Source organism: Lutra lutra, chromosome 7 (genome assembly GCF_902655055.1).
Source record: "Lutra lutra chromosome 7, mLutLut1.2, whole genome shotgun sequence".
Lineage (NCBI taxonomy): Eukaryota > Metazoa > Chordata > Mammalia > Carnivora > Mustelidae > Lutra > Lutra lutra.
Window position 1 is genome coordinate 47,297,595 of NC_062284.1, and position 141,013 is coordinate 47,438,607.

At 52.7% G+C, this 141,013-nt stretch overlaps 1 protein-coding gene across 3 annotated transcripts; it reads left to right on the forward strand.

Annotated features, from left to right (window-relative positions):
* The first annotated feature begins 324 nt into the window (after positions 1-324).
* Positions 325-74,120, forward strand: SMAD6 (SMAD family member 6). Of its 3 annotated transcripts, none has more exons than XM_047735973.1 (4): positions 325-2,541; positions 10,166-10,222; positions 13,909-13,986; positions 57,868-58,576. In XM_047735973.1, the coding sequence occupies exons 1-4, from the start codon at positions 1,728-1,730 to the stop codon at positions 58,161-58,163; spliced, it is 1,245 nt and encodes a 414-aa protein (XP_047591929.1). In that variant the 5' UTR covers positions 325-1,727; the 3' UTR covers positions 58,164-58,576. The 3 variants fall into 3 exon arrangements, with proteins under 3 accessions (XP_047591929.1, XP_047591928.1, XP_047591927.1); XM_047735971.1 differs by lacking the exon at positions 57,868-58,576 and adding an exon at positions 73,089-74,120 and having other exon boundaries at positions 354-2,541; XM_047735972.1 differs by lacking the exons at positions 13,909-13,986; positions 57,868-58,576 and adding an exon at positions 73,089-74,120 and having other exon boundaries at positions 346-2,541.
* The last annotated feature ends 66,893 nt before the right edge of the window (positions 74,121-141,013 follow it).

Genomic DNA, 141,013 nt, shown 5'->3' on the forward strand with positions numbered 1-141,013 from the left:
TGGCGACCGCAAAGAGCCGGAGAAGGGACACTCCCCGCCTCAACCCCATTCCCTGCAACTCCCTACCTCGCGCAAGCCTGGAGCCCCCGTGCGCCAAGCGTCCCACGCCCCCCGTTTGGCCCAGCAGAGCGACCCCTGACTGCGCAGCGGGTGTGGAGACCTTGAGCCATCGCGGAAGATCCCACTACCCCAACAAATCAGCCGCCCCCCTGCTCCCAAGGGACTGGAGCCGGGAAGGCACACACGCACACCCATATTTATTAGCCTTCCCTGGGATGGGGGTTTGGACCAACTCAAAAGTGCAATGTGTGTTTGCAAGTTTGTGCACAAGCCAGGGAGAGGCAAAGCGCCCCGTTTGCATACAAGTCTCAGTGGGTCCACCGAGCCCTCGCGCCGCTCACCCCTGGTTTGTGTAACTCGCGTGTGTGTGTGTGTGTGTGTGTGCGCGCGCGCGCGGGCGTGTGCGTTTGCTCGCTCGCATCCGTGCCCGCGGCGCAACGCGGGCCAGAAAGCGGGCCGTGGGCGCTGTCAGGCTCGGGGCGGGGGTGCCGGGGCGAGCGTGGGGCGGGAGCCCAGGCTTGGCCCGCCCCGGGAGCCGGCCCCTCGGAGCCTCGGGCCCTGCAATGGGACGTGTTCTCCTTTAAGAGTTAAGAAACTTGAAACCTTGTTTGCGCAACAATCAGCGCCGCGGAGCCGCCAAAGTGTCTAGACTGGCATATGATGGGAGGCAGCCAATGACTCCGCGGCGCTCCTCCGGGGGCCCTCAGTGTGCGTTTGAGGAGAACAAAAAAGAGAGAGAGCCGAGCGGGGGAGCGAGCGAGGGAGCCGAGCCGAGAGAAAGAGCCGCCGGGCGCTGCCTCGCCAGACCTCGCAGGGACCGCGGGGCCACCGGGAGGCACTTTTTGTGGAGGGGGGAGGGGGACGACCTCTGCAACCGCGGCGCCCCGGTCGTCCGAGCGCAGCGTGGGGCGGGCTGCGACCTCTGCCTCGGTGGATTGCATTTTTAATTAAGGATTCCCAACAGCTCTTGGGATTTTTACAGTTTCCACTCAAGTGTTGACACCCGCGTTCTGGAGAAACTTGCTCCAAGTGCATCTAGCGCCTGGGACCTGAGACGGAGTTGGTTCTCGTGCATGCAATTCCAGGATTTTGGTTTTGTTTGGGGTTCTTTTTCTTTCTTTCCTTTTTTTTTGTTTTTTCCTTTTTGCAGGGAGTAAGAAGGAAGCTGAGGGTATCAACAAGCCTGCCTTTCGGATCCTGCAGGAAAAGCCCATGTAGTTAAGCGCTTGGGTTTTAAAGGCAGGGCTGCCCCCGACACATCTGGAGGGTTCGGCGCGAGCGCTTTGTGCTCATGGACCAAACGCGCAACTTTTGAAGGCTCGCCGGCCCATGCGGGGTCTTCCTGGCGCGGCGCCGCCTGCAGTCCCCCTCCAGCGCCGGGGCTGGAGTTGCTGAGTAGCCGGGCCGCCGGGGTCCATGTAGCCGCTGGCCCCGCGCGGACTGCGGCTCGGCGCGCGCCTGCTCCCCGCCGTCCCGGCCCGGCGAGCTCCCTCATGTTGCAGCCCCGCGGCGCCCCTTCGACGACAGGCTGTGCGCAATCTGCACGGCGCCCGGCGGCGGAGCTTCATGTGGGGCTGCGGCCCGCGCAGCCGGCGCCTCGCTGAGGGAACGGACCCCCGGTAACCGGAGACCGCCTCCCTCCCACCCCCGGCGCCAAAGGATATCGTATGTTCAGGTCCAAACGCTCGGGGCTGGTGCGGCGACTTTGGCGAAGTCGTGTGGTCCCCGACCGGGAGGAAGGCGGCGGCGGCGGCGGCGGCGACGACGAGGATGGGAGCTGGGGCAGCCGAGCTGAGCCGGCCCCGCGGGCACCAGAAGGCGGAGGCTGCGGCCGCTCCGAAGTCCGCCCGGTAGCCCCGCGGCGGCCCCGGGACGCGGTGGGACAGCGAGGCGCCCAGGGCGCGGGGAGGCGCCGGCGCGCAGGGGGGCCCCCGAGGCCCATGTCGGAGCCGGGGGCCGGCGCTGGGGGCTCCCCGCTGGACGTGGCGGAGCCGGGAGGCCCGGGCTGGCTGCCCGAAAGTGACTGCGAGACGGTGACTTGCTGTCTCTTCTCGGAGCGGGACGCCGCGGGCGCGCCGCGGGACGCCGGCGACCCCCTGGCCGGGGCGGCCCTGGAGGCGGCGGGCGGCGGGCGGAGTCGCGAAGCCCGCTCGCGGCTGCTGCTGCTCGAGCAGGAACTCAAGACGGTCACGTACTCGCTGCTGAAGCGGCTCAAGGAGCGCTCGCTGGACACGCTGCTGGAGGCGGTGGAGTCCCGCGGCGGCGTGCCGGGTGGCTGCGTGCTGGTGCCGCGCGCCGACCTCCGCCTGGGCGGCCAGCCCGCGCCGCCGCAGCTGCTGCTCGGCCGCCTCTTCCGCTGGCCCGACCTGCAGCACGCCGTGGAGCTGAAGCCCCTGTGCGGCTGCCACAGCTTCGCCGCCGCCGCCGACGGCCCCACCGTGTGCTGCAACCCCTACCACTTCAGCCGGCTCTGCGGGCCAGGTGAGCGCGCACGCGCCGGTGGGAGCTGGGGGTTCCCCTTCCCGCCCCTTTCCGAGGCCTTTTTGGGCCGGAACACCGCGGCCCGGCGGGCGGGTGGAGCTGCGGCTGCACCCGCGCGGGTGCCCCTGGAGCGTGGGAGCCCCGGGTGGAGGCGCCTCGCCGGGCAGGACAGCCCGAGAAGTGGCACACGTGTCAAATGGCACCTTTTTAAGACTTGGGAAAACTCGAAAGGGTGGCATTGGAGTTTCTCTGCAGCTTCAGGGACCTAATGTAGGCTACAGCTTCATAGACGGTGAAAGAGGAGCGCAGGCCTAGGAGAAACCAAACACAAGTGTCGTCCAGTCCCCCCCTCCTCATTTTACCCTCAGTCCGTGCCCAGGCCTGTAGCGTTTGTGTGCATATGCTTATCCCTATGCTGTACTTCCCTATATCCAGGTAGATACAAGTTGTGAAATTGGGCGTAGACAATTCATGTCTAGAGTCAGAAGTGTTCATAAATGGTCACATTGGTTCCTTTGTACAATTTGGAGCAAAGCTGTCTCCAGGTGGAGATCACCTTCTTGCCCTGATTGCTGCCAGCATCCCTTGGGTGTCAAATATCAGCGCGCGCGCGCACACACACACACACACACACACACGCACGCGCGCACACCCGGTGGTGTCATCATTGTCAGTTCTGTGTACAGTTTTTCTAGAGTTGAGGGTCCTGGAGGCGACCGCAGGTGGAGGAAGCAAGGAAGCCAGATAATTTATTTACCTCTGAGACCTGCCTCCCTTCTTTGTTCTCTTCCTGGGATTTCCCGCACACACCCCACCCCCAGCCCTGCTTACTGAGCAGGCCCTGGGTTCTGGAGCAGAGGTGAGGACAGCCGGAGGCTCCCCGCCCCCCACCCCACTCTGACCTCTGCAGTGCATGGCTCACACATTTCAGCCCATAGCATCTTAGGGGCTTGAGCATTCGGTAGCATTGGGGATTCTGTGGGGGTGGGACTAATAGAAGATTGAAGGCTGTTGGGCCTGGGTAGGCTCTGAGCTCCTCCAGCCTATGTCCCCTCTGGAGAGTCAGCATCCAGCCTGGGGGGCACACAGTGGTCCAGATCACAGATCTCCAGACTCCCAGTGTGGAAGGGGACGGTGGGCCCAGGATTTGTCCCAGATGTCTTGGTTCACGTGTGGGTGGTGGCTGGGGGGAAAGGCAGGTGTAGCTGTCTTGGTGGTTCCTGAAGAGAGAGCACTGATTGGGGGATGGGGGGAGGTTGGGGAGAAGCACCATGGATCTGGCTGCCCTGAACCCTGCATGGTCACTCCAGGCCTGACTCAAGGGCTTTTGGCAGTACCTGACCTGTGGCCCATGGGAGTCTTTCTGTGCTCCTTGTTCCTCTTCGGGACAGCTTCTCCTGGAAGTGGCTTCCTCTTGTATGGTACCCCATCTCCTCCCTCACTCTGGGGCAAGGGTCGCTGTTGGTGGTTGCCCTGTTGCCGGTCATTTTTGGTGCATGGGAGGTAATTGGTGGGGCCCACTTTGTGCTTTCAGCAGGCCCTGGCAGCTTACTTTTTCTCTTACCAAGTCAGTGTGCCCACAGATACATGTTGAACACTTACTGTGTGCCAGGCATGGTGCTGGGTGCTGTATAGCAGAGAGAGTAGAAATAGGAGTAGGGTGCCCTCGAGAAACAGTCTTCCCCTGGGAGATGGGTCAGAGATGGGGGAAGAAGGGCCAGGTCTTTAGGTCTGAACTCTCTGAGCGCTGTGGGATGTGGAGGTTAACAGGATCCCCTCCTGGAGCTCCATAGTTCTGTCTGGAGACAGCCTTGGAGGGTGGGTCGGGGAGGTGGGCAGAGAGGAGGAGGAGGAGAGGGCCTGCTGAGAGTCAAGGTGCCCGGTCTGCTCAGGTGTGTGAGAGCCAGAAGGGATGCACACCCCTCTCTCCCCAGCTTAGATGCCAACTTAGGTGGTGGTTTGAGTTTGGCCAACTTGGGGGCGGGGTACAGGTTGAGGGGTGAGCTGTAGTGGAGCAGTTCTTCCCCATAGCCCTGGTCCCAGGGTCTTTAGTAAGCTTGACCTTGGATGAGTAACCTGCCCTTACAGTCTCCCTATTAGTTCTTGGGAGGCTCTAGGAACAATTCTCCATATCTGATTCTTAGCCTGAGCACTGGCACTTGACTCCCTCCCTCCTCCCCAAAGGAGGCACTATTACAGGAGCCTGGTGTCTGTTCCCTGTCTCTTTGCCAGCCCTCTCCCCTCTCCCCATTGAGGCCACCCTGGGGGTAGGTGGGAGGACCGATGATCTGGGAAGAGTTTTCAGGAGGTGCCAGATTGACCCTCTTGCTTCCTCCCCTGCCCGATGGTGTGGGCCGCTGGAACTGAGAACTGGGGAGCCCTTTGCTGCCCACTCCACCCCTGCTGCCTGGCCGCCAGCCTGGCTCCTAGAACTGGGCGGGTACATAGCTGGAGCTCAGCGGTGCGCATCCTGATAAGGAGACTGCTCCTTCCAGGGCCCTGGGGGAAGAGGGCTGGGGCAGTGGAGTGGGTGGGCAGGCAGACAAGACAGATGGACAGACAGACACACTTGGGGAGAGCAGGCACATAGCTGGAGAATACAGCAGCATACTCAGCAGGCCAACTGAGGGGCACCCACTAGTTGCCCCAGTGCCCACCTGACCCCCACAGGGAGCCCAGGTGGCCAGGAGGCCCCTTTCTGGGCAGTGCTGACTCCTTCTGCTCGGAGCAAACTCTGATCCCATCCATCAGCTTGCTCTGGGACCCTGGGGCCAGTTCCCCTCTTTGGACCTCTTTTCACACGGTGTAAAATGAGACCGTGGGCAGAATCCTGGAGTCTGATGGGCAGATTCCAGGCGACCCAGGCCTCCTCCCCTACCCTCTCCCCCATGCTTGTCTCAGAAAGTTGGGGTCCTCCCTCCTTGTGGGGCTTTGTCCTGCACCTCCGTCCCTGTGGGAGTCAGGCCCCAGCTGCCCTTCCCTCTTGTGTGTCTTTCTGTCCCGGGAAAAGCCGGTTCGCTGAGCTGGGTGCCTATGTGGACGGAAATGTGGAGAAATACTTTAATCACAGTTCTAACCTGTGTTTATACAGCTCCTTTCTCCTGAAAGTATCCATTAACTTTGGAATAAATCTCCTGCTCTTTGCTCCACCACTGTTTTTCTTCTGTAATTATATTCAGTAAATTACTATTATCCAAATTGCGCCAGGGAAAGAGAGCGAGAGCGAACTTCTGAGCGACTGGAGGAGGCCGCCTAGGAAAACACAGGGCTCCCAGGCCAGGACTATAGGAATTAGAATGGGCTAAAAAGTTTTCCTTTTATTTGGCCTGGCATTATCCCTTTGAAATGAGATCAATTTCAAGTTGGGCTTCCAAGCCCCTGCCCCGCCCCTCTGGCGGCCCCTCGGCCTGCCCGCCCTACTCCTCAGAGCTCCTCCTTGGAGGTGAGGAAGGGGTGATAATGTGCTGTTTGCCTCTTGCTGGCGCCAGCCGGCCCTGCTGTTTATCTGGCTGCCGGGGGGGAATCTGGGCAATTAGGCTCCGCCGGCCTTAAAGCGCCAGGAGCTCCTTTTTTTGAGGCTCCCAACCCCGGCTTGGGCATGAGCCTTCAGGTTCTGGGGGTGGAGGAGACTGGTGCTTGCGAGGCCCCCTCCCCACCCACAGCCACCCCTGGGAGGGGGGCAACCGGGAGGCCCAGGGCATCATGTGGATCCTTTCCTAAGGGAGGTGCTGGGCTGCAGAGCAGGGGTGGAAGGCTTTGTCCCAAACTGAAACCTTACCAGGCTCTGGGAGAGGCTGGGAGCTCTTCTGGCTTTAGAATTAGGATCTAGATCCCAGAAGGTTAAGTACCCCCTGGGGGCTAACCAGAGGCCGGTCTGGGCTGGGCTGAGCTGAGCACTAACCTTCTGGTACCCTCGGCCCCTGGCTGACTGCTGTTGAACTTCTGAAGGAAGTTGGAGGAGATTCCTGAAGTTGATGCCTGAGGCTGGAGTGTCTGATCTCTCTCTCTCTCATCCAGTTCTCTCAGAGGGCCCCCAAGGGTTCTAGGCGCTCTCCCCTTCGAGTTTAGAGCACCTTAAGTTATTACTGAAAAATCAGTATGACTTTTGGAAGCCCTAAGATAGCTCCTAAAAGGGGACTGGATGGAGGGCCTGGAGGCAGCCCACACTTGGCCTTCTGACCTTTTGTCTCCCTCCTGAGTTAATGACCTGGGGCTCCCCTCGCCCAGATCCCCCAGATCAGCGGGAGCGGGAGGCGTGGGAGTGAAGTGGAGATACCAGTTAAAGGTCCCCCAGGACTGTACGCAGCAACATTATTCCTAATAGGCAAAAAATGGAGAAAGTCCAAATGTCCACTAGCTGAGGAATGGCTAACTAGACGTGGTATATCCATACAGCGGAGTATCATTCAGCCATAAAAATGTTCCATCGATGCTGTTGCACTGGTGAGCCTGGAAAGCATTGTGCCGAGGGCTTCAGAAGCCAGACACAATGGGCCGCATACTATGTGAACCTATTCGTGGGAATTGTCCAGGATAAGCACATCCATAGGGACTGAAAGTAGATTTATGGTGGCCTAGGGTTTGGGGGTTGAGGGGGTAGGGACCGATGGCTAACAGGACAGGGCTTCTTTGGGATGAGGAAAATGTCCAGTAATTACACGGTGGTGTTGGTCTCACAACTCTCAGTATACTAAAAAACCACTGAATTGTACACTTTAAAAGAGTGAACCTTGGTATGTGAATGAGAACTCAGTTGTTGGAGAAAAGGTAATTCAGAATCGGTCCCCACCTGGCCTCCCGCTTTGTTTCAGAGAAATAAAATAACATCTCCTGCCTTTGGATGTGGCCTTGGACAGGTCCTGTACCTGGCTGGACCTCAGCTGGCCCAACCAGTTAAAAGGAGCAGTTGAGCTGGGTGAACACGTGACGTTGTAAATCTCTGGGTCTTGGGGTGGAGTTTGTAGGCCTTCCTACTTTTTGCCCAGGATGGAATTTAGCGCTCAGCTCTCAGCCTCTGAAGTTGTTCAGCAGTTCTGTGCAAACCATTTTGCTGGACCAAACGGGGGCCTGGTCAAGTCCCTCCTAAAAGCTTTGCAGTTCTCACGAGCTGGTGTGAGGGACATTTCTAATTTACGGATTTGCTTTCTGCCTTACTCACATTTGGAGACACCCAGACCGGGACGGGCCGTGGGTGGCGGGAATCTCGGAAGCCATCTTCTCTATACCCTTTCTTCCCCTCCATGTTTTGGGTCTCAGAGAAACAGCCCCTGGGAGAAATGGTGGGGTTGATGACAATGGCTTGACTCCAGCCACCACTGCCCATTGCTGCCAAGTTTCACTCTGGGGGGACAGATCCAGGAGGGCAGTTGACCAGAGTGCCCCACCGTGTGTGGCCTGAGCCTCAGCCAATCAGATTTTTGCAAAGGGAACCCTAACACAAGAATTATAGGCCTTCCAGTAAGTGAGTGGGGGAGTGGACAGGGCATGAGACCAGGGATCAGGAGACCTAGCTTCTGGCTGTGGCTTTGGCTCTACTGTCAGTTTGCTGTGTGGCCCTGGGTGGGGGGTGGGGGGTCACCTCCTCCTGTCAGGCCTCCGTGATCACTGTATGGGTGGGAGCGCCTGCCTCAATTCTCTTTCCCTGTGGAGATTTAGGCCTCCTTGCATTTTGCCTCTTGTCCTGAAAGGCTGGTCTTCACTCAGGTCTGGTTTCTAGCCCCTCCAAGTCTTGAGGACCAGCGGATCAAGTAAGTGGCTGCTAGTGAAGGCAAATTGTGAAGGCTCCTCCTGGAGCCTTGTTGGGGGCTCCTTTGGGTCACCCTTTTCAGCCTCTAAGTCCTCATTCTCCGCACCTGTGTCTGCAGAGGCCCCGACTTCTCCATTATCCTGATTACCATTGTCTTTGTCTGTACATGTTGACCAGGCACTTTCTGTGCACGTGATGGACTGATGACTGGGATGAACGAGTGTAATACGGGGGTGCCTCTTGTTCCCTATGTCCTTGGGATGTAGAGTCGAGTTAGGGCCTGGGTCTACATTCCAGTTTCATCATGATTGGCTGGAGGGGACCCTGGGCAAGTCAGTCTTCTCATCTGTAAAATGGGAATGACAACGGCCATCTTAACTTATTTTTGAGAAAAACGAGTAGGCACCCAGAAGCGTGATTAACCACACTATACCTAAGATCCAAAAGAATGATACTACTTATAATAAATGAAGTTGAAAATGCCTGGCATGGAGAAAGACACAGGGTGGGCATTCAGCAAATGTTTGCCTCGGTCCCAGTGGCTCTTCCATGATTCACTTTTCCTTCTCCCAAACTCTGGTCCACAAAAGAGTCCCTGTTTCTAGACTTCAGAGCCTTGACTTTGTTGAAGTAATTTCAGGATGGAAAAGCTGGGTGGGGAAGAAGGGAAGCTGCACTGGGCGTACGGAGCAAACCAAATGCTCCTACAACTAATTGTGCCTTATTATAATTGCGAAAAACACTTATTACCCCTTGTGTCATTACTGATACCGGCCTAATAATAGTTATTACTGCTTTACTACCACTGAGAGTTTGTTTTAGTTTGCGATTTGATGGTGTTTAGTTTCATTTAGGGAAAATGAAGGGTCATTTCATTCATGCAAATTGTTACTTAGTTTAGCAAATTGTTACTTCCCCTAAAGCAAGAGGCTAAGGAATTCTTCTGAAGACAAAATATATGTTTTTAAGGAGGATTATTTTAGGCAAATGAAAGGAAACCAAAAGAAAAATACCGTAGACAATAAGGAATCACAGAGGGTCTGAGCTGGGAGGCCACGGAGAGCTTGGGGTCCGCCCCTTCTCTTTATAAAGGGGGAGACTGAGGCTGAGAGCTAGCTCAAAGTGACTGGCTTAAGGTCTCCCATCTGGGAAGCTGGGTTTCCTTCCTGGCTTCTAGCCTATCTTGCCCTTCTGTCTGCCCCAAAGAATGACAGTTGTAATGCAGCTTATTTGGGAAGGAGTGTCCGTGTCTCTCATGCTCAGTTCTGATTAGAGTTGCCAAATTTAGCAATAAAAGGACAGAATGCCTAGCTGAACTTGAATTTCTGATTAAAAAAACCCACACACACAGCACATAATTATTTAGCATATGTATGTCCCTAATAATGCAAGGGACATACGTATTCTAAAAATGATGCTGCATATATCCCGTGTTTTCTTAGGCAACCCTAGCTCTGACTTTCCCTGCACTCGTGTGTCACTTGTTATCATGACAGCAGTGTTCGTACAGGTACTTTTCCAAAGAGGACCAAGAGCTGTTTTACATATATTATCTGTGTTTTCCCTCCTAGCGAACCTGGCAGGTCTTTATGATTATTAACCCTATTCTAGAGCTGAGGAGATAGGCTCCCAGAGGTGAAGGAACTTGCTTGAGGTCATACAGCCAAAAGGGCCAAAGGGAGCCAATGAGGGCTTGAATCTGGGTCTGTACCCCAAGCCTACAAGCCTTACCTGTTGGGTAAGAGACATGCTGGGAGAAGAGAGTTTCCTGGGGGCTGGGCTGAGTATTTGAGGACACCGATAATCAAAAGCAGGTCAAACCCCCAGGTGTGACCTTCCCTGCCCCAGCCTTGACGTGTCGTGTCTCCTGTCTTCCAGAATCACCACCACCCCCCTATTCTCGGCTGTCTCCCCGCGACGAGTACAAGCCACTGGGTAAGTGTGTGCTCCTTCCCACCCAGCTCCCTTCCAGTCTGGGGGTGCCCAGCCTCAGTGCGGTAGGGCTGGAGGGGAGGGCTGGGAAAGCGGGCCTGGCTGCCTTTGCGACGGGAGGATGGGACGAAGTTTTACAAACACACCTACAGTTGGGCCAAAGGAGACTCGGGGTCTATAGCGGACTATTTACATCTTGAAATTCCTCCGCTCATCATTAACCTCTCTGTGACCTTTAAACATGGGCCTGTGGGAGATGAATGGGTTTTGGCTTAAGTACCTCACTGGAGATGGGTTGGGTTTTCTTCCTTTTCCTCTCTCCCTCCCCCAGTCCTTGGTTGCTCTCCTTTGAGCCTGTGGTAATTAGCACTATGACAGATAGGAGAGCAGAAGTCACCTGGAGGGGAGTGGCATGCTCGCCCCCACCGCCCCTGGTTAAGCCAAGAAGTTCACCTGGGCAGAAACAAGAGTTGGACTGTGGAGAAACCTGTGTGCAGTCTGTGTCCGTATGTTCAGTGGAGGTAGTCATCCATCATTTTAGGCGGGTCCCATTCAGAGGCAGAATGGGTTTTCTAGAAAACCTTGGGGCTAGATGGGCAGCTCAGATCCTGGAGTAGAGGCATGTGGTTTTGAAAGCAGCAATGGCTTGTTTTCTGGCCCTGCCGTACCCTCCCCTGGAGGATCCCAGGGGTGGGGCCCATGAATTTGGCTTTACCAGTATCAGGAGAGGGACTCTGTGACCCAGGCCGTTCCCGTGGGATTCAGGCTATCGAAGTCAGCTAGCACGGCAGGGATGCTCATACATTCCACCAAGTGACCACAAGAAGTGGGTTTTGTTTTGTTTTCGGTAAAGACCTCTTCCCAGTAGCCTGTGTCAGCATCGTCCGGGAGGTCACTTCGAAGTATCCCAGACTTTCAGGCATCTGGGCCAGTTTGCTTTCCAGGCCCCCCTCGAAAGTCAGAGGTGCTCACCAGGTCCGTTCAGGAGTTTGACCTCTTCCCTTGAGAGGGACAGAGGCTGTCCCATGACGGTGTGTGAGTCAGTGGTTTAATGATGGCAGCTTCCTCATTGTTTCTCTCCACGTCTGGTCATCCCGTGGAGGGAGGAGCTTTATTTAGTTCTCCGGGGACCCGAAGAGGTCATCTGGTGGGACCCAGTCACTTTGCAGATGAGGAATCTGGCTGAGGGATGGAGAGGGCCCCGCCAGCTAATGAGCAGCAGGGCTGAGGCGGAAACCCACTAGCAGCCCCCTGTTCAGTTTGGCCGTTCCCCATCCCTCCCTCACGGGCCTGTCTCAGCATTTCCCAAGTCAACATAATTGCACTAGTCGCTTAGAAGATCCCTAGTTCCATTAGAGGAAGGAAAAAAAAAAAAAAAAACCCAAATGTTCTCAGTAAATGTAGCCTCTCTGTTTGAAAGTCAAGGATCATTGCCCTGAGGAATTGCGGGTCAGCCTGTGATAAAGCAGCAGAAATCAGGACTGCGCCTGGCCCTGCCGAGCGGCCATTTGGAAATCAACAGGTGTCTCGGTTATTTTACAAATGGGACAACTGAGGCCTAGAAAGAGGAAGTGACACTCGCTGGTAGTCACACAGCTCAGGAGTCTGCAGACTACGGCCCGCCATCTGTTTTTGTACGGCTCGTGAGCTAAGGATGGTTTGCACTTTTTTAGATGCTTAAAAAAAAAAAGTCAAAAGAATACTATTTCCTTGTATGTGAAGATGATAGGAAATTCAAAGTCTAGCATCCGTACTAATAGGCCTGTGGGAACATGGCCATGTTCCCCCGTTCCCACATTGTTTCTGGCTGCTTCTGACGACACGGTTGAGTCGCTGTAACAGAGATCCTGTGGCTCGCAAGGCTGAAAGTTCTATTTACAATGGGGGTCCTTTGCAGAAAAAGTTGATGAGCCCTGATTTTTACGACTGGCGGTGGAGGTGGGACTCAAACCTGTGGCCCCAGCTTCCAGGCAGGGTCTCTCTGTGGCGCTTGAGCCGTGATCAAGGTTGGAAGTGTTCTTTTTCTCCACCAGCCACTGCCCTGCTTCCAATGTCAGGGGTCATAAGAAGCAGTAAACGGGAGGCTTTGGAAGAAGGCACAATAGGGCGGTCCCACTTCTGGGACCCTCACTCACAAAACTGGCCACGTGGGCTTTCTAGCGGCTCCCTTGGAAGTAAGGTTCAGCCTGCGATGTTGTTTTTCAGACAGGAAGAGACAGCAAGATTCAGGGTGCTGAACACTGTGGGACTGTTAGCTATGAAAAGCAAAACCCTCTTTAAGAAGCTCCCACTTGGGCATTGTGGGTATTATTTTTATTTTAAAGAGATTTTCCATCTGTCCTTATTTCCCTCCTAACACGTTTTACTAGCAGATAACTTTCTCGTGCCCTGATAAACAGTCTGAGCTATTTTTTGGTATTATTTTCTTTTCCTTGCATTGTTGCTTTTTCATAAACAAAAAGTCAGTTCACTTCTAAGCCTCTGTGATCACATGAGACAAAACAAAACAAAACAAAACAAAAAAAAACCCACCCAAAATAAAACCCAGAACACCCAGTCAGCATCTGGCAAGTGGGGAAACAAAAAACAAAAACCTCAGTTCGTTAATGTTTCATCTTCCCGTTCCTCAAACCTTGTGGTAAAAGGAGAAAAAAGAAAAAAAGTCCTACAGGGTTGAATGGAATTCTAGCTCGCCAGGGCCTTGGCTAACGGTTTCTGTGCCAGGAATCCCCAGCTTGGAGTGGTTCTCCTGAGCCAGGTGGGACCAGCTGAGCCAGACCTGGGTCGAGCTGGGTAAGAAGGTGACGAACTGTCAGCCTCCCAGAACATGCCTTATGACTCCTTCGCACGGGCAACACCTCATGGCTGGGAGCAGAGGAAAAATGTTGTGAGTCCGCCTGCCCAAAAAGGCATGGGCTTGTCTGGGTAGCAGCTCAGTATTCCAGAGAAAATGTGCAAAAGATTTTCCTTTCCCCATCTCACTCACTGCACAGACAGGGGAAAACAAATAACACAAGCCATATGAAGTACTTGAAATTACTTAAAAAAAAAAAAAAAAAAAAAGGCAAAAAACCAGTCCAGGCATTGCAAGTTGCTCTGTGAGCAGGTCTGGATGTTAAGGAGTGGAGGAGGGAAGAGGGGAAAAAAAAGTTAATCTGGGAGCAAATGCTTGAGCCGTTAATTAGAGGGGTACAAGTGGGACAGAGTGAGGGTGGCTGGTAACTTGTTAAAACAGAGCTTCCCCAGCTCCAGTGAGGAAGGAAGGAAGGAAGGAAGGAAGCAAGAAGGAACAACTTTAAGAATTTTAATGGTGGTAATTAAGCGCAGCAACTATGAATTGTTTAGGGGCTTAATTTAACCTTACCCACGGAGGCTCCAAGTTACTACTTGCTTAGTCCCCTGAACTTGGGTTATTTCTGTGGTCAGAGTAGTTGAGACTTTTCAGGTGCCAAGGCTGTAAGAGTCAGCATTTTCCAGAGGAGTTCCAGGGCTGGCTGGCCTGGTCTTGTGTGATCATGGGACGAGGTTACAGAGTGGCATCAGAAAGCTGGGAGGGACACAGTGCCCTTTGCAAGCACTTATGTGTGCACACGCATGTGTGCGCACACACACTACACACACACACACATAGAAGAAAAGAGAGGACTGCCCCCACAGCCAACTAAGTTGTCTTTCTCTTTCCTCCGTAGATCTATCTGATTCCACATTGTCTTACACTGAAACGGAGGCCACCAACTCCCTCATCACCGCCCCGGGTGAATTCTCAGGTTGGCATTTCTGTCCTTGCACGGTGCTGTTGTGTTGAACTTCACGGAAGGGGACAGGTTGGGGGGGAGTTTGATGGAGGCCTTTATGATTTCCTCCCTCCTTTTCTTTTCCCCTGTCCTCCCACCTCTTGGATAGGAAGACTCAACGGTCTTCGTTGCCGGCATCCATGGGGTTAAGAACCATCTGTGTGAATGAGATCTAAAGATGGTCACTTTGAAAGTACCTCTTGGGCCACACGCTCACCAGTTGTCTCTACCTTGTCTCTCGTGGGACTGGTGAAAACCTAGCACGACTCTCCATCCCTCAGTTTAGCAGGGGGAAGCCTCTTTTCCCAGCTGCTGAGAGGCTACAAAACGCATGTGTTTGTATACATTTATCTTTGTGGCTTTCTCCTCCTGTTTGCACTCTGGGGAAGGACGGATGTGGAGGGTCAAGAGAAGGGGGAATGGAGTGTGGGTAGAACGAGCTTCGGGGAGGGTCTGGCAAGCGAGGAGTTGGCCAAAGGCTGGTGGTTTCCATGTCTCTCTCTGAGCAGTGGATGCTGGGCTAGGAAGCAGAGAGAACCCCAGTTTGGAGTCCCCCAGGCCCCTGCAATGAAGAGTTGGCCACAGGGATCATCCCGTTCCTGGGAGTAGCTAAACCAGGCTTGCCTTAAGAAATGAGAGACTGGCTGTGACCTGGGGTCATTGTGGGGCCAGGACGGACTCTGGTGCCGAGGTCTGTGGGACCCTTTGGGAGCATGGTGGATGGGTGTCCTGGGAAGACAGCTGGGGCTTGTGGCATGGGTGTGCACTGTGTGGCGTGACAGCCACTGGTTCCCAAGCGGACATGGCTGGCTGTCTGGGTGAGCACTTCTGTTTGTGTGCGTCCAAGCTGTCTTTCCCCTGCCCCATGCCCGTGGCAACAGCAGTGACCATAGCTGTTTATGGAGTGTTTGCTTTCGGCCATGTCGTCTGCTCTGGCGTTGTACGTGCATCATCTCAGAATAGCAGTAAAGTACTTGCCCTGGGTCACATAGTAGCAGAGACATTCACCACCATGCTACTGTGTTCCTGACCGCTGTCCCATCCCCCTTTTCTGCAAGGGCTGAATACCTCCAAAGCCTGCATTCCCCCATATGAAGTTCTGGCTGTCATTCTTGCCATCCCCTCCCCATGACTCTAAGAGGGACGCGATGCTGGCTGCCCGTGACTGCCTGGCTATTACCCAGGTCCTAGCCCTTCCGCATTCATTCTGTATTCCATCACAACCGTGGGAACGAGTGTGCCCGTTTCTGTGATAGGAAAACGAGAAGCTAGAGCAGGAAGTGACTTGCCCAGGGTCCCGTAGTGGGGCTCATGGCTCAGGTACTGGCGTCCCAGTCTTCTGGGTCCCCCTTACCTTCTGGTCTTTGGTGGCCCCTCTGGTTGGGAGTTTCTTCTATGCCTGTGGGCCCCTACTTGGTGATAATGCCTGAAAGACCTTATCAGATGAGCACAAGAAGTTAATACTTTAATCCATTCTTTTTCTTCTGCGCGTATGTGGATGGAAGCCACATATAATTTTAAAGCAAGAGGCTTAACAGTGTTTCTGAATGCATGATTCTGTGCCCCTGCTAGCCCGCATAATGTATTTAATTTAGGTGGAGTGCATTGGCATGGGTCGTCTAGATGGATGGGAGGTGTTTCGACATTCTTTGCTCCCCCTCCCTCTGTTAATGGTGGAAACTCCCATTTGCAGAAATGCTTTAGAGGGCCGTGGTTTGGGTCTGTTGACAGATATAGTCTCTTTGGATCTCTCTCTGTCCTCCCAGAGCGGGCTGGGTGTGTGGCTCAGGTAGGATCGGAGCAGACCCCAGAGTCCCTGCTAGAACCAGGAGAGAGCACCCTCTGGAGGGACATGTCCGGAGACCCTGGGAGCTGCTAGGTTTGGCCCCGGGGCCCAGAGTCTGGGATTACCACCCAGTCATCCCAGAGCGGTGTGTGGTACGGCCAGTGAGCAGACACCCCTGGTCCTCTTTCCTGTGGGTGAGGCCCGCATGAAAATTTGGCATCCAGTGGAATTCTGAGGAACTGGGGAGGCAGTTTTGGGTTTCCGGTGTGGGGGTGGAGGGATCAAGTGGGGTCTGCTGGGCTTTGGTCTGAGTTCGAGGTTGTCTCAGGAGGTGAGTGGAGCGTTCCCCATGTAGTCACCCAGGCACCTTCTGGGGACGTCATGCATCTCCTCCCACTCTGGGGGCTCTGGGGGCTCGCTGGCCAGCTTTTCCAGCTTCCTCGAGCTGTGGGATTCAGAGGACCGGTGGGTCAGCTCTGCCCCTGCCTCCTGGGAGCTCCTAGGTTTGGGGCTGTGGTAGCTGTCATCCTGGAGGCAGGCTCAGGGAGGGAGGCCATGCAGGGTGACAGGAAGCCCTGGAGAGGTGACAGGTCTCCTCCCTGGATGGAGGCAGGATTCTTCCAGCTGGGGTGGAATGCGGGGCTTGCCCAGGGGCAGGACGGGAGGTGAGGTCAGAAAGCTGAAGGGCAGAATGTGTAGGGCCAGGCCAGGGTGTTTGATGTTCAAGGACAGATAACGTCCCTGCTGACAACAGTTGACACTTACTGACACTCCCTACTTAGCTCTTTGCTAAGAGCTGGTCATTCTCCATCTCCTGGACTCCTTACTGCACCCCAGGGAGACGGGTATGATTCCCCCTGTCTTCCAGGGAAACTGAGGCTCTCTGCCGGGCCAGCTGCCCAAATCCTGAATTGTAAGTGGCAGGCTCCAGCTGGGAGCCTGAGCGGTGTGAATGCCCAGCCCTCCTGCCTGAGGGTCCTGCCTGGCATTCCAGCTAGGGCTCCCAGCCCCCCTCCGGGAGACACACCCTGGTGGGGGATGGGGCAAGGGAGGAGGATTGAAAGAATCTGGGGACAGCCTGGCCCTGTTTAGGAACTGGGGATGGGGTGCAGGGATGGCGAGAGGCCTAGAGCTCAGCGCCCATCCTTGTCACCACAGGGCAGGATGGTGCAGACTACCCTGAGGCCACGCCAGCCGGCTGCCCCGGCCCCTTCTGACTCCCTGAGTCCCCAAGAGCCCGGCCCCTCTCTAGAGCAGAATGTCTGCAGTCCCGGGACGGAGCCCACTCCTGTTTGCCTTGCACTATTTTTATCCAGCTCCAAGGTCTCCGCTTCACTTTCCTGTACTGTTGTTGAGGCCACGTCAGGGGGATGGTGGGCATTTTGAGGGGCTGTCATTGCCGGGGCAGGCAAGGACATGTGGGTGGCAGGGTAGGAGAGGGTCTGGTTGCCGCTCTCTGCAGAGTGGTTGACAGGACACTCGTCCGACCTGTTGAGGAGCTCCTCCATACATGATCCCTGCTGAACGGAAGCCGGAAGCTGGGAGGGGACAGATGACTCTACCAAGATTGCTCCGTGAAGGGCAGAACCCAGGGCTTCTATGAGATCGAAAGATTCTGACGCCCAGAGTCTCAAAAGCCTAGAAGTCCCCCTTTTGGGGTGCCTTCAGAAGCTCAACACTCTGGATCCCTGGCCTAACTCAGGGCCTGGGATGCTGCCCTTGACTAGCTAAAGTCTCCCCTCAGGCTGTCCTTACGCGCCTTCCCTGTGGTAATACCTCTATCTTTCTCCTTCTGTTCCTTGGGTTTCAGTCTAGTTTGGGGAGGACAATGAGGTTAGCTGGTTAAATTCATACTAAGGTGTGAGTGGCTGGGAGACAGCCCTTCTTGGCAGTATGAAGGTAGACTAGGCCATAATTCAAGGAATTGTGGGAGGAAGGGCCAGCCACATAGGCATGGCCATTCTGAGGAGGGTTGAGGAAGGGGATTAAGGTTCTCTCTCAGCTCTCGGGGGCTCTAGGCTAGAACAGAATGTGCACTGCACAAGGAGCATTGGGCCCTTTGAGGAGCAGCCAGATGAGCCCCTGTGCTGGGTGCTGAGTGAGCGTTGGGCTGTTGAATGAGAGCCTGAGGTGCTGTGTTGCTTTGAAAGCCAGACTTGCTTCACCTGGGGGCTGCAGCGCTGGGCGGGCTTCTTCAGGAACCAGTGACTCCTCTCTGGTATCCTAGTGCCTAATGGATAACTGTTTGACCGCTTTATTAAGCACCCACTGTTTGCAAGGTGTGGTGTCAGCTGCCAATCATCGGGACTGAGCTGTCCCTTTCGCTGACCTTGGATGTGTTTGCTGGTCTCTCAGTCGTCAGAGTATGCTGTTTCTTTAGAGCTGTGTCAGTGAGGGCAAGCCCCTCATTTTTAGGGGGAAGGGTCCAGCAAAGGAAGGGAGCTGCGTAGGATCACATGGGGGGGTTGGGAGCTCAGCTGCACGTGGGTGTCTTTCCTCTACCAACCAGACTTAAGCTACTCGAGGGCACAGTCCATTCTCCAGGATTCTTACATTCTGTACACTGGCAGAGTTTGGGAACAGAGGCTCAGAGAGGTTAGGAGAGCAGCTGAGGGCCACATAGCAGGCATAAGCAAGAAGAGCCAGGTCCGCACCTAGGGGGGTCCACACTGCCCAAACGCCTGCCTCCTTTCACCTCCGTGGTCTCCGAAGAGGTACCCTTTGGGGTTGGTGCTATCTGGTGTTCATTGTCAGTGTCTACCAAAGCTGGGAGAGGAGCATTGGTGGGCAGCACTGTTTCCTGCTGCTTCCTCCTTCTAGGACCCAAGATGCTCTCCTCGGACGCTCCCGTCTCACAGACCCTAGAGCTCCTTGTTCTCCAAGTTCAGTTCATTCAGCCTGTGCTGAGGCTCTTCAGCAGAATGGGCTGAAGAGCGTGGGCTGTGCACCACGAGGCCCTGAGTTCAAGTCCCAGCCGTGCCCTTTCCTGGCTGTGGGACTTTGGGGCAGGCATTTAACCACCGTGAGATGGTGCCTGTGAATCAGCCACAACTTGGCACACAGCATGTGGTAGATGTGGCCACGACAACGTGGCAGCTGCTGTGCTTACAGCTGGGAGCTCAGAGACACACAAAGTACATGATCTCTAACCTTGTGGTCCTCACAGACAGGTGAAGACACAGTGATAATGAGAAGTAGTAGAAGACGCAGTCTAGAGGAAGAGATTAATGATTGACTCTTGGTGTGGTGTGGAGGCAGCCCAAGAAGACTTCCTGGAAGCGGTGATATGCAAGTTGGGTTTTATGGGATAAATAGGAGCTTATAGAAGAGACAAGGTTTGGGGCTGGGTTGATGTGTTCCAGGTAGAAGAAATAGCAGGTGCCAGGGTCTGGAGGCCTGAAAATAGCCGAAGGCTGAGAAAAGCAAAGGAATTTAGGAGGTTAAAAAGCAAAGCACCAGGTGTTGGTGGGAGTTGAGGCAAGGGGAGGCCAGGGCCTGGGTAATATTTTTTTAAAAACTTTATTATACTATAGAGTGTACAGGTATGTGTCCAGCTCAGTTTTTACAAACCCATCCCACCTGGGTGACAGGCAGAGCCCAGATAATGTCACTGTCACATGACAAGTGCTCATGACCTGTAGATCTGGGGTGCTAAGCTCATGGTTTAGGAGAGAGGGTGGGGAGTGGGGGAGTTTTAGCTGCAAGGTGGTTTCACTTGGTTTTGGAGAGCGGGAAAGAAGTCTTATTCTGAGCTTCAAGGCAGATGGTAGCCTGGCACAATTAGGCTTGAACCCAGATGCGTCTCTGTGGACTCAGAGCTGGCTTTTGGGTATGGCCCATACTTGCTCTGCCTACCCCCCAAGTCAGGCTCCGGCCTGGAGGTGGTGGGCCAGGACTGATGCTGGGCTCCCGGGTCAGGACCAGCTAGCCATGTCCAATTCAGAAATGACCCCAGACTCCTTGCCCTCTCTCAGGGCAGGGGAGTGGCGAGAAGGACCATTCACCTCTGGTTCCAACATGGCCAGCATTTGGAACTTACATCAAGCCTCTCCCGTATGGGTTTTTTTTTTTACGTTTTGACCAAAGGGAGGGAAAAAAAGCCTCTCCTTAAAAACTCCAGGGCAGGTCACCCAAAGACCCATTCTTCCTGGGCTGGTTGTTTGAGGCTGGAGAGGTGGCAGGGGTGAAGAGGAGTAGAGACAAAAGTGATTCTGGCAGTCCCAGGGGACCAGGCAATTGTGGGGCAGGTGGGGGGAGGGGGTCTGGCCAACCTGGTTTGCCAGGAAGCAGGGTTGGATGGCGAGCAGCACGCTGGAGTGGCTTCTAGGCTTGGCTTGGAGATTTCCCCAGGAACGTGACCTCAGGCAAGCACCCTCCCCTCCTTGGTCTCCGTTTGCTCAGCTGTATATTGGGCCACTGATCTCAAGGGGCTCCTTGGTAATGCTGTGTTCCAGGGAGGGTACCAGCTTCTGGGCCTTGGGGTTATGCAGGGAGCTGGGGTTTCTGGCCTGCGGTATCTGAGCTTCCCCTCATTGTTCCAAAGCAAAACCACACCTGGGACAGGGCCATGCAGGGGGAGGGGCTTCGTGTCCTGCACCCCACCCCCCACCCCCAGAGCACTAAAGCTTGGGGACTGGAGTAGGGGTACACTTGACTGATGAAGAATCCAAGGCCCAGAGGGGGCAGCTGACATGCCTGAGATCACACAGCCTTATACCCTCTGGGGTCCCTGACAGAGGAACTCAGGGCTGGTGTGTTTCCTGATGGTTGGCTTTGAGATGAGAAGTGAGTGTATTGATCATTTATTAAGAACCTACTGCATGCCAGGGGCAGGTGATATAAAGTGAAGAAAGCCCATACCTTCCCCTTTAGGAGCTAATAATGGTCTAGCAGGAAAGGTAGGCAGCAAGCCGAGAATGGTGAATGATTGCTTGTGCCAAGTGCTGTGGAGATAGGGGCAAGGCTCAGCACCAGCACAGAAGCAGGAGCAGGGGATGCTTGCTGTTGGGATGGGAATGGGCTGTTCAGGGAGAACATCAAGGAGAAAGTGATTCTGGTTTGGGTTTTGTAGGATGGCTAGGAGTTCATCAAGAAGACAACAGGGTAGAGAGACAGCCTGTCAGATAGAAGGAACAGCTTGTGCAAAAGCAGAGAGATGTGCAGTAGCCCTGTGTTCTGAATTTGTATGTGGCTAGAAGGTTAATATTTGAGAGATGGGGGAACGGGGAAAGATGAATCCAGAGAGATTGTCCTGAATCCACCATTTGGGTGACCTGCCCCGGAGTTTTTAAGGAGAGAAGGCTTTTTTTCCCTCCCTTTGGTTTTCAGAACTTAAAAAAACACACAGGAGAAGCTTGATGCAAATTCCAAATGCTGGAGGAATGGACTGGAATAGAGGGACTATGGTCATTGGGGCCAGAGGAACTCCCGGATACACTTGGCTCTGGACCTTGTCTGGCATCCAGCATGGGACTTAGCCCATAGGCAGAGATCACTATAGAATAAATGAATAAAAGAATAAATGACTTTTTTTTTTTTTTTTTTTTTGCCTGGGACAAAGGGATCCAGAGTGAGAGAGAACACATAAGATGATGACACATATTTGAGAATCACAGTTAATGCAGAGCTCTGTGCCAGGCTCTCTCTGAGTGCCATGCCTTTATTCATTCATGGAATCCTCCCAACCGCTCTGTGAGGTCGCTCCTTTTAGTAGCCAAATTAAAGGAGAAGTAACTGAGGCTCAGAGAGGGGGAGTAACGTACCCAAGGTCATCCCACTAGAAAACGGTAGAAGTGGGATCAGAACTCGGGCTGTCTGGCCCCTGTGGGATTCCCCGTGTCTGGCACAGTGCCCGCTCTGCCCCCCCACCACCCACCCCCGGAACCATGCAGGACCGACACGGTTCCTGCTCCCTGTGGCACATCTGTTCCCCCCGGGGACCCGAGATCTGGCATGAACAACTCTCACCAGGTCCCAGAGCAGCTCTGCTCATTGGACGGTTGCTGGCTGAACACACGAATGACCAGTGGCATGCAGGTGGGGGTAGGGGGCAGGTGTCCAAGAGGGGGCTGTTGCGGCGAGGGCGGGGCCTGTTCCTGTCCCGGGTGGTTTGGCTGGAGCTAGAGGCAGCCAGCGCCTACCCCTCACTCCACCTCGGGCAGCCTGTATCTCTGGGAGAACCAGCAGGTTTTCCAAGGAGACCTGAAATTCCAGAAAATGCACTTGGTTGCATCTAGCCTAATCACAACCATCTGTCTGCCGGGCTCTGTGGCTCGCCCTCCTCCTGTCCCCCCTGGCACGCTTTCCCCGGGCGTCTTTAACAATCGGGAGCCGCGCTCGAAAGTTTCCTTGTCAGGGTAGAGTGGCTGTTGCCAAGAGCCTTCTTTGATGCAGAAAATATATCCTGAAGGTACTTTGTCAGATGTTTTTATATTAAACATTCTCCCTCCATGCCCTTGGCTGCCAAGGGAAGCGGAGATGCATCGCTTTCCCAGTTGCCCTTTGTGGAAAGAATTCCTGGTGTTTTATGGGCCCTTTCCCCACACCACCCCTGTCAGGGCCTGGCACCCTCAGCTGGAGAGGGGAAGGCCTTGCGGGTGGCACCCCTGCAAAGCAGGGGCTGCCCTGGCCCGAGGGAGCGACGCTATTCACCCGTGGTAGAAGCTTCTGGGTTTGGAAAAACAAAGGTCTCATGTCTGGAGCAGACATCAAAGCCACTGCCCCAGACTGCAAGGTGAACCATTGCCAGGACTTCAACTGATCTTTAAAAGGAGAGGTAGGAGCTCAGAGATAGGAGCCTGGAAACCATTTCAGTCTCTCGGAGTAGTCCAGAGTTGTGCCCACACGGGACAGAGCTGGGAGCCACTGGGCTGGTGGGCCTTCTGTGCGAGGTTGGGGGAGAAGGTGGGGAGGTGGGCTCCTGCACACAGCCTGGAACTGGGTTGGTGGGTAACTGTGGGCAGCAGGGAGTGTCAGGAGCGGGGCAGGGGCCAAGTACACCTGTTCTCCCTCTGGCTCTGGTCTCTTGGGCCGAACAGGCTGAAATGGGGGCACCCAGAGGCACCCCTGTAGACAGGCTGTCCGTAGTAGCCCATCAGGATGTATGTATCCCCGCGAGTCCCATACTGTGTCTCTCCCCACCCCTCCGCCTGTCTCTACTCACCTTCCTCGGTCCTCTGGTCTGCCGCCATCTGGTGCTGAGGCCATAGGCTCCCCGGTTGCCGCATGGGGTCCCAGCCTTACACTTAGTGGCTGTGTGGGCTTCTGCAAAGCTCAGATCTGCTCTGCGCCTCAGGCTCTGCCCTGCTGGGCCGAGGGCTGTGGAGGGTCACTCCAGCCCACCCCCAGGAGGAGAGGGGGCGCTTTACAAAGCACGGACTCCAGGCGACTCTCAGGGGGCAGAGGTGGGGAGTGGGGTTTGAGGGGCAGGGCCTGGGTCTTCTCTACTTCGTGCCCAGCTCAGGGCCTGGTGTGTAGTAGATACTGGGATTGTGTCTGTGATTTACAGAAACCCCCATCCCCCAACCCCAGAGGGTTTAAAACAGAACAGATTTCATGGGGATACCTGTGGCTTCTCCATACCCCTAGACTCTCTTATGTTGTCTGTCTTGGGCTCAAGGAAACCCTGATTTGGGTTGGGGGAGTCCTGCCTCTGGGGCACTCACTGCTCTTAGACCTGAGAGAGGAGCCGAGAATGGCAGAGAGGGCCCAGTGCCTCCTACCAAGCTGCCCAGCTCTGTCTTAGCTGCCTGTCCTGTTCCCCACAGGGCAAAGGCTGGAGAGAGCCCCAGGGGTTTCCTCTTGAGTTTAATGGTAGTGCCGTACCTGGCTTGGGGGGCCAGGAAACCCAGCTCCCGGTCCTGGTTCTGTCCCGCATCTCTAGGTGGTCTCAGACTGCTTCCGTTTGGCTTCTCCATCTGTAAAATGAGTCCATTGGTCTGACTCATAGGTTCTCAATCCTCTTTGCACATTAGAGTGCCCTAAAGAGTTCCTAAAAGGCTCAGACCCATTCTGGAGTGGTTTCGGAGGGACCCACCATCAGGATTTAAAAAAAAAAATTCCTCAGGTGACTCTGATATGCCGCCAGGGCTAAGAACCCAGGTCTAGAGGGACTTAGAGCGTCCAGGCCATCTTCCCCTCAAGGCAGAAGCCTGTTCCATAGCTGGGCCCCCAGCCTGTACTCCATCACTTCCGGGGATGGGTGCTCAAGGCGTCTTAAAACAGGTGGTGTAACTCCCAGTTTTCGAGTAAGAAAACTGAGTGTGGGAGGTGGTGAAAATGATTTGCTCTAAGTCAGCTAGAGGCGAGCAGACGTCTGACGAGAGCTCCTCCACGAGGCGGGTGTAACTTCCAGCTTCTTCAGTAAGGTGCTTTCTCCAGCGGCCAGAGGCAGCCCCACCTGAGCCCTACCCTTGTTGCTGGGACGCCTCCTTGGTGTGAGTAAAAAGGAATACGTTCCACTCAGCTCTGCCCAGGCCTGCTTCTGGACCTGGAGGTCAGGTGTGGAGTCAGGTGTATGGGTGATGGGCTACTCGGGGACCCTGCAGGGCAGGGGTGGAAAGCCCAGCCTTGGGGGCCAGACTGCTGTGTACATCACTTAGCCTCCCTTTTGCAGCCTTACTCCACTTCTCCCGAGCGGGCCTGGCAACACCTCACAGACCCCACGGAGGCCCCGTATGTAGGGTGCCTGGTGCGCATTTGATTTTCCGTAAATGGTCATGAGGTGACTTCGTAACCGAGTCTCAGCATGCGGGATAGAATTGCATGAAAGACAAGGTCCCCAAGGTAGGGCCTTCTCAGGAAACTTAGAATCTGATTGGAAGGATGTGGGCTGGGGAAGAATATTACTTCCTAGCGAGGCAGCTATAGTGAATGCTACTTCCTAAGGGAGCAGGGCAGTCTGGGAGACGGCAGCTGCCCAGGGCGGCCACAGGGGATGCTGGGAGTGGAGCTGGGGCGAAGGTCAGACAGAGGGTTTTACCAGGCCACAGGGGAAAGGGCATCCCAGTTCTCGGGGCCTGCTGGGCAAAGGCAAGGCCGTGTGAAGATGCTTCTCTGGGAATGGGAGTGACCCTGGCAGGGCTGTAAGAGGTGAGGCCTATGGCAGGGCCTCGAATGCCAATTCAGGGATGGCCAGACTTTTCTCTGGGGTGAGCCACAGCTGGGTATCCCAGGAATACTTCTGACAGATGGGTGGATTTGACTGTATGCTTCGAGGATGGGTTTGTATGGCCCAAGATTATACAGTTTTATTTGTTTAATGTAAACTTTTTATTAATGTATATATGTGCAGAAAACCACATACATCACAAGGGAACAGGTTTTCCAGACTGAACGTGTTTGTGTTACTATCGCCCAGATCAAGAAACATAATGTGACCTCAAAGGCCCCCTTTTATGTGCCTTTCCAGTCATTTCCCACTGCCCCGCCCCTTCCACGTGGGTACCTGAGCTCTGTTCTGACTTGGAATACCACAGGCTCATCTTCCTCTTTCTGAAGCTGGTACAAATGGAAACCTATACTGTGGGCTCTTCTTTTTTTCCTTTGTTTAATTGAGGTGTAATTGATGTCTGCCATTGTATTAGTTTGAGGTATACAACATGACTTGGTATATGGATATATTATGAAATGATTAGTGCATAAATTTAGCCAACATTCATAAACACCTAGTGACAATGTTTTTTTCTTGCGATGAGAACTTTTAAGGTCTACTCCCTTCGCGACTCCGAAGTACACAATCCAGGAACATTAACAGTGTTGTGCATTTTATCCCCCTGGGATATTTATCTTCTGACCGGAATCTTGTACCTTTTTTTTTTTTTTTTTTAAAGATTTTATTTATTTATTTGCCAGAGACAGAGAGAGCGAGCACAGGCAGGCTGAGTGGCAGCAGAGGCAGAGGGAGAAGCAGGCTTCCGGCCGAGCAAGGAGCCCGATGTGGGACTCGATCCCAGGACGCTGGGATCATGACCTGAGCTGAAGGCAGCTGCTTAACCAACTGAGCCACCCAGGCGTCCCCGGAATCTTGTACCTTTTGAGCACCGTCCTCTACCCCCTTGCTTCTGATAGGCACCCACCCACAGAGCCTGTGGGCTCTTTAACATGACAGAATGTTCTCAAAGCTCTCTGTATTGCTGTGAATGCCTGTGGTCGATCATTCATTGCTGGATAGTACCCCACGGGCCCACGCCTCGGCTCTCCTAGGCTGATGGACCCATCTGACTACCGATAGGCACCTGGGCAGTTCCCAGTTTTTGGGCTCCTATCCGTGACGGAACAGTAAAGATTCTCGGACAAGCCTTTCTGGGGACATGAGGACATCTAGCTGGGAGTGGGATCACTGGGCTGTGCATTACGTGAGGTCAGCTTTATTCCATTTGCTGCCTGGCTGTTGTACCCTTCTAGGATGAACACTCAGTTCATCCCACCCATTTTACAGATGAGACCGGAGAGGGGTGGTGTCTGACCTTGGCCGGCACAGCTCCCAGTGGATTCAGGGCCCCACACCCTACCTCCCCGCTTCACCCCTAGGGTAGGATTTTTAGCTCCCTGCCCTTCCCGAAGGGCCTGGGCAGTGCACACTGGGAAAAACAAAAAGGAGAAAAGAGTGAAAGGAAACCAAACATTGGAAAAGAAGTGTGTTTCCAATAAACTGGGCCTTTCACCGGTAGCCAAACTATTACATTCCTGGGCCCTGGGAGCCGCTGGCCGGGTTTGCTCCTCTGGGCTGTAAATCTTGCCCGGCGTCGGGCTAGGACTCTTGCAGCATCCCTGGGACACACAGACAGGCAGTGTCCTTTGGGGACTCCGCTCCTTGGGCGTCGGGGTGACCTGTCGTTGTTTGGGTGGGCTGGCTCTGCCCCAGGGGGGCCTCTGACAACAGAGCAGCCAAGCCCTTCTGAGGGAGCAGTGTGTGAGTTACCGTAAGAGATTTTCTCTGCCCGCCCACCCCCTCCCTTTCTTGGGTGCTTTGATGGGTTTGAGGTGTTTATAGGCTTGATTCATGACCGAGTTACCAGGGTTTTCCACGGAAATAACTTATTAAAGGGGCCGTGCACACAGCGACATTGATGTCTGCAGAGGGGTGCGCATCAAAGGCGGCCCTCCTTCTGGAGCCAGGCAGTTTCACTGGCCGCTGCTCAGCCACGGCCCAGGAGGGGCAGGAGGGGGCGGGCCTCGGCTGCAGGAAAAACACTTGGGCTTAAGAAAACACTCCCCAGACAAACCCAAATTCAGGTCCATGGAGAAAAAAACAAAAAAGGAGAGGGGAAAGTGAAAGCCCAACATTCCGGGCCAGCCCTTCGTCGGACCCTCCTGCCCAGATGTGGGGACGCATGTGGGTACCCGGCTGACGCATGGTGCCTGGACCTTCTGCTGTCATGCCTGCACCTCCCCTTGGCCCCAGGCTGTTGCTTGGAAGGCAGTGCCAAGGCTGCGGGCTGCTTGCTGCTTTTTGCCAGCGATAGGGTGGGGGAGACGTAAGGGCTGGAGGGATCTTTTGGTTCTCCCCTTCCTGAGAGCTCCTTTCCTTTGATTTTATCACATCTGATTTGCCCTTTGAGGCTGACCAAAAGCCTTCCTTTTCCAGGAAGCCTTCAGGGATTGGGCAGCCCACAGTGGCTGCTTCTTTTTTTTTTTTTTTTTTTTCCCTTCTTTTTTCTCAACATTCAGTGGTTTTCACCTCCATACTGTTCCCTTGCCAGGATTCAACTTGGCTTTGAGTTTATCCTTGTCCCGGAGCAGACTGTGTGAATGCCTTCTAGACAGGACCTGGGTCTGCCTCTGTCCCTCACGGGTGTGACCAGGAAACTAGTAGCCCTGGTCCCTGGCCTAGCCCACCTCGTGTAGGAAGACATGGTTTGGAGACATTCCCTGAAATTCAGTCCTGGCTCTTTCACAGAAATAACAATTGTCGTAGAAATAGTAATAATAATAACCAAAATTTGAGGGTAGAACATGTGGCATACATGGTACATGTTTCTTGAGTTCCTTATGACCTTTCAGTAAGGTAGGTTGTGTGACTACGTATCCCATTTTATAGATGAGCCGACTGAGGCTCATAGGGGCAAAGTCATTTACCCCAGGGGACAACAGGCTAATTAGTGGCAGAAGTGGGTTTTGAACCCAGATTTGGCTGATGTCAGAGCTTGTGTCCTTGGATAAGTCGCTACCCTTCTCTGGGTGGAACCACCCCCTCATTTTGTTCATGAGTTCACAGACTGGTTGCAGAAACAAGACAAGCCCTCATAAGGCTGCACAGGGTTTAGTGTTTGTTTTGGTTTATGAAGATATAATCTGTATACAGTAAAACTTTTGAAAGTGTACTGTTCTAGGAATTTTGACAGTTAATGAAACTGCTGCCACACAGTTAAGGTACAGAACATTTCCATCATCCCCCAGAAAGTTCCTTGGTTTCCCTTTGTGGTCAGCCCTTAACCCCAGCCCCCAGCTGCTGGAAACCCCTGATCTGATTTCTCTGGAGTTTTGCCTTTTTTTGAAGAACAGAAGTTTTTAATTGTGCTGATGTCCAGTTTATTAATTGTTTCTTTTCATGCTTTTTCTGTTGTATAAAGAACTCTGCCAAACCCATAGTCATAAAGATTTTCTCCTATGTTTTCTTCCAAACATTTTGTAGCCTTAGGTATTTAGGTTTATAATCCATGATAAGTGAATTTTTGTATCAGGTGTGAGATAAGGGCCTGGATTCTGTGTGTGTGTGTGTGTGTGTGTGTGTGTGTGTGTGTGTGTGTGTGTGTCTAAGTCCACTTATTCTAGTACCATTTGTTGAAAAGACTGCCCTTTCTCTTTTGAGTCTTCTGAGTCATGTTGGCCCCTTTGTCAAAAATCAGTTGATCTTATGCACATTCTCCTTCTGGACTCTACTGTGTTTCATTTTCTACCTGTCTTTCCTTTTACCAGTACCACGCTGTCTTGATTACTGTGGCTCCATAGTAAATTTTAAAAGTGGTTAGCATGAATCCCCGACTGGTTTTTTTTTCAGAGTTTTGACTATTCTAAGCATTTGCATTTTTCTGTTAATTGTACCATCAGTTGTGGATTTCTACAAAAAGACCTGCTGGGATTTTGATTGGGATTGTATTGAATCTATAGATCAGTTTGGGCAGGACTGACATCTTGACAAAATTGAGTCTTCCCATCAATGAATATGGTATATCTCTACATATATTTAGGTCTTTGATTTCTCTCATCAGAGAATACGGATCTTGCACATCGTTGTTAAATTTTGCCAATGTAGTTTACATTTCTTGGTACTTTTATAAATTGTAAGTAATTTTCCAATTATTACTAATATATAGAAACACAGGGTTTTTTTGTTTGTTTTGCTTTGTTTTTAGAAACACAGTTTTTAAAAATTGACTTTATATAAAGCACAGGATTTTAATGGCTTGGGTGCTTGGTATTGGGTACCATGTTTTGGAGGGAGAGTTGCAAAATGGAGATTTTTTTGTTCTCCTGGACTCTCAGGAATGTCACCTCTGTCCCATGACATTTTCTAAGATGGTCAAGTGTGAATTTTTCCTACTAAGACATGTGGCATCTTGGGTGAGTTGCCACAGCCTCCGTCTGTGAAATGGAAAGCGTTGGAGAGAACTGGATCAGATGACCTGATGAGATCCCTTCCAGCTCTGAGCTAGATGTTCACACTAACTATGGGGTGGGAGCTTTGGAAGGGAGCTGAGTCCTGATCCAAGGGAACCCTCTCCTTATTGCACAGAACTGAGAGGGGAGGATATGTGCCTGGGGTCGCACAGGGGATGGGTCTCCTGTTCTCAAATCCAGTCCCTCACCACCCCCCACCCCGATTCGGATGGGGAAAGACGGTGCAGCAAGACAGCCCAGCGGGAGATGACTCCACAGCTGGGAGGGAGGGAGAGGCTGGGGAGGCGGCCATTAGTGCTGGCAAGCCATGAAGCTGCCAGGCGCTATGACCCTCAGAAGTGGCCAGTTCACGTTTGGCTGTTTTCAAAGTATAAAAGCACCATGCTTGGAAATGCGGGTTTTGGCTGACCTCACCCCAAGTGTGGAGTTTAAAGGCCTTTGTAACTCTTTGGTTTGGAACCGGGTCTGGGCATGGCTGAGGAAAACACTGGAACCCATTAGTGCTCGTTCCAGTTGCTCTGCCTTGAGGAGACGGAAGCAGCCTCCTCTCCCCTTAGCACTACAGACAGCCCAGGAACCTGAAGGGTACAGCAGTGGGGAGAAGGGAAGGGAGAGGTGGCAGGTCCATTGGCTATCGAGGACCTAGCCTGGCCTTGGTTGGATAGTGCCAGGAGCAGCTCGGCTTTTAATGCCTGTTTGCTTTGATATTCCTGGTACCTCTCTGAGTTCTCCCATTCTACAGATGAAGAAACTGAGACTCAGGTTTCACTTCTCTATCAGAGTCACACATGGAGCAAGTGAAGGAGCTGTGAATCAGACCCAAGTTTTCTCTGAGCTCAATAGCTGTTGGACCAGGGCTGCTGATGGGCACGGGTTTTCTGTGGGGTGAGGAAAATGGCCAGGGACTCAATAGTGGGGATGGCTGAAGAACGTGGTAAGTGTACTCAGTGCCACTGAACTGTATGTTGAACAATGATTAAATGGTGGTTAATTTCATATTAATGTGTATTTTACAACCATTAAGGGAAAAAAAAGCTGTGTGTCCTTTTACCCATCCATGCTGCCTCTCTCCACAGCAGGCTTTTTGGCCTGGGTGAGTGTGGGCCATCACACCTGTGCCTCCTGGTTGGTGGGAATGCCTGGGCTCCAGGCAGAAAGGCGGACAGGGGCTTTGGCCAGTGGAGAGCTGCAGCTGGGTTGGCTGTTGATGCCATCCTCTCCTTTAAGGATAGAAACTTAGACCCTGGCAGGATCCCCAAGAGGATGCTGGGACACTGTCCCAGAGCTCTTGATCCACACAAAAGAGGTGGGACCTGGGGTGACCATGGCTTGCTGGCCACCAAAGCCGTGCCATAGTCCAGGGCTGGGCTGGGGCCAGAGCGGCTGCCCTGGTGCCCGCCCGGTTGGCCTCTGGTCCCTGTCCCTTGGCACTGCTGACACTTAAAGCTCTTTCCCCCACAGGGCCTTCCCCTTTGGGAGGGAAGTCAGGGAGGGAAGTCAAAACCAGACTGCCCCCATTTTTTTGGAGATGCATAATGAAGGATGTAGGGGAAATGATATGAGGTACTTCAGCCAAAACAAACAAGCAAATAACTAACTAAAAGGGGCTCCACGAAGCCATATTGGTAATTGTTGAATCTGAGTGAGTCAGCTTAGGTTGGGTTCTTAGAAGCAGAACCTGCGAGGGTGTTGTGGACACACATGGCCTACGGGGAGGCATGTTCTCAGGAGGAGGGCATGAGGGAGGCAGGACGGGGCAGCAGGGATGTGGCCTCAACTGGAGGCCAGCCTTGGGCTCGCCCATAGGGAGCTCTGGAGTTGGCACTGCACCGTGAGCCAAGGGGTCAGCCTTCTGTTCCCACATCGGTTGTTGGCCGTCAACACATGCATGTGTGTTAACACATACGCACACATACCCCCGTGTTGGGGGGGCTCTAAACGCCTGACCAGGACACTGTTCCCATAAGGGGCATCTGGGAGCCATTAGGGGCCCCGACCTCCCCGTAGCCGGGGATTAAAGGAGCCCCGGGTGGGACAAGCAACAGCACCCACTACTTGGATATAGATGGGAGTCTCTAGTCTTTCTACTTTGGGGGTATGGTTGAAAACTTTCAAAATGGGAAAAAAGAAATCTCTGCTGAAACAAGCTTTTGAGAAGGAAGGAAGAAAAAAGGGGACTCATGCCTGCTTGTGCTGGCTTTATGCCAAGCACCCCACTGCCTTCCTCCACCTGGGTGATTTCCCTGATCCGAATGGGGTAGTCAAGACTCAGAAACATTGAGTAGCCCTGAGTCTAGGGGTTGCCGGATTGAGCAAATAAAAATACAGGCTATCCAGTTATAGCTGAATTTCAGATCAACAGCAGCAACAAGTTTTAGTGGAAGCACGTCCCAGGTTGTGTTTGGGGAAAAGTTGTTTGTTGTGTACCTGAAATTCAAATTCTAAGGGGCACGTTGCGTTTTGCCTGATGGCGCTGTCCAGGTCACGTATCTATAAGGTGGGGAGCTAAGAATTACAGTCAAGTGAGGCTGACGCTAAAGGCTTATGTTTTTCAACCCTGAAGAGTACAGCACTCACAAAAGGTGTTTGGAGGCAGCGTCTTGCCAGGGCCTCATATAAGGGTACCGCCAAGAGCAGAGCCCGTTAGAATCATGTGGTCGGCTCTGGAAAATTCTGATGCCTGGGTCCTGCTCCAGACGAACGTAGTCTTAGTCTCTTTTGCACCCCTCCACCTTTTTGAAAGCACCCCAGGTGAATGGAAGGCTCATTGGCCTGGGCCCCCAGCTCCCCATGTGCACGGAACTGGAAAGGCATACACCGGAGACCAAGAGGAACGTACCCCATAGCACCTGCCCTGTGTTGGGCCCAGGAATGTGTTTGCGAGAGGCAGGGAGCCTGGCCCCGTTGGCCACCTTCCCCACTTCAGCATCCTCCCACAGCTCCCTGTCACCTGCCAGCGGAAGTTCGGCCTGGCACACAGACCATGCCTCAGCCTGTCTCGGGCCAGGCTCTTTGATGGCTCCCTCGCCGTGCCGTTCCCTCTGCTGGGAACGCCCCGCCGGGCTGTTTTTGTCCACCTGGCCAACTCCTCCTGTTCCTTCCCAAGGTCCAGCTCACATGCCACCCCATATCGGGAGCTTGCCTTGCCCCCCACAGCAGAGCTTGTCACCCCATCCTCCAGCACCTCGTGGCAAAGACTCAGGGATAGTGGTTCACGACTGCATAGGAATGAGTGAGGGGTCTGCTGGGCCATCTCACTGCTAGCTTGGTACTTGTCCACGTCCGATGGTGGTGCTTGGCACGGCGAGGCACTTAGTAAATGGGTATATGAATTGGAGGGAGAAGGAAAGATTTTGTTGAGGGAATGGAGTCCCATCTTTCCCCATAAGGGTCCCCTCTTTCCTTCTGCTCCTCTCCTTGGCTGACACTTAAGATCATTTGCCTGGAGCCTAGGCCCTGTGCAGGCCAAAGGTAAACAGGTTTATAATGACTTGAGGGGAAAAAAAAAGCAAGTGAGCCAGGAAGTTAGCCAGTGCCAGCTATGGGCCTGGGTAGGTGGAAAAAGGCCCCTGTGGCAGGCCCTGAGCCTTGGAGCTGGGCCCCAGCGGCCTGGGCTGAGCCTCTGCTTCCCAGAACTCCTCTGGATAAACACGGAAGGAAGTGAGGGGGGCAGCCTCCCCCTTTCTGAAACAGGCCATGGCCCAGAAGGAGGCTGAGTGGTTGGGGAGGTGGGGGCCAAGACCCCACTTAGGAGAGGCCTAGGGCGCTTGCGCTTTTGGTATTAAAAGAATTTTTTTTTTTTTAAAATCGTGGTAAAATACACATAACAGAAAACTTACTGTTGTAACCATTCTTTTTTTTTTTTTTTTAATTTTATTTTTTATAAACATATTTTTATCCCCAGGGGTACAGGTCTGTGACTCGCCAGGTTTACACACTTCACAGCACTCACCATAGCACATACCTTCCCCAATGTCCATAACCCCACCCCCCTCTCCCAACCCCCCTCCCCTCATCAACCCTCAGGTTCTTTTGTGAGATTAAGAGTCACTTATGGTTTGTCTCCCTCCCAATCCCATCTTGTTGTAACCATTCTTAATTGTCTAGTTCACTGGCATCGAGTACATTCCGGTTGTGATGTAGCCACAAGCACCGTCCATCCGCAGAACTCTCTTCGTCTTGCATAAGGAGGGCGGCTCTTTGAAGCCTGTTCAATTCTGTTGAAAAATGTAACTGAGAAACAATGTTTTCCACCACCGGCTGGGGCCCGCGTAAATACAACAGCTCCTGCCCTCCAGGAGCTCTCATTCTTGGGGGCGGGGGGAGGGGGGCGGCGGGCAGAGAGGACCATGGCGCCAGGGGAGGTCACGCAGGAGAGGTTTGCAAAGATGCAGCTGGACGTGTGGGGCAGGGGGATGAGGCCGGCCTCGGATTCCTAGTGTGGATCATGTGCCCCCCGTGAACATCGGTGGGGGGAGCGTGAAGCAAGTGTCCCAGCCATCCAACAAGTTCAGAAGGAGAACAACACAGCCACCTTGCTCAGCTCCCTCTCTGCCTGGGTCTCCTGCCACGAGTGTGTGTGTTCATTGTGACGCCGTGCCATGGAAGGTGAAGTTTTCTTTGCCGCCTTCCTCAAGGCCCGTTGGATTAGTATCGCTTTCCCGAGTGGCACCCCTACGCCTACCAAAGTTTCCCAGCCTCCCTGCTTTCCCAGGGAGCAGTTCCGTGCAGGGCTTTGGCTGCCTGTGGGTGCAGAGGACATATTCCCAAGCCGGGCCGGAATGTGGAGGGAGCAGGTCTCCTCGTTTGGAGCAAGGTCACGGACAGTGGCTGTGGGGAGTACTTACGTGGCTCCTTCGAAGCCGTGCAGGTGCTCCTATCGGGACTGGAGGCCCTCACTTGGCGGCAGATGGGACCCAGGTGTGGGTCACTCAACCTGGAAGACTTGAGGACACTGGAGGTGGCCAGTGAGTGTCTGGCATCATGTGTCCATCTTCCCAGGGTCCCAGATGGCCACTGGCAGGACCTCCTGCAGAGAGAGCTCGGTCCCAGTTTGGCTCCCTGGTCTTTCGCCTGGAGACAGAGGCAGGTGGCACTATTCGGGGACGCGGCTGTGCAGGGTGGAGGGCCCTTGGTGAGGGAGAGGTTTGGGGAGGGCTGCCGGCAGCATCATTTTGGTTAGCTTGAAACACACCTCCTGGCTTTCGTTTTCCAGAGAAACTTGTGGCTTATTTATGGACAATTTGGAAAGCATAGAAAAATGGGAAGAGTCGCAAGGAGGGGGCCATAATCCTACCCTTCAGAGATAATCACTGTTACTATTTGGCCTGTTCTGTTTAAATTTTCTTTTCTGTTAACAAAATACAATTTTGTATCCTGCCTTTCCCCCACAGCATTATATAAATATTTTCCCGTGTCGTTAACACTCTTCATAAACATTGTTTTTCACGGCTGCCTTCTATTCCAGCCTGGGGATCTATTAGCGCTGACTTAGCAGCTGGTAAGTCAGACACCTGGCCCCCCCCACCAAGGTGGGAAGATGAACCCCAGCTGTGAGGAGGGCCCTGCCCACGGGGTGCGCTGTGGCTCTGAACTCCTTGGGTTCTCTCTGGCCACTCCTCTGGGCTGCAGTGCCCCCGGCCAACCCTGGCCCCAGGGAGGTAGACGTCCAGCCGGGGTGGCATGACTCACTGCCTCCTTCGAGCTTCAGAAGCCCTGGGCATGAATGGAGGGGCTCATCCAGGAAGCCTTCCCTGGTCACCCCAGCCTGGGGTGGCAGGTGGATGTTTGCCCTCCTCTCTGAAAACCCCGTAAGGGGGAGCCTTCGCACACCCTGCTCAGATGGTGTGTTTGTGGGGTGAGGGTCGTCCCTGCCGTGCCTGGCCCTTTTGCTTCATAGATTATTGGCTTTAGAGGAGGGCCTTGCCATTCACTAGCTGTGTGACTTTGGACACGTTCCATAACCTCTCTGAGTCTTGGTTTCTTCGTCTCTAAAATCAGTGATAATGCCCTGTTTCGCCTGGTTCGTTGGGTAAATGAAAAGAGAGAATCTATCCCAGGTGCCTAGTCCTGTCCTAGGGAACATGGGGGTGCTTGGTCAGTGGTAAGGGTTGTTCTGAGCATCAGCCATGAGACTGTACTGGCCTCTTGTTTCCCCTTTCACCCGCAGGAATGAGCGGCCCTGTGGGGAATGGTTGACCCGAACTGCCGTTGACCTAGCTACAGTTGAATGAACTATCTCTGCTCCCTTTTCTTCTGCCCACACTTTGGTCGGGGAAACTGAGGCCACCCTGAAGTTCTGCCTACACTCCATGACTCTTGGCAGATCCCTGGAGGGTGGCTTAGGGAACGTCTTTAGGGATTCAGGAACACACTGGATACATCAGTTGGTGAGCCAGGGAAATTAGCAGAAACGAGCTCATTTCGATAGCAATGAGCTGAGTCTCCCTCCAGCTGCCAGACATTTATGAGGCTGGCTGGGTGCCGGCAGCCCGAGGCCTCCAACGGCCCCCATCCCTCTGCCTTCCGGCTGGAAATAATTCGTATTTAAAAAATAATAATAATAAAAAAAAATCTCCGTCTCCTCTGGCTTTCTGATTCCTTCAGGCCCAGGTGGGGAGATGGTGGATGCCTTTGCTCTGTGAACTCTGTGCAGGGCAGTCAGACAGGAAAGGTCCCCAGTCGCCCCTCCCATATCTGCTAAAAGGTAGGGACACTCCACCTACCTGAGCAGAACCGCCAAGGGACTTTGCTTCTCAGTGACCCTCCCTGTAGCAAACCCTGCTCTTAGTGAGGGAGGGATTGTTAGAATTCCAGTAGGATCCCGCAAGGGCTTTGGGTCTTTTCCCTTCTCTGGGCCTCAGTTTCCGCATCTGTAAAATGAAGAAGAGATTGACGGGAGGATGTGTGACTTTCAAGCCCAGCATTATATGGACACCGGGGTCCCAGGGTTGAGTGTTTCCAGTCCTGTCCAGGAACCATAATTACCTACGCCATGTGTCGCGTGCAGGTTGTCTGACCTACTGAGTCAGACTCTCTGGGGTAGGGCCCAGCACTGTACATTTCTGGGGTAATTTTTTTTTTATTTTTTAAAGATTTTATTTATTTATTTGAGAGAGAGACAGTGAGAGAGAGCATGAGAGGGGAGAAGGTCAGAGAGAGCAGACTCCCCATGGAGCAGGGAGCCTTATGTGGGACTAGATCCCAGGACTCTGGGATCATGACCTGAGCTGAAGGCAGTGGCTTAACCAACTGAGCCACCCAGGCACCCCTGGGGTAATTTTAAAATTGATACTAAATTAACCTAATATACAACTCACCACGGTAACCAGTTCGTTGGTTCTTGGGATGTTTTCTGGGTTATGCAACATCACCCCTATGGAATTCCAGAAGGAATGTGCATCTTGAATAAGGGCCCCAAGAGATTCTGTTGCCACCCATCCCTTGGGGGGGCCTCTGCGAGCCAGTGTCCCTGAGGGCTTGAGTTGGACCCTTGGGTGCCAGGCAGTGAGGGCCACTCCCTGCTGAGAGAAGCGGGTGTTCGGGATCTCCATGAGCTAAGGTGTGGGGAGGAGGCCAGGGTGGGGGAGGGGGGCCGTGTTCCCCACCCCCAGCTTCTGAGGGGAGCAGGGGCTCTTTCCCCATCTCTGTCTGGTGCATGTCATACCTCGCAAGCCGGTGAACCCTCCCTTACTCAGGTCTGGTGACCCTTTAACTCCCAGCTTGGGATTCTGAGAGTGGCTGGAGCTGCTCTGGGCTCACAGCCAGGACCCTCGCACAGTGATGGCCCACGGGGCTCCTCCCACCCCAGGGACCCCCCTTCTGCTCTTTCTCAGCCCACCCAAAGTGCCCCCTCACTGCCCTGCTTGTGCACCCCTGTTCCAGACACTGTGACCCACCCATGCCACCTCCACCCTCTGTGAATTCCCCTCCAAGCAACTCGGGGCCCCTGAGAACTTTACCCCCTAGCAGACAGGACTTCGACACGGGGGTCACGGAGTCTGAGGGGTAGGGGCAGGGTACTGTAGTTTGCACCTCATCAGTGAAGGGGCCAAGCTCTTTCCCTGGGTGCCCCCCCCGACCGAGGTTGTGTTTGGTGGTCTCTGGTGGGCCACTCCCCCTCAGGCAGGGAGCTCCTGCACAAGGTTCTTGGCGGCCCTCGAGGCTCCGTGGGGTGTCCAGCTAGCCCCGCGGACAGAATGGGACTCGGCCCCCAGTGCTCTTGCTGGGTGACCCTTCCCCTGGGGTGGGGGTGGCCAGATGGCTCTATGCCCCTTCCCTGATGCACCTTATGGCTCTCAGGGTCATCGTGGCTGTCTGACCCTGTCCACAGTCGGCGCCTCTTCCTAGGCCCCCAACCTGACTTAAGGAAGCCCTGGGGATCAGTAGACGTAGCCTTTGCCTCTGGGCTTGGGTGGTTTTACTGAGTGCTTCCCTATATCGTCTGCTCTGAAATTCTTTCCTTGGTGCTCTGGCAGGTCTGGCAGTCCCTCGTGGCTGCCCTTCCATGGTTCGCATATGGTGGGCCACACTCCTGCGTGACCTTTCTCTCCATGGGCCTCAGTTTCTACATAGAACATCACTGTTCCTTTCTAGCCCTGCCCTTGCATGAGTCACCCCTGCCCTGGATATGGCAGCTCCCCAGGGAAGGCTGAGCAGCTGGATGGACACACCTGCAGGGCCTTACTCCTGTGGGATTCCCAGGGTCCCACCCAAACCCCCACTCCCAGCCAATCCCACAAGGTTGACTGGAGTGGCATTCTCTTGGGGTGGCTGCTGGAAGGGCTTGGATGGTGCACAGAAGCCTCTGGGCTGGCATGGAGTCAGTTTCTACATCCGGAAAATGGGTCTCTACCTGAAAGGGCTTTTGTGAGTGGGAAATGAGAAGAGGCATGGGAAGACACGAGCGGATACTGTCTTCTTGGCCGTGAACGTCCCTGATGTCCTTCTTATAGAGACGAGCAAGGGCGGCTCCCAAAGTCACCCTGTGGCTTGTTCATGCAGCCCGTTAGTGAAGGAGCCAGACCCCAGTTCTGCCCATTGCAACAGTACTTCCTCCTCCTTGCCTTTTTTTCTTTTTTAAAGTAACATGTGATCGAAGCAGAACATTTGGAAAACAAGCATGAGGGAAACCCAGGTTATCCTTAACTCTACCACCTGGAAAGGAAATCATTATTATTTTTTAATTAGCTTGGAATATTGTTTTTCTTCTTCTTTTTTTTTTTTTTTTTAAGATTTTATATATTTATTTGACAGAGAGAGATCACAAGTAGGCCAAGAGGCAGGCAGAGAGAGAGGAGGAAACAGGCTTCCTGCTGAGCAGAGAGCCTGATGCGGGGCTCGATCCCAGGACCCTGGGATCATGACCCGAGCCCAAGGCAGAGGCTTTAACCCACTGAGCCACCCAGGCGCCCCGGAATATTGTTTTTCTTGTTCTCTTTCTTAGCAAAAGATGGGCAGCAGAAATCTGCTATATACCCATCTGTCACTAAATGAAAAGAAGGTATAGCCACACACACAGTGCATGTAGCTGGGTGCTTGGCCACATCGAGAACGTTTCCTTAACTCAGCAAATATTCTGTGTGCCTTTTAACGGTTCTTAGTATTCCAGCTCACGGCTGTGAAGCATTTACTCACAGGTCCCCAGGCCTGGACATGGAGGTTGTCACGGCGATTTTGTTTTTCATTTTTTAACTATCATAAATGCTGTGGCCTGGCGAGCATCTTTGTACCAATGTCTGTGTGCATCGCTGGCGGCTTCCTTAGGGTAAGTTCCTAGAAGCGGGACGGCTAGGTCAAAGGCCAGGCACGTTTAAGGTCAGAGTGCCCTCCGGAAAGGCCGTATCCGTTTTCTCCCTCAGCAGCCGTGGAAGAGAGACGGCCCAGATCTTGTAACTCACAACCCTTGCTATTTCCAAACCGTGAGCCCAGAAAGAGTTGGAAAAAAGAAAAGAAAAGAAAAGAAAACCACCGAGCTGGGAGCGACTTCCTGCCAGAGGAAGGGAGGCATTTGGTAAATAGACCACTCCCAGTTTTTGAGTAGATGCTCTGAGGCCTGCCTTTGGGCCAAGCCACTTGGGAACATGCAGAAAAGCCGAGAGCTGGTCCCTGGTCCCATCCAACTGGTCCCTGAAGGCCACGGAGCATCAGCTGCGGGCAGGGGACAAGTTCAGGCTGAGGGCAGGGCTCCCGCCGGCCGCCAGGGGCCACCTCCATCCCTGGCATCTGGTTCAGTGCTTGGAAGGACAAGAGGGGTGGTGAATATTTGTGGAATAACAAAAAGCAGCGTGTACCGACGGAAGCCGGCGTGAGCTCTTTGAAGTAGGGTTTGAGTCTTGTTGGCAGCTGGCTCTAACTCGAGCCTAGAACGAGCCTAGAACGGTGCCCATTCTCTATAAACACTGGCTGGGCGAACCAAGGCTCCACAGGGCAGATGAATCCAAGAAGGTGGTGAAGGGGCGGTCCAGCTCTCGTCACGGGGCTGCTGCTGCTCCATCCCCCAGCCCTCCCGTCAGTGCTAGAAAGCACGGGTTGGGGATCTGGGTGCCCCCACTTCTGTGTGAGTGGGCTAGTTGCTTCCCTTCACCCCCGTCTGAGCTCGACTTTCTCAGTGGCCTGGACTTTGTTCTCAGGGTCCCTTCTGGCTCTCCAGATGAGAATCTCGGTGTCTGTGGACAGGATGGAAGCAGGGAAGAGTGTCACATCCAGTAAGATGGGGGCTCCCACTGGTGAGCTCGACTCAGCCCTGGTCCTGCCCCATCCCTCAGCAGGGCCCTCTCAGGTGGCTGGTGGCACTGCCCTGAGGAGAGGATCTGGAAATAAGGTGATCCAGCCCTTCTCCAGCAGTGTCCTTCTGTTTCGAATAAGGTGGTGGATTGTTTGTTTGAGAGAGGAGAGGCCCCAGCTAAACATCCTGGTTTTAGAGTCCTAAGTGCCAGCCCCTCCACTCCTCACCCCTGCCCTCCATCCCTGCCCCTCCCCCGCCAACCCGGGAGGCTTCTTGGGCAAGCCCAGGGCTCTGCCTCTCAGCTTGACTCCCCCACAGCCACCCTACCCTGCTCCCCTCCTGAGCCCCACAGTAAAACTGCTCCTGGTGGCTCCCTTCTCCCTTCTGGCCTCTTCCGCTCCACTTGATAACCCACTCTGCCCCTCTGCTGTGAGGCTAAGAGAAGCTCTTCCTGCTGGAGGAATGCATTTTGCCACCTTGGACTTGTAGCCTCAAGATCTGCACCCTGACCCCATTTCATCAGTGAGGACACTAAGCACCAGAAAATCGAAGCTTCTTGTTCAGAGCCCCTGGTGCAGCAGTGGCCTGGCACAGCACAGAGAATCAGCCTGGGGAAGCCGGGGTCCCAGCCCAGCCTCTGCCCTCCACCTGTAGCGGGACTGTGGACAAGTCCCCTTTCCTCTCTGGGCCTCAGCTTGCTCATCCACGGAGCGAGTGGGTGCGTGGTCGATGAGCTCTGGAGCTCCTTTCCACCTCTGCTGCTCTGTCTCTAGGTGAGGATTACACGGCATCCGGCGCAGGGGGGGTGGCGGGGGGGGGTGGTTCTGGCAGTGCCTGCGGTGGGGGGGTTCTGGCAGTGCCTCCGGGGCCTCATGGCACCCCCACCCCTCCCTTGCGCCCCACTTCCTGCAGCCAGTTTGGAGCCAGAGACAAAGGCCTGCTCTGGGTAGAAGGTGCGGCCCGTGGGGATGTGTGCCGGTGCCTGGCTGGCGGGCCCTGATAAGAGCAGAGGCTCCCTGTGAATCAGCGGGAGGTGCTGGTAGGGGGGATGATAGGGTGCACTGGCGCCTGTCTCACCAGCCTCTGCCCACCACCCCCTGCCCCAGGACCTCCCCAAGCCCCCTCATACAGTGAGAGGTTTTGTGGAAACGTTGGACCTGCAGACAGCAAGGGACACAGCAACTGTGACTTTGGTGACTCTTGTCCTATTACCTGTCTTCAAGGCTGGGAGTTCTCCGGGCCCAGCAAACCTGGGATTCAGAAGGCCAGAGGACTCTGGGGTCCTGTCCTAGCATGTGGGACGATGTGTAGGATGGGACGTGTGTGGTTTCTGGGAGTTAAAGGCGAGCTGTTTGTTCCACATCCTCAAGGACCCTGACTTCACCCTATTGTTCATGATGCTGACACAGAGGCTCCGAGCTCCTCTCTGGGTTTGCCCTGGGGTGGGGGGTTCCTGGGGTTGGCAGTAGGGACCGGGGGTTGGGACTAATGTGTACCTGCTAATGAAGAGGCATCCACTTGTTTGCTCACTAAGGGAGGATGTCATTTTGGGACAACCTCTTGCTCCATGCGCGGGCTTTTGTATCTTAAGTTTTGTCCAGCCGAGGCTTGGCCATTTCTGCCTACAGCCGACTTCAGCCTGGGTGGCTCAGTGGGTTGAGCCGCTGCCTTCGGCTCAGGTCATGATCTCAGGGTCCTGGGATCGAGGCCCGCATCGGGCTCTCTGCTCAGCAGGGAGCCTGCTTCCCTCTCTCTCTCTCTCTGCCTGCCTCTCCATCTACTTGTGATCTCTCTCTGTCAAATAAATAAATAAAATCTTAAAAAAAAAAAAAAAGTTGCAGAGTGAGTGGAGTGAACTTCATAGAGGTTGAACAGAACACCGCCCCCCCACCGGAATGCAGGGCAAACGCAGGTGACTCGGGGCTCATCGGACAGTGCGAGGTTTTCTGGTGGTCATTTCTGCTCCGGCCACCATTTCCCTCAGAGGGTTGACTGTCCTGCATGGGAGCCACTCACCTGCCCTTCTCATCCCTGCAGACATGGCCAAAAGTTTTCCCCGAGAGCCTTTTGGGTCCTCCCCCTCCCCTCTGCCCCAGCGCTGGGCTGTGTTTAGAGGGCACACACAGCTACCCCCAGACCCTAAATTGCCCCCCCGAATCCAGACCTCTCCCCAAATCATGAATCCCTCCCGGGCTCCATAAATCACCCTAAGAGTGCATTCCTTGGGGGATTTGTAAAATAATCAAAATATTTGGGGAAAAGACCTTAAGATTACTTATGGCTATTAGTGGGATCCATATATTTTGGCACCAAGCATGGCTTAATTGAAAAAATATGTGTGCTTGGTGATTTCTTTCTTTCCTTTTTTTTTTTCCTCCTTCTTTTTTTTTATAAGGAGTAATCCCAGAGAGAAGGGTGGTTAGGGGAAAAAAACCAGGGAGGAATTGAATATCAAAAGGGTTTGTGTGGCGGAGCTGTTTACAGAATTGTGGAAAATATAATGCTAAATGGAAAGTAAGCCCTGCCTATATAGTCCGGGATTATTAATAGAACTGAATTACCACGCACATAATGAACCTTTTAAGAGACCTGGGACAGCTTTCCCCGTTGCAAAACTAGTTTCCTTCGAATAGCACCATTCACACTGCTAAGGGCATTGGGTTACAACAATAAATAAAATGAACAGTGCCCTGAGAAATTCAAGGAATGCACAAACGTTTCAGTGATTAAGTATGAGAAAACACTACTTAAACATTTAATTGAATCGCGTACTTTCATCTTTAAAATGTGAGTGTTTGAACTGCCACCTGAACCTTTCTCTTCACTTCATTAGTTTGCCAGCCTCCTGGGGGGAGGGGTCATGCTCCCACCCCTCCCCAGGCTTTTCCCCTTCCCTGCAGCATCCCAGCTCTCTTTGGCCCGAGATCATCAGGAAAAGGAGACTGGACCGGGAGTTGCTGTAAAGAGAGCTGTAGAGATGAGGTGGGCTTTTCCAAATGCCCCGGCTTGGTGTTGGCTTGGGGAGCCTGCATCAGTCACTGCCCTGTCCTGAGACTCAGTTTCTCCTCTGTCGAAAGAGAGGCTCAGATTAGATAGGGGCTCTGGATCTTTGTCCCAGGACACGTGCCTGGTGCCCAGGTTCCCCAGGTGCTAATGCGATGCCTTCCTGGTTAAAAATGATTGGGGTAGGAGCTCCTGAAGGCCCTCTGGGGTCAGGTGAGGCGACAGGAGGTCACGGACACAGCGAGCACGGTGCACTTCCTGGGGCAGGGCTGTGTGTTTACTGCTTGCTACAAGTTGCCTCATTGAATCCCCCTGGATTAGGGACTTTATGACTCTAATCCTGGGAGGTGGGTCTGCACTGATACCTGCTGAAGGAGGCCTGGCCCCACGCCGGGTGCCGGGCATTGAGTCTGTGTGTGCGCACAGTGGTTCCAAGTTTCCGGGACAGTGGATCCGGCGAGGGCCTGCTGACACTTTGGGCTCAGCGTCAGAGAGCCGGGGAAGATCACGGGTCTGCAGCACACGTGCCACACTTGGCCAGGTGCTGTGCTTCGAGGTTAATGTGTACAGATGAGAAGCACACGTAGGCAAGCCCTTGAACGTTCACTGCAGGCGGGGTTGTGGGTTGCTCCCCGGAGGTTAACCGGTGGCCCTCCCCGGGTGCCTGGCCCGCCCCGGGCTTGCTCTGAGCTGCTGCGGAGGACGCAAAGAGGCTCTGCTCAACCCTGCCCTTGAGGGGCTCCTTTTAGTCTGTTTTTAACAAGGCAGAGGAGCCGTGTGACCTTGGCTAAGTCATCTGTCGGGAAGACTCATAACCTTTTTCTAGATGTCTGGGTACCGCCCCCGGTACCAAACATCTCTTTTTTGGTGAGAAACTTCATGAACTATTTCATGCCTCACCTCCCAGCTACAATGGGGGCTCCTCGGGACAAGGACAAGTGTACCATGTGGCTAGTCTACTCAGAGAATGGGCACTTATGGGCACCTCTCAGGAGCCTGGCCTGTGCCTGGCACGGGGGTGCAAAGCCAAGCAGACCCAGCAGCCCCTGATCTGTGGCACTTCCTGTCTGTCCAGGAGCTTGGGCTGGGGAATAGCTCCTGCAGGCTGCGATACGTGTGGTTCCCGGCCAGTGTCTTCTTAGCTTGGCTGTTCCCAGAAGCAGACCCTGAGACAACAATTCAAGTGCACAGTTCATTGTGGGGGGTGAGGTGTGATGGCTGGACTCCGGAGGCAGCAGTAGGAGAGATGGGGAGGGGCAGTGTGGGGAGCACTAGGAAGCCAGGTGCCTCTGTGAGCACTTGGAGCTGAACCCGGCTGCAAACTTGGGAAACGGTATCCAGCTCTCCTCAGGGTTATCCCGCCTGAGGGGCGAGGGAGCTGGGGCATTCATCCTCCAGGCCTGGGGTGTCCATTTCTAGCCCTTGGTGGTCGTCGGGCAAAGCAAGGTGGCCAGGGCGTGGGCTTCAGATAGAAGCAGGTGTGGGGGGCGCCTGGGTGGTTCAGTGGGTTAAAGCCTCTGCCTTTTGCTCCGGTCATGATCCCAGAGTTCTGGGATTAAGCCCCGAATTGGGCCCTCTGCTGGACAGAGGGCCTGCTTCCTCCTCTCTCCCTGCCTGCCTCTCTGCCTACTTGTGATCTTTATCTGTCAAATAAATAAAAATAAAATCTTTAAAAAAAAAAAAAAGCCTCTGCCTTCAGCTTAGGTCATGATCCCAGGGTCCTGGGATCGAGTCCCGCATCGGGCTCTCTGCTCCTCGGGGAGCTTGCTTCCTCCTCTCTCTCTCTGCCTGCCTCTCTGCCTACTTGTGACCTCTCTCTGTCTGATAAATAAATAAAATCTTTTAAAAAAAGAGAAGAAGAAGCAGGTGTTGGCATGAGGAAGCCAGGCCATGCACCAGCTCCTTGAGGGTGGAGGGGCGGTGGGCAGAGCACCAACAGAAGCCCAGCTCCTTCACCCAGCGTTTCCTGAGCACTGGCCATGTGGTGGCAGGTGGGATGGGTTCTGTCGCTGCCTCTAGGACACCGCGGGGTTCATAGAAACTAAGACTGAAAGCCAGGTCTCCCGCATGCCAGGGCCGCACTGCCTTCCTGACAGGACCGTTGTGTGTCCAGGTCAGAGCGGATTGCGAAGCCGGCCTGGGGGCGGGGAGGAGGGGGAGCCCCCCCCCCCCCCCCCCGCCGCGGGGGTGGAGAGGAACCGGCAGGCTCTCTGGCTGGTGCAGGTTGTTACATCAAGATACGTAGCTTGCTGGGGCCTTACACACTGAGCTGGAGCTCTTGGTTTGTGTAGTCTGCATCTTCAGTGCCTGAACCAGGCTGGCCATGGAGCACCATAGCCGTGCTGGAGGGGCTTTGGCTGTCGGCCAGCCCAAAGCTTTGTTTTGTTGAGAAGAGGAAACGGTCCCAGAGACACCAGTGACTTCCCCGAGTCACACAGTGACTTATTGACAACTAGAAGTTCAGCCAGGCCCGGGATGGCCAGCTTGCTTTTCTTCTTACTCCTTCCGTAGGAAGCTGCTATGTAAAATATGTTTTATTGTAGTTGATTATAAACAATAAAAACCTCTTGCATTTAATGGTGCCTTTTTCTTCTTCTTTTTTTTGGGGGGGGATGCTCCCTTTTTTTAAAAAGCAGTTTACAACCCAGCTTTTCATTGGTTCCTTAGGAAAACTTGAGGGGAAACTGGCATCGCCCATTTTCAGGCTGGGGTAATTGAGGCCCAGGAAGCTTGCCTGGGTCGTGCGAAGCCATGGGCCAGTGCTCAGAAGACTGGGGTTCAAGGCTTCTGCTGGCCCTGGCTTCTTGTGTCTCTGCTGGGCATCACATCACCTCTGTGCTCTGAGTTCTTTGCTTCAGCTAGATGGTCTCATACCACTCCCCTCTCCCCGCCACAGCTCTGGCCTCTTCTCTCCAAAGGTTCACAGTTAATGGAAGCAGATACCTAATTGAAGATTACGCCCAGCAGTGTGTCGTAAGGGTCAACAACGGATTGCTGTGGGATCCCAGCAGGGCTTGCCTAGGCGAGCGTGGGAAGGCTTCATGAAGGAGGTGACATTTCACTCTGGGCAGGGGGCACATAAGGGACACTCCAGGGAGAAGGTGTCAGGGGATAACAGTAGCATTTGCCAGACATGTAGCACAATGCACCATACTTTATGCATGTTGTCTTACAGAATTCTTAAAACAGACAAGCCCAGAAAGGTGGTTTAATTATTACCATTTTGGGGCGCCTGGGTGGCTCAGTGGGTTAAATAAAGCCTCTGCCTCTAGCTCAGGTTGTGGTTCCAGGGTCCTGGGATCGAGCCCCGCATCGGGCTCTCTGCTCAGCAGGGAGCCTGCTTCCCCCTCTCTTTCTGCCTGCCTCTCTGCCTACTTGTGATCTCTGTCAAATAAATAAATAAAATCTTAAAAAAAAAAAATTATTACCATTTTGCAGATAGGGTCATTGGGCCCCTGAGAGGGGAGATAGCTTGTTCAGGATCTCAGGTTTGGGTTTTAAAGCCCCTTGGCTCCCTTCCACCTCTCCCCAGCCTCTCGTGCCACTGCCACAAAGGCCCTGAGGCCTGATTAGACCTTCTGGGCACTTTGAGGGTCTGAGATCTACAAGAGGTGGTGAGGCTGTGAGGGATGTTGGAATAGGGCATGTCCGGGGCAGAAGAGGGTGGAAGGGCACTGGGACAGTGCCCCCATTGGTACCAGCCACCTTGTCCCCTCATCCTAGCTGTGGGATCTGGACGGAGTTGGGCCTTCTGTGAGTTGGGGCATCTCTAAGGAGCCCCAGAACCCTTAGCACCTCCCCTTGGGCACCGTCTTTCCACCTGCCTACTCCTCCTGCCTTGGCTCCCTGAGGAGCCTCAGACATACTCCAGGGGCAAGCAGGAATGGCCAGCGTGGCCTCAGCACGCCTACTCCTCTCCTCAGTCCCTGGGCAGCCTTTTCTAAGGGTCCTGATTCATGGGCCTGAGATACCTTGAGCTGATGGCGCCTGACGTCATCCCACAGACAGGCTACTTGAGGCTCTAAGAGGGGAAGTGACTTGCTCAAAGTCCCACTGTACTGGGGACTGCACCGGAACTACTGGGGATCCCTGGCCAGGAGCGACTGGGGTGGACCTCTAGCCCGTCACCATGGTGGGATGGTTAATGGGGTCCAGTACTTGCGCCTTGTACAGCTCAGGCACCCCCGTTCCAAAGGTCCTCACAGACTCGAGGTGGAAACTTCCAAAATGTTTCTCTCCTCTTCCTGCAAGGGCTTCCTTCCTCTTTTGGAGATTTGTGGGGACAGGGTTTTGCTGAGGGAAAGAGCCCTAGCTGGGTGATGCTGGACTTCTATGTCCTCACACTGCTTCCTGGCCCTGCCCACCTTCATCATTATCAGGGGTCCCAAAAGACAGCAAGTGGGGGTGCTTGGGAGCTTGTGCTCTGGGGTCACATGTCAGCCTTGCTACTTACTCATGGCTGGTCACAGGCTCATCTGTCCTATAAAAGTCAGGATAATGGTAGTGTGACCTCGCGGGAATGAGTTAATAACACATAGAATATAGTAAATGCTCCATAAACGGGCAGTCACCCCTCATTTCTCTCCATCTGCCTCTCGTATTGTGTTGACTCTGTCACCGAGCGGGCGGGCCTCCTGCTTGTGCCTCCTGAAATCAAAGGCAGAGGATGAGCTCAAACTCCTACTTGCAAAAAGGTCGGTTTGCCCGGCTGCAGGGGACACTCCCTGGGGAGTAGGTGGCCTCTCGCTGCCCTGCAGGAGGGCCCGGCCGCCCTTCTCAATAGATGGGGGTTCACACTTCAGTCTCCCCGACCACCTTCAGCTTGCCCACAGACACACACAGTGCACCCCGATTCCTCACAGGAAGTACGACGGGTGGGACTTGGCAGGAACTCGGTAAATGCAAGTGCCTGTTTTATTTTCTATCCCTCGGTGGTGGTGGTCCTGGGCGGGTGCCTTCTTTGCCAGGCATTTGTAGGACGGTGCAGGCTAGGTGCCTCCTGGCTGTTGAGCACGGCATTGGGCATTTTATACAGAGTGTCTCCCTTAATCCTTACCATCGTGTGTTGGGGGGAGGGGTGTGGTTCATTCTAATCCCCATTTTACAGGTGAGTCCACTGAGGTTCAGAGAAAAGACCCATGTCATTGCACATGTTAAAGGTCAGTTTGAGACAATAGTGCAGAGGGCAAGATGGGCCCTTATAGCTCCCTGCAGAGGCAACAGTGAGGAGCCGGGGGTCAGGGGAGCTTCTTTGGTTTGGGGGTGCAGTGTGTCTCACCTTACCGAGGAGGTAAGACTTGGGGCTAGGGAAGGACTGTTTTGTTCTCATCCCTCATCCCTCCTCTGCCACTCCCGTGCTGTGTGACCTTAGGCAAGCCGCTTTCCCTGTCTGGGCTTCTAAGGATTATATACTCATTCCATCCATCTTCTTGGATTTTCTGGAAGCTCCGGCAGCAGATCAGTTGTGTGCAAAAAGGAACTGTCTCTATTGGTTCCAGTACTGTCCTTACTCTTCAAAAGCTCCTTAAGGGTGTGGGGGTCATGGCCCAGCCCTGAGGGTCACTTTCCTGTGGAGCAGTCACCACCAGGCTGCAGATCCGACAGAAATTCCTGTTTGCTCACCGGAAGGTGCCCTGTAGGCCCTCGTGGACTCCCTGGTGCTCTCAGCATGTGTGCAGGGCCGCGCCCGCCCTGAAGCCCACAAACCATGGTCACTCTTCTGTTGCGAGGCCTCAGTTTCCTCTTTGGTCGCAGGAGAGGAGACACCTTGGATCTGTGGGGTTTTGAACTTTGGGGGCGCTATTACACAGCATGAAGTGTGCAGGAGCTGTATTTGTCAAAGCACCTTTGAACCTGGGCTTCTCTGCGAGATTCTGTGCCAGGGAAGCAGCGGCGGGCAGCGTTCCACCGCTAAATAGGAAAACACATTTGAGGCACCAAGTCGATGATCCCTTCCCGACCCAGTCTCTTTTGATGATGAGCGTATTATTCTGCTAAGCTCATGCTTGGTTGAACCTCCAGGGAACCCCTGAGCAGGAGGCTGGGGCACTGGGTAGAGGATGGAGGGCAGGATCCCAGATTGCTTTCCAGTCTGTGAAATGGCCACAGCAGCTGTCTGCTCCCCTGCACAAAGGGCCATCTGGGCTTTGCGGGTGCTCACCACCGATCTCCCAGCACCCGCCTGGGCGAGCAGCCACCCCTCTCCCCCATTTTAGGGACGAGGGGCTGAGGCCCAGGGAAGGAGGAGCCCTGGCTCAGGTGAGGGGCCACGTGAGTGGCAGCACGAGGTGGGTAATCCCTCCTCCCTGGGTGCATGGGGCTTGGCCCCCACCTCTGTATGGGGCTTCAAGCCAGGGGAACCCACAGTGGGGTTAAACAGAAAGGCCTCCTGGAGGAAGGAAAAGATTCCCAGAGTTCTGTGCTTCAAGCCATTTTAGTAAAAAAAACCTAATTAGAGGTGACAATGGTGACTTTGTCTGTGTGCTCACTTTTTCCTCCCTCTTCCCCACACCTCCCCCTTCTCCTCTGTCCCTCATTTGTTACATCCATGGGAAAACTAGGTAACGTTATAATTACTGAAAATATTGTGGGTCTGTGGAAGCTAGGGGGAGGGGCATGCCTGGGAGTGCAGGAGGCCCTTTAAAAAAAAAAAAATTTTTTTTTTTTTTTTTAGGTTTTATTTTATTTTTTTCCTTTTGTTTGGAAACGGAGCCCTTTGCAGTCATGCTGTCACAGTTAAAATAAGGTTTAAATTACAGGCCAGCCCGTGGCTTTTCCCCTTTCTTTCAGAATTTTTGCCAACTTGCAATTTACTTAATGAAATCCTGCTATTCCGTTTAACGGGGATATTTTTTGCAGATGTTGATTTAACTTAGCTTTGCAAAATATGTGAACTGTACCGTTTCTTTTCCTATTTTTAACGGTTTCAGGATTCTAGTTCAGCAACTCCATGGGCTTTGCCATGCCAACAGCGGTGTTTACTCCCATCCCTTGAAAATATTTGTTTTCCATTGCTCTGTCCGCCCTCCCCTCCGTCCCACGTATCCACAGAGGGGAGGGGTCCCATACCACGGCAGAATCTTCCAGCGGGGGACTCCATCAGGTTTAGGAATGGGTGGAATGGGACTGATGGAGCTGGAAGGAACATCAAAGTTTCTTCTAGTCCGAACCCCTTGTTTTCAAGAAATGGACTCTCAGAGTGGGGAAGTGACTTGCCTCAAGTCACACAGCAAATTAGGAGCAGAGTGGCTTGAGGCATAAGCTGGCTTCCCTGGACAGAGGTGAGAGTCGGGGACTGGGGGTTCTCGCCTCGTGGCTGTTTCTGCTCCCTAGGAAGAAACTTATCTCCTCCCAGGGAGCTTTGGGCTTGCCCCTTCTGAGTTGGGAGGGAAGTTCTGCTTCGGGTCTATCTGAGGCAGCTGTGCATAGTGGAAAAGTCCCCCACCAAGAGTCCTCAGACTCTTGGGGTTTGGGGCAGAGCTTCTGCTGCCAACTAGCTTCTGTGACCTGGGAACATTGCTTAAATCTCTCCAAGCCTCAGTTTCCCCATCTGAACTGTGAGGGTGGTAGTCCTAGTCTCCCAGACTGTCGTGGATGAGCTCACGGAGGTGGGAGGACAGGAGAGGGTCTGGCGTATAGCACAACAGGTGTCCAGGGAATGCTTTTCTATAATCCTCACCCACTTCCAACTCTGATTCCCAGAGCAGGGCGTGGGGGGAGAGGTATCTTTGGGCATCCAGCAGCTCTGTCAGAGATGGCAGGAAATGCCCCTTCCCGTTCCACTGGAGACCTCCTCCAGCCACCCTTTCCTTGAGGAGGAGTCACCCAGAATGACAGGGACTCACGTGGAGGCAGGAGACAGTGGACAAATTCTTTAGCACAGTGGGGCAGAGGCCCACAGCCTGAAGCCAGGGTGTCACCCCAATGGCTCCTGACGGGGTGCCTCCCACCACCCCCATAGGATGGGTCTGTCCCTTATCCCCCAGGCTGAAGGGGGGGTTGCTGAGGCATCTGGACTCTGACCCCTCTCGGGGCCTTGCACAGGGTCTCTTGGAGGTCTCCTGCTTCTGGAGGGAGCCGAAGGCCGCTCTGGGGGTGGGGCTGGCAGGAGAGCAGGGGCGGTAGTTCGTAGCTGGGGGTGCGGGCTGGGCCTGCCCCAAGCATGCATTCCGCACACACGCCCTGGATGCCGGAATGTCCGCGGAGCTGAAGGAAGTGCTGGCAAGACAACAGAGCCTCGGGGAAGGCAGTGGGCCGGGCGCTGGGGACTGAGCCCTCTGGAAACGTGGAGATGGCCTGGCTGGGACCAGGACGGGAGGGACGGCCGCCGGGGCCACGGTGACCTCAGGGAGCCATTGCCAGTTTCTGGTCAGTCTGACAGGGCCAGGGGACCCTCCCTGAAGCAAACTGCGCATTATGTGAACTCCATTTATATAAAGTTGTTGTTGTCTTTGTGTCTGCGGGTGGAGGTGGTGGGAAGGAAAGTGTGACTGGAACTTCTGTTGACTGAAGAATTCATCATACTGACCCTTGTATGTTTATGACTCTTGGGTCTCTCAAACTCCTTTTGGCTGTTAAATGTAAAATCATGTGTCATTGCATAAGTCATAGAGTTATGTTTTCTTTATATAAATTTCAAAATATACTGATACAGCAGAAGTCTTCCTCGCCCTGCTCCTTTTCCTCCTGGGAGTTAACTACTCTAAAGAACAAACCATGGTAGATTTAAAACAAAAAACAAACAAACAAAAATGAATAACCATATGGCAAGTCCAGACACTAGTGACAGTAAATGGGATAGACGCTTTCAGCTATATGCTGGATTTCCAGAAGAAACACAACTAAACAAAATTATGTAAGCAGGTCAAAATGACAGGAAATGGAAAGGGAAAGAGAAACACTAAAAGAAAGCAGGTACAACAGTATTAATATGAGACAGTAGAATTCCAGGCAAAGAGCATTACAAGGAACGAAGAGGCAAAATTTTACATGGATGAAGGGTTGGCAGACTTCGGTGAAGGGCCAAATAAGAAACATTTTCAGCTTTGCGGGCTCTGCAGTCTCTGTTCCACTTTCCACTCGGCCATTGTGGCATCCACAGACAATGCATCAAACAGTGAACGTATCCGTGTTCCCGTAAAACTTTATTTATAAAAACAAGTGGTGGGCCACATTTGGCTTTTGTTGACCCCTGACTTATATCAAAGCTAAAATAACCAAGAACCTTTATACACCTAACAGCGTAACTTTGAAATTTCTAAATCAACAATAGACGAATAAAAAAGAGTCTGAGAAGCCCTCAGAAGGTTAGGGCTTGATGACACGTTGCTTTCAGAAGTTGACAGATCCAGTAGCCAGAGACACAGAGAATCATGAACAATACTGTAAGCTTGTTGATAAATACATATTTATAGATGCTTGTCTCGTTGTACTATACCAGGTCTTTGCTCACGCCTTGGGTTTTTTTAAACTAGTAGTCTGTCTTCTCTCGAAATGTGCTTGACTAACAAAGATCAGGAGAAAAAGCTCCATATCTTCTGCACTGAGTGCTTTGTATGGTCCTAGATTTCCCACTTGGAAAATCCACCTGTCTTCTCATATCAGTCATAGCCAGTAGTAACCAGTGTTCCTGCCCTTAATGAGCAAGTGGTCTTTTGGGGTGTGCACCCATGAAACAGTGGGTAGCTGTCAGGGCCATGACCCTCCTTGCCCACCACCTTTCCGTGGCTCCCTGTGTCCACACCACAACACGAGTGGTCAACCCTAGTCCGATGGTGAAGGTCTTGCATGGTCTGGCCTTCGCCAACCTCTTAAGCTCTTTTTTCTCCGTGTTGCCCTTCCGTGTTGCGTGGTCCGGCCACGGGAGGCTGTTTTTGCCTTGTCTTCTCCTGGCTGAGTGCCTTGACCCAGGCCATTCCTCATCCCCCAGAGCATTGCTTTCTTTCCCCATCTCTTCCAGCCCCTCCCGCTCAGCTGTCCTTCTCCCCTAGATGGATTTGGGGGTCTGGCCTTCTTGGCCTCACACCCCTCATTTATAAATGAGTGTAATGATGCTCTTTTGTAGCTGTGTCCTCTCTTCCTTAGGACTTGGAGCTCTAAGTCTGGTCTCCTGACACCCCAGGAGAACAGGGTTGTGCACAGTGTTGGTTCTAGAAGGTGCCTGTGGGAGGAAGGCAGTGTCTGTGGAGAGCCTTGCTGCCTGCTGCACACCACTGGGAGTGAAGAGGTCCGGCTGAATGTTTACGAATCCAGGCGCCACCTTGGATTGGCCAAGAGGCCCCAGTTCTCTCCTTCTCTGTAAAATGGGGCACTAAATAGCATTAGCTCCCAGGGTTATGGTGGGAACTAGCTGTGCCTGGTACATGGTCAGCTTGCCAGACACGTCAGCTATTAGTATGGAAGTCTCCAACCAACGGTTCCTTGTCGTGGGTGTTCTGGATCCCATTTCGCAGACGGGGAACCCGAGGCCCAGAGAGGCTAAAGCCATCTGTCCCAGACACAAAGCTAGCTGGGATTTGAACAGAGGTCCTTGATTCCAAGGCTCACGTGGAGGTGCACGCTGGCCCGAGGCTCTGTCCTCACACACACCCAGACACACTGAGTCAGGGCCATCCACTGTGGCTCCAGAGTGTCGCCTTTCCTGCCGGTCTCCCGTCCCTGGCGCTGGGACCGCCACCTCTGTCTGATGCTAGGAAGTCCCTTTGGTTCGGTCTCCTTCCTGCCCCTGTCATTCCTCCATCGAGGAAGCCAGGTCTCTCGACCACCATGCCAGGCTGTTGAACCCTCCACTCTTGGGATCATGACATATCAGCCAGAAAAGGGGCCTCTTAAATCTTGTTAAAAAGCGTAGGTTCCCGGGCTCCACCCAGGAGCCATGAATCAGAAACTCCAGGGGCGGGGCCTGGGAATCGGGGACACCAGGGCCCAAAGTAGGAGGAACACAGGCTCTTTTAACCCTTTTAGTTTTCCAGGTGGGAAGCTGGGGCTCAAAATGGGGTCCGCATCATGGCGAGGTCCAGTGAGCCTGGGGAACTGGAAAGCCCTCTGTGGACCCTTACATGGGCAGTGGCTGCTGCCCTTTCCCAGTCCTGTCCCCATGCCTCCTTCCCCACCCCCCAGCCTCGACTCTCGAGAAGCCCTGTACAATGGAAGTGGTTGCGAATGGGTGTGCAGAGACCTTTCTGGAAACGCAGGCTCTCTGCTCGCAGACTTCCTGTGTCTTACAATGTTATCTTCAGAATAGGAAACTTTGCCCCATTTTTGCAACGCACATCCTTTGCCTGAGAGTCTGTGGTGGTGCCGGCCAGCCGGGGCGGGTCACTTCTCAGGCGGGGGCGGGGGGTTTCTCTGACAGCCGTGCGAGGAAGGACTCTCTCCCTGTTACCCACAAGAACAAACAAACGGACCCTTTTGCAAAAATAATTCGTGTTGGCTGGCCTCCTCAGGATTATTTGTTCCTGGAGCCCCGTGGTATCGAGGACTGAACCTTTCCTCAGAGACGGGGCGCCCTCGCTGTGGGGCCCGGCCCTGCTGCCTGACCTCTGGCAAGTGATTTCTGCTCTCTGAGCCTCAGTTTCCCCTTCTGGAAAGGGAGGGCGTTGGGCCGAATGGTCTGTAGCCCTGAAGCTTAGCAAGTCCCTATGAATCCTTTAATTTCCCCCTCACTTCCTCCAAGTTTATCTCTGAAATAAGTACGAGGTTGCTCTTAGACAGTATGTCCCCTCCTCCCCCTGCCCCAGCACTCTGTAGTTTTTCAGAGTTTCCACCAATCCAGGAGTGGCGTGCCCCCGCTCCCCCACTCCCAGACTGTCGTGGGACCCGTTCAGCTGGCAGGTGGCTTCCCCAGGGGACCGAGCCCATCCTGAGTTGGGAGCAGGGCTGTCGGGGGTGGGGCCTGTCCCGGGCTTGCCCTCAGCTCCAGGCCCAGGCCCCAGGCTCACCGCCTATAGGCCCGCCGCAAAGAATGTTTATGCTGTTTCTTTTACTCCTCTCAGACTGGAAGTCTTAGGGAGGGCTATTTTGGTTTGAGGGAAGAAATATGTGTGTAGAGCCCGCTGAATAACTTGGAACTGACCAGAAGGAATGATGTTTACAAAAACAAAGAGTCTCTCTGATTTCCTTTGACATCTCCGTCATCTTGTCCTCGCTTCGGCCTCCGGCGCTTCCCTCGCCACGAAGGACCGGTCTTCCAGGGAGCCTGTGCTGTTGCCCCCTTGCACACAGTAGGCGCTTAGTGAGCCCGAGGGAGGAGCCAGCCTCCTCAGCAAGGGCTCTTCTCACATCTCCGTGGTACTTCTGTTGGCTGGACCCCAAACCCACAATGAGTGGTTCCTGAAAACATCCGACCCACTCTTTCCCCTCAGGGAATTTGCTTCCAGGGTTTCGGGGTGGAGCTCCACATGTTCGGGCAGGGGGGGGGGCTGCCCCCCCCCAGGGCAGGGCCGCTCTGGTGGCTGGGTGGGAGCCGTCGGGAGGGGGCGCTTTGAGAAGGTAGAGAGGCTCAGACTGGCAGGAATGACCTGCTAGGTTGTGGTTCTTGGTGGGTCTCTGTAAGTAGGTGGGTCCATCTGCTGGTTTTACGGGAAAGGCCAAGAAGAGGGCAAGGGTTGAACCAAGTCATGCTCAGATTCCAAACGTCTGGACGAAGATCCTTCATCTGTCGGTCAGTGACAGAATGTCTGTCCGGTTTCTGGCCGTACGCAATTACAAGCCCCTGCCTCAGTGTTTTTGCTGGCCTGAACTGATAGCAAGTTTTGAAGCCCAAGAGGGAGGTGCAGAGGAGTTGGGCAGCAGAGAAAAAGCGCCCAGCAGGATGCCTGGCTTCCCTGTCCCACAAGCTGAGTCCTCCCCAAGGGACATAGCAGAGAGAGGCCCCTGCTAGCCTCAGGAGCCCGTCTTCGGCTGGTTGCATCACCCAGCGTCTGCTCTCAGGGTCTTGGTGATTCAGAAGACGACTGAACCTCTCTCAAGGCCAGTAGCTGTAGGTTCTGTGTGGGCGGTGGTCTCGGGGGAGCTCAATGGAGCCCTTCCAGAATTTGGAGACAGAAGGTAGAGGCAGAAGAAAAATTTTCTGGCCCGGACACTGTGCCTGACTCCTGGCCCAAGGTCAGTGCCACTCGCAGGGGCTTTGCATTCCTCAGGGGTCCTTAGGCTGGCGGGCTGCAGGGTAGCGCCAGGACAGAGGCACCCCAGGGAGACTGGCGGCTCTGGGTCTCCCTGGCACGGCTCAAATCCCCACGTGCCCGGAGACACAGGCGGTTGCTCCTGACTCGGTGGCCTTGGGGACCTGCCCGGCCGGAACCTGCCATTCCCCCATCAGTGCCGCCTCCCCGACTTGGCAGGGCCGACTGCTGGAGCTGGAGCGGCCCTCGGTATTTCCAGCTTGGCCCTCTGCCCACTTCTCTGGGGCCTTGCAGTCTGTCCCTTGCGGGCCAGGACCAACACACCCTGTCAGCTTGACTGCTTCCCTGCCTCACCCGGGCCTCTTCTGCCACCCTGCACTCCCGGGCCTCTCACCTTGCCTGCCCCCCAGAAGACAGTATTGATGCCCCAGAGTTGGAAATGCAGCTGCCTCTCAGGAAGAAGCATGGAACTTGGCTTGTCTGTAAATCACCAAGGCCATGACTGACCTTGCTTCCCCACCTGCCGTGGGCACCCGAGGGGTTTTGACACCAGCTGGGGCCCCTCCCCACCTGCCTTCACGTGCACTTGCTCCAGTTGGCTGGATCCCCGGGCCCAACGCCCTAGGAGACACTGCTGCTTTAAGATGGGCGTGGAGATAACTGGGGGGCGAGCTGGTGGGCTCGAGCCAAGGGCCACCACTCCTCCCCCAGGCAGCCGCTCACTGACAGGCCCTGGGGGTGTTCGGGGCTCGGCTATCCAAGTGGCTTCCCTTCCAGATACCTAGAAAGGCAACAGCGACAACTCGGGGACTCCTCACCAGTGCAGGCAGATGGGATGGTGGGCGACGGACTGGAAAGACTGCTGTCTAAGAAACCAAGTTTGGTGATTTTCAACCAGGGCAGACTGGGAAGCTCATGGATAATGTTTCCTGTTGGCGGTCATTTGGAGATGTGCTTGAGTGGACAGATAAGAACGATCTGTAATTGGTATGTCAGTTGTTTATACAGTCCTCATAGGATAAACAGTTCTCCTGAACCTTATTTATATTTTGCATTTGTTTACCAAAACTTCTTCTTTTTTAACTTCAACCCAAGCTGCTTTCGGAATTATTACAAACTCTGGATATGCAAGTCCTAATTAATGGTGCTTTCTTGCACGTGCACAATAATTTATCTCGGGAGCATGCATGCTTTGTCCGAGAGCCTCAGTGCTTAGAGTAAGGGAAGCTCAAAGTGTCCTTTCCTCCTCAGTGTCAACATTATGTGAAGACTCCGGGGACAAATCATGTGTCTTTATCAGATCAAAAGCAGACATGTTACAGAGTAGATGAAGCATGAGATCTTTCCTAGACCATGCCCACTGGTATTGTCCCCGGAGCTTGTCTGACCTCTGGACACTCCGGGTGAAGCTGGCATACGGTGGGGTGTGTATGGGGCCAGTGGAAGAAGGAGAAAAGGAGGGAGATGACAGACCAAGGGATACCTGATGGTACTTTCCAGTGACAACAGATGTTCTTTCTTGTTTTGTGATCTGATGTGTTCCCTCTACTGTTTTTGTTCTTCCCTGGTCTCGTGGCTCACTGTCGACATTCTGCCAGCCAGCACTGGCGTGAGCCTTTCCACATTACTTCTGATCAGCAATGAAAGATCCTGCTTGGTCCAAGGATGCAGCCCTGATCCTAGGAGACCCGAGCGCTCATTTCATAGCCGGATCTCACTACCATGGTGGGGAGCTGCAAGTTCACACACACCGAGGTTGGTCACTTTGTTCTGTGGATGCCTGGATTTCTTGGGGGTGTTTACCCATGCAAAGACCTCCCAGAGACTTGACCCAGATAAAGACGGCCCCATATTCCCATCCTCTTCCTCACCGTCTTTGCAGACACCTGAATGACTTGAATAAACCTGAGCTTAACTGTAGGGTCCCCTGCCTGGTGTCACCCACCTGCCTGTCATTCTTCTCCAATGAGGTTAGAGCAAGAGAATAGAGGGAATGAATGAGAAGCAGCACCTTCCCCAACCCAGCCTCTGATGGCCTCTTGGCTTCACATCTTGGGGTCCTCCTTTCTGGCCAGTGAGAATTATCAGGGGATAATTCGGTGCGCACACCGACAGCAGCCTTATGTGTCAGGGAGGGGAGAGCATCCCCCCATGGCATAGACGATAATTTATCTCAGTTTATGCCAGAAACTGAGGCATGTCACAGTTTTATGGTGATGGGTGATGGTGGCACCCAGCTTGGGATGGAGCCAGAGAAGGAGACTTCTGGGCGTTTGGGTTTGGTGCTGTTATTTTTCACTCTGGTTTTAAGTGTCTTTTCTGGCAGCAATGGCCACAAGATAGGGCTGGGATGTGCGAGGCCTGATGCCGCTCAGTGGGCCTGGCCTACGAGCCCCAGCTGACCGAGGAGGAAGTGGTTAGGCGGCCAGGAATGCAACCTGCGCCTCCCAGATTAATTAATAATTGAGAGCTGGCCCCCAGCCAGGTGGAGCTGCGAGAGAGATACAGTGAACAAAGAGTGGTTAACTCCAGTGCGGGAAGGAGAAGTTCAACTTTGCCTGTGGCTAAGAGGGAAATTCACAATGGCCGTGATTTATGGGCTGAATTATTTGGGATCCTCCTTAGTGGGCCCGATGTGGGCATGTGCTCTAGGAATGTAGATGCTGGCGGCTTGCACGGCCCTTCGTGCCCACTGGAAGGGAGGAGGAAAGGGTGGGGGGCTGTGGGGCTGGCGCCAGCCTTGGTGGAGGAGGCGTGAGGCACACCCGTGGGAGACAGCAGGGAGAGGGACTTGGCCCTGGGCACCTGGCCCAGCTGGGTCTAGGCTGGAAGTTGAGTGCCCGCTGGGACACACTCTTCTTAGAGGAGGCATGGAGGGAGCGGTGGGTGTGGAGGTTTGGCTGCCTGGAATTGCAGTGCACACTTTTGCCCGTGTGACCTTGGGCAGGGGGCTTAACCTCCCTGAGCCTCCATTTCCTTCCTTGTAAGATTATGCCTGGATTGTTCTCAGGGTTAAATGAAATGCTCAGGAGCAACTGGATTCCCAGGGAACGACCGGAGATGAGGCCTCAGTGACAGTCCGGCGATGGCAGAGCATGCTACGTAGCTGTAGTCAGGGTTGTCACTTTGCAGAACTCTGCTTCTGTTTGCCGGGCCCACGCTCAAAGGTACAGACGTGATTATTCACCCTCCTTCTCTAGGAGTCCCTTTGCTCCTGCTCAGGTCTCAGCAAAGATACTCCTTTCTCCCATTAGCCCTCGGGTCCCTATGACTGCAAGCAGCCCTCCACAGGGGGAGGCAGTCCAAGAAGGCACTGGGCATTGCCATGAGTTGGGTTCAGCCCAGATGTCTCCCTGGGCTTCTTGTCAAGGATTATGAACTTGGTCATGGCACACAAGCCCTATGCCCCTCTGAGCTGAAAAGTGAGCCATGGCAGACCAGTTAGAAGCACAGTTGACAGGACCATTGCTCTCGTGACTTGAGCCCTGCCGTGTGAGGCCATGGGTGCTCAGACACAGGCCGAAGGATTACTTTGAGAAACACATAACTGTTCCGGAGGTGATGGCTCACCTTCCTGAGGAGCCTGGCAGGAGGCAGTGATGGTAGAAGGAGCCTCAGAAGATGCAGACAAGCCCTGATCCTGCTTTCTTGTTAACCCGTGAGGACCAGGGAGCAGTCAGCCCACCCACCCCTCTGAGTTTTAGATTTCATAACCTAAAATAGGGTCACTTATGAATGATGGGCTTGGAGGATCTGAAAGCCCTCCACATTTCAAAACACCATCCCGTCACCACTGATGGGGGAGAGCCACCTTTCTTGGCCTGGGCTGTCGGGGCTGTGGGAACCAAGCTTGGCCTCCTGAGGCTGTGGAAACCAATATTGGACTTGAGGTTGGAGCGTGGGGCCAGGGGTGTGGGACTGTGTCCACCTGCTAGCCTGATGTGATGGACAGACTGACTGGCTCCTTCCCTCCCCTGCACCTCCTGCCCTAGATCTGACAAGCCAGCCCTTGACAGGCAGCTCGGAGCCTGGGGTGAGACGGCTTCAAGCTGCACACAGTAGCACGGCCACAGACGGGAGACCTGGTCACAAGCGTGAGACGCTGCCAAGCCTGCGGGTCCTTTTGCAACATTTCTGCAGGGAACATTTAAATCTCCTGTTACTGCGTTCTTTATGGCAAATGTTACTATTTAATTGTGGATTAATGATCTCTCCAGTCAATATTAGTTTTTTGCTTATTACAAAGCCCTCCTGTTTGTTCTAGAAATACACACGAGTGATCCAGGCAACCCTCGCTTGAAGAAAACCCAGCAGGTTGGACTCTGCGTTCACTGAAGAGGTGTGGTTTATGCACCTTTGTGTCTCAAAAGGATATCTTAGAAAAGAGGATTTAACGCGGGGATCATTATTTGAATCGAATGCCCCTACCTCCGGTACTTTATGTTGGGGGTGCTTATGGCGACCTGCGCCTGTAGTGTAAAGTCAAGGCAGGTGTGTTTGACTGGCAGAGGTCACAGGACACTATCTTGTTGGTAAATAACAACAGGCTGGTGTTAGATGAGGCGTATTTTTTTTTAAAGGTTTTATTTGTTTATTTGACAGGGATCACAAGTAGGCAGAGAGGCAGGCAGAGAGAGAGGAGGAAGCAGCCTCCCTGCTGAGCAGAGAGCCGATGCAGGGCTCGATCCCAGGACCTTGGGATCATGACCTGAGCCGAAGGCAGAGGCTTAACCCACTGAGCCACCCAGGCGCCCCAAGATGAAGCGTATTTTTGAGAGCTATGCAGAGAAGACAACCAGCCTCCCACCCTGTTCTTTGGCTCTTCCATTCAGAGCCATCCCCTCTGTTCCCATCACCCTCATGGACTTAGCAAGCCAGCGAAGTGAAATCCACCCCCCATTGCCAGACAGATGACTGTAGGCTGTAGGCGATTTGCGCGGGGAGCACCGAAACGAGCCTTGCGCACAGTGAGCTGGTCTGGGATTCCATTGGCCGGGCTGCTTCCTGAGGATCCTCAAGTAGAAATGAAGCCTCACCCTCCTTGCCTCGGTGTCCGGGCCTCTGAGCATCCGTGTTGTCACCTGTCAGCTGGGAACAGGTGTGGCTGCTCACCTTTTTCAGACCCAGGGAAGACCCAGGGATTTCCCAGTGGCTACCCCAGCTCCCAGCTGTAAAAGCCATTTGGCACCCCACTGTCGAGAGCACCCTGTCGGGCTCATGGCGCCAGGGCCCAGGGGAGGAGAGGCAGAGCCGAGGGCAGCCTCATCCAGGGCCAGTCCTCTCTTGGGTGAGTGGGTTGGACACGCGGGCCCTCCTGATAGCAGCATCAGACAGGATGTGGTCACACCCAGGGTTGGAGGAAGGCTTTTCGAAGGATCCTGAGTGAGCAGGAGTCTGACAAATGTTGGGGATTAGGGGAGGAAACTGTCGTGAGATCCTTCGCTAACTCCCCTGGAGTGAGGTAATCTGCAAGGGGAAACCAGTGCTCCGTAAGACTCCCTTCTTGGTGTGCATCGCGTGCCTCACTCCAGACCCATGCTCAGGTGGGGCCTCGGCTCCATCCAGTGCACACACCCACCCCCCACCCCACCCCCGCCTTCACCATTGAAATTCTAAATCCTTTTTTGAAGAAGGCTCCTCCTCCAATGCGGAGCCCAACGTGGGGCTTGAACTCCCAGACCCTGAGATCAAGACCTGAGCTGAAATTGAATTGGACGCTTAAGCTACTGAACCACCCAGGCGGCCCCAGAATAATTTTTGAACAAGGAACCCTACGTTTTCATTTTCGTATTGACCCCCAAAAGTACGTAGCCGGTCCTGGCTCTCAGAGATGGAGGGACCTGCCCACAGACGAGTTTTGCAAATTGGCAGTCTCAGGAGCCTGCCAGATCAGGGGAGAGTAGGAGGAACAAAGTACACACAGAGGAGGAGGGTGTTCAAGGCACAGGGAGTTAAGGGACCCCAATGGCAGGAGGTGACAGAGCCAGGGATTTGAGGGGTCCAGGCTGTGGGTGGCCTCACCTCGTTATCCCTCGGGCCGTTTCTGTACCAGCTTTAGGTTCCTGCCCCTGAGAGCTGAGACAGGCTGATGGAGGGAGATTTTGAGGTACTTTGCTTTTATGGCTTTATGTTGGGTCCAAGCAGAAGTCCAGGGCAGGAGGTTTTCCAGTAGAATTGTATTTGGGAAAGGAAAGAAAAGCAGAGGGGTCCCACATTCTCCCAGACCCCGGAGCTCCCCACCATCTGCCATAGACTGCATCCCTGCACCTCCAGGCTGTCCCTGAACCCCCCAAAGGGTCGATTTTGTTCTCTGTAGTCTCGGATCCAACAGGGAAGTCAGGTTGGGTTGAATCAGCCAATGTTGGCACCTAAAGCTTGAAGATGGAAACCCAGCTCACGGGGTGCCTGGGTGGCTCAGTTGAAGTGTTTGCCTTCTGCTCAGGTCATAGTCCCGGCGTCCTGGGATCGAGCCCTGCATCCTGTGCGCACACACTCTCTCTCACAAATAAATAAAATATTAAAAAAAGAAGAAGAAAAACAAAATAGAACACCCGGCTCCGGGGACCCAGAACCCTGAAGACCTGGGAGGGGCCCGGTTTGTGTGTGAATTCGGGAGTTGGGCCATCAGCAGGGCCCACCTGCAGGCAGGGAGGACTGGGGGGCCTCTTCCCTTCTCATAACTGCCGCCTCTTTCCTGGGGACCCAGGTGGTGCGCAGCTTCATGATCTTGCACAAATAGTGTTATTTCAGAATCTTTCCAGGCCCAGTATGAAAAGCAAGGCTTTCCCACCCCAGTAGGTCTCTGCATAAGAAAACAAACAAACAGATTCAGAGTCGACTTTGTGATAAGACAAAAGAGAACTTGGAATGGGAGCAAAGTTCAGAGGCTTTTGTTGCAGAAACTGGTTCCTTCTTGAAAATGTGGGCTGATTTTCTAAGCTGCTTACCGCTGTCTCTCCTCTCGGCACACCTGTCTCCGTCCTTCCCTCGCAGGGCCCAGGGAACCAGAATTCTCCCCGACTCTGGACTGGGTCCCAGACCCGCCTCCTTGGGGGTCTTCTTCTGCCTCTGGCTTAGGTGACTGGGTTTCCTTTAGGAGGGCCAGGCTGGTCCAGGCAGGTGCACGGTGTTTCTGGTGTCGTCTGGTCCTCCAGGCTGATGGCAGCCTCTGGGGTGGCCATGGGAGGCTGTAGCCTCCCGCAGAGTGTTGTAAGAAGGGAGCTTGGACCACAGGGCACGGAGACACAGGGAGAGAAGCCACTGCTCCCTCGGTACAGGGAGCCTGGAACAATCTCACCGGGGCGGCAGAGCGAGATGAATGCAGATGGCAGCAGGGCCCCAGTGTTGCCCCCCTGGTGGGTCTCCCTGAAGCAGTAGGTCCTGGGGAAAGTGGGGTGGGGTTGCAGGGGGACACGGAGCAGGCCTGTGTGTTAGGGCCCAGCTGGGAACTTGTTTTCTGTCAAGGGTGCACCAGGAGTTTGCTTTTCAGGACTTGTTTGAATACAGCACAGGAAAAAGGAGTGGAAATCTTCCCCACCGCGGCCCAGGCTGCCACTTTGTTCCACCAGAGATGCGAGGTGGAGCAGGCCAGGGACAGGGAGCGGAGGCTGGAAGAAAGGCCTTCCTGCAGGGCCCCGCAGGCCTTTCCCTAGAGAAGGCCGGTTCTGGCCTGTGTCCGCCACAGACTATCCTTGCACACCGCCCTCAACCCCATCCAGGGCGGAGCTCTGGGGACCACCCTGAAGAGCAGAGGGAGCCGATGAGGCAGCATGAAGGGCCCAGCAGAGGGTGTGAGGCCACCACTCAGGACTCCCACCCCGCATTGCCCTGTGGCCCCGCCAACCTGGGCTCTGTCCTCGGAGAAGGGGATGATTCCATCTCTTGGATAGAAATGGCAGCTTCTAGAGAGAGCATGATGAAGAGCCTGTGTGCCTGCCCCCCCACCCCGGGACTCCGCTGGGGTTAGTATCCCTTCCCCAAAACCATGGTTCTGCACTATAGCATCTAGAAAACGCTCATTGGGTTTTGGAGGGGTGGGGGGGGGTGTGAAAACTGAAACGCTAAGAAAGTATGTATGTTTGTGGGACTCCGTAGGGGGCCATTGGTAGCCGTTGTGCCGTATGCTCTTCGAAAACTGCACTGCCCTCCTGGTAATGGTAAGGTGGGCAGCACATGGTGGGGTGGTGGCCCCCCACAGTGCCACATCCAAGGATTCCCCCTTTTTTAAAAAAGGTTTTATTTATTAGAGAGGGAGAGCGTACGTGCACGTGACTAGTGGGGGAGTGGCAGGCAGAGGGAGAGGGACCTGCAGACTCCCCACTGAGCAGGGAGCCATGACCTGAGTTGAAGTCCAACGCTTCACTGACTGAACCATCCAGGCACCCCCAAAGGCCCCTTTTTATGTCGAGTCTTTATAGAACCTTCCCCTGCCAGCTCGGAGTGGACGTGGCTGGGTGGTCCCTGATAGTGGCATTACCCTGCTCTTCTCCAGGTTGCAACCACTGGGGTAGTGCAGAGTCCCCTGTCTCAAAGCCCAGATAGTCGAGCTCAAATCCCAGTGTTGCAGCTTCCTAGCTGGGGGCTGTGGACACGTTACCTGAACTTCGGGCCTCGGTTTCTTTATCTTAAAATGGGAGTGACTGAGAGGGCTGGTGGAAGTGTAAAAGTGACTTGCCAGATGTTGAGATAGTGCATTTAAAGTGCTTCGTATTCTGCCTGGCATTTGGTAACGGTTCATTAAATGGTGGCTGATATATTAGTATTATTAGTATTATTGGATGGTTTATTTTATTACTGCTACTATTTCCCCTTGATTCTCAACTCCGTTGGCATGTCTTATCTCTGTAGATATTATTACCTAATGCGAAAACCTTTATGAACCAAAGAGCCGACTCAGTCTGTTAAATAATGTATACAAATAATACAGAAAGATAAGATTGACAGTGGTTAATAATATTAGTAAGAATAGGAACAGCTGTTACTTACGGAGTGCCTATTTCGAACCAGGCATTAATTTGGTGCCCTTGAAATGAATCCCAGCAGCCTGACTGAAGTAAGCGATGATTGCATCCCCATTTCACAGATTAGGAAACTGAGGTCCAGGGAGGTGAAGTTGTGTACCCAAGATGTCACAGCTGGTGAGTGGCAGAACTGAGATTCACATGCAGGAAGCACTCACTGCTCCTGAAACCACATTCTTAAATCCAGCCCTGCGCAGGAGGCCCCCAGTGGGTCCTGGCTGAGTGGTGAATTTCCAGTGTGCCTTGGCAAGTCACTTTACGTCTTCGGGCCTTAGTTTTTTCCTCTGTAAAGTTGTCCTTTTGGGCCACACGGCCTGTGTGTTTCCTGGCCTCCCTCCTCTCCTGCTGTCATTCCCCCTTGGCACTCCCATCTCATCCCTGTCTTGGGGTGGGCGGGGGGGAATCCCCAAGCAGAGCAGCAGGCTGGCCTACTGGCTGCGGGGGGAGGGGGGGTGGCCAGCGCGGTCCTCGGCCCCTGAGGTGGACCCTGGGCAGGCAGCAGCGGTGGCCAGACCGCCCGTGATGTAATGACCGATTAGGAACTTCCTCTTGGAAGCCTGGCTTCCTCTAGGAGCCAAAGGTGCTGGAGCTGAGGTGGGGGGGTGGGGAGGGGCGAGTGGGAGCGAATAAGAGGAAACTCCTGTCAGCTGGGCCCTGCTTTTGGAAAGAGTTCAGCGGAGAGGCTCGTTCTGAGCTGTTGACCATTAACATGACACGGCCCGGTGCACATTCCTTCTCTGCTTTTACTACCAGAGCCCAGTGGATAAAGGACTGGTCTCCCCTCCCTTAACAAAGGAAAAAAAAAGAAGAAGAAAAAAAAGAGCCTCTAATGAATGCTACATCTCTGAACTTGCTGCAAAACCCAAAGCCATTTCTGCAGCTTAAAATGACAAAGGAAGGTTAAGTGGAAACTCCTTTTTCCCCCTTACGTTTGATTACAAAAACTACTTATCTAATGGGAAAACAGGGCTTTTAAAGGGGTGTTAGGTTAACCAGATCCAGGGCCACATAATTACTCCCAGGCCTGGGAGCCGCAGATGAAAAAGCTGCTGGCTGGACGGGAACTTGAAGCCACAGGCATGACATGGGACAGAAGAAAGGAGCTTTCCCTGAGGGCAGGAGGCCCCAGTGCGGCCTGTGAAAAGGGGACTGGAAAAGCCAGCCCTCTGGGGGCTCCTCTCCAGGCTCTGCTGCCAGCTTACTGGGTGACCTTGGGCAAGTTACTTCACCTCTCTGGGCCTCTTGAGTCTCCCTTCCCAGCCCTCGGTGGGGTCGGGGTCTATCTGCCCTGGCTCTCTCTGCTCATGTGAAGTGTGGCTCTGTCAGCTCTTTCCATCCAACCTCGGGGAGAGGCAGGGAGGCTGCTGTGGCCCCAGGTGGCAGGGAGGCAGCAGCAAAGGCTTTGAACACCGAGGCATACGGGCTAACCCGCCAAGCCCCTGGAGACCAGGAGGACTCAGGGGCCCAGCCTGCCAATGCTCTGAGCCTTCCCATCTCACTCTCTTAGAGCCTAAGGGACCAGAGACTTGAACCTGGGTACATCTCTGGTTCCCTTCACAGGATGGCTGGGTCCGAGGCAGTTTGGCCAAACTGAAAGGGGGTGATCACGAGGAAAACAAGCTGCATTGCGTATGCTCAGACTTTTGGAGCGTGCAGCCCACGGGGGAGCCCACAGGAACGTTCCTGCCCCTTGTTTTGACAGAAAACTGCTGATTCGAAGAAGCTAAAGGCTTTTCTTGGGATTTCGGCTCTTCCCGCCTCCCCCAGGCTGCAGTCAGCCCCCTCGGTGCCCCCCCCCCCAGTAACATGTTGGGAGGCGGAGAGGAAGGAACGCCAGCCATCAGAGGGGCTGGCTTGGGGACAGGGGAGAGTGCCTGTTGTGGGCCACTCTCCTCCTGCCCACCACAGGTGTCCACCACCCTCTGGTGGCAGGAATGTGGGCACCACGGGGAGTCTGGGTCACCGGTGCCTTGTCTGGAAACACAGGGGTTGTCCCCTGGGCCACCGCAGAGCCCTGCTGAGGCCATTCCAGGGCAGCCATAGGGAGCTGCCCTAGCAGCACATACTCCTGCTTTCAAGGCATCATAGCTACACTTAAATGCACCACTCTTCCGAATATAGGTGGTGCCTTCGGATGTGCATGTACGTGTACACCCCAGTTGCCATTGTACCAATCCAGATGTCAAACATGACCATCATTCCAGAACGTTCTTTCACACCCCCTCCCAGTCATTCCCACTCCCCAGAGGTAATCCCTGTTCTGATTTCCATCACCGTAGGTTCGTTTTGTCTGCTCAAGAATGTTCTATAAATAGAAACAAACAGCCTATCTTCTGTGTCTGGCTTCTTTCACTTAGCACAATACATTGGAGATTCACCCACGGTGTTGTGTGTTTCACTAGTTCGTGCCTTTTTATTGGTGAGTTGCATTCCGTCCTACGGATGTCCCTTAGTTCTGTGTTTCCATGATCTTAGTCTGTTTGGGCTGCTGTAACAACAATGCTGTAGCCTGGGTGGCTTAAACAACACGTATTTATTTCTTACCATTCCTGAGGCTGGGGAGTCCAAGATCAAGGTGCTGAAAAAGTGTCGGTGTCTAGTGAGGGCTCAGCTCCTGGTTCATAGGTGTCCGTGTTTTCACCATATCCTTGGGAGGGCAGAAGGGGTGAAGGAACTCTCCTGGGTCTCTGTTCTAAGGGCATTAATCCCATTCAGGAGGGTTCTACCCTCATGACCAAATCACCCTCCAAAGGCCCCGCCTTCAAAGGCAGTCACACTGGGGCTTAGGATTTCAGTATCTGAATTTCGGGGGTTCACAAATACTCAGTCCCTAATATCCATTCTCCTGTTGATGGATATCTGAGCTGTCTGCCAAGTTCAGGTGATTCCAAGTAGAGCTGCTGTGAACATTCCCAAATCGCAGAAATCTTGATCCCATTATTCAGATGGGAAGCCAGAGGCCAGGGAAAGGAAGAGGGACTGCCCGGTGCAGGCCCAGAGGCAGGACTTCTGACCCCCCAGCCTGGGGCCACTCTGCCAGGTCCACCCCATACACAGCGCCAGACCACACCTCTCCTCTCCTCCCACCCCCAGCCCAGAGCCCTCCCAGCCGGGACCCAGAGTCTGGCTGGGAACTAGGCCAGGCCCTGAGCAGGGGGTAGTGAGCAGGAGTTTCGGTCAGAGCGCGGTCATCTTTGATGTTGTTCACTCGGCTCTGACTCCCTGGTATTTATTTGCAATTAAGGAGCTGGTTCCTAATTAGGTTGATGGCGGGACCACAGCCTTGGATCCACGAGGAGAAAAAGATCTTCTGCAGAAGACTGTCCCTTACGCCCGAGCGGCAGCCGGGCCGAGGATGAAGAGCACTGCCGTGGAGTGCGGCTCTGCCACTGTGGGGAGGGCAGAATTTGGGGGGCTGGCCTTCTCACTCGCAGAGAGCTGGTCAGCTTGTGTCCGCCACAGTGCATGAGACCCGAATCCGTGTGTGTATGTGTGTGTGTGTGTGTAAACAGCCGCAGTGGCCCCTGACTTGGTTCTAGACATTCAGCCATGCCTTGCTCCATTCATCATTCCTGTGCTAATAAGCCCCCCTCTTTAACCTCAGGCTCCAGGCTAGAAGCTTACCCTTCCCATCAGTACAGTGCTGTACAGTTAGTGAGGGGCACTGCCATCCACTGTCCTATCATAACCCCCCATGGTGGTGACCCTGGGTTGTGACCCCCGACAGCCCTAAGGGGCCCCAACCTGTGAAGGGTTAGGGCCAGCACTGGAACCAGTAAAGAGACAGCTGCTTCCTTCTGCACCTGATTGATCTGCTGCTGGAGTTTCCAGAAAACCCCAAGGTGAACTGCATAAATGAGGCACTGGATCAGGAATAAGTCCATTTTACAAGTGGGCAGACTGAGGCTTAGGGACACTTCAGTGGCTGGTGCATGGCCACATGTTCCAGTCAGTGGCGAGAGCCTTAGGTCCGTCTCACTCTGAAACCCTTTGGCTCCTGGGACAGGCATTAAATTAGAGTTCTAGGGTCCCAAGTTCTGGTCCCAGTGCTGCTATCCGGCTGTTGTGTGTGCTTGGGAGAGTCCCACTGGACCCCTGGGGTGCCGTCCGTGGGCACAAGGACATTGGATTCAATTAGTGGTTCCCACAGGCCAGTCTCTGCACTGCATCTTCACTGGTCCACAATGAAAGAGATGAGAACATTTCTTATATTTAATCATGTTAACTTTTACATTTCTGATTTAGGTCCTACCTGTTTCATTAGTATCAAATTATATTTTCTTTTGTGCTAGTAGTAGTCGACGGTCTTGGGGTTTTCAATAAGTCTGTACATGACAAAATAAAACAGTAGTAACCCAGTACATTCACAGTCCCTCTATTGAACAATGTATTGGTTTGCGAAAGCCCAAAGTGTTGGGGCTCCCTGGAAAAGATGACATCAGTGGGTCCCTTAAGCTCTGGGGCCCCAAGACCCCAAAAGCTGGTGGGTCAGGGAGACCCTGAACATGGTGATGGGCCCGCTTGCTGGCTTGCTTCTGGGAGACTTCAGACCTAAGTCCTTGCCCACCGTCCCTCGGGGTCCGAGTCCCCTGGCCCTACCTGCTGGGCAGGATCCAATGGGAGCTGGGGGGGAGGGCACTGGGCTGACCCTTAGGATGAATTTTATTTCCTTCCTCCTTCCCTTTTAGCATGTTCTGAGAGCACCCTGGGGATACATGCAGTTTCGGGACAGAGGTAAAGAGGATTGAGGCACACCCCTTCCTCCTGGAAAGTCTAGACCAGCCAGGGGCACTGGCCAACGGCACAGACACCTGCTCAGGCATCAGGAGTGACTGCATTGAAGGCCGCAGGTGCATGGGAAGGGGAGATCAGAGAGGGCTTCTCAGAGGCAGCAGTCTATCTTCTGGAATTTGGAAGACCTGGCCAGGAGTCCAGCTGTGATGAAGTGTTACCCAGTCTGCTTAACCATAGAGGCTGCGGGAGGTGAGGCCTGGCCCAGGCAGTGTCCCTGAGCCAGATGGTTGGGGCAGGCTGGGCCCTAGGGCCCTAGGATAGCTCTGGGGTTCATCTCCCAAGCACAGGATCCAATCCCCATGAGGAATGCTGGAGCAAGGCTGGGACATGGGTACTGATGACGTGGGGGTAGATGATGAGGGGCATTTGGCTTGGCCGGGGTGGGAGGAGCTAAGAGGAGAGGGTCAGGAAGTATCCCCCTCAAAGGCCTTCAGTTCCATTACTCTCAACTCCCCTCCTCCCCTTCCTGCCCCTCCCCCAGACTGCCAAAGTGCTTCTTTGCCTTTTATGATAGAGGGGCTCCACCCTGGGGCAGAGCTGCACTTTATGACTGGGTGGCCCTCTGAGCCTTATCTGTAGCGCTGGGACAGTAGTAAGCCTCAGTGAAGCTGTAGTGCGCCCTTGGGGAGCGAAGGCCTTTCTTTGCGGGGGGGTGGGGTATGACTCACCGGCTTGTGGGTGAGCACCTCTAGGATTCAGACAGTGAGAGCAGTCTAGTTACACACAGCAACACTGAGGCTTAGGGAAGGAGAGGACTTGCACAGTGCGGGGGGGCTTCAGTGGGGATCTACCCAGAGTGTGGAGGAGAGCCCCCCACCACTCCAGAGAGTGGCCTGGCACTCCCTCGTGTATACCCTCCACCAGCTCATGGCACCTCCCTGGGCCTCAGTTTTCTCACCTGCGAAAGGGGCTGGTAACAGAAGTGATCCAAGGCTGTTGGGAGGAAGGGGACACGTGTTGCCTCTCCTGTCCCTCAACCTTCTCCAGGCACAGATGTTTGCTCCCCTATCTCTCTGTTTCTAGTGCACTAAAGGAACTCTCATGGCTCATGAGAAGACTGGTACTGGGGTTTCATGGCCAGGCTGGGATGGCACTGCTTTGCTTCCTCTTGGAAACTTCCAGAGCTGTACCGGATGGATGGATGGATGGATGGATGGATGGATGGAGAGAGGGGCGGTGGCTTGCAGTGTACCTGGCTGCCCACCTGCTGGGACCGGCCTAGTTGTCAGCAGCCTGGTTGCCCACCCCACGCCAGAGTTGTTTCTCTACCTGTTGGCCAAGGGGCAAGTCAGCTGAGGGCAAGGACCAGTGTCTTTCCTCCCGTCCTCCATCCCCCCACTGGCCAGAACCAGAAGGAGCCTGCCTGGAGGGGACTATGAGGCAAAGTAATACATTCTCAGGGAGTGGCCTGGGGACCTGTGTCTGGGACCTCGACACCCGGCCGAGGGTGAGGGGCACGCCCTTTGGGGCTCTGCCCAGTCCAAGGCCTCAGCAGAGCTGGCAGCCTACAGGAGGCCCTTCGAGGAGACAGTTTCCTGCTAGGTGGTTAGGCGGGCCTGCTGGGGCATAGGAGGATCTAAGGGGCCCTGTCACCCCGCTGCTCTAGGGCTTCTAGGCGGGGCTGGGCTGAAGGCAGACAGTTGACCTCGCCCAGGCTCCTGAATGAGGTTGTTAGCCGTGTTTTCTTCCTGGGGTTTGGTTGGACTTCGATCTTGGAGAAGCTACGCCATAGAGTGCCTTGCTGTGCTCCCATCATAGTCTTGGGGGAACCTCTCCTTCTGAGTATGAGCCCCATCCAAGGGCTGTGTGGGAACATGTCCCCTCACGGGGTAGCCCACCTGCTTCTCAGAGCTGACCTCAAAGGAAGGGCCAGATGTGCAAAAGCTTCAGAATCTGAGAAGCTGCCCACACACGACAGCAGCAAAGAGGGGGTTGCCCGCTGTCCTTGAGGGGCAGTCCCTCTGACAGGTCCTGGCCTCTGTGTGGCCTTCGGTCTGGTGTCAGAAAATTGTTCATCCAGACATGCACACATGCCTCAAGCTGGAGGGGAAAGGGATTCCTGTCATCCAGGCCACCCTTTTGCTGTCCATGGGGAAACTGAGGGCCAGAGAGGGGCAGCACACACCTTTGAGAGCTGGTGATCTCTGGAGCCCTGGCTTTAACAATTTAACAATCAAAGCAATTTAACAATTGCTTTAACAAAAGCAACTTTGCTTTAACATTCAGAGACCCTCAGCTTCCCAATGTGGCAGAAGGGGCTGCAGTTCGGGTGAAAATCTGTACTTTGTGCCAAGAGAGACTGGGAAACTAGGCATCTTGCTCAAGGCCAAAACTGGGAAGGAGTTATGGGGGCCAACTCCCCCACCCCACCATGTCTTCCTGTGCCCGAATCCCCTTTCAAGTGGTGATGTATGCCCCCCAATAACTTAATCCCACTCTGTTCAGGTTGAGGCTTGGGCAGGCAGGGCTCAGACCCTGTGTGGCCTTTGGCAGGCTGCTGGGGTCTGCCAAGTCTTGGATCCTCTTGTGTAAGGTGAGGAGAAGGTGGCCTCGACCCGGAGTGATGGGAGGACCCAGTGAGTCAGGTGTAGCCAGAAGTGCAGTGTGCAGCCCTTCCTTTGGGCGTGTGTGTGTGGGAGGGAGGGGGGCGGTTATCCCTCTCCTGCTAACTTGAGCCTGGAAAATTCTACGGGCAGGAACCGGGTGCGGTTCCTGTCTGCGTACCCGCAGCCGGAGCACACAGCAGGTGACTTGCCTTCTCCGTGGGCTCCTAAACTCGGGTGCCCCCCTCGGTGGGTGTGTTAGGGGTCTGTTCTCCCACGAGTTACGGTTCAGGAGGACTACCCGGCAGGCGGTGGCGCTGCCCTCAGGTGTGCTGAGCACTGGAAATCCCACCGTACTTTATATGAAAAACCCAAGCCGCCTGGCCTGGGGAAAGGGCGCCCCTGTGCCCCCCCTCTGCCGCCCACTTACCCCTCTCCCCATGCCTTGTGCTTGCCCCGCAGACGCCAGCATGTCTCCGGATGCCGCCAAGCCGAGCCACTGGTGCAGCGTGGCCTACTGGGAGCACCGGACCCGCGTGGGCCGCCTCTACGCGGTGTACGAGCAGGCCGTGAGCATCTTCTACGACCTACCTCAGGGCAGCGGCTTCTGCCTGGGCCAGCTCAACCTGGAGCAGCGCAGCGAGTCGGTGCGGCGCACGCGCAGCAAGATCGGCTTCGGCATCCTGCTCAGCAAGGAGCCCGACGGCGTGTGGGCCTACAACCGCGCGGAGCACCCCATCTTCGTCAACTCGCCCACGCTCGACGCACCCGGCGGCCGCGCTCTCGTCGTGCGCAAGGTGCCGCCCGGCTACTCCATCAAGGTGTTCGACTTCGAGCGCTCGGGCCTGCTCCAGCACGGGCCCGAGCCCGATGCCGCCGACGGGCCCTACGACCCCAACAGTGTCCGCATCAGCTTCGCCAAGGGCTGGGGGCCCTGCTACTCAAGGCAGTTCATCACCTCCTGCCCGTGCTGGCTTGAGGTCCTCCTCAACAGCCACAGATAGCGGCGGCCCGCGCCCCACCCCCACCCCGCGCCCCACCGCCCAGAGACACAGCCCCCCCCCACGGACGACACCCCTCCCCCCCAAATATCATCTACCTAGATTTAATATAAAGTTTTATATATTATATGGAAATATATATTATACTTGTAATTATGGAGTCATTTTTACAATGTAATTATTTATGTATGGTGCAATGTGTGTATATGGACAAAACAAGAAAGACGCACTTTGGCTTCTAATTCTTTCAATACAAATATATTTTCTTTCTTCTCCTCCTTCCTCCTTTATTATTATTCTTTGGTTTTCGTTTTGTTGTGTGTTTGTGGTTTTGTTTCGTTTTGTTTTGTTCTTGTTTTTGTTTTTTTAAAGAAAACAATACAGCAGAGCTAGGTGGAAAAGCCTGGGTTTGGTGTATGGTTTCTCAAATATTAATGCCCAGACAAAAAGCTAATACCAGTCACTCATTGATAATAAAGTATTCGCATTATGATTTTTTTTTAAAATGTCTTCTTTTTAATAAAGAGGGATGTGCTGGGCTCCCGTGGGTCTCTGACCCATCCAGCATCCTGAAACTTGATCTCAGTCTTTTACCAGGGAAAGAGTAGAGGGGATAAATTGAGAAGGGAGGAAGGGCATATGTTTACTGTTGAGGCCAGAGAAGGTTCTGGTGCTCCCTCCTGCCCATGGCTGCACTGAATCCTCAGGATGGGGGGGTGTATATGGCGGGAGAAGTTCTCCCAGTCTGATGGGGGAGGCACAGATCCATGTCTCCCATCTCTGCATTGTGCACAAGCTGAAAGAAGACACTTATTTTCACCACTCTGGGGTAATGGCCTGAGGAAGAAAAAGATAATGGGCCTCAGGCCCACCTTCTGCCTTCAAAAACCCACCTGAGCCCCAGGGTGAGGGTCCTTTTATGACCTAGACAAGCCGCTCTTCCCCCACTCACCAAAGAGCTCAGTACTAGGTCCTTATGGGGTTGTATTTATGATTTATGCAAAGGCAGGTTGGTTGTTTCTACTCTAAAAAGGGAAAAGTGGAGATTCTGGAAGAGCAAAGGACTAGCTCGTAACAGATCAGGGTTAGAAGTCACATTTACTTGTAGGACCAGAGCCATATTAAATGAGTTTTCTCTCTTGAGAAAACTCAAAAAAAAAAAAAAGAAGGCGACTTCCTTGGCCAGATAACTAAGGGGAATGTTACATTGTATATCTTCTTTCTTGGAGATTTACATTAGCATATTAAGTGCTTGGAGAAGTCATGTGTATTATCTATTGCTGCGTAATAAATTATCTTAAATCGTAGCAGCTTGAAACTAACATTCCTTATCTCTCACAGTCTCTGGGTTCAGGAATGCAGGAGCCGCTCAGCTGGGCGGTTCTGGTCCAGGGTCTCGTGAGGCTGTAGTCAAGCTGTCCGCCAGGGCTGTAGTCATCTGAGGCTTGCCCGGAGCTGGACGACCCGCTTCCAAGCTCGCTCACGTGGCTGTTGGCTGGAGGCCTCAGTCCCTCACCACACAGGCCTCTCCACCGGCCTACTCATGACATGGCTTCCCCCAGAGCAGACGACCCAAATGAGAGGGACCAAGAGTGAAGCTGCCATCCTTTATCACCTTGGCTCGAAAGTGACATGCATCCCTTCGCCACATTCCGTTATCGCTCGAACCGTTCTCGCTGACGATGAGGGAGGGACTGCCCGAGACTGTGACTGTTAGGAGGCGGGATCATGGCCACCACATCCTCTGAGAAATACACCATTTGACTTTGTTTCCCAAAGTTATTTACTGATGAACTCTTCCCCACCCCAGCTAATCCTGTCCCCATATGGAGGCACACTGGTGCCTCTGATGTTGCCAAGCCCTGGACATACCAGGACGCCCCACGCCGAGGCCCTGTCCTTATGATGCCCACCGGGGATCTTGGTGTAGGGTCAGTGTGGGGTGGGGGGGCCCTTCAGGCTCAGGCAGTTAGCGGAGTACAAGATGGAACAAGGAGCCAGTTCTGTGGAGGTGTTAGGCTCCAGTACTCATGGCCAAGTGATAGGCTGAGGGTGGTGGAGAGGACAGGAGCAAAGGGGTGACGCAGTGGGACTGGAAGAGACCAGGAGGCATCCATTGCGTGCAACAGCTAGGGGGTGGGGAGAAGTGTCTCCAGACACTCCTGCTCTGGAGCCAGGTTTAAATCTGGTGTCTGCCACTAGACCGACTCTGGAGACTTCTCCATGTGCCTCAGTGTTACCATAAGGGGATATAAGATGGGGATAAAACTGCTCCTGCCTGAGAAGTAGGTTTGAATTGGGAGAAATAAGGACATCACACCGTTCCTGGTCCATCGTCAGCATATGTCAGCTGTTAGTAACACAGGGTCGGGACTGGGAAGGGAGGCAGGCCCTTAGATGTCAGGATGAGGAGCTGGGGTGACAGGTGCAGGGAGTGGGTGCCTGGTTTCTGAGTGGGCCGGGGAGGTGATCTGTGCGGGCCTTTGTGGGTTTTTTTTAAGATTTTTATTTATTTGTCAGCAAGAAAGTGCAAGTAGGGGGAGCCCCAGGAGAGGGAGAAGCAGGTTCCCCGCTGAGCAAGAAGCCCAATGCAGGACTCAATCCCAGGACCTTAGGATCATGACCTGAGCTGAAGGCAGATGCTTAACTGACTGAGCCACCCAGGTGTCCTGTGAGGGCCTTTAGAAAGCCCTCTGTAGGGGCTTTCCAGCAGGAGGGCTGGGATGTGAGCAGGAATGAGTGGGCTGAGCCCTGCACCCACCTGGGCTCCCCGGTGCATAGGGCTCACCAACACCAGTCTCTTGAGAGGGATTCTTTGTTCTCAGAAGAAGCAGCCTGTCACCCCACAAGTAATGATCACAATCCCCCTTTATCGGGGAACAAGAGGGAAAGGGATTGACACTCCCACCCATTTCATAGATGAGGAAACTGAGGCCCAGAGCAGGGATGTGCTTACCTCAATCCCTTAATTGTGGAAGTTCGGATATGACCCGGATTGCCCGCATCCCCCCACAAGGTATACTCTGTGCAGACCAGATAGTGACTTCCTTTTGCCACGTTCGAGATTCTCAGGGTGCCCACACAACCAGATGACATTGATTCTAGAATGATGCCTTAAGGGCCATACTGTTCAAGGAAAACCACCTCCGGGTTCCCCTGCCAGGCCAGACCCTTTCACTCCCAGCTGCCACCCTCAGGCCTGTGCCTGAGGACACAACCTCCCCCCCCGCACCCCGCTCTGCTCTCCTATACTGTCAGGCCTTGGTCCTCCTTTCGGGCACTGAGCCTAACTGAGCTGTTTGATGTGAGGCTGGGCCAGGAGTCACTAGGTTTTTCTTCTTTTTCTTCTTCCTTTTCTTTCTTCTAGGCAATAACTAGTAACAGGCCCTGTTTGTGAGCCCTTTCTACACGCTAGGAACTGGTCTCCAGGAGCATCTCTGCCGGCATGGTCTCAGTCATGCCCCCTTTTCAGATGGAGAAACTGATGCTTACATGAATGCTGTCATTTTTCCCCCGCTATCCCTGGGGGAAAGAACAAGCCCTCTGTGTCAGAGGCCAGCTGCGGCTCCTCCTGGGTGCTCGTTATCATCGGCTGGGTGGGAGCAAGCCTGTCCCTCAGGGACAGTCTACCAGAGGAGATCGCTGAGTTCCCGGGCCCCGGGCCATTGACCTCACAGCTCTCGTGCTCCCAGGCTTGCCCTGTCCCGAGGCTGAGGACCTCCCTGAGGTCCTTGGGTGGCCGCGAGTGTTGGGGCGGGGGTGTGTGTCTGAGACTCCCCTTCCAGCCCCTGAGTTTACAGGTGGGGAAACCGAGTCCCAGACACAAGAGGCTGAGTAGCCGAGGTCACAGAGGGGCAGCAGGATCCGCCCCCCTCCCTGCTCTCCCAGTCATGGTAAGGTACTCGCAGTAACTCTGCGGTTTCCCCCAGACCACCCAGGGATCCGGTGACTCAGGCTCCAAAGGAGACACTTTCTAAACAAGGCTGGGTCTCTGGAGAATGTGGTGGGAGCCTGGTCCCGCCAGGCCCTGGGAAGCGAGGTGGGTGGGGCTCAAACCCTAGCTCAGGCCTGGAAGAGGGGAGGGAGGGATTTCCAGCTATTCCTAGGCTTTTAGAGACCAGAGACTCCTTCCACTGCCCCCTCTCCAGTCCATCCAGTCCCTCCCCTGCCTTACTGCCTGGGAGTGGGGGGTAGAGGGGGTTGATCTAGAAATGAAAGAAACATCTAGGAAAGGGGAGGGGTGGGCCTGGAGGTCTTGATTCATGCTTCAGATGACAAAACCCAAGGCCCAGAGAAGGGTGTGTGCAATTAGCCTAAGGTCACACAGCAAGGTCAGGGCAGAAAGGAGCTGAAACCTCCAGTCTCAAGACTCCAGGTCAGGCTGCTTCCTGTGTGTGTGCGCGCAGATTCCACCAGTGCTCTGGAGGGCGTGCACAGGCCTCTGTTCCCCTCGGAGAACTCCCCTCCCGCCCTCCTACCCCTGTCCTGGAAACTCCCTGTCCCCACCTGACACTCACACGGTTCAGGGGGCTTAGTGCCCACCGCTGCCTTGTTCCAACCCTGATTCAGCTGCTTAGCAGTTACCGGATCTGAGGTAAGTTACTTAAATGTTTCTGTGCCTCGGTTTCCCCATATGAATATTAATGAGAGTACTCACCTCTAGGATTGTTGGGAGGACAAATGACCCAACACTTGTTACGTGCTCAGAACCGGTGTGTATTAAGGTCTCAGCAAGTACACTTACAAATTAGACTCATTAGAATTATCTGGAGCCCGGAAGGTAGTCCAGGTTGGTCAGGAAAGCTTGGCTGGGAACTGAGCAAGTATTAAGAACTCAAATCCAGGCGCTGCCTGGGTGGCTCAGTGGGTTAAGCCTCTGCCTTCAGCTCAGGTCATGATCTCAGGGTCCTCAGATCAAGTCCCACATCGGGCTCTCTGCTAGGCAGGGAGCCTGCTTCCTCCTCTCTCTCTCTCTACTTGTGATCTCTCTCTCTGTCAAATAAATAAAATCTTTAAAAAAATAAATAAATAAAAATAAAAATAAGAACTCAAATCCAGGTGCCTTAACTTGCTGTTGGCATCGGGCAGCCACCCCACCCATGTGAACTTCTGCTTCCCTGATGAGAAAGGACATCCGAGATCCACTAGGTAGTCTGCCGGGGGCAGGGGGACACCTGCCTAACCAGTCTGAGCTCTGGCCGCACTGCTGCCCCTTTTCTCTTTCCAGGGGTTCTCCTGGATGCCAGAGAGCTCTCGTGTCCCATTTGCTGACACGGCCCTGGGTCAGCCCCATGCCGGACACAGAGGATGGACTCCCTGGATGTTTGTGGAATAAAAGAGTCACAGAGGTAATGGATGGGGGCATGTTTGATAAATTCTGAAGGACCCAGTAAGCATCTAGAGGGGTGTGTGTTGTTTATTCTCCTGTGTCTCCACAACATCCCTAGCTGCCTGCTTATAGACCCCTGAGAACCCTCACTTACCCTCAGGTTCCAGGTTCTGGGGGCTCGTGTCCTGCACGAGCATATTCTGCCCTCTCAGGGGTGTGGTAGCAAGAATTCCCAGTTTCAGGGGTATTCTTTTTTTTTTTTTTAGATTTTATTTATTTATTTGACAGAAATCACAAGTAAGCAGAGAGGCAGGCAGAGAGAGAAGAGGAAGCAGGCTCCCTGCTGAGCAGAAAGCCCGATGTGGGGCTCGAACCCAGGACCTGGGATCATGACCTGAGCCGAAGGCAGCGGCTTTAACCCACTGAGCCACCCAGGCGCCCCTCAGGGGTATTCTTTTGATGCCTTAGAATATAGACTCAAAGAACATCCAAGCTGGAAAGGCCCTGAGAGTGGCTCTGGTTCCATCACTGTCACAGAACTAAGGTCCAGAGATGGACAGTGTGCTAAACGGGGTCACACAGCAAGACCGTGGCCAATGGGGGCCAAGCCCTTGACTTGGAGCTCCTTCCAGAGCTGGCCTCTTTGCGGTGCTGCAAAGGTTTCTGTGAAGCCAACATTGGCCTGAGCAAAGCAGTTGAGAGGCAAGAAGGGTAGAGGCACAGATCATTTTTGGTTCTGTTTGGTTTTATTTGTGGTGAAGTAGATACAGCGTAAAATTGCCTAGTTAAACCATTCTTAAGTATCCAGTTCAGTGGCATTAAATACATTTGCATTGTCATACAGTGATCACCACCGTCCACTTCTAGAACGTTTTCATCTCCCCCATGCTTTTTTCTTTAAAAATTTTTTTAAGATTTATTTATTTATTTGACAGAGACAGAGACAGCAAAAGAGGGAACACAAGCTGGGAGAGTGGGAGAGGGAGAAGCAGGCCTCTCACCGAGCAAGGAGCCCGATGTGGGGCTCGATTCCAGGACCCTGGGATCACGACCCGAGCCGAAGGCAGACGCCTAATGACTGAGCCACCCAGGAGCCCCCTCTGCCCCTGCTCTTTTTTATGTTACTGTGGAGGAATGAGCAGAACATAAAATTTGCCACTTTTATCATGTGTTAAGTCTAAGTTCCGGGACACTGAGTGCCTGCTCATCGTTGCATTTCCTATGCTTTTTAATAAAAGGCCAATGAAGACTAAGTTTTTAAAATTCCGCACCCTGGGATTTTGAGGCTTTAGCTGACTTCTGGCAGCCAGATGACCCAAAGGAAGCTGTGTGTCACCTTGGCCTGGTTGGGGGCTCGGCTGAGGGTGCTGGGGAAGGGGCTATCCTGCCCAGGCTGACCACAGCTTTGCTGACTGACTGTTTGTAAAGCAGCTCCAGGGAGGCTGGTGGAGTATAGATAAAATGCCTCGAATTTCCAGCTGTACAACAGGGAGCCTATGAGCCAACCAGAGGTCGTAAATGGTTTTTAACGTGACCTCCCCAGACTGGAGGAGACCTGGCTGAGTGATGTTATGAGGGGGCCCGTGTTCTCTTTGGGCCTCAGTTTCCCCTTGAAAACAAAAGATCCAAACTAGATGGCTTCCTGCTGCACACCGCAAAATCTTAGGACTCAAGAGGGGCAGATGGAGCCAACTTTCAGACTGGAACAGTTGCTGGTAACAGAATATTTACTTTGTTTGGCAATAGTAATAATAATGTTATCATTTACTGAGGGATGTGCTCTGTACTACACACTTTGCCATCATCTCCTCTAATCCTTATCCCTGTTTTATAGATGAGGCTCAGAGAAGTTAAGTAAGTTGCCCAAGGTTAAACAGCTAGTAAGTTTCAGAGCTCCGATTCCTACTTTGATCTCTCTGGTTCCAAAGCTGGTGTTCCTACCCCCTAGCTCCATGGGTAGCAGAACTCAACTTGACTTTCCACAGCTGCTAAGAATTCAGGCTTTGAAGGTAACTCCCCAGGCTTCAGGCCCAGCTGTGCCTCCCACTGAGTGACCTGGGGCAAGTCACTTTAAGTCTCTGAGCCTCTGTTTCCTCATTTGTTAGAATGGACATAAAAATAGTACTCACCTCACAGCGTGGTTAGGAAGATTAAATTAAATTAATTTCTATGTGTGAAGCAGTTAGAACAGGGCCTGACTGTAACAACTAGCATTTGTTGAATTTTTTAAATATCATTTTTTTAAAGATTTTATTTATTTGACAGAGAGATCACAAGAAGGTAGAGAGGGGGCTAAGCAGGCTCCCTGCTGAGCAGAGAGCCCGATGCGGGGCTCAATCCCAGGACCCTGAGATCATGACCTGAGCCGAAGGCAGAGGCTTAACCCACTGAGCCACCCAGGCACCCCAATATTAAGTTTGTTGCCAGCTTTTTTTTTTCCTCTTTTGGTCAGTTTTGTTTGAACCAGCAAATTGGAAATGTTTATTTTTAATAGTTTTGCTTTCTATTCCTCATCATCAAGCAATGAACAAAATGTAGCTGTAGGAATGCTAGAAAAACACACACAAAGGACACTGCAGGCGCGCACACAGCCCTAAAGGCGTTTTCCTTACTGTTTTAACAAAAACATATTCATGCGTGATCTTTTGTAGAGGAGAGAAAAAGTCTCTTCCGTAGGTCATTCAGTGTTGGCTGAGTTCCTTAAATTCTCTAAGACGAGGGGCACCTGGGTGTCTCAGGTGGTTAAGTATCTGACTCTTGGCTTTGGCTTAGGTCATGATCTCGAGGTGATGGGATTGAGCCCCGCAGCCACTCTGTGCTCAAGGCGGAGTCTGCTTGAGTTCCCTCTGTCTCTCTGCCCTTCCCTGTGTGTACTCCCACTTTCTCTCTCTCTCAAATAAATAAATAAAATCTTTTTAAAAAATTGGTGTAAGATGGGTGGCATTTTGGTGTTTTCTAATATTTTATTTATCTTCTTATTTATTTGAGAGAGAGGGCACATGTGCGCTTGTGCAGGAATGGGGGAGGGGCAGAGGGGGAGGGATGGACAAGCAGACTCCTTGCTGAGTGCTGCGCCCAAAGCAGGGGTCAGTCTCGTGACCCTGAGCTCAGGACCCTAAAGTTCAGGACCTGAGCCGAAATCAGGAGTTGGATGCCTAACTGACTGAGAGACCCAGGCACCCCATTTTGGAGTTTTCTATATAGAAAGTAGACCCTTTGGAAATGGTGACCCCACCCACTGCTGTTTCCTAGCCTCCTCTACTGGAGGAGTGAGGACGGTTCCATTCCTGGCCCTGACGCAGCAGTTTTGACTCTTTATGAATCCTCTGCTTTGTGCTGCCCCAAATATAATGTCAATGAATGTCAAAAACCACATCAGATCCCAGAAAGCCAAGTGGCGCCGGGTCTGCCTTGGTGACAGGCCTCGGCTGGCTCCTGGGCTCTCCTGGCTCTGGGGCTCCAGGGGGCTGAGGTCTGACCCCCAGGGCCAGTCAGCCTCCTCTGGGACCACGGTCAGGATCTCTGCCATGCCCTCGCCATGCTCAAGGGTGTCCCCGCCATGGTTTGCAGGGAAGAAATAGCAGCTTGAGGGTTTTAAGTTGAGGGATTGTCAGTTCGCATAGCTGGGATCCCATTCTGTCTGAGTCCAAGCCTGGAGAATCCCAGAGGTGCTCTGCGATGGGAGGGCTCTGGCTGGCCTGGCTCCTGCCCAAACAGGCAGTGTCACCAGACATCTTCTGGGACAGTTTCTAGGCCTTGGGGGTGGGCTCCCAAGGGACCAGAAGAAGCCACAGGCCTTTGAAGTATGTCTGCTCTTGAATTTGCCAGGGTTGGGGAGGGAGGAGATTTTTGGGACCCCCAAATCCACAGAGCCACTGAAGACCATCTTTAAACACAGAAATTTTGCCACTTTTTCCCCCAAGCCTCATGCCAAAGTGGCTACTGCAGAGGATGGAGGGCCAGCTCTGGAGAGGAGTGAAAGCCTGCGAACGAAGGTTTGACTCCTGCCTCCATCATTTCCCAGTCTCTGTGAACTTGGGCATTTCATGTGCTTTTTCAGGCCCTGGCCTTCTCATACGTGAAATGGTGAGGATATCCTCTATCACGTCGGGACCAAATGAAAAAGCATGGAGTGTCGGGAGCCAGTTCTCCATGGGTCTCTCTGGAAATCTTTCAAGCAAAGGCACTGACTGCCTTTGTTCTAGATGATCTCTTTCAAGAGGCACTGCAGCCCACAGCTTTAGAAGGTGACCCTTTGTGCCGAGGGTGGGCATGTTGACTGCCCATTGTCGTCAGAGTTTTGGGTTCCTGAAGCTCAGGGTTCCTCCCCTCTAAAGTACCCCACCAACTGTGCAGCGCTCACCTTCTCTCTTTGCACAGGGAAACCAAGGCAAGTGGCAGGCTCATGCTGCTGGCTGTGCTGTAATAGAGACCTGGAGTCTCCGACTCGGGAATCTGAGGTCCTCCGCCAGCACGCGGGAAAGGGGGCAAGCAGACTTGTTATGTTGCAAATAGGGCAAAATCTGAGATCGTTGCAGTCCTTGACAGTGATGAGGATGGGGCGCTGGAAGAGGAAAGATGAGGGCATCCCAAGATGGGATTTTGGGAGAAGTCCATGAAAATCAGCACCAAATATGTTGCCTGAATAATATGGCCAAGTGGGCAGTCAGTGACTCTCTGTTTTGCTGCCTTTAGGTGAGGAGAACCTGGGGAGGCGGTCGCAGGCTGAGCACTGGGAAGAGGTGCGGAGGGTAGCCCAAATCATGCCCTGGTTGTGGCTGACTCTCCTCCGGGTGGTGGGATCTCCTCACCAGTCTGTGCCCAGTCTCATTTCCTCCCCGTGCAAACAGCTACAACTAGGACCTCTGCTCCTTTAGGATAGCAGTTTCGGATGGGCACTCACACCAGGGGAAAGGAGGAAAATTCATGACTGCTGCTGGCAGAAACCCAAGGTGTTCTTAGAACTTTGGCTGGTTCCCTTGGAGACAAGGGTGTGGGCGCATCACACCGGCTAAGAAGAAGGATGACCCGGCCCCTCTTGCAGTCCACTGTGCCAACTTCAAATCCAGTCAGAGACAAGGAAAGGTCCATCAGTGGGTCCTGCTGACATAGGGAATGTTGATCTTCTTGGGAAAATTAGCCCAAGACAGACAAATTCTGAGAGGAAACCCAAGGCTCTAAGGTCAGGTTTGTGCTGATGGTGCCCACTGACTGCTGTGGCTGTTCGACTTCGGTGCCAGCTCTCCAGAACCGGAAATGGGCACTGTCACTCTTCCCCAGGGACAGAAGTCAAGATGATTCTCACAGCTCCAGCCAACCCTCCATGAAGCTCCACGTCTTTTTCCTGTCCTTTGGGCAAGCCCATGACCTGGCTGTTTCATCTACCACTTGGAAAACTGGAGGCTGGTAGATCGAAGACGCCCCTCTGCAGGGTCACAGACTGTGGGAAGAGGTTGACGCTGTTGAATGAGCAGTGTGGGTCATTCCTGCAGACGCCCACGGGGAAGGGGCCTGTTTCTGATGAGACCGACTGCATGGCTGCCTTGCCCAGATGGCCCCCCATGGCTGCCTGGACCTCTCATCCTACCAGATGTGGTCAGACTCCTACCCTCAGAGACCCGTGCAAGTAAGGGACTCTGAGCGTCTACGCTGTGCACCATGCTTGGAACCCTGACCAAAGGCTGACCTGGCTGTCTTGCCATGGGCATGGTCCCTGCCTGCTTCAGGCAGAGTCACTGCCCCAAAACTTTGACCCCGTCTTCTGACTATGGGCGGATGCCTCCTTGCTGTTAACACTTTTCCAGGTAATGGTGGTGGCCTTCCAGCCTGCTCAACCAGCCAATTTGAGCCTCAATATTATGGCTCTTGAAACGAATCATGTCATGCTTTCAGCTCTCTGGGCCATGTACAGGGTGACAATGGTGTGCCTTTTATCCCAGAAGGCACCCCACAGAAGCATACATCAAGGTGTATGGTGACCTTTCCGGCTCCCTCCCATTCCCAGGGATGGTCTCAGTGAGTCAAAGTTCCCCACTCCATTTCCCTCACATTCCTCTTGGTCCAAACTCCTGATGAAGGCAGGTTGGCCATCGATTGTGGCTGTCCCCAGAAAGGGCTCCTTTGTGGGGCCATGTCCTGGGAAATGACCAGGGTGAGAAGGGTGTGGGGTTACAGAGACCCAGTTTGAGAAGGTGCCATCCTGCCCTAAGCATTCCTGGACACGCTGCTACTTATATCCCCCCAGTAGCCAGCCTCCTTAACGGGACCTATGCTTGGCAGTCTGGCCAAAGGAGGATTCAAACAGAATTCTGGTTAAATTTTATAAAAATGTCCCATCACTCTTGTACCTGGTCCTTCTGAGAGAAAGGTTCTGGGTACAATTAGGTGTGCTTGGAAAAAAGGTGAAGCGTAGGGGCACCTGGGTGGCTCAGTCAGTCAGATATCTGACCCTTGGTTTTGACCCTTGGTATCCAACCCTCGATGTCAGGGTCATGAGATCGGGGCCCACGTTGGGCTCCATATTCAGTGAGGAGTCTGCTATATTTTCTCTATCTCCCTCTGCCCCTCCTCCTCGCACTTGCTCAAGCTCTCTCTCTTTCTCTCTCTCTCTCTCAAATAAATAAATAAATCTTAAAATAACACAAAAAAGGAAAGGTATGTAGGCACTCGAAAAGAAATACTGGCCGTGGAGGAAGGGCACGAGCCCCAGCCCCTTGGAAGGGAGCATCTTGTATGTCGGGACCCCCAACCTGATGGACCGGGCCCCTGCAGCCCTCCCACACTCATGCTGGCACCTTCCGTTTCCTGACTGCTGGCTCAGCCATCCCCCAACAGGCAGCTCCAACTCTGACTTGATAGCTGGTTTTCTGAACCTTCTTCCCCAACCACGATGTTAAGAGAAACAGCGTAAAAGAGTCCTAACTCTGGCACCCCCAGATGTCTGCGCCAGCCCACCCCCACCACCATGCCAGCATCCGGTGGGGCCGGTGGATGCCACCTGGCACCTGGTGTTGACAGACAGGACACACAGGGCTGACTAGTCCTGGGAGGTAGTCTCCCTAAAATCAAGGTAATTTGTTACACAGCAATAAATAACGAGTACACCATCCATGCTCCCCTTTCACACTCACCAATGCTTCAGCATCTGTGGGATGATGCCTGCTTTACTGATGAGAAGCAAAAGCTCAGAGAAGTTAAGCCGTTGCCTAAGGTCACACAGCCAAGTGGTGGTGCAAGTTGTAACCAGGTCTGCCTGCCTCTTGTGTCCATGTGTTCCAGGTTGCACCTCGCTAGTTTTCCCTCCTTCGAGGTGCTGGGATTCTTCTGTGACTTGTGGACACTGGTCCATAGAATTTCATGCCCCTCAGCCTGGCCCCTGGTTCTGGACACCATGGGTGGGAGGCTTAGCAAGCTGGGGGACCATGGAGTAGCCAGTGGGCTTCCTAATACTGCCTCCCGATATGGGGAGGCTGGCCTCAGTTTCTTCATCTGTGAAATGGGTCTGAGACCCCAGACAGGTTGCAAAGAACCCATGAACTCAGGAGCTGAAAGTGCTTTGGAAAACTAGAGGTACAGGGGTGCACATTGACATGGTCTGAGACATGGCTCAGGAGGAGAGAATGAAGGGCTTGGTAGAGGGCCTGGGATGGAAAGAAAGCAGAAGGGGCCAATCAAACACGGGGTCTGGTTCGGGATTCCCTTATGAGCTGTTGTCAGCTGTGATGCCACCTGCCTTCCTGTGCCTGAAATCCTGGGCAGTCCTCTGAAGTACATGGTGCCTTTTCTAGACTCTCCTTTTATTTTTTATTTATTATTTTTTAAGATTTTTATTTATTTATTTGACAGAAATCACAAGTAGGCAGAGAGGCAGGCAGAGAGAGAGGAGGAAGCAGGCTCCCTGCTGAGCAGAAAGCCCGATGTGGGGCTTGAACACAGGACCTGGGATCATGACCCGAGCCGAAGGCAGCGGCTTAACCCACTGAGCCACCCAGGCGCCCCTAGACTCTCCTTTTAAAACACCCCCCCCCCCCTTTAGAGCAGTGGGACTGTACTTACACAGCCCTGAGCCCCTCCCACGTATGGGAAGCTCACATATGTTATCTAATGGGATACTCACGCTGAAAACGCACTAACCCTTTTATGTATCTATGTGTCCCGTTTCACAGGTATGGACAGATGGGGCTCTGAGGAGCTGTCATTTGCCTCAGGTCTCATGGGAGGTAAGGGACTGAGCCAGGGTTTGGAGTGAGACTGCCCTGGATTCAGAGTCTGGTTGCCTTTTGGCTCCTTGGTTTTTTATACATTTGACTTTCACCCCCAGAGAAGCCAAGCTCTCTGAGATTGGGGTCTGGGCAGAGGGGGGCCCACAATCCTCCCCGTGGGTGGGATTCCAGGTGCCCACAGGCTGGATTTCTCTTCCAGGAGCGGCTGAGAGGGACAACCCCAGACCATATGGCTCTTGGCATCATAACCTTTCCGTGATGTTGCTTTAACCCCATAATGGGTCTCATAATGGGTCCGTCCGGGAGCTCTTTTTGCTCCCCTCTATGCCTCAACCAGAGGGGTCTTCTTAGAAAGCAGCCCTGGCCAAGTCCTTCCCCTGCATAAAGCTCTCTGTAGGCTGCCCATGGAAGTCCCAAGCTCCTTACAGCGCATATAAGGCCCTCCTTGGCCTGCAGCCTCCCAGCCCCTCTCGGCGGAACCTGTTCCCTAAATAAGAAGGTTCCCTAAATGGCCGAACTGATTTGTGCTCCAAGCTTCTGCCTATACTGTTCCCTATTCCCAGATGCCCTTCACCCACTTCCTTGCCTTGATTGTCAAACTCCTTTCTGTTCATTAAAAGAAGTAATCCTGGGGCTCCTGCGTGGCTCAGTCATTAAGCGTCTGCCTTCGGCTCGGGTCATGATCCCCGGGTCCTGGGATGGAGCCCCACATCGGCGGGCTCCCTGCTCGGCAGGAAGCCTGCTTCTCCCTCTCCCACTCCCCTGCCTGTGTTCCCTCTCTCACTCTCTCCCTCTCTCACTCTCTCTCTCTCTGTCAAATAAATAAATAAATAATCTTTAAACAAATAAGAATTAAAAAAATAAACGAAGTAATCCTTAGGCAGATTTTATGTATTTACCAGGAGACACATGCACGTGGAACAAAATAGCATATGGTGAGGATTGTCTCCTCCCCCCACCCCCCCCACCCCCCGCTCAGCCCCAGCCATCCAGACCCCTTTGGGTTACCTGTTTGTTGCCTGCCTTTGCATCCTTTAATGTTATCATGATTGTCTTTTGCTCTGCTGGCTGGGGAGCTGCTTGAGGGCGGTAACTGTGTCCTGTTGATTTCTGAGCAGGGAGCCCTGGGGCAGGGTGGTTGTAAGTGGAGGAAATGGTGCACGCAAGCATCTTCTGGTGGTGAAGGTGGAATGCCTGGGGCTGTTGCACTTCCCCAGGTCCCCTGGTGTTAGGGAAGGATGAGCAGTGCTAGGGGCTAGGGGAGATGGTGGGGGGAGGGGACACCAGCAAAGAGCTACATCTTCACCTCGAGCTATAGAGCAGAACAAATTCCAGATGGATGAGACTGCAAAATGTGAAAACAATGAAACCATGAAATAACTAGAATAAAATGTTGATGATTTTGATCTCTGGCTGGGAAGGGCCTCGCTAAGCACAGCGGTAATGGAAGAAATGATCCCGGGAAAGATGTATGTATCTGCTTGCTTAAAATTGGGAACTTATGTGCATCCAAATACGCCCTAGAGGGAATTAAAATAAAAACAAATATGTAAAGAGCACTTGCAAATCAAAAAGAAAGAAACTCTAAAAACCTCAATAGAAAAAACATAGGCAGTGGACCTGAAAAGGAAATTAATAAAAGGAAAAATGTAAGTGGGGGCGCCTGGGTGACTCAGTGGGTTAAGCCGCTGCCTTCGGCTCAGGTCATGATCTCAGGGTCCTGGGATCGAGTCCCGCGTCGGGCTCTCTGCTCAGCAGGGAGCCTGCTTCCCTCTCTCTCTCTCTCTCTCTCTGCCTGCCTCTCCATCTACTTGTGATCTCTCTCTGTCAAATAAATAAATAAAATCTTTAAAAAAAATGTAAGTGGCTTAGTTTAGGTTTATGTTTCAAAGTAAGTAAGAGTATGTGTAACCTCGTTAGAAAACACAAGATTCAGTTGAAATAGAGAGATGGTGTTTTTCACTTACTGCTTTACCCAACTATTTATATGTAGAAAAATAGTGCTCCATGGGGCTGAGATCAAGTGAGATGAACAAGATAAATGTCTTTCTATAGGGGGCGAGGTTCAGGAAATCAGTTTCTCAGTACAGCTCAAAAGCCTTAAAGATGTTTATGCCCTTTGTTCCAGCAATTCTGCCTCCGGGGTTCTTTCTGAGAAGTAGTCTTTTTTTTTTTTTTTTTTTAATAATAGCAAAAACTTCCAAAATGGTCTAAATAGCCAATAACAGGGAATTACAGAAATCATGGCACACCTGTGTGAAAAAATATTACATAGCCTTTAAAACTCATGCTTAAGGGGCACCGGGGTGGCTCAGAGGGCTAAGCCTCTGCCTTCGGCTCAGGTCATGATCTCAGGGTCCTGGGATCGAGCCCCACATCGGGCTCTCTGCTCAGCAGGGGGCCTGCTTCCTCCTCTCTCTCTGGCTGCCTGCTTGTGATCTCTCTCTGTCAAATAAATAAATAAAATCTTAAAAAAACAAACAAACAAAAAAACTCATGCTTAAGCGGGACCCCTGGGTGGCTCAGTCATTTGAGCATCTTGGTTTCAGCTCAGGTCACAGTCTTCAGGGTCCTGGGCTTAAGTCCCAAGTCAGGCTCCCTGCTCAGCAGGGAACATTGAGGATTCTTTCTCTCCTCCCCTAGTGCCCTTTCAAGCTCTCTCTCTCTCTCTCACATAAGTAAGTAAATAAGTCTTAAACAAACAGGGGTACCTGGGTGGCTCAGTGGGTTAAGCCTCTGCCTTGGGCTCGGGTCCTGATCTCAGGGTCCTGGGATCGAGTTCCGCATCGGCTCTCTGCTCAGTGGGGAGCCTGCTTCCCTTCCTCTCTCTGCCTCTCTGCCTACTTGTGATCTCTGTCAAGTAAATAAATAAAATCTTTAAAAAACAAACAAACTCGTGCTTAACTGTTAACGGCTTTTGCACTTGGGAGACTGGGAGGGATATCAAGATGCAACTGGGTTTGTTTTCCTTGTACTTTGTCTTTTTCTGAACTATTTACCGGAAGTGTGTGTTTTTTTCATGAAGAAAAATATCATGTTTTAGAATTATTTTTAATTACTTGGAAAAGTTATCATGTAATAAGACCAGATGGGAAAAAAAAGCAGGTGCTAAACCTACATACAGATAATATGATACTTAATTTACCTTTTTTTTTTTTTAAGATTTTTTAAATTTATTTGACACAGAGAGAAGGAGCACAAGCAGGGGGAGTGGAAGAGGGAGAAGCAGGAGCCTGGCTGAGCAGGCAGCCGGATGTGGGGCTCAATCCCAGGACGGTGGGATCATGACCTGAGCTGAAGGCAGGCGCTTAACGGCTGAGCCACCCAGGCGCCCCTACTTTCTCACATTTTTCAAATCTTCTGCAGTGAGCATGGATGAGCTTTATTAGATCATGTTAAACTTTATTATAAATTATATAATTATAAAAACAGAGTCTCCAGAATAAACGTGGCACCAAAAGGGATTGGGCATTGAATCTAAATGAAACATTTGTAACTGCCAGTGTTCTGCTTCATTGAAATCTGACTGTATGAAAGGAGTGAAGCCTCACATTTCTGTCATCCAGTAGTACATTTCCACACTCTACTGCCTCCCTTAACCCTTGTGGCCCACCGTGCAAGGTACTGAGACTAAGGGAACTCCACAAAACACAGTGGAAAAAATGGACACGCGTGTGTACACACACACACACACACACACATACACACATGTACATGCTGGACCTTGAGCAAAGCCACAGTTCCGGAGGGCTCCCATGCTGTGTAAGCCCCACGTCGTGGCTTTCGATGACTGAGCCACAGCATGACTTTCTAACAGGGCTTCCTGCCCTCCCTTGGCCCAGTAGGCCATGGTGGGGGTGGGCAGGGCAGGGGCGGGAGGGGAGGAGAGAAGGATGCCCCTAGTCCTCGGGAGGTGATGGGGTGCATCTCAACTTCATTTGGCTCTCAGGACTGCACCCTGACTAGTGAGACCCCTACCCTTCCAGATGGCCCGCAGACCCACAGGGGTCAGCCCAATAGCGGGCTTGGCGACAAGGTGACATGTTCCCAGAAGAACAAAAGACCACGTCCTGCTGATGCCTCCAGGTAACTGCTTTCCACTCGTTAAGTTGTTGGATTCACGTGTGATTTGTTTTGGGGGGCTCTTGGGATGCAGAGGATTCTCTGAGTCTCTGCACAGACACCCCAGGTCACAGATAGACTAAGCCCTCATGGGGGACTGCAGGGACAGCACAGACAAGATTATGGGGCAGCGCTGTGTGGGACATATCGGTCATACACACCGGAGGTCAGCCTACGGAAGAGCATTTAAAAGAGAGGAATGACGATAAGAAATAATAAAGCAACTGTCATTTATTGAGTACCTATTACGTGCCATGTATTATACCATTAAATTATTCCACTGTCCTTGTGAAGGAGGTAGTGTTCTGCCCATTTTCTGGGTGGTGAAACTGAGACTCAGGTGAAATGAGCTGTCTGGATACCAGGCAAGCAAACGGTAGTGTTAGGATTCAAATCCAGGGGCGCCTGGGTGGCTCAATGGGTTAAGCCTCTGCCTTCGGCTCAGGTCATGATCTCAGGGTCGTGGGATCAAGCCCTGAACCGGCTCTCTGCTCAGCAGGGAGCCTGCTTCCCTCTCTCTCTGCCTGCCTCTCTGTCTACTTGTGATCTCTCTCTCTGTCAAATAAATAAAATCTTTAAATAAAAAAAATTAAAAAAAAAAAGAATTCAAATCGAGACAGTTCTCTCTCCCCAACCGATGTTGAGCACACACCTGGCACATGTTGTTCTCCAAGTGAGTTGTTTGAAACAGGTGGACTTAGAGGATACCTACTGAATGCCAAGCCCGACGCTTTTATATGGTATCTGATTTAATTCCCAGGACGGCCTCTGTGGGGTACGTGTAATTATTGGCATTTTACAAATGAGAAAACTGGGGCTCAGAGGTGTGTCCAAGATCACATGGAGCCAAATAAAGGCCTTTTTAACAGAAGCTTTATGGGGAGAATGAGTCAGGAGCAACCGGGATCAGATACCCCAGAGCCGGAAGAGACTAGGGAAGGGGCGGGGCTGCTCGTTGGGACTCTGTCTCCACCCACAGGAGGCCTTAGAAGGTCCAGGGGTAACTGATTTTGGACAAACCCCACCCCAGCGACTAATACCTACCGAACAGGGTCATGAGAGTTAAATGATATATGCTGGAGCGACCCTATGCTCCCAGGAGACACTGGCAAAGGTGAGGTTCCACTTCTCCTGCCCACTCTCTCTTCAACTGGCCTCCATCAGTGGGTCCCCGCCTCTGGGGGACTGGAAGCCCACGCTGCCTATCCCTACCCCTGACCCAAATCTGAAGGTCCTAAGGATTCCTGGGATGAGAGCCAGCTGAGCGGCTTCCTGGCTCTTTGACGGCTCTCTGGGCGTCGGTCTGGACAACCGGGTTGGGCTGGGGTCAGGGGTTGCTGACTGGATGCTTTCTGGGAGCCTCCCCAGACCCAAGTGGGCCCCCCAGCCCTGGCTCTTTCCCCCAGCCTCTGCTGCCATCATGTTGAGCCTGGGGACAGGCTGCCCGCAGAGGCTCTGGAGGCCAAGGCAGTCTCCAGACCATGGCCCCGGGAACTGTCCCTGAAGGCTTTCTCAGAGGGACAGCCCCCAAGCACATTCCAGGTGACATACCATTTTCCTTTCTCCCACAGCAACTGGTGGGGGCCCTCCCACTCCAGCAGGGGACAGGAAAGTGATTCAGCTCCCCAGCCCCCTCCTCAGACTCTCACACTCACAGCCTTGCTTTGGAAAAAGGGTGGTTTTCATTTCTTTCCTCCACCACCCCCCTGCCCGCCCCTTCAAACACTCTTACTTGTCTGTCCCTGGGCTCTTTTTCCCATGGGCCTCCCTGGTCTGGGCCAGGAGTCCGTGGGCAGCCCTCCTCCATCCGCTCCTGATGGAGGGTCCTGCCATCAGGCCAGGCTGTGCGGCCCTACTGTGCATGGTGGGAAAGAGGCCGGACTCTGGAGGCCCCAGCTGGCCTCCTATTATATTGGCTTCTATTAAACTGAAACACATAGCACATCTATTACACAATAAACCACAGCTATTTCATGGATCAAATTAAGTTTTATTTGGGCAAATTACAACCTTTTCTACAGTCGTGCCTTTGTGAGGCCATTCCTTTTTAATAAAAGCAAGCATTTCTGGGGCTGGCCCGGCTGGACCGAAGCTCCGTGGTGGGGTGGGGGCTCAGGCCAGGGCTGGCAAGAGGGTGGGAGTGTGTGTGTATGTGAGAGAGATGGGAATTCTTGGGGCCCCCCTCGGGAATGGATTTGTCCATCTTTTCCCGCTGTCTCCCCATCCCAAGTTTACCGTGGAAGTCTGCAGAGAAGTTCTCATTTAACAAGAGAAAGGCGGCGGCAGCAGCAGCAGCAGTGGGAAAGCATTTCCCGGAATCCAGGAGGAAGCATGAGTCACGGGGCCTGCTAAGTGAGCCCTGCGTGGCCACTGCGGCTCTGGCCCAGGAGGCCTGGAGCACAGGGCTGCCCGCATAGACATGCCCACTGCCCAGGCTGACGTAGGCTCTAGGAATGCAAACAAAGGTGGGTGGAGGGGCCTTCTGAGGGTGGGGGTGCTGGGCCTGACAAGAGGGGGCAAGCTTGGAGGACAGGCCTGCTCAGGGCCCTCGGGGCTCAGAAGAGCCCCTCGCTGTTATCCCTGGAGCCCCGGCAGGTGGGAAGGCTCCTGCCTCCTGGGTGACACGGCCTTGCCCTGCCATCTCCGGCTTCCAGGCTTCCTCACAAGGCAGGAGTTGTCCCAGGTCAGATGGGATCAGCATGGACCAGCAGCAGCAGCATTCCCTAGGGGAACTGGTTGGAAATGCAGATTCTCAGGTTCTCCACAGCCCTACTAAGTCAGAAGCTCCGGGGGTGCGGTTTTACCAAATCCTGCAGGTCATTCTGATGCACAGGCCGGTTTCTGGTCTACTGTGCTTCCTGATCTGTAAGTTACCTTCAAATCCACACCTGCCGGTTATTCATTCAAAAAATTAAGAGGTAATGCTTACTGGGTGCCAGATCCCTGCCTAACTGCTTTGCACGTGCACAGACTTGGCTCGTGCTGGGTAACTGCTTTACGCAGCCGACCTTTCCCTGTGTAGCTGGGTAGCTTTTCCTAAAGGCCCCTCAGAGGCTGCCCTGCCATCTCAGAGGTGGCTGTGGGGAGAACTCACACTCCAGAATGAGGAATACAGAGGGAACCAGGCAGGTGGAGTGAGAGGAACGAGAAGGCACAGGAGGAAAGTCTGCTGCAGAGAAGTGGGGCTTCCCAAAATCTTGTTCTCCAAGCGTGGCCCCTCGACCAGCAGCAGCAACTTCCCTGGGAGCCTATTAGCCATTCAGAGTCCTGAGCCCCAACCCAAACCCACTAAATCCGACTCTGCATTTTAACAAGCTGAGCGGGTTTCCTGCACATCTTCAAGCTTGGGAGAAGCCCCGGGTGAGGCGCAGAGGCATGTCCCCAAACCCCTGCCTGCCACAGAGGGGGACAGGAAGACAGGATCTGGGATCCACACCAGCTTCAGCCCAGCTCCTTTGGGGCCCCCTTAGTACCAACATCCCCTCAGTAAACCCTAGAGCCTGAGGGTGCTGTAGGGAGATGTCAGTCCTTAAAACCTGCAGCCCAACCAGGATAGTGGAAAGGACTCTGCCTCTGCCAAGTGTCCTCCTCCCAAGGTCAGGGATCTTCACGTTCTCTACCCTCTCTTCCTGGGTTCAAACCTAGGCTCTGCCATTTACCGATGGTGAGTCTTGCTGTAGACTTCCTGGTGCCCCAACTTTCCTTTTCTGTAAAATAAGAGTAACAATATTTCCTAGATGATACATTTAGTGTGTGTGCAGATTAAATCAGCAGATACACATAAAGGACTTAGAGCGGTGCTTGGGACATAACTGCATTAACACAGTGTCTTTGCTTTCAGCCTTCCTTTGTTCCCTGGTCTGCGTGGCCCTTGGGCTGGGGGGTGGGGTGGAAGAAAGGGGTTGCTGATGGAGGCATATTCAGTGCCAAGGCAGGGTGACTGGCTTGGATCCTGGAGGTGACAGGGGCTCCTGCGGGGACAGAAGGAAATGTGTCTGTAGGATACCTGGGATGTGCCAGACTTGGTGCCAGGTGTTTCCCTCCTTGCCGCAGTTGGAAAGTCCTGTTCCTTTCCGAGCTCGCAGAGGCTGGAGACCCTAGAAGTGCAGTGAGCAGCCCAAGGTCAGTCAGTGAAGGGTGGAGCTTGTACTTGGCGGTTCAGACCAGCCAGCCAGACCTGCCTCACACCTACTTCCCATGACCCCATCCTTCTACCTCCACAGCAGCCCTGTCTGGTCCCTTGAGGAGGTAAGGGGATCCAGAAGACTAGAACTGGCAGAGGAGTGGGAAGGCCGATGGGGCCAGGGGACATGGTTCATGGCTCTTACCCTAGGGCCTTAGTTTCCCCACGGTGGTGCCTCCTTGCAGAAGCAGGGCAAGTGTACTGAATGGCCCTGTAGTGGGTTGAGCTGCTCCTGGATTCACTCTGCCAGCACAGTCTGCCTGTCCCCCATCCCATGATTGGATGGCAGGTGTTTGGCGGATGTATTCAAATGCCAGCACGGGAGGGGAAGATACCTCTGGTTTCAGCTCTGATGCATGAAGAGCTTGGAAATTGTCACTCTCATCCTCACAACAACGGAAAGCTGAATGAGCTACAGGTCAAAAGCTTTGAGCTGGGGCGCCTGGGTAGCTCAGTGGGTTAAAGTCTCTGCCTTCGACTCAGGTCATGATTCCAGGGTCCTGGGATCAAGCCCCGAATGGGGCTCTCTGCTCAGCAGGGAGCCTGCTTCCTCCTCTCTCTCTGCCTGCCTCTCTGCCTACTTGTGATCTCTGTCTAATAAATAAATAAATCTTAAAAAAAAAAAAAGCTTTGAGCTGCTTTAGAGGATGAGAATAAGTGGGCAAAATGCCCCTTGGAAACCTGGCGCGATGGGTTAACACGGAGAATCAGCCACGATCAGCTGACCTGAAGCAGAAGCCACCAGAGCCGGTAGCTCTTAGGCACACTGAAGTGGTAAATTTTTTATCCTCCCTTGGCCAGTGTTAATTTTAAAAACACATTTTTGAGGTGTGATGGACATATAGAAAGCTGTACATATTTAGCGTATATAATGAGTTTGCACCTGAGTATGCATCCATGAAACCATCAGCGCCATTAATGCCATAAACATCCCCATCATTGCTGAAAGTTTCCTCCCATTCTCTTTACTTACGTGTTATTGTGTTGTTACTATTAAATGGTAATTTGGATGACCTGCTGGCAGCTCTGTACGGACTGGGTTGAAAGTTACAAACTTGGCCCACTCCTAGGCACGCCCATACTTTCATGGGCTTTACCCCCAGGAGCCCTACCCAGTTCACATGGTGAAGATCAGAGAAAAACCCCTTCTGTTTCGGGCAGAAGAAATAAACACTTTGAAATATGCCCAGAGGTTTTTCCATAACAAAGACCTACCCTTCAGAAGAAACTGCTTTCCCAGAGCCTTGTCTGATGGGGGGGAAGGACAATTAGACAATCCCAGCCCTTTCTAGCCTTCCCGTGTCATTTAAGGGGAACACAAAAGGGCTAAGATATGTTCTGAAGGTCAAGCCTAGGGACTCAGGCCAATAAAAAAAAAAAAAAATCTGAGATTTAATGATAAAGAGTACAGAACACTTCGCCTCCCCAACATTTACCACCAATGCAGCAAGTCCTCAGTGTACTAACAGTGGATTACAACAAAAAGAGCTGCAAGACCCAGATTCTCTTTCAGAAGAAGTTCTTAGGGAAACCTAAAGACAACAGGGCAGGAAGCAAACAAGAAAATTCTAGGACACTGGAACCTCTGATACCTAGGGCTACAGCAAACCTTAAACATAGTCCAGCTCCTAGCCAAATTAGCATAAAGCCTCATGCTAAAATCACCTCGGTTCCTATAACCTGATATATCATGTCTAGCTTTCCACAAAAAATTATAAGGTGTGCTAAAAGGCAAGGAAAATCACTCTGGAGAGTCGAAGGAAGTATTGGAATCAGACTCAGAGATCATAAAGATTTTTGGAATTAAACAGGAGGTTTAAAACAACTATGATTAATATTCCAGTGGAAAAAGGAAATAAGATGCAAGAACACATGGGTAATGCAAGCAGAGAGATGGCAACTTTAAGAAAGAATCAAAAGGGAATGTGAAAATCAGAAACACTAACAGAAAGGAAGAATGTCTTTGATGGGCCCATGAGCAGAGTGGACATGGTCAAGGAAAGAATCAGTGAGCATGAAGATATGTCAATAGAAACTTCCCAAATGGAAATGCAAAGAGAAAAAACAATGGGGAGGGGAAAAAAAAGAAGAAAAGAAACAATATCTGAGGACTGGGGGACAATTATAACAGGTGTAACCTGTGCATCATGAGAATAACCTGTCACCAAAACTACGGGGATCTGTCACCAGTAGGTCTGCCTTCCAAGCAATGTTAAAAGGATTCTTTGGAGAGAAGGAAAATATGTAGGTCGAAAACTTGGATCTACACGGAGAAAGGAGAGTATCAGAGAAGGGATAATGAAGATCAAATAAAATCTTTTATTTTTCTTATTCTTTTATTTTAAAGATGTTATTTATTTATTTATTTAGAAAGAGAGAGAATGGGGGTGAAGGGAGAGGCAGAGGTGGAGGGAGAGGGAGGAGAAGAGAGCCTTAAGCAGACTCCCCAGTAAGCACAGAGCTTGACTCAGGGCTCAGTCTCATGACCCCAAGATCATTATCTGAGCCAAAAAACCAAGAGTCGAAGGCTTAACCTATGGAGCCCCTTATTTTTCTTATTCTTTTATTTTTTTAATTTTAAGATTTTATTTATTTATTTGACAGAGAGAGAGAGCACAAGCAGGGGAGCAGCAGAGGGAGAGGGAGAAGCTGACTGCCCACTGAGCAGGGAGCCTGATGTGGAGCTCAATCCCAGGACCCTGAGATCATGACCTGGTCCAAAAACGAAAAGTGGGATGCTTAACCTACTGAGCCACCAAGGTGTCCCTCATTTTTCTTATTCTTTTTTTTTTTTTTTAAAGATTTTATTTATTTGTCATAGAGAGAGAAGCGAGAGTGAGCACAGGCAGACAGAGTGGCAGGCAGAGGCAGAGGGAGAAGCAGGCTCCCTGCCAAGCAAGGAGCCCGATGTGGGACTCGATCCCAGGACACTGGGATCATGACCTGAGCCGAAGGCAGCTGCTTAACCAACTGAGCCACCCAGGCGTCCCCATTTTTCTTATTCTTAATGGATCTAATGGATAACTGTTCAAAGCAAAAACAGCAGCAAAAAATATATATATATAATATTGCGTGATTGTAGCCTTTGGATAAGTGAAATGAATTCCAGCAATGTTACAAGGAATGGGAGGGAGGGACTGGAGCATATTGCTATTATTTACCGTGAAGCAGTACTGTGCTATTTAAAGTAAATTTAGATTTATTGTAAAGGTTGTAAAGGTATGTTGCAAACACTAGGGCAACAACTAAAAAAATTTTTTAAAGAAATTTAAATGGTATACTAGGAAGGGGGAGAAAATGAAATCACAGAAAACCAGAGAAAGCAGAAATGATACAGGAAGAAAAGAAACAAGTGTGACAAACAAAACAGTTAGAAATGTGGTCGGTACTAATCCAACTATATTAGTATCACCTTAAATATGAGTGGTTTAAATATACCAATTAAAAACAGAGGGGCGCCTGGGTGGCTCAGTGGGTTAAAGCCTCTGCCTTCAGCTCAGGTCATGATCCTGGAGTCCTGGGATCGAGCCCTGCATCAGGCTCTCTGCTTGCTCAGCGGGGAGCCTGCTTCCCTTCCTCTCTCTCTGCCTGCCTCTCTGCCTGCTTGTGATCTCTGTCAAATAAATAAATAAAACCTTAAACAACAACAACAACAACAACAACAGACTATCGGAGGGATTTAAAAGAAACAAAACTCAACTATCTGTTGTCTAGAGGAAGCCCACTTTATTATTTATTTATTAAAGATTATTTATTTGAGAGAGAGAGAGAGAGATTGAGAGTAAGTGAACATGGGGAAGAGGCAGAGGGAGAGGGAGAGAGAGTTTCAAGCAGACTCCCCGCTGAGTGCAGAGCCCAACGCAGGTTCTGGGCTCACGATCTGAGCTGAAACCAAGAGTTGGACGAAGCCCATTTAAAAATAGAGACATAGGGGCGCCTGGGTGGCTCAGTGGGTTAAAGCCTCTGCCTTCGGCTCAGGTCATGATCCCGGGGTCCTGGGATCGAGCCTCGCATCGGGCTCTCTGTTCAGCGGGAAGCCTGCTTCTCCCTCTCTCTCTCTGCCTGCCTCTCTGCCTACTTGTGATTTCTGTCTGTCAAATAAATAAATAAAATCTTTAAAAAAAAATAAAAAAAAATAAAAATAAAAATAGAGACATAGATACATGAAAAGAAAAGAAAAGAGAAAGATACACCGTGCTACCGCTAATCAGAGTTGGAGCAGCAGTGGTAATTTCAGACTAAGCCGACTTCAAGACAAGGAAATCAATCAGGGATAAAACGGGCATTGCATCATGACAAAGGGATGGGAATTCTTTAAGGAGATAAAATAACCCTTAACGCACATGCACCTCATAAGAGAACATCAAAGCACATGAGGCCAAGCACTGAGAGAACTACCAGGAGAAATAGACAAGCCGCCGTTCTGTTTGGGGATTCACATGCCTCTGTCAGTAATGGACGCGTCCAGTGGGAAGAACATCAGTAAGGACATAGTTGGACGAAACAGCACCATCAGTCGACTGGATTCAGTTTATAGAAAACATCACCCAACAATGGCAGAATGCATGTTCTTCTCAAGTTCGCATGGAATCTTCACCAAGCTAGACCACATACCGGACCATAGAACCCACCTTAACAAATGGAAAAGAGCAACATCTGGGTAACATCTGGGATATAGTTTCCATTTCCTAAAAGACCAAGTTATTATTCAGGGAGCAGGGCCTCAGGAGCCCGACAGGCCTGGGGTGCGATTCTGGCTCTATCACGCACCTGCTGTGTGACCTTGGGCCAGCCACTTAATCTCTCTGAGCCCCAGGTTCTTCATCTGTAGAGTGGGGATGATCATAGTAACTACCTCATGGGTAGGATGTTATAAGGATGAAATAAGACATTTCGTGGAAGGTGATGATTAAAGCCTTCCTCAGCTCAAGGTAAGGCCTCAATAAATACTCCCTGCTTATGCATAGTGTTAGTGAGACGGCAGGAACACGGTCCTGCTGTGTACCAGCCCCTGCTGGTCACTGGGAGACGCGGACCTCAAACACAGGCTCCCCTCCCAGGCTCCTACCAGGAGATGCATCACACTTCCCACCTTGGGGAGCAGGTGTCCCCAGCTCCTGGCAGAGAGGGCGGCTCAGCTGAGTCCAGTGGTGCAGGGTGGGAAGGGTTTCCGACCCTGGACATTTGAGGTAGCCTCCAAAACATGGGCATCCTTTCTAAACTGAGAACACAGGCAGAGCAAGCAGAAGCAGGGTGGGTTCCAGAACGGGTGAGAGCAGTCTGGTGTGGCTCGTGGACCCCAGAAAGGGTCATGGCTGAAAAGGTCAGGGTGCAGAGGTTACTTGGCCCAGTCATCTTGTGAAGATGAGCAAACTGAGGCCCAGAGAGGGAGGAAGGGACCCCCTTCCCCACAACACTTGTCATACTACACGTTTCTATCTGGGACCTAGCCAAACTCAGAGAATGAGAGTTTGGATTAGGGAGGAGGATAATCTAGTGACGACTGATACTGATGACAGATGAATATGTGTTTGGCAGTTCTGCAAGGGCTTTCCAGGACATACACATACACAGGACATACATTTTATTCTCAAAAGTAACCCTGTGAGGCAGAAACTGTTACTTCCATTTTATAGTAGAGGAAACAGGGGCATCAGTGCTTTTGGGATTTTACTAGACACTGTGGATGCCTCTTCTGCACCCACTCCTGGAGGTCTGTCTCCCTTTCTGGCAGAGCAGCAATGCTGTTCCTCTGTCTTCCATATCCCACAACTGGAGGTCTTCCCAGAGGAGGTGCTCATCTCAGCCCATCATAGAAATTGGGTGAAGGAGAGGATGGGATGTTCTGGTCCTCCTGTAAGTGAAGGGAAGCTAGGGGAATTCTTGAAGGAGTTCTTGATTGACTGAGAGAGGTGAGGTTTGGTGGGGGAGTGCCAAGGAGTACCGCTGGACACTGTGGTGTCTGCATGTGATGTTGGAACTAAGGCAGCCACCTTAGGTCCATAAGGAGACACATCTCAGAACACTGTGACACATGGAAGATGGCAGAGCAGAGGCAAGAATTAATGGGGTCCTGGAAGATGTGTTTGAGCTGCTTGAATTATCTAAACCCAGATGCCATTCCTCTCATCTCCTGGACCCATGAGCTCTTACATCTCCTTTTCGCAATGCTGGTTGGTGTAAAAGCCTTCTTGTTGGTGTAAGGATTAAACCCTAAACCCCTCCCCATGTCATGCAAGGCTCAGACCTGTGAGCTGTGTTTCTCATCAACATCTGCTGTCTTAGCCAGAGTCAGGGACTTGCTAATCCCATGCTGGGCCATGTTCTTTGGGGCCTCTGGGCCTTTGCACATGCTGTTTTCTCTGCTTGAAGCACCCTCCCATGTGTCGGTTCTACACAATCACCCTCTTCTCTCTCTAGAGCCTCTCTCTGCATCACCTTCTGTGTGGAGTCCCACAGCACCCATCTGTGTGGCTGTCATCACCCATGTTCTCACCTGCTGATGGGTGTATCTGCTCCCTGTCCTGGACTGAGCTCTGGACTGGAGGGCAAGACCTGTCTCATTCATTTCTGTGCCCTTGTCACCTAGTGTAGGGCCTGGCCTACACCATATACTCTCTATGTGGCTGTGGAACGAACACGGGTGTGGGGGCCCTCTGGGTGTCCCGGTGCTCGCAGGGGGCCTGAGGGTGCGGTGCCCAGCTCAGCAGTCTTGGTAACAGCAGCCGTCATGGAGCTGCATGCTCCCTGGGGTCAGATGCCCCCCACATCTCCTCTCCTGTTCTTTTCATCATAGACCCCGTTGTCTGCTTTTACAGATGAGAAAACAGGGCTGCTGAGGGCTAAGGTGACTTGCCCAGAGTGGGGATTTCAATGCAGGTCTATTGGTCTTTCGTGGAGTTAAAAAAGTGAATGTACTGAATTGCGTGTACATATATGATTGTGTGTGTGCGTGCAGGTGTTTGCAGTATGAGGGTAGGAATACTGGCACTTTAGTTTTCCAATTTTCTCAATATTTCTAATTTTGCTTCAGAAGCATAATGGGGAAAAATAAAAAACATATAGCCCAAGGTTTAGAGAACTAATGTTAGACTGGGCTGTGTGTCCTGAGGATGTCACTTTTTTTTTTTTTAATTTATTTATTTGACAGATAGAGATCACAAGTAGGCAGAAAGGCAGGCAGAGAGAGGAGGAAGCAGACTCCCCGCTGAGCGGAGAGCCCGATGCGGGGCTTGATAACAGGACGCTGGGATCATGACCTGAGCCGAAGGCAGAGGTTTTAACCCACTGAGCGCCCCAGGAGCACCAGGATGTCACTTTCTTAAAGAGCCTTTGGCACAGCAGGGATCCCACATAACTACTCCCCAGGATGCAGTCTGAACTGTGCAATGTCAAGGTTCCCTGATGCCCTTACTTCTCATCTCTGCTTTCCTGAGTTTGGAGACATTTTCCTTTTTAGTCACCTCCCTCCCTGGCTTCATCCCCTCCCTTCCTCCTTTTTTCTTCTTTCCTTCTTTTCTTCCTTTCTCTCTCTCTTTTTCTTTTCCTTTTTTTTTTTTTTAAGATCTTTAAATCATTTTTTAAAGATGTATTTATTTCTTTCTTTGAATGGCGGGGGAGAGAGAGAGAGTGCATGCCTGAGCCCAGGGAGAGGGCCAGAGAGAGAGGGAGAAGCAGGCGGGTCCCCGCTGAGCAGGGAGCCCAGTGTGGGACTTGATCTCAGGACCCTGGGATCATGACCTGAGCTGAAGGTAGAGGCTTCACCAACTGGGCCACCAAGGCGCCCCCCCCCCCCTTTTTTTATCTTTAGGTGATCCCTACACCCAATGTGGGGCTCAAACTTACAACCCTGAGACCCACGCTCCTCTGACTGAGCCAGCCAGGAGTCTTTCTCTCTCTCTTTTTTAAAACGATTTTATTTATTTATTTGACACAGAGAGAGAGATCACAAGTAGGCAGAGAGGAGGAAGCAGGTTCCCTGCTGAGCAGAGAGCCAGATTCGGGTCTTGATCCCAGGACCCTGAGATCATGACCTGAGCCGAAGGCAGAGGCTTAACCCACTGAGCCACCCAGGAGCCCTTCCTCTCTCTCTCTTTCTTCCTTCCTTCTCACCTTCTTTCTTTTTTGCCAGACAGTGCAGATGAAGAGCGAGCATTGTTTACCTTTTTTTCCGGCATTATTTAAGCTTCTTGTACTTAAACAAGGTCAGATCATTAGGTTACTGGGGTGTGGTTGGGGAGGTGGGAACACACTCAGCTCCCCAAACACAGCTCTGTCTTTCTTATTTCTATAAAACTTTGTTCTGAAGGCTTCTTCGGGGCCAAAGAACAAGCACATAAACAAGATCAGGTTGTGACCATCGTGCTGTCTGCCCCTTGCCCGGCGGGACCCTGGGTGGAGCCCCAAGACGAAGGTATGGGAGCACCGGGGAGCAGAGCCAGCACATCCTGGGAGGGCGACCCCACATGCCCTGGCTCAGGCTCAGCAGTAGAGAGAAGCAATTGGAGGGACCAGCCAGACTCCCCCCCCACCAGTCCAGCATCCCCAGGGCTCAGAGAGGGGAGCCCCTGGTTCCCTCCTCTATGAAATGAGGCCATTGTGAGAACCCACTAGGGCACACCCGGGCCCGGTGGGAGGGAGGACCAGGTCCGGCCAGGAGCTCAGGCAGTGTGGGTCCAACCGGCCTGTGAAGGTGGGCCTGGGGTGGGCAGGTCAAAAGGCACCTGTGCGGAGAAACCCTTGTTCTGTTGGCTGCTTGGGATTCTCATGCCTTCTGTGAATCACTTCTTACAGCACTGGGGTTTTTCCCACCTCATGTTGAAGTCCTGTGAACCCCTAATGCCAGCTTCTGCTTCCTCCTGGGCGGGCTGCCAACAGCCGCCTGATTCTCTGTGTCTTTTCTAGGCCATGGGAGCGACAGACGAGGAGGCTCAGGGTCCCCCTTCTGGGAGAGGACCCTGCCCTGGATCTGCCAGACTTTGAGTGCCCCCTCAGCCTTCACCCTAAGAAGTGGGACATCTGACCTGAATGTCACGAAGGGCCTACCGAGCTTTGGGGTTCCTCAGGGAAGGGCTGGGATGGCTGGGGGGAGGTTAGCGGGGAGCGGCGCTCTGTCCCGCCAGGTCCTCCCTCATAGTTCCCCACATCCGGCCCCGCTCCTCGACAGGGTTCGAGGCAGTGGCAGCTACTGGTTAACGCGGGCCAGATGCAGCCCTTTCCCCGGACACGCTCAGCAGCCTTCCTCCTCGGAGGCCTGCGGGATATTTGAGACTCCATGGAGTTTGGCTTTGGAGCCTGCAGTGGAAACCACAGCCCCATTACGCGGGCACATCTGATCTCCCTGGGAGGAGAGAGGCGACTGGCCTCAGACAAGGAGAGACAAGCTGGAGGCCGCTGGCTCTGTGGGGAACAGTTTTGCCTCCCCGTGGAGGACGGGGTCTGGGAGTCCCAGGGAGGGTGAACCCAGCATGCTTAGCCAGAATGGAGGCCTGATCTTGGAGGTGCTCGGCTCCCTAATCTCTGGGGTTGGCGGCAGAGGCCAGGGGCCTCCAGAGAGGAACTCGAGGCCCCTGTGAGAGCTGGACATCCACCGAGAAGCCATTCCAACCCTCGCCACCCCGGCCTTGAGAGTGCATAGAGCAAAAGGTCTTATGTTTGCCAGACTCATCGTTAAAATAGAAAACTTCCATCGAAAGGGAACGACTTTCTCTCCCTCTTCCTCCCCAGGGCAGACCAAGCAACTGAGTTTGCACAAATGGGTGGGGAAGGATTCCAAAGTCACTGCCTAGTAAGATGCCCCAGCTTCTATTACTTGCCCCCTTGGGGGACTTTGGGTCAATGACTTATTATCTCCAGCCTCAGATTGCCATTTTCCCAGTGGAAGTAATGAGCCTCAGGGACGCCTGGGTGGTACAGTCTGTCAACTGACCGATTCTTGGTTCTGGCTCAGGGCATGATCTCAGGGTTGTGAGATCGAACCCTGCGACGGGCTGGGGACTCAGCACAGAGTCTGCTCGGGACTCTCTCTCCCTCTTATTCTGCCCCCCACCCCTCAGTGAGCCAGCTCATGCTCGCTCTCTCTTTCTCAAACAAATAAATAAATCTGAAGAAAAGAAATAAAAAGCCTCACCTTGGGGATGGGGCCTCTCTGATGTGCATAGAGAGGCAAGTCAGTGTTACTCCCAAATGACATGGATTAAATCCTCCTTTCCTGTTTCTAAATAATCCAAGACCATTATAACTGCCCATCAGAACTGCGGTTGGCAGAAGTAAGCGAGACACCCCCCGGGAGTGGCCATGGTCCTGGCCAAGTTGGTCAATTGGCTGGCTCTGTGAGCATCTCTGGGCTTGAGTGATGGCTTGGGCGGGGGGCGGGGGGGGGGGGGGTCTTTGGAACGCCTGTGCTCAGCCCTGTCATGACTCTCCGGGGCAGGAACCAGGGCTGGGACCATCTGTGTCAGCCCTTCCAGCCTGAGCTGCTTTCTCTCCAGGAGTGAAGGCTCAGGCAGGGCATTGGGTCCCTAAGCTTCTCTGCTCAGCGCCCACTCGCCCGGGTACTTGGCTATTTCTGTAGGGTGTAGAACTGACTTACTTGGTCACTCAACAACCTCAGTTTCCTCCTCTGTGAAATGGGGACACCAGCCCTGTTGGCTCCCTAAGTGGGGAGGAGTGTTATGGTGGGTAGGGAGAGTGATCTAGTTTGTTCATATGATCCTTCCTACAGTTGTGGGGAGAGACCTCAGGTTCAGGGCATCAAGGGATGGGAATGCAGAGTGAGTTATTGCCCCCAAACATCAACTCCTAGAAGAAGGGTATATATATATATATTAAGATATATATATTATATATATATATATATATATATATATATATAATATATAATATATATATATATATTAAGATTTTATTTATTTATTTGACAGAGAGATCACAAGTAGGCAGAGAAGCAGGCAGAGAAAGAAAGGGAAGCAGGCTCCCCGCTGAGCAGAGAGCCCGACGTGGGGCTCAATCCCAGGACCCTGAGATCATGACCTGAGCCGAAGGCAGAAGTTTAACCCACTGAGCCACCCAGGCTCCTCTGAAGGCTATATTTCTAGGCATGGGGTCTACAAGTGGGGAGAGCAGGTTCCCTATAAGTTTAAGATTTGTGGAAGGAGAGACATTGGGCTTGGTAGCAGATCTTGAAATAGACGTAATAAAGCCTTCTCTAGTCTCACCAAACCCTCCAATGGGTCTCCATCCAAGCCCCCCTTCACCCTCCCTCTCATTTGTCCATGTGTTCATGCATCCAGTCATTCCACAAATACCCCACGAGCACCCTCTCTGTGTCTGGCAGTGGGGATGCTCATTAATGCTTGTACCGATCTCATCAAGTTCCTACGAGGATTAAATGAGGTCATATATACAAACTTTTAAAATAGTGCCTGAGTATAGAGCTGAAAATAGAGCTCTACAATTCTGAGTATACATGCTGAGTATAGAGCCTGCCCTCATGAAGCTTTTACTTTACATGAGGGACAAAGACTTTTGCCAATGAGTTGCACACATCAGTACAAACGCACCTGCAACAGGGGCCAGGAACGAAAGGGACGGGGTGGTGAGGGAGTGCCTAACAAGGCCACCTCCTCCCAAAGGTCAGTACTTGCTGGGTATCTGGCAGTGACCTAAGTCCTTGATGTTGACTGACTGGGTCCTTGCTGTGTCCTGGAGGCCCTTGTCATCTCCATTTTACCGATAAGGAAACCGGGAGGAACCAAGATCTCAATTGTTCCCCCTTTTCTGTGCTGTAGGAGGGAGGCAGCTCCCCTTTTCCCCTTTTCTCAAATGAACCAACTGAGACTTTAGTGAAAGTCAGATGTTTTTCTCAAGGTCACAGAGCTGGAATGGCTGAGTTTCCTAGTTCATCTCTTCCAACCAACTCGGGACAGAGTTTTTAGTCCAGTGAAGATAAATCAGCCAGTTAGAGTTGGAAGATTGATTATATCTATGGCCCCCAAATTGTTCACCCCCCCCACCCCATATCCGCATGCTTTGCTCAGAAAATCTGCAGTGCTCTCCTACGGGGGTAGAATGTTCTGTAGTCCTTGGCTCTGGACTCTGCCCTGTGATTTGCTGTGGCTGATGAGACTTTAGCCGAGTCCGTGCAAGTAGGGGCTTCGTGGAGCGCTCGCACATTTCCCCTTTTGCCCGTGTCCTCCGCCACGTGACTTTCCTTGAGGAAGAGAATATGGTAGAAGTGACTCTGTGCCTGTTCCAGGAGTAACCTTAAATGGCCTAGGGCCTTATGCTTTCTCTCTCTGTTTTGGAAGTCGGCTGCCATGGAAAGAAACTCGGACAGACAGGACAGGGACCAGGAACTGCGCGGAAGGAGAGTGGAGGAACCCCAGCCCAGGGGCATGAGGGAGGCCCCTTGGACGACTGGGGCCAGCGGACCTCCTGGCTGAACGCGGCCACGCCGATCCCACGTGGAGCCGGGACTCCACGCAGCCCACCTGCAGATCCGAGGACGGGACTAGAGAGCGGTCATATCAATCGCTTGAGTTGTGGGGTATTTTCGTTAGGCGGCAGAGTGAGTGAGATGGGTGGGCTGGCAGATGCCTAGTTTCTGGGACTCTCTGGGACTTCTCACCTTTTCAAGAGCCCTGAGCTCTGTTCCCATGGTTCCCAGTCAACTGGCAAGGGCTTTTCTCCTGTTGTATTCTTGCTAGGGAAGAGGAGGGAGGGGAGTCGTGTGGTTTCTTTGCATCCCATTTTGAAGGTGTTCCTTATGACAGGCTAATGGAGCTCTTATGACAAGAATGACAGACTATGAGGTTGAACTCTGGGTCAATCAGACTCCCAGGATTTAAGTCCCAGCTCTTCCCATTTCTAGCTGTGCAACCTTGGGCAAGTTATGCAACCTCTCTGTGCCTCAGTCCACATCTGTAAAATGAGTTTAATGCTTGTTCCGATCTCATCGAGTTCCTCTGAGAATTAAATGAGGTGAGATACACTGACTCCTCTGAAAATAGTGCCTGACTCATTGTAAGCCCTCAACAAATATTATCTATTTTTTTTTTTAAGTTTTTATTTATTTATTTGACAGAGATCACAAGTAGTTAGAGAGGCAGGCAGAGAGAGAGGGAGAGGGAAGCTGGCTCCTGGCTGAGCTGAGAGCCCGATGTGGAACTCGATCCCAGGGCCTGGGATATGGGATCATGACCTGAGGCGAAGGCAGCGGCTTAACCCACTGAGCCACCCAGGAGCCCCTATTATCTATTGTTTTATGACGACTATTACTTTTACTACCACCATGAGTCCCCTGGCTGCTGCTGCTGCTGCTAGGAATTGTAGGGAGTAGGTTTCAGGCACTCTGAGCCAGATATTTCAGTGTTCTTGACCTGAAGATGCTCACAGTCTCACCAGCTAGAAGTAGAGCTAACACCTGAACAGGTACGTTGCGATACAGAGGCAGAAAAATAAAAACGGGAAGAGGGTCAAGTCCGGGAGTGGTTTATCCTACCCGGGCATTAAGAAGGCTTCCTAAGGCAGCTAACAGTTGAACTGGGTTTTGAAGACTAGCAAAGAGTTTGCTGGCGTTATCAGTTAGGTTGATGCTTGGCTCTCTGTAAAAGCAACCACCACCACCACCACAACAACAAAAATAACAGGAGCTTAAACAAAACAGAAGTTTATGGCTGAGTCAAGTAGAAATCTGGTGGTGGAAGACCCGCTCTTAGGCTCCTCTGTAGCAGCAGGTACCCAGGCTCCTTCTAGCCTGTTGTTCCAACGTGGATAGCTTCCATCCCATACTCTCCTCCTGGTACAAGGTGGCTGCAAGAGCTCCAGCACCGTGGCTCTTTAGGGACACTTCCAGATGTCTGCACTGCACTTACAAGCTATTATCCAGGCTTCATCCCATGGCCGGACTAACTGCAAGGGAGACTGAGAACATATTCTTTATTCTGGGTGCCCTTGTGCCCAGCTAGCTAAGAAGTGAATATTCCATTACCCAGGGGGAAGTGGGGACCCACCTATAACCTGGAGATGTAGGTTCTCATGAGAAGAATGGCATGTTCAGAGGCCTGTGTACATGGAACACATGGCTGGTTCTGTCTTCACCAGGCCTTCAGAGCGCCTCACTCCTTCTTTGCGGAGGCATTTACGGGTTCTATGACTTGCATTTCCGCCAGCACCCCCAGCTCTCCTGCTACTCCAGAGGCTCCCTCCCAGTGGTGCCTCCTGGGAGAAACTAAGATGCCCTTAGGAGCTCATGCATACTGAGGAGACGGAGCTGCTGAGTGGAGGGGCTGCAGAGAGAAGGGCCATAGCCCTCCCCAGGCCTCCGACCCAGGGCTGGATAGCCAGAACAGGTGGCCAAGAGGGCTCCCAGGCCAGGGGAAGGCTGTAAACAAAGGCCGGGAGGCAGCTGGGTGGGCGCTTGGGGGGGGGGTCCTAGAGGAGAGCCATCCTGCTGGTTCTGGATATCTGAGGCCTGAGGATGAGAGCCCTCGTCCCTACAGATGACACCACACATATGCGGGTCTTGGCAGGTTGGGACCTTGGAGTTGGTGCTCTTGGAGAAGAAAGGGAGTCACAGAGGACGGTGTCTTGGGCGGGTGGGAGGAAGCACAGCCCAGGCTAGAGGCACGGAGGCAGAAGAGCGAGAGACTCAGTGGCAAAAGGTGTAGGTGTGGAAACTCTGGTTCTGCCTTGGACAGGCTGGGTGACTTGAAACCTCAGTTTCCCTATCTGTCAAGCGGTGATTCACTTCTCAAGGGCATAATGAAGATTCTGGATGGTGGATGGGAAAGGCCTTGGCAGGAACTCAGTGCTGTGCCCACACACACGTCCCGTGGAGTCTTCCACAGGGCTCCATCTCCGGCCTGTGCTGGCGCCTGGGCTTCCCAGGCCTTTGCCCCTGGCCACCTGTGCACCCCTTCCTCACCTCCCAGCCTCTCCTGTCCCCTTGGTCAGAGTTCCGGATGCAGACTCAAGCCGGGCCTGGATTCCATGGGCCTGGGATATGGGCAGAGGTGGCTGGGCAAGCGGGACAGCTGAGGGCTGGGTGAACACTCAGGTAGGGCTCCTTACTCACCCGTGTGCAGGCAGTCGGCAGGCAAGCAGGGTGCGAAGGGGCTCAGGGTGGCAGCCTCCGGGCCTGCAGCCTGTGCCCAGCTGGGACGCATGTACCCACCCGATTCAAGCGGAGTACTTTTATACCCTCTACTACAAAGCAGAATGGCAAGTTGGAGGCTTCGTGATCTGGATTCCCAGTCACGGTGTCTGCTCTGTGTGAGTTAGTGGGGAGGGAGGGTATGTGTCCCACAGACCGAGGACATTGGCCAGCCTGGAGGAAGTGGCCCTCTGCTTTGCTTCTTTGATGGAAGGTGTGGTGGGAGGGTCAGGGTCTGACTGGGTGGTTAAAATCTGGAACATACAAGAGACACCTGATTTTTTTTTTTTTTTTTTTTTTTTTTTTTTGGCTTAGTGTGGTTCCTTTGCTGGAACTGCTCCGCACCCTCATTAACCACACGTTTCCAGCGGAATTTGCCACATTGATTTTCCCCAGGTGGTGAGCACCTGACCCACGCTGAGCCAGTCGGTGGAGAATTTGGAATCAGAACCAAAAGACTTCAGGAACGGCCCGCTGTCTTCACATCTAGAGGCCATGGCAGGCTGGGAGCTGGTGACGACCCTGTTTTCCACTGCTGACCCGAGGAGCACACAGCCAGCACATGGCGGCAAGGTAGGAGGGAGGGGGCCTGGCTGGGCACCCATGGGACTCTGCGCCCTGATAGCACCCTTTCCTGAGGCCCGCTGGGTCCTGCGCTGGGATTCTAGGAGACGCTGCTGGCTCCTGTCAGGAACTTCCCGGCTCCTTCCTGCAACATTTTCTTTTTCTTGCTGTAGTTAGCGTAGGTGAGCATAGCGTAGGTGAGTTTCTCTTGCAATGAAAATAATCCCACCTGATATAAGGAGGAACACAGTGAAATCTATTTTATGCGACTGCCAATCCCTGAGCCCGCGGCTTCACCTGCATGATTTTGTTAGCTCCTTATGAGGACTGTGAGGCAGGCCTTGTTTCCAGTGAGAGATGAGAATACTGAGGCCCAGAGAGGCTAGGCGACTTGCCTAGAGGCATACAGCTGACAGGAACTTGAGTCTGGGCTGGCTGGTTCTAGAGGCCAAGTAGACAGACCTCTTCCTACGCACTTACCCCACCCTGCTTTTGAACGTCACTCACTGGCCTGGGAGTCCTGCTAGGCCTCCCGCTCAGCCTGTGAATCTCTGGGTTTATCCGACTCTGATCTATTCAGTAAGATTGTACATCTTGAGAAGAGCCCACTGGTTGGGCTTTAAGTTTTCAGTACTGTGCTGGAGGTGGCTTCCTGGGGGAGCCCAAGCAGAACCAGCCCAACCCAACCCCTAGACTGGGCTGCCTAGTAGAGGAGGCTGATACCATGTTCTGTCACAGCTCTGAGGCCTGCCTTCGAGTCATGGGGCTGGACAGTCTGGGGCAGCAATGGTCCTCCCCCAGACCCCAAGCCTAAGCCAGCCCCTCTGGGAGACCTCTCAGGGCCCAGGTGGCTGTGACCTTTCCTCTGTTCTCCCTCACATTCACATTACCATGGTCCCATCTTAGGACCCAGGAGCCCACTGAACAGCCATGAAGGACAAAGCTGACACCTGGCATAGGCTTGGCTCCCCTCTTCCCCAGAAGTGGGCAGTTGACTTTAGAGGGTCAGATAGAGAAGACCCAACACGGGCTGGGTCATGGGAAGATAGGGGTCCCAAGAGAGATAGCAGGGGGCTTGGCAGCTCCAGGAGGCTCTGGGAAGACTCTCAGTTCCAGGCCTAGCTGTGTTGCAGACTGGTAGGCTCCCCAGAGACAGAGACGAGCTGTCCCGGCCCTTTGAAAATCTTTCAAAGTTCATTTGAATTCTATGAATGTACAGTTTTCAGAAGAAATGGAGTCATATTGCATGACGTATACAATTTGTTTTTCCACTAAATGGATTGTGGATGTTCTTCCAAATGAACAGAGGTTTGAGTCATTCTTGTTAACAGTTGCCTAGCGGTCTACAGACTGGACAGGTCTACAGACTGGACAGCTTAAAGAAAATGTAAGACTGTTTCACTGTAAATGTAGATATAAGAATTCTAAATAAAATATTAGCCAAAGCCTAATCTATCATGACAATAAATGAAAAGAATTCTTCATAATCCGACAGGAGCTTGTTTCAGGAATGCAAGGGTGGCCAATATTGGGAATCCACCAACAGGGCCCATTACACTGACAGACAGTCGAGGGGAAACCGTGTAATTCTCTCAATAGACAGTAGAAGAGGTTTGCATGCTGATAGGCAGCCCTTTCTGGTGAAGTGAGAAGGAATCCGAAAGATGGGTTGAGTATGTCCCAAACATAACAGCAAACAGAGGGGGATATATACTAAAGACATTCTCGTTAAGTCCAGAGCACTGTTGTCCCAACTAGAGGCCCAGGTGAGTGATCGTGAGTGGGGCAGTGGTGGGGAGAAGCTGGTGCCCAGAGGCCTCTGGGGAAGGTCCACTCTCTGGAGACCCTCCTGCCGGAGGTAAATTTACCCGGAAGCTAAAGAAATCAGCCTCAGGGCTCCTTACTTCAAAGTCTCTGTAACCAAGTCTCCATTCATAATTTGGTATTCTTGGTCTTACAGTCCTTTAATTGTACGTGGCTCAGGTCCCCACACCCGGATCCTTCTCTGACTCTAGTTCAGCATGCCCCTCCCGCTGATTCTCATCATGGCACCACCTTGAATCCCCAGCAGCCAGCCTGGGCCTGGCCAGGTGTGCAGAGCAGAATGTGGAGTGAATGAATGAGGAAAGCAGAGGAATTTGTCTTCTCCTGGGTTGCTCTGCGATCATTGGCAGAGCCAAGACCAGAGCTTGGGTCTCTCCCTGCCTTGTGGGGGGTCCTGCCGACGTCACCAGGCAATTGCTTGGCTTTGTTTTGCCCCATGATGTCTAGGAGATGCTAAAAGCATAAAAAAGGTTGAGTTGCGACCTTTGGTGACTGGAGGGACACCCATGGGAGGAAAGATACCCAGGCTGCCCTGTACGTGGGGCTGCCGGCCATGGAGACAGAGAGGTGGTGGTCTTGGCACTGGTTCTTGACCTGCCACCTGCAACCTCTTAGGGTCCCTGAAGTCAAGGTGCCTGGGAGCCACCTCCCGACATGCCCACTTACCCCAGTCTTCTCCTTTGGAACTTTAAGAGTATGTTGAGTTTCTGACTCTGCTGGGGCAGGCTTGAGGCAGCAGGGACAGGGAGGACAGGGGACAAACATGGCCCCGTGCCTTCCTCTCTGAGGCTGTATTTTGTAGTTGTTTTTTTTTTTTTTAATTTTTATTTATTTATTTGACAGATCACAAGTAGGCAGAGAGGCAGGCAGAGAGAGAAGGGGGGAAACAGGCTCCCTGCAGAGCAGAGAACCCGATGTAGGGCTCCATCCCAGGACCCTGGGACCATGCCCTGAGCCGAAGGCAGAGGCTTTAACCCACTGAGCCACCCAGGTGCCCCGAGGCTGTATTGTGTTAAGTGAAAAGAGCAACTTGGACAACAAGGGGACCCCGTTTTTGTAAAAAATAAATATGTATCCATAGGTGTGTATTCACATGGGCAAACATCTAGAAAGATACTTACGGAAAAGTTAACAAAAGTGATATCCAGGTAATGGCATCCTAGTGGGTTTTTTTTTTTTCTTCCCTTTCAGCTTTTCTGTGTTTTCTAATTTTTCTATAATGATTATGTATTACTGTGGAGGGGCAGCACAGAGCAGCATTCAGGAGTCAGAATGGGAGGCGGGCGCCTGGATGGCTCAGTCAGTTAAGCATCCGACTCTTGGTGTCCACTCTGGTCATGATCTCCGGGTCCTGGGATCGAGCCCTGCGTCGGGCTCCCCTCTCCCCTCTCAAAGTGGAGTCAGCCTGATGATTCTCTTCCTCTGCCCCACCCACCAACTCGCTTGTCCTCTTTCTCAAATAAATATATAATTCGTTTTGAAAAAGTAAAAAAAAAAAGTCAGAATGGGGTTAGCATCCTAGCCCTCCTTCATTCTAGCTATGCATGTGCACATGTGTGCACATGTGTGTGCAGGGCGGGGGTGCCTGCACCCCTCTGAGCTTCAGGTTATTTATTTGCAAAAAGGAAGTGCAGGTGACCTTGACATGCTGCAGGCACTGCATGGGAAATCCTGCCTGGCCCCACCCAGGGATCAGATTTCATAGAACCTGTCATGGGGCAAATCCACCTGAGAAGCATTGGATTCTGGGTGGGACAGGGAAGCTATAACGAACATTATTGAGACAATGGGGCACATTTGCCTATGGACAGTACATCAGATAAGAGTATGAAAATGTTAAATGTCCTGAGTGTCATCACTCTGCAGGGGTTGTGTAGGAGGATGGCCTCCTTCTTAAGAAATAGTTGCTGGGGGGCTCCTGAGAGGCTCAGTCGGTGAAGTGTCTGTCTTCGGCTCCTGTCGTGATATGCAGGGTCCTGGGATCGAGTGGGATCGAGCCCCGTGTTGGGCTCACTGCTCACCTGGGAGCCTGCCTCTCCCTCTCTCTCTGATGCTCTCCCCACTCCTCGCTTTCTCCCTCTCTCAAATAAAATCTTAAAAAGAAATACTTGGGGGAAAATACCATGACGCTGGCAACTAATTCTCCAATGGCTCAGAGATAAAATAAATGTAGCAAAAATTAAAATAAATTAAGTTAAATGAACTAAAGTAAATGCACACGGGAGATCTTAATAATCACAAGCCATAGCTCCATCCAGCCTAGAGCTGCCTCTGCCCTGCCTCCTCCCAAAAAGGCCCCTTTTCTTACCAATCTCTCCCCTGAGGCCCCTTTCCCAGAGGAGGTGACCCCAGAGAGGGATCTGCGAGGATAACAGGCGTCAGACCATGGCCTTATCCTGAAATTCAAGGCTTCCCCCAGACTCATGCTCTAAACAGCCTCATCCCAACTCCATCCATAGGCCCTGGGTCCTCATTTGTCACACAGACATGCCACAGGCTGTCCCCTTTCTTGCAATTTGCTCCCACACTTCCCTTGGCCTAGAATGCCATCCTTCCCTGTCTTATCACCTAAATCCCGATTACCCTTCATAGAAAGCCCAGGGAAGTGTTCAGAGACCTCCCTCTCTCCCTTTCTCGGAACGACCCTTTTGCTGTTACTCTAGTCTGGGATGCCTCCGTCATCCTGTTGCCTCCGTGAGCCTGGGAGCTCCAATTTGCATGGATGGGGTATCCCTAGGACATCTTGAGTGCCTGAGCCCTGAGACACTCTACACAAGTTTGTTGACATGAATTTGCTACCATTTTGGAAACTAAATACATGTTGATATATTGATAGACTAGAATGCTGTGTAGGTGCCAGAAGAATGACATAGATCAGTATGGAACAATCTGAGACAGAACAGTACGTGAAAGAAGCAAAGTGTACTACCGTGAATGTGGAAAGCTACTATTTGTGTAAGAACAAAAAAGTGTAAAGAAGGTACTAGCAAAGGCTGCCTCAGGGAGGGGTGCTGGGGAGACAGGGAGGGAGTATGAAGTTTCGCATTTGTGCCGTGTGTATGTGAACCTCTGAACAAATTTTACTATTTCTGATAGAGCTCCCACTCTTCAGGGGAGGTTGAGGAAACCCCAGGAATTGGGTGCTAAGAGAAGAGGGGAGAAGCAGGGGAGCATCTTCCTAGGTGGAGAAGCCTGGGCGGCCTGCCTATGGCTCTTGCTGGAGGATCCTGACACTGAGCCCCTGGCAATGGAGGGGCACAGCAGCTTCCCAGAATCCTCAGCGCCATGGGCATCTCCCGCTTCTGTGATGTCCCATCCTCTGGGCCTACAGCAACTCATGCCACCCACTTGCGCGCCTCTGCCAGACTTGCATCCTCGCAGGCGATGCCCTGCCTCCACTTCCACATGCTAAGTCCTGTTTGGCTTTCATGGTCCCCCTCAATTCTTACTCTGCCCCTGTGTTCTGTTGACCCCCTGTCAGAGGCCTCCCTTATGCCCTCTTGCTGCGTCAGCCCTCAGTGTTTGCCATGAAGTCCTCAGAGCTGAGTGTGCCCAACTGTCAGAGTAGAAGGTGGGAAGGGCATCTAGAAAATTCTGGCTCTGCTGGCCTTTCTCAGACCCAAGGCCTCCTGCTGCTCAAGCCCTTTGCTTTCTCCTGGTGTTGGGACAAAGGACTGCCTGCTTCAAGCCTACACTCCCCTTTCACTACCCAAGGAGCGGTGGGAATGCTAGAATATGTGTAACAAGAAGCACGTGTTAAAGAAAATTATTTTTGACACTGGCTGAAATGATTAAAACAGTGGGTAAGGAAGATTAGATTCAGAAATATTGAGATAGGTAATAAGACCATCACAACAGGGAGAGAGATTGGGCTCCACTCTGGACACAGCAAGGACAGCTGGGATTTCTGGCAACAAGTAGAATAAGGGGGCAGTGGCTGGAACATCACTAAGAGCTGACATCAAGGGTGTGGGGCTTCTTCCTAAACCGACTTACCAGGATTCTTGCTGAAGGCAGGAAAGGATGTTCAGATATCCAGGGTAGGAGGATTCTTGCTAACACTGGGCTGGGCGGGCCAAAGACAAGGCCCAAGGCGGAGGCCTAGTCGAGAAAGAGGCTCCAAGGAGCCTGTCTGAAGTTAGGTCAAGAAGACACTCTTTGTCACATGTTATAGGATCTTGGGGAAATTCCCCTTTTTACAGGGAAGAAAATGGAGGCTCAGAGAAGTAGCCCTTTGCCCAAGGCCTGTTTTAGTCCACCTTCCCCTCCAAAGGCTCAACCCCGAGGCTCCTGCTGCCTTTGCTCCTGGTCCACAAGCCATGGAGGAAAAAGGCTCTGGGCTCCAGGCCTGACCTTGCCACTGACTCATTGCCATGTGACCCTGTGCAAGTCCAGCCCATCTCTGGGCCTTTCAAGATGACCCAAGAACAAAGCCACTAGAGTCTTCCGGCCAAGCCATGGGAGCTGGCGGGAGGGGAGCCGGGTGGTCCAGGCTTGGGATGGGCAAGGCAATAATTAGCTGAGCGCTCTTCTGGAATGTTAAGTACCCAGCCCTGGAATGCAGCTCCTGTTGGCTACAAATACCACCCCCTCCCCATCAGACAGGCCCTGCAGGGAAGATAAAAATCAGGGTGTGCAGACACTGGGGACCCTGTCTCAGGAATCCCTCAAGCAGGCAGCATGGCTCTCTGACCTCTCCCAGGATCGCCCTCCATTTGGAGCTCCCTCCCTCCGAGGACTTTGCTGAGTGGTGGGGCACGTCCAAGACGACTGTCCGTGGCTCTGCCTCCTGGGATCCATGTTCTTGTGTCCTCCCCTCTCCTTCAGTATGGGCTAGGCTTGGTGACTGCCTCCAGCAAACAGAATGCAGCAGAAGTGATGGAATGTCACTGCTATTAGGTTACAAAAAGACCATGGCTTTCATTCGGGGCATCCTTCTGCTCTCTCTGAATGAAGCCAGCTCCACGTTGTGAGCTGCCCAGCAGAGAGTCCCAGAGGACAAGGACCTGAGTGGGAGGCCAGCAGCCCGAGAGGCCGGCAAGTTCAGCGAAGGAGCCGGCTCTGCAGTCTGGCAGCCCATGAGGCACCAGATCCTGCTGATGAGCAAATACAGCTCATGTGAAGCCAGGGCTTGCAGCATTCCCATCATCCTTTCCCCTGCACCCCTGGGGAACCAGCCCACTTCATAGACATGGAAAGTGAGACCAAGGAGGTTCTGTGACTTGCCCAAGGTCATATGGCTGGAGGATATAGTCCAAGTCCAGCTTCTCCAGCCACGACCCCCTTGGAAAATAGGGGCATCCTACCTTGGACTTGACAAGGTATTTATCTGTCTCCTTCTTCTGGAGCTTCAAACTCAGGAAGATGTTATGACTCTAATGGCCAGATGAGGAAACTGAGGCCCAGGGGAGATTGACTTGTTTAAAGTCGTACAGAATATTAGTTGCGAAGCTACAATTGGAACCCAAGGTCCTGAGTTAGGGCTCGGGATCTTTTTTTTTAAAGATTTTATTTATTTATTTGAGAGAGAGAGAGAGAGAGAGAGAGAGAATGAGCGGTGGGGAGGGGCAGAAGGAGAGAGAAGCAGACTCCCTGCTGAGCAGGGAGCCTGATGCTCAGTCTCAGGCCTGGAGATCACAACATGAGCCCAAGGCAGAAACTTAACTGCCTGAGCCACCCAGGTACCCCAGGATCTTTCTATACCACACAGCAGGCTGCCTTTCTCCCCTCTCTCCACCAAGTCCTGTTCAGATAGAATCCCATGGAATTGGAATCAAAAGACAGACTTCAGTGATTCTCAGCCTGATTTCCTCAGGGCTCGGGGGTAAATGCCCTTTAGGAGAGCACCTTTGCCATCTAAGTTTGGGGCCTGAGACCTTGAGCCTGGGTTCAGACCCTACAGAAGCTTGAATGATCTTGGGGTCAAGAGAGGGAGTTCATCCTCAGATCTTGCCCGGAGCACGGTCTGACTATTTTCAGATATCCCACATGGAGAAGCCAGGACAAGATGGGCAAAGGCGCTCTCCCATGGGGTGGGACATGACAAATTTAGTGCCCCACTATCTCCACCTCTAGTCAGGACCTGGGACTGCCAGATTTTGGGGGCTTGGACCATGGCAGAAAGATGGACGACAGAACATTCTAGAACACTCACCAGATTCAGATCCAAGCTCAGAGTTGCCCTGAGAACCCCCATTCTGCTTCTCAGCCTATAGAGAGCCGTGTATGGGCGGGACCGCATGGTGCCCCCGGGGGCCTCACTGCAGGCCAGGATACTCAGGGGAGACTATCATGACTCCACTTTCACTTCCTGTCACCAGAACGCTCTGCACTGAGAGCCTCTCCTTAAGAAGGAAGCTCCATTCCCTGCCTCAAGGGCCAGGCCCCACTCCCAGCAGTCAGCCTGGGGAGATCATGGACTGTCCTAGCTGGGAAGCACCTCAAGAACCATCCGGCTCACCTCAAGCTCCCAGGACCAACCTTGCCCATTTAACATAGTTTTGTTTTTTTTTTTTAAAGATTTTATTTATTCATTTGACAGAGATCACAAGTAGGCAGAGAGGCAGGCAGAGAGAGAGAGGAGGAAGCAGGCTCCCTGCTGAGCAGAGAGCCCCATGCGGGGCTCGATCCCAGGACCCTGGGATCATGACCTGAGCCAAAGGCAGAGGCTTTAATCCACTGCGCCACCCAGGTGCCCCCAACTTTGCCCATTTATACCTGAAGACTCAGAGGCCCAGGGGCGGGGGGTGAGACTTCACTTGCCTAAAGTCACAGAGCCTCATCTGCCAGGTCCAGGATTAGAATCAAGGTTTTCTGACTCTCCGTTCAGTATACGGGGCCCTAGGCTAGGCTTCTCAAACTTCAGCTTGTATCAGAATCTTCTGGAGGGCTTGTGAAAACACAGAGAGCTGGGCCCTCCCTCGAAGTTTCTGATTCTGTAGGCCTGGGTGGGGCCTGGGATTCTGCATTTCTGACAAGTTCCATGTGGTACCAGTGGCGCTGGTGGAGGACCACACTTTGAGAACCAGTGTTCTAGACTGTCTCCCAAACTGCTTTCCAGATGGTGCCCCAGAGCTTGGACCCAGGGGCATTTGCAGAGTCCCCAAGTGCCTGTCTAGGCCCTATCTCCTCCGAGGGAGCGGGTTGTGGCTGAAAGGACCGCAAAGGGCCGTGGCCCGTCTCGTTCATCTTTGGAACGATTTGCCAAGCAAGCTTCCGTCTTTGTTGACCAGTAAAACCCACAGGTAGAAATGACACGCCCCAATGTATAAGGAAACATTTTTGAAAAAAAAATTTCCTTTTATTATAACCATATGGAAAGTATTTTCCATTGTCTAGGTAAATCGAGTATTACAGGCAAAATTTGCATGTAATGCAAGGATGTCAATAGGAAATGAAATGATTATCTTCATTGTGATGTTTTCTGTTTCTATGCTTCACCACTAGGGGTGGTTTCATCCTTCATTGTGTTTTGTCTTTTTTGGCACTAAAGCTTCTATCCGTAGAGCTGATGCTTTCTGAAGCGAATCTATGGATGCAGTTTTTTTTTTTTTAAAGATTTTATTTATTTATTTGACAGAGAGATCACAAGCAGGCAGAGAGGCAGGCAGAGAGAGAGGAGGAAGCAGGCTCCCTGCTGAGCAGAGAGCCCGATGCGGGGCTCGATCCCAGGACTCTGAGATCATGACCTGAGCCGAAGGCAGCGGCTTACCCCACTGAGCCACCCAGGCGCCCCTGGATGCAGTTTTTTATGGGGATATGGATTTGGATACAGAGACAGCAGCAGGCGCCAGTAGAGATGAAGATATAGAAGTGAGGTTCTTTTTTTTTTTTTTTTTAAAGATTTTATTTATTTATTTGACAGATCACAAGTAGGCAGAGAGGCAGGCAGAGAGAGAGAGAGGGAAGCAGGCTCTCCGCTGAGCAGAGAGCCCGATTCGGGCCTCGATCTCAGGAACCTGAGATCATGACCTGAGCCGAAGGCAGAGGCTTTAACCCACTGAGCCACCCAGGCGCCCCTCTTTTTTTTTTTTTTTTAAAGATTTTATTTATTTGTTTGAGCGAGAGAGAGCACGAGAGGGGAGAAGGTCAGAGGGAGAGGCAGACTCCCCAAGGAGCTGGGAGCCCGATGCGGGACTCAATCCTGGGACTCCAGGATCATGACCTGAGCTGAAGGCAGCCGCCTAACCAACTGAGCCACCCAGGTGCCCAGAAGTGAGGTTCTTAAGGAGAAAGGGCATGCTCCTTCCCTCCCTTTCCCCCTGCCCAGGATGTGGGTATAGTGCCAGGAGCCAACCTGGACACATCAGGATGGCAGACAGCCAGGTAGGAGGGGCCTGGGGCCTGGGTACCTGGACACCCTCCCGGAGTAGGACCACTGTTCCTGTCCCGGACAATCTACTCCTGGGTCATCATGGAAGAGAGACGTAAACTGCACTCTGACATGGCTCTGACCCATACATTACGCTCCCATGTTCTCCAGCGGACAACAAGCTCCTTGAGGATTGGGACAAAGCCTCTGTCTTTCTCAGCAGAGCTCCCAGAACATAGTCTAGCAAGTTTCAGTTCTGGTTCTGCCCTCCACTGGCAGGCAGCCTGGGGCAAATGACCTCCCCGGCTATTTCCTCTTCTATAAAATAAGACTAAGAAACAGTTTCACCAGATTGTCATCAAGCTTAATGAGATACTATGTGTAAAACACTTCATTAGCCCTATGCTAGCACATAATGGGAGCAAATCAATGGTGGTTATTATCGGCTATTAATGTTCAGAAATCTGATCCTGTCCCTGCCCACCCTGCTTTACACCATTGTTCCCCATTTCCCTTAAGATAAAGTCTAAATTCCCTACCATGACTCATAAGAACCCTCTATGCCCACCTCCCCGGTCTCATCACTCATACTTGAGACAATACAGCGGGGTAGGGTTGCTCTGGCCCCCATCTTCCCCAGGGAGCTGTCCTAAGGTCAGCGTGAAAGGTAAGCAATGTGCTAAACCCGAATGACTGTTGAAAATCTTTTAACCTGCCCAAAGGTACAGTACCTAGACCTAGCACCTCTCAGGAAGTCCAAAATAATTTTCCTCCAGTGTAGAAACACATGGCACTATCATCAGTGGGGCACCAAAGTAGCTGCTTTGTGTCCAGGGGCCTCACTGGGCCAAAAATGCGTGTCTTTAATCGTGCAGTCACATTCAGAATGAAATGTTCATGCGATGCTTCTCTACTGTACATTCAGTCCCATAACATGCACCGTCCTACCTCTGAGCCTTTGCACATGCTGTTCCTTCCACCTCCAATACCTTTCCTGCCTCCCCCTCCGCTTGTCCTGGCCAATCCTTACTCTTCTATCAGGGCTCTGTGCAGGTGCCACTTCCTGGAGGACATGCTCCCTAAACTGCCCCCAGCGCCCTCCGCCCCCAACATGTCTGGCAGGCACATTCCCCTAAAACTCATTTGTGCTATCCAGCAGGCCTCCCACTGTCTATCACTGTAGGCCGTTGGTTGGACTTTTCTACCAAGTCCTTCCTTCTCTTATTCAGCGCCCAGACCCCAACGCCTAGCACAGAATTAGGTGCCCAGAGGTGCCCAGTAAATGCCTCCCAAGAACCCACCCACGAGTGAACATTGGCAAAGGTCAGGAATGCCTTTACTTCCATCATCTGGCATCCTGGGGAGGGCAGGAAGGGGACAGGGGCCACTGTGGGGGCCTCTCTTTCCCCATCGTCCTCCCAGACCCTTTCCCTGCCCAACAGGGCGCCACTGGCCTGTCCCACACCCTCTCTGCCGCCTGCCCAGTGACCTAATTATTGTTTTTTCTTCCAGCCCCGCGGAGGGGAAAACAGAAATTCCTGGTGGATGACACAGGCCCGGCGGCCGCCTGAGAGCCGAGCACGGGACCGGCTGGGCCGGCTTCGCCCGCCCTGAACCCGCCGCCCGCCCCGCCATTAGGGCCGCGGGAACCCGTCATCAGGCTAAGTACAGAGCGGGCGGCGGGGCGGGCGGCCGGGAAATTGCCGGTTCCCGCTGACCCGCGGGGCCTGCGGGCGCCCCGAGTCTGGGGGCTTGGGGCGGGCGGGCCGGGGGCTGGGGGAACCTCGGGGGTTGGGGGAACCTCGGGAGTTGGGGGGGCCCACGAGCGACTGGTGGCCGGTTCTCCTGTCCTCCTAAGGGGCGGGTGGGGATGGGGGTAGGAGTAGAGGGTGCAGGGGTGGGGGTGGGGGGCGGCGCCAGGCCGGGGCGGGAGGAGGGGCAGGGGCGGGGCGGGAGGAATTCGGAGCCGCTCTGCCCAGGGTGTGGCTTGCGAGGCGTGAGGCCAGAGCCTGGTGGCCGCACAGCGACAGCCCCCTGCTAGGGCTCTGGGGGCCTTTGGCGTCTCTTTTCTGGGCCCTGCCCCCCCCCCCCTCTTAGAAAGAGCACTGGGCCTGGAGCCAGACCGCCAAGGGGTCTAAGGCCCTAATCCCGACGGACCGCTTCATGGGCCACTCACTCTCCATGGGTCTTTGATGCTGGAGGGAGCCCCAGTTCCTCCATCCATGAAATGGGCTAACAAAAGCTATGGAAGAAATGAGAGGTGCATGGGTCTGCCCTCTCCTCCTTGCCCAGCAGATAATAGATGCTCCATTTTCTTCCACTTGTTGGGGAAAAAGACACTCGGTCATGCATGCCTTCCATCAGCAAATAGTGATGGCACAACTACTGTGTGCCAGGCACTGTGTTAGGCCTTGGGGTGATGGTGATAAATAAGAGAGATAAAATCTTACATTCTCAGGGGAGACAAACAATAAATAAATAGACATATGGGACAAGAGTGCTTCAGAAGGTGATTGGTGTTATGGTCTAAAGGGAAAAGGTATTGTGGGGGGTGGGTTCTATTTTAGAATCAGTGTCCTAGAAGGAAGGTCTGCATGGAGAAATGCCCTTTGACCTGAGACCTGAGTGAGGTGTGGTAGTAGGCAAGGCCATTTTCTAGGCGTAGCCTTTTTGTTTCAAGCAAACAGGTGCAGAGGCCTGGCTCCCCCTCCACATCCCTTGTCCGTGGAAATAGATTCTCAGGCTCCTGGGCTCCTGGACACAAGATTGCTCCTTTCCTCCACCAGTCCACAGGAAGGAAGCCTGAAGACCCACTCTCCAGTTAGACAGACCTGGGTTTCAAAGATTTTTTTAAAAATTTATTTATTTGGGGTGCCTGGTTGGCTCAGTTGGTTAAGCGACTGCCTTCGGCTCAGGTCATGATCCAAGTCCCGGGATCAAGTCCCACATCAGGCTCCCAGCTCCATGGGGAGTCTGCTTCTCCCTCTGACCTTCTCCCCTCTCATGCTCTCTCTCTCTTTCTCTTGAATGAATAAATAAAATGTTTAAAAAAAATAAAAATTTATTTATTTGACAGAGATCACAAGTAGGCAGAGAGGCAGGCGGAAAGAGAGGGGGAAAGGAGGCTGCCCGTCGAGCAGAGAGCAGGGCTCCATCCCAGGACCCGAGATCATGACTCAAGCCAAAGGCAGAGGCCCAACCCACTGAGCCACCCAGGTGGCTCCAGACCTGGGTTTTAATTCTGGCCCTGTTACCCACTGGCTGTGTGACCTTGCATGAGTGACCTGATCTTTCTGAGTGGTCATTGTTGCAATAATGGCATGTTCCTTACAGAGCTGTGTGAGGCTTCAATGAAGTGACACTTGACGTTTGTAAGCCCAGGAAGCATGGCCAAGTGAGTGGTCTGTGGGATCCCTGGGAAGACCTCAGTTTCTTCATCTGAAAATTGGGTTCTCTTTGTGACTTGGAGTGAAAAGTGGACTTACCTTGGCTCTGTCTTGGTGTCATGGGGAAACAAGTGATAGAGCAGTGAGCAGCTTGGACAAACTCTGGGAGATGGGTCCTAGGAAGCGGTCTGATGTGGGTAACCTTCTGGAACTCAGAGCCCTGTTTCGATAAAGAGAAGCAATAGAACCCAGCTCCTCCCCCACCTGCCTGGACTGTCCATGCCTCGGCCAGACACTCAGTGAGGTCCAGAGAGGAAATATCCAGTAAGTGCAGGTCAGGGCAAAGCTGTAACCTTGGCCAAGTTCATAGGTCATGTTTTCCTCCTCTTCCCTTGGTTCCATCTCTGCCTCCCTCCATGAACTTGCTCTTCCTTGGGAAAAGGACAGGAGCTCAGTCCCTTCACTCACACCTGAGCAGGGATTTCAGTCCCTGCAGATAGTTCTGCCATGCTCCTTCATGTGGCACATGGGGCATCTGAAGCCCAGAGAGGGCAGGACTTTGCCAAAGACACACAGCAGTCCTGGGACATGAGAATTCATGGCAGCAGACCTCTGATCCAGGGCTGTTACTGCACTTATTTTATGGCCAACTTCCACCGATTTTGTAGAAGGAAGCAACCGAGGCCCAGAGCCATAATGTGAATTGGCAAAGGCTTCCCAGGCCAGCGGGTAGCAGTGGGGAATGAATGTGTTCTAAGCAAGGGTAGGTAGGGACGGGGGAGCTGGGACCTTTCTGGATCCTGGGTATCCCTCCCAGCCCCACCCGCTTTAAAGATCTCTGAGACCCCCAAGGAAAAAGGCATTTGGGGAAATCTGTGGCCATTGGTTCCTCCTCCTCCTCACTCAAGAATAAAAAATGCCCCTTATGCTGACAGGCCAGCCTGGAAGGTGCCGGGATGCACATTGTGGCCCTTGTTTGTCTGGGTCCCCTGAGAACCTGCTGTGATGGCTGAGCTATGGCCGGGCCTGGAGGCCACCATGGTCAGACTTGTACTGCCTCACTCCACTTAAGGGCTCTAGACCAATGCCCTTGTTGGGAGCCTTATCTCAGAACTTAAACATCAGCCTCTGGGACTGCAAACACAATATCCTCTCGGCCTGCGATTTTTGCCAGTAGCTGCTCCAAGGGGTTGCTATTCATTCATTTAGTCTTTTACTCATTCATTTGCCCATTCATTCATTCATTCATTCAACAAGTATTCCCACAGAGCCTCTCAGGTGCCAGGCCTGCTCTTCATGTTGAAGGTGTAGCAGAAAGCAAGGTGGTGAGGCCTGGCTCTCTGGAGCTCACATTCTGTGATGGAGGTTAGGCAAAAAAACGAAGACACACAGGATATTAGGTCAGACAGAGTGAAGACAGAGTTTGAAAAGTAAGGGGACAGCATGTGATGGCGGTGCTCTCTGACAGTGGGTGATGGGCAGAGATCACAACCAAGTGGGGTGGGGGCCGTGCCCTGTGGATGTCTGGAGCAAGAAGTGTTCTGACAGTGGGAGCTGAGGTGGAAAGGCCAAGAAGCAGGACATGCTTGGCATTTTCAGAGAAGATAAGGACAATGTGGCTGGAGGGTGGGGAGGGAGAAGGAGAAAATGAGACTGGAGAGCAGAGGGGATGGACTGTGCATGTCTTTGTGGCTCCAGAATCCCCCCCCCCCCACCGCCCCTTCTTCTGGGTCTCCTTGGAGTGGCGCTGTGTCTTCCTGGGGCGGCCTGGACATCCCGTGGAGCCCATCGCAGAGCAGGCCATCAGAGTCATCCCTTTTCTTCCCCTTTTATTTGGCTCCCTCCACCCTCACACCTGCTTTACCTGTTCTAGAAAGTAGGATTAAAGAGATCAGCAAGGAAGCTGACCTCTCCTGAAAAGAATTTGGAGTCAGGAAAATCTCTCTGGATTCCAGACCAGGCCTCACTACTTAGTAATTCCGTGAGCTTGGATAAGCTGCTTCAACTCTCTGAACCTCTATCTCTGTATCTGTAAAATGGAACCGCACGTACTGACTATCTAAATAGCTGTGAGGGGAAGTGTTCACCCACTCTCTGACCCAGCAGCCGCACTCCTAGGTCCATAACCGAGGGAAACAAATGCTCATGGGTCCAAAAGGCACTAAGGGTTCCTAGGGGTTGGTCACAGTAGTCCCAAAGGGGATCAGTGCCAATGTCCCTCAGCAGAAGAGTGGCTGGACAAGGTATGGTATTATTGTGGGATGGGATGAATGAACGAAGCCAGGCATAAAGGACAGGTACATGGTATTCCATTATAAGTTCAACCATGGCCAGAGCTAATCAGTGGTGTGTATGTGTTGGGAGCAGTCCCCCAGGGGGGCTGCTGATTGTGAGGGGGCCTGAAGGAAACTTCTCGCATGTTGAAAGTGTCTCCTGTCATGATCTGGTTGGTGTCACGCAGGCTTACGTGTATGTAAAAGTTCATTGAACTTGAGTTCCATGAACAATTGAAGGTCGGTGTGTGTGGTGCTCTATGTTCTATTTCGGTACCTCCCAGAGAGCTGGCGAAGGGTGACCAAGAGCAAGAATGTAGACATGTCTGTCTCAAGACAGGCACTAGGGAACATTCTCTACTTCCCAGTGCTCTCTAAGGGACAAGGAACGCCATCTGTCCCCCAGGCCCCTGCCTCGTCTGTCCTGCCATGGACCAGGCTTCCATGGGGAGGGGGAGGGGGTCCAATGATGCTGTTGGGGGAAAAACTGAGAGATGGAATGCAATTCCTTTTCTTTTCACGTTTTGCCTTTTTGTTTTTGTTTTTTTTCTGGTACTTTGCTTCATGATATATAGCCTTTATAATCTTTATAGTCTTCATCATTATTGAATGTGGCAATTAGCTGCAGGTCCACTTTCCAGGCTGGCAGCTGATGAGATAGTGTTGAAAACAAGCCCCTCCCTCTGAGATGGGCGAGAGTGCCCAGTGAAGGGCCCCAGGACCTTGGGGATGGATATGGAGTGGCAATGGAGTGGCAAGCCCCAGCCTCCTGTAGCTCTCATTCAGCCACATCCAAAAGCCCCCAGGACCACTGGCTGGGGACAACTCTACAACTTGCTCCCTGCTCCCAAGTTACAGTGCCAAGCCCAGAGAGGGCTGTGACTTCCCCGAGGTCACACAGGAAGTCTGCCGTGGAGCCAGGCAAGCAGAGGGAAGGATGGGAGGCTGAAGGCCTGGGCCGCCTGGGCCACCAGCCGAGCTCCCCTCTCACGCTCACGAGGCAGGGCCCCTCCTGAACAAAAGCCAGGATGTCTGTGTTGCCTCCTGCTCTGAAGAGGAAGGAAGCATATCTATAGCATTAGCGGGGGAGTACTTTTATTATCAACTTGGCATGGAGAGTGGGCTTCTCTGCCAGGTGCTGTGAACCCCATCACCTCGGCCCCGCCCAGCTCAGAGCCACAATCCAGGACCCGCCTGCCTTGCCTTTGTGCCATTCCTCCTTCAGCTTTGCGCAGATAGACCACAGCCTGTCCCTGTTCTCAGCCTGCGTCATCTTGGTTTGAGGCCTCTTGGGGGGTCCTGCGTGTGAGGTGGGGAGGCCTGAGGGAGAGGTGACTGTGTCCCAGCCCAGGACTGGCACTGGAACTGATCTGGTCTCCCTTCTCACCTGCCTTTAGGTGTCAGTGTCAATGTCACCGCCTCAGAAAGACCTCCCGTGGCCGGCCAGATGTCCCCCACTCTTTCAGAGCCTGTGCTGTCTCTTCACGGCCTTACTACTCACTTGCGGTTCTCTCTGCATTGGCCTGATTGGCTACAGTCTGCCTTTGGCCACAGAGGGTGGGCTCCTTGAGCGCAGGAGGGCCGTCTGTCGTGCACCTCTGGGCCCTGGCGCCAGGTGCCCCGCTGTAACAGTATTGCTCGAAGGCAGACGTCCTCTGGCAGGAGGCAGATGGCAGGCGAGAGTGCTGGGGAAGGAAGCATCAATCCAGGGGGCATGTCAAGAAGGAGCGCTGAGGCCGAGCCTTGTGGTTACTGAGGTTCCAAGGGAATTGCTGGACAGCCAGGAAGGGTGGGAGGCCTCTCTTGATGCCCCGTGCCTGAGAACTCAAGCCCTTCCTTTATGAGCCGGAAGCCTATCTGGGAAATTGTGTGGGGTCCCCACTCTCCCCAGGACTCCAATCCCCCTCCTTGGGGAAGGGAGGCAGCCCAGGCCTTCTCCCTCGAGGCACAGTGGCTCTGAACTGGAACTCTCTCTTGGGGCTTCTGTCTCAGGAGGCCCTCAGAGAGGGCCAGCATCTTGCCCTGGGTCACACAGCAGGGTGGAGGTAGAGGCCGGGGGTCTCTGGGTCCCACTGTCTGCCGAGCATAAGGGCCTTATTGAGGTGGGCCTTCACATGGCAGGCAGCCCCAACCCTGCATCCCACACTCTCCCGATGCTTCAGCTGGGAGCCCGGTGTCCCCATGCATTTCCGGGGAGCAAGGCTGCCATTGTCCGGGGGGACATCTTCCCCAGCAGTACCCGTAGCCCACACTTGCTCACCTGAGCTGCGCTCAGAACTTGTGAGGCCTGGCTTCTGAAATCCTATTTGATGGGCCTTGGCAAAGGTGTCTTCCAACTCCCCCAGCAGCCAGCCTGGAGCTTTCCCAGGCTGAGGCTTCCATCGGACTGGAGACTTCGTGCTTGTAGGTGCCTCAGTCTCAGTTCTCCAGCCCTCGGGCACTGAATCTCACCTTAGGACCCCAACATCTCCAAGGCTGGCTAGGTACTCCCTTATACACCTCCTGCTCCAGGCCCAGGTTAGGTCAGGGTGGGGTCGATCTTCCTGTCCCCTTTTCCTGGGAGCTCCTGTGGTCATGGACCATGTCTTTTTTTTTTTTTTTTTTTTTAAAGATTTTATTTATTTGACAGAGAGAGATCACAAGTAGGCAGAGAGGCAAGGCAGAGAGAGAGGAGGAAGCAGGCTCCCCACGGAGCAGAGAGCCTGATGTGGGGCTCGATTCCAGGACACTGGGATCATGACCTGAGCTGAAGGCAGAGGCTTTAACCCACTGAGCCACCCAGGCGCCCCATGGACCATGTCTTTATTCCCGTGTCCCCCATCCCCGTCATAGAACCTATCACAGAGTAGTCTCTTGTGACATGAAAGGATGTCATCTGAGGGGTTCCAAGAAGAGATTCCAGATCCCGCAACTCCCATCCCCCTAAATCCCCAGGAGCCATGTTCTGGAATTCCACTGAGAGAGTCACATTCCTTGACATTCTCTTCATGGGAATAAATCAGAGGAGTAGTTTATTCTGCTCTTGGGCCCAGAAGCCTTAGGAACTTTGGAGAGTGGGAGTGAAGATATGAGTGGGGAGGGGTCTGCCAGCCTGTTCCTCAGCCTCTGGCAGGGAAGGCTGAGACCCTAGAGAGGGGCTGACCTCTGGAGACAGGCTTGGGCTATAGGGGCCCTTGGGGCTGGCGGGAACAGTGGGGCCTGTCTGGGAGGAAGCCTCTGACAGACGCTTTATCAGGCCCTGTCGCCTGCGTTATCTGCGGCTTCTCAGCAAAGAAGGAGCCACAGTCCTCCGCTGTGCTCAGACCACTCCAGGCCTGGAACAAAGCAGCCGAGTCAGCCGGCGGCCCCATGGCTCTGCAGTCAGACCTGTGGGCTCCACAGCTCGGCAGCCCACGTGGGGCGTTCAAGGGGGTAGCTGGCCTAGCCTGGCGACAGCTCGTCTGCTGGGACTCCCCAGCTGAGTGCCTGCCTCAGAGGGACCACCTCCCTAGGGCCTGTCTACAGAATGAGGATGGGGCACAGGGTCACCCCAGCCCCTCCAGGGCCCAGCTGAAATGTCAGCCACAAAGGACGGGACACAGAGGGGCCTGTCCAGGAACAAGGGCCAAGTGTTGGCGTGGGACGATGGCCGGGGCTGGGCTGGTCAAATGTTTACTTGGAATGGTTCAAGTGGGCACCCTCAGGCCATGGGGGCAGCTGGCGCCTGGCATGGGGCCCCTCTACCCACCCCCACAGGGTACTGCAAGGATTCAGACCATCCCAGATGGGCCCAAAGCCAAAAGCACCCAGAGGGGGCTGCCAATCTAGGCTCTGGCATGGTCATTCCCTCCCAGTCCCTGCCCACTGCTGGCGAGAGGAAAAGCTGGCAGGGTGGGTTCAGCCTCTGTCATTCTGGAATCACCTGCTTCTCTGGCCTCAGGTGGGGGCGCCATGAATGGTTGGGCAGGTTGTGCACTACAGAAGGACACCTTACCACTGAAGCGAGTGGACCTGAAATCCTTGCAGCTGGGCAAGGGGCTGCATCAGCCCAGAGGGTACTTTTTTTGTGACTGTCTGCTAGGAGGGGGTGCTTGGGCATTGGGGATGTTCAGAGGATGATACGGTTCTTTTGTAGGAGCTCATAGACTGTTAGGGATGGGGTTGCCAGATATCAAACAGGATGTCTAGTTCTTCAATTTCAGATAACACATACATTGTATGAAGTACATTTCCGTCCCATGCAATATTATAATGTTTGAACTTAGCGGTGGTGGAGGTCTGGTCATATCAGACCTTCCCCCATTACTCCCAGCACATAGGGCCTTAAGGGTCATGGTGAAGACTGTGGGAGGCTGAGGAGAGGCCAGTGTGGCTGGAGAGGAGCCCGGGAGTTAACATAAGTGAGACGGAGTGCGGATTTGGGATACTCCTGAGTGAGATGGGGCCACACTGGAGGGTCTGAGCGGTGAGGCTTGCATGGTGTGGCGGGCTCCCTCTGGCGGCCGTGGTGAGAATAGGCCAGAGGAACAGGGCTAAAGCAGGCTGACCTGTGTGAGGTTGTCACCCACATCTGGGCCAAGGGACCAAGGCAGTGAGTGTCAAGTTGCAGAGAAAGAGCTGGTTCTGGACATAGAGACTTTTTGTTACGGAAAGCATCAAATGTGTACAAAAATAAAGAGAATAGTACAAGGAATGCCTGTGTCCCTCTCCCCATCTTCCACCATCATTAGCCCATGGCCACTTTGGTTTCATGGAAACCTTTCACCCCCTGCTGGCAAATGGATTCTTCTTCTTCTTTTTTTTTTATTCAGGTAATTATAGATACATATTGATTCAGCATTGTTTTTTGTTTTTTGTTTTTTTAAAAAGATATTTATTTGTTTGTTTATTTATTTATTTGACAGAGAGAGACCAAGCAGGCAGAGAGGCAGGCAGAGAGAGAGAGAGAGGAGGAAGCAGGCTCCCTGCCAAGCAGAGAGCCCAATGCGGGACTCGATCCCAGGACCCTGAGATCATGACCTGAGCCGAAGGCAGAGGCTTAACCCACTGAGCCACCCAGGCGCCCCTGGCAAATGGATTCTTACAAACCAAATCCCAGATATTACATTACTTCACCCATAAATATGTCAGTGCCACTGAAAGATATTTTGAAGCAGCAGCCGCCAGGAACTGGCCCAAAGACTTCAAGAAGCTCTTTTAAGAGAGAGGGGGCCCCTGACCCCACTGGGTACCCATTGCTGGCAGTTGGCTTCCCATACTTAGAATGATTTCTCCTAAAGCGTTCTAGTTTTTTCTCCCCTAGGTGGTGTCTTCTGAGGCTCCTTCTCTCTCGCCCTCCTGTCTGCGTACTCTTCTTAGCATGATGTTCCTCAGGCTGGGGTCTTGGGACACTGGCATTGACCTTTCATTGGAAGCTCCTGCCTTCTCCCCAGACCTTACAGCTGTCCGAAGCCTCCCCTCTTTCTGGCCCTTAATGTCAGGAGTATCCAGTGTCTGACATAAAGGCTCCCTAGGTCATGAAAGATACCACTCCCTGGGAACCCAGGAAATGTGGGTGCTCTGGCTGAAGATAAGGTAAAGTCACAGGATGAGGTACAAGGATACAGAATCAGACAGCAAAACCCTAGTAAGTGCAGGGAGGCTCTTTGCTTTCCAGAATGCCACTCCTCCAGGAAGCAGCCTGGCTTTGCTTCCAATTCACTAGGTGACTTTGGTTAGGTCCCTTCGCCTCCCTGGCCTGGAGAAAGGAACCAACTCATTATGCAGGGTTTCTACCTTTCTCCCTACTCTCAGATTCGGCACCCCCAAAGTCCCCAGAATGGGGGACCTGGGGGGCAAAGCTGGACTCAGGGAGAGGCTGCTGGGGACATGCTAACTTCTGACCCATCTGCACACACACATTGAGCCCTGTGAGGCTCGTATAGTATCCCCCATGTTATAGAAGAGTAAGGCCAGGTACAGAGAAGTAAAGACCGTTGACTAGTGTCCCCCAGTTTGTAGCTAAGCACAACCGGACCTTGAGTCTAAGGTCAAATGTACAGTGTTGGTGCTGGGGGGCCGCTGTGGTTTTTGAGCATCCCTTCCCCCCACATCCCTGCTGCCAGGGCTGAGGCCCAATTCTGCAGTCACCTTGCTGCCTCAGAGCCTCCTAAAGCCTGGAGCTCCTGGCAGCCTCCTCACCACGGGACCAGGAGGCCAGCTCACCTTCCTGTTCAGTACACTTTCTTTCACCCAGCCCTCCCATGGCCTGTGCTCAGTGGGCACCAGACACACCAACTAGTTTCTCTCATCTAATCTTCAGCAGCTGAGTGAGGTGCTATGCCCATTTTGCAGATGTGAAAACTGTATACTCAGGTGCAGTGACCCACCCAAGGCCACACAGCTCTACGGTAGTGCAGACAGAATCAAAGCCAGAGTTCTGAGTCCAGGTGCTCCTTCTACTACATTGTAAGATCTGGCTTAGAACAGAAACATGTCTCACCACCCAATGCCATTTGGCTGTCCTGGCTTCAGGCATCTTTCTGCCCCTAACTCCTTTGTACCGTTTCATCTGTGTGATCCCACTTGATCTTTCTAATAACCATGAGAGGCAGGTGTGACTACCATTTGGCTTTCACAGATGAAATGCCATACGTGCCCCTGGGGAGACTGTTTCAGAACTTCCGGAATCTTCCCCAAGGCTTGAATTGCGCTGTTGCTTGGCCCACGGGTGCTTACGTTCTTCTAGCGCCCCCTACAGCCTGTCAATGACATTGACTCACCCCGCTGGGTCATGGGGAAAGTTTTCCTTCAGAAGTGTTTTTTTCCCCTTTTTAACCCAAAACTTCCCTCAGTTGCCCCATCTGGGCCTTCCCCTCACAAGTCTGGACCCACCTTGGCTCTCCTTGCTCCACATACTTGGCAATCATTAGAACAACAGATGCCTTCTGTGACTTCATCTTTAAGAAATGCAGATGTTAGAGAGGACCCACAAACTGGGGGGTGGGGGTGGGCATGCTTAAGAACCACAAGAATGAGTCTGGGTTTCCACAACGGGGAGCTCTTTGGAGTAAGATTAGACTGAGGGTCCAACAGGGAAGGGACTGTATCACCTCCATGGTCCCTGCATGCTAGGATGAGGTCCCTCAGAGCAGTGTTCTCAGGCAGGGAGTTGGGGGGAGGTAGTAGGGGGCGGGCATCTGCTGGCACCTGCACTCACGCCTGACCTTGCTTCATTCCCCCTCCCCACCTTGCTTCATTCCCCCTCCCCAACAGTGACCAAACCATATCTGAGGCACATCACAGACATCTTATTTCTTTCACAAATATTCAATATTACCTAAGAGATAAGGATTCTATTTTTTTTTTTTTAAGCCACAAAACCCTATCACTCCTAACACAGGGGCCTTTATCACAGTTAACACCATCAAATATCTAATCAGTAGTCCGTGTTCACATTGCCCTGACTGCCTCATGAATGCCTTTTTTTTTTTTTTTTTTTAAAAACAACTTGTTTGTTTGAGTCTGGATGCAATTAGGTCCACACATTGTGACTGTGTGTGTGTGTGTGTGTGTGTGTGTGTCTTTAAGTTACTTTGCTTGGAAGTCACCCGGAACAGGTCTTCTCTTTGTGATTCTGTCACTAAGTCCATGCGTAGATCCTTTGGCTTCATTTTGCTCTCTGCTTTTATGAATTGATTTAAAATGTTTCCATCTTGGGGCGCCTGGGTGGCTCAGTGGGTTAAGCCTCTGCCTTCAGCTCAGGTCATGATCCCAGGGTCCTGGGATCAAGCCCCACATTGGGCTCTCTGCTCTGCAGGGAGCCTGCTTCCACCTCCCTCTCTATCTGTCTGCCTCTCTGCCTACTTGTGATCTCTGTCTGTCAAATAAATAAATAAAATCTTAAAAAAAAAAAAAAAGAAAAGAAAAGTAAAATAAAATATTTCCATCTTGTTTATGGTTCCAAAGTCAGCCACACAACAAAGAATATTCAGAGGTCTAATTTTCATTTGTGTCCCCTTCACCCACTGCCCCCTCTGCCTAAGTATTAATTAAAAAAAATTTTTAATTTTAAAATTCTAAAAAAATTACATTGGTGTCCACGTGTGCCTCGTATATAATGCATGTGTATGTACATATATAATCCAGATCCCTCCCTCGCTTCTCGCAGGAATGCTAACACAAGAACACGCTGTCATGCTTACCTCCACCTTGCTTCAGTCATGGTCTATCTTGCCCTCGATCTCGCCCGCAGGTGTCTGTCTAGATCTTTCTTGTTCTTCCTCACGCCAGACTCCTCCACTGTGCTGATAAGCACAGCCCCCTACTGATGGACATTTTCCTCGTTTCCTGTCTTGGGCTGTCACAAACAGAATGGCAGTAAAAAGCCTTGTGCTTCCCATCTTTCGGGACACCTGCCAGAGTTGGTTTATAGCAATGGGATTCCTGAGTCACAGGTCAGATATGCGCATTTCTGCTAGCTTTGGCCACATGCCCCTGCAGAGGGATTACTCCAAGTCAAGTTGCTACCAGGGGTGGAGGAAGGTGACAGTTTCCCTCCCTGCCTCCCCAGCAGAACGAGTTGCCAGACTTCTGGATTTCTGCCAATCTGATAGGTGGGAAATGGTATCTCCAAGAGGAGTTTCCACTTGCCTTTCTTTTATTTGAGCCTGTGGATCATCTTTCCTATGGTTCAGGGCCATTTGCATTTCTTTTCCTGTGAATTGCCTGGTAATATTTTTAGCCCATTTTTCTAGGAGGTTGTTGTTTTCCCCTTTCTACTTTTCCAAGTTTGTTACAAATAGGAGACGTTAATCCCTTGTCTGGGATAAAGTTTCAGGAATTCAATTGATTGCTCATTTGTCTTATTTGTTCATTCATTCACTCCTCCCAAGCCACTGGATGCTGGAGATACTGCGGCGAAGAGGGTGGCCCCCAAGGGGTCCCACCACTGTGTGCTGCCCAAGCGAGAACTTCGTTCCTGTCCTGGATGCTCTCTACCCCAACCCCTCTGGGGTTGTCCTTTCTGCCTCAGGGCCTCTGGCCTCCTGCCCTACTCAGGCCCTTAGCATCTTCAAGTCTGAGCTCAGCAAGGGCCAGAAATGAGCCCAATGTACTCTGTATCTCTCCACCCATGCCTAGCACCTGATGGATGAGGAAGTGAAGAGTGAGGGAATCAGTGAATGAATGAGTGAATAAATGAATCTTACAAGGATAAAACTGCCTTTGGCTCAGGAAACCAAGTCAGAGGGGAGCTTAGAAAAGCCCCTCCACAATCAAAGTTTCTTTATCCCTTGCTTTCTCTTCTAATTCAAATCAGAATGCTACTCTTTTTTTTTTTTTAAAGATTTTATTTATTTATTTGTCAGACAGAGAGAGCGTGCACAAGCAGGGGGAGTGGTGGGCAGAGGGAAAAGCAGACTCCCCGCTGAGCAGGGAGCCTGATGCGGGACTAGATCCCAGGACCCTGGGATCATGACCCCAGCCACTCCCCACCAACTGAGCCACCCAGGCATCCCCCCCACCTTTAAAATTTTTTATTTTTTAAAGATTTTATTTATTTATTTGACAGAGATCACAGGTAGGCAGAGAGGCAGGCAGAGAGAGAGGGGGAAACAGGCTCCCTGCTGAGCAGAGAGTCCCAATGTGGGGCTCTACCCCAAGACTCTGGGATCAGGACCTGAGCTGAAGGCAGAAGCTTTAACCCACTGAGCCACCCAGGCACCCATAAAAAGAATTGCTACTCTTTAAATTGCTTGCAGACAATTTATTAGGTCTGTTTCATCTCATGATTTATTTAAGATTTTATTTTTAAGCAACTTCTACACCCAATGTGGGGCTAGAACTCATGACCCTGAGACCAAGAGTCACAAGCTCTACTGACGGAGCCAGCCAGATGCCTCTCATTTCATGTTTAAAAGAACATCTGCTTATTGTCAAAAGTGGGGGAATTACAGGGAGGTACAAAGAAGAAGAAAATCGATATAACCCCTTATCCAGCATAAGTCACTGTGAACACTGGGGTGTATTTCCATTCAACTTTCTTCTTCAGTTTACATTTTATTTTTGTCTCTCTGTTTTCAACGTATCTACATATGTATATATGCATACATGTACCGCCTTTAACATTCTTACATACCTTATGACATTGAATTTCAGCACATTATCATAATTGTAAATGGTCATATAATATGCCGGGCCATGAATATATCATATCCGAGCTAACCTCTTCCTCCGTGTCCTCATCTGTAAAGTGGAGATAACTGTGTGTCTACTTTGTAAATTCCTCGTGAGTGTCCATTGTGGTCCCAGGCATGGCAAGCTCCTGGTGGCTGTTAGACAAAGTCATCGTTGTTATTACTCTATCCTAATTGTGGACATTTAAATTCTCACCTCATTCTACTGCAAATAACTCTGTAAGGAACCTCTCTCCAGCTCTGGGAAGTTTTGTGGGGGCCTCAGGCTGCTACATCCCACACACCCACTGAGCACAAGAGTAGACAGAGTGAGCAAGGTGTGCTGGGGAGAACCAAAGTTAGGATGGCAAATTGGCCTGGGGAGAGGGGTGTCTGCAAAGGCTCAGAAGCCTGAAAACCCATGGGAATTCCGAGGAGCTTGGTGGAGCAGCCCATGGGAATGCTCTATCAATAGGGCAGCTGTGACCCAGGAAAGGAGAGTAGCTTGTCTGACAACAGGGATGGGAACCAGCTTTGGACCTCCTGACTCCCTGGCCAGCATTCCACATATGCCATGGGCCATCCTGCCCTCTCTAGAAACATCTGGAAGACTAGGTGACCTCCTATCGCCTCCACATCTCCTGGAGGCCTCCCAAATGCAGACCCTCAGGCTAGCGACTGGTAGGTCTCCAGAGGTCCTACCCTCACCTCCCACCCCTCAACACAGCCCCTTGGAGACAAAGGCTGGAAAGTCCCAGGGTCCCTGCAAGTTACCAGCCAGAGCACATAATTCAGCTACTGCCTGCCCTATGTTTATTTTTTAAAAGACTGTGGCCATGACACCCAGGGCTTCTGCCAAGAAGGCAGAGCCCTAGCAGGTCCAGAAAGAGTTGGGGGCTTGAGTAGCATGAAGGTTCAGGGCCTGCCAGGACAAGCCAGCCCGAGGGACAGATGCTGACAAGTGGAAGTGGAGGAGTCCTGCCTGTCATCATTCAAGGTCTACCATTAAGGCTGGTTCTGTAGCATCTCCGAGGCTTTCTAAGCATCAAAAGATTAGTAATTCTTGGGAGGGAACATGTCTCCTCTTTGTGGGCTGAATTCGAGGGCCCTGTCTGTAATAGAAGCCTCATAGCTTCGTGGTCCAAACACACGTGTGTAATTCTCTTCCACACACTGCTCCTGTCCCCTGCTGTTTCGAGAAGACAAGGCCAAGGACTGGGAGATGGCAGTCCCACCATGGGGGGAGGTCCACACTCCAAGCCTTAGACATTTTCTGCTAAGAGGGCCTGACATTTCTCTGAAGGGCCTTTGGAAGTTAAACCTCAGGTTCAGATCAAGGGATCCCAGAGGTGTTTGGCTTCTCCTCTCATGGGCAGGAATGTAGGAAGACCTCAGAGAAGAAGGACTTAAGCACACCATTTGGTGGTGGAATGGGGCTGAGAACACAGGTCTCCTGATTGCAGTCCCAATTCTCTGGGACCATGGTGTCCCCCTCCAGCAAAGAGCAGCAGTGGGGAGACATTTAGCAGCAGCTGGGGGGAGGGGTGGGGGAGGCTCTGAGTCAGGCTGTGCCAGTGAGGGGCTCACTGTACCCCACCCCCCCCGCCTGCCTTGAGGAGCTACTAGAGGCTAAGACATCTGAATTGGGGTGGGTAGAGGGCTGGCAGGGGTGGATCCTGAGAGCCGTGGGGAACAGGGTGGAGAGACACGGGAAAGTTTCCAGCGGGAGTTACATAAAAGGTTGAAGGGTGAATGGGATCTCATTACCAGGAGAGGTAGAGAAGGGGTGATCCAGGAGCGGGGAGGAGCAAGGCAACATCCTAAGAAAAGGAGATGGACCTTCCCACTCCTAGCTGTAGTGAGTCCCTGGGGCTGTCGCCAGGACCCCAGTAGCTAATGCAGACCTCCCCACTTTGGGGCCCCAGAATGCCATCCAGCACCTTTAGAGGGGCGTATGCGTTTATACAGAGATTCGTGGGATATGGGTATTTTATTCTAAAAGAGTGAGTGTCTAATGCTGGCAAGCAGGAGTTGTGCCAGCTGGTGAGGAAAGCCCTTTCTGGAGCAGTGGCGTGTAGATCTACCTGTGCTGGTGGGGGCAGGGGCTGCTTCTTCCTCGGTCTTCATTCTCTTGACTTGCAAATTGCATTTTAAATGCCATCTGTTCACCTTCAGGTGTTGAGGTGGCTACCGTCTCCTCCTTTCACCTTGATTACGTTCCGACCCCCCCCCCCCCCCCCCCCCCCGCCAGTGGCTCTCTGAGCCACGGTTTCCTCACATGCAAAATGAGGCAGGCTGGTTCTTAAGGCCACGGGCAGGCTCTTTGCTGGGATGGCATAGGCGCCCTCTGGTGCCCGTCATTGTCCATGCAACCCAGGAGCAGGCTCTGCCGTTTGTCTGGCGCCGGGAGAGTGTGTGGCCATGTGTCAAAGTGGGCCTGTGTATTCAATGGTACACAGAGGATGTGTCAGGCTTGGGGTACATAGAAGGCACAGCTTCCCTGACTCTCAGTCCCTGATAAAATCACAGACAGAGGGGCACCTGGGTAGCTGTCGTTGAGAGTCTAAGCCTGCTTCTCCCTCTCCTGCTCCCCCTGCTTGTGTTCCCTCTCTCTCTGTCTCTCTCTGTCAAATAAATAAATAAAAACCTTTAAAAGAAAATCACAGAGAGGTAGGGCCATTTAAAACAAAGGCAAATGAGCTTCTCACTCAGTGGGGGTCTACTCTCCCCTCTCTCTCTCCTTCTGTCCCTCCCCCATTCTCTCTCTCTCTCTCTCTCTCTCTCTCTCTCAAAAATAAATCTTTAAAACAAAGGCAGAGACTGCCAAAACCTTCCTGGGCCAGGCCTGGGATGCCCATTTTGCTAATACACATGGACTGCATTACTCCTCTGCTCAAAAGCTCATCTTCTTACCCTTCTGCTAAACTGTGTAAATATCAAACTCCTGGCCAGGGCACTTAGGGTCCTCCTAAAAGCCCCTTCTTGGTCACCCTTATGGCTTCATTTTGACACTTTCCCTTCTTTCCTGTCCCACTTCAGGTGAACTATTCAATCCTTTCCCATCTCCTAGCCTCTCTTTATGCTGGTCCATTTCCCTAGAGTGTCCTACCGTCTCTTTTGGACCCCATAGCATCTTTCAAAAGTTGCCAAATGCTACCTCCTCCAGGAAGACTTCCTGGATTTTTCCACTTGGGTCTGAGCTCTCCTTCCCCTGAATATCTTGCTAACTCTGTCTACATCTGTCTCCTCAGATGTAGAGAGTTTCCCCAGGTAACTCAGGTTGAAAATGTTCAGTTGTCTAGCCCCTCCCTGGTAATGGCTCCATGTCTGCTTTGTAACAGTCCTTTCAGACACTGAACCCTCCCTGCTGGCATCCAGGCTGTCCTCTGCAGTACCCTGACTCCCATGAGGAGTCCCCCTCCTTTGTGCCCTCAGTTTTAGCCAACACGGCTGCTCTTGTGGAAGGAGGTCTGGTGGTAGAGGCGAAAGACATGCCACTTAGGTCAGACTCTTGTTGGGTCCCAACCTTCAGAGTGCAAATGGCTCCAGCTACTGGAGCTGTGTGTGGAGGCTGGTTTCTGCATGCCCCAAATTAAGAGACCCCATTAGCCTGGCTCTTTCCTTCAAAGACAGAAGTAGTTTAACTGTAGCCTTAATAGTTAATACTTCTTTGTTATTTGATTTGTTATTTGTTATTTGGTTATTTGTAGAAGTCTGCGATTATCAATATGTTGTGCGCTGTAACATGAAATTCTCACACAACCCATTTATAGATGAGGAAATAGGGAATCAGAGATGGTGGGTTACATAGAGATGGTGGGTTACTGAGCTCAAACTCAGACCCTGCTTTCCAAGTGTCTCCAAATCCTGTGCAGTTTCTGGAAT

Excerpts from the sequence above, each read along its gene's own strand:
- SMAD6 (XM_047735971.1), top strand. The coding sequence starts at position 1,728 with ATGTTCAGGTCCAAACGCTCGGGGCTGGTGCGGCGACTTTGGCGAAGT. Across the intron at positions 2,542-10,165 it reads CAGCCGGCTCTGCGGGCCAG|AATCACCACCACCCCCCTAT; the intron begins GTGAGCGCGCAC and ends CCTGTCTTCCAG. Across the intron at positions 10,223-13,908 it reads CGACGAGTACAAGCCACTGG|ATCTATCTGATTCCACATTG; the intron begins GTAAGTGTGTGC and ends TTTCCTCCGTAG.